At 41.5% G+C, this 132,720-nt stretch overlaps 1 protein-coding gene across 3 annotated transcripts; it reads right to left on the reverse strand.

Moving 5' to 3' along the window:
• Positions 1 to 3,466: 3,466 nt before the first annotated feature.
• On the reverse strand, positions 3,467 to 82,534 carry SPEN (spen family transcriptional repressor). Of its 3 annotated transcripts, none has more exons than XM_063436100.1 (15): positions 82,340 to 82,534; positions 73,606 to 73,926; positions 69,389 to 69,862; positions 31,330 to 31,487; positions 29,678 to 29,878; positions 28,702 to 28,853; positions 27,830 to 27,955; positions 18,981 to 19,094; positions 18,163 to 18,276; positions 16,935 to 17,035; positions 8,291 to 15,923; positions 6,437 to 6,814; positions 5,700 to 5,894; positions 4,840 to 4,998; positions 3,467 to 4,622 (listed from the first exon to the last, which is right to left on the reverse strand). In XM_063436100.1, exons 1-15 carry the CDS (start codon positions 82,420 to 82,422, stop codon positions 4,491 to 4,493), a joined length of 10,341 nt encoding a protein of 3,446 aa, XP_063292170.1. In that variant the 5' UTR covers positions 82,423 to 82,534; the 3' UTR covers positions 3,467 to 4,490. The 3 variants fall into 3 exon arrangements, with proteins under 3 accessions (XP_063292170.1, XP_063292169.1, XP_063292171.1); XM_063436099.1 differs by having other exon boundaries at positions 31,330 to 31,490; XM_063436101.1 differs by lacking the exon at positions 18,163 to 18,276 and having other exon boundaries at positions 31,330 to 31,490.
• Positions 82,535 to 132,720: the final 50,186 nt, after the last annotated feature.

A 132,720-nucleotide genomic window follows, 5' to 3' on the forward strand; every position in this document is an offset into this window, starting at 1 on the left:
TCTGCAAAAATTGTTCAGAAATTATTGGAGCAACATGACAAAGTTCAAGCTGTTACCTTTGCCTCCAAATTCCACAGATCTCAATCCGATTGAGCATCTGTGGAATGTGCTGACGTAAAGGATTCGCAGCTAATATCTTGGTATCAGATACCACATGACAAGTTCAGAGGTCTTGTGGGGTCCATTTCTCAACGCATCAGAGCTGTTTTGGCAGCAAGAGGGGGACCTACATGATATCAGGCAGGTGGTTTTAATGGAGCTATTCAGTGTTTTAAACCCCAACCTACATTACCAAAAAAGTTGCCTTCCAAACAATTTTAGATTGGATATAATAAATGAAGGCAATACATGAAATGGACTATACGGTGTAATAAACCTGTAGATATAAATAGAAGATAAACTGGTGTAAGTTGTCCCCCTGTCCTTGATTACCTGCACATAGTGTATTACAACAGCAGCTATAAGGAGGTCCACTGTCACTGTCTCCCTGTGTCCCCGCACACCGTGTATTATAACTGCAGCTATAAGGTTATGGTGTAAGGAGGTTCCCTGTCTCCCCGCACACAGTGTATTATAACTGCAGCTATAAGGTTAAGGAGTAAGGAGATCCCCTGTCTCCCTGCACACCGTATATTATAACTGCAGCTATAATGTTATGGTGTGAGGAGGTCCCCTGTCTCCCCGCACACTGTGTATTATAACTGCAGCTATAAGGTTATGGTGGAAGGAGGTTACCTGTTCTTTTCTCCCTGCATTAAATAACATTTAACAGTAGAGCTATTTTAATATTGTATTCCAGAATTAGTACAAAACAGTTCATATAAAATTAAACAAGGGAGAGAAGTGTGATGAGACTGTGTGCTGGTTTGGCCTCACATCGGTCTATTTTTTAATGTTGCCCCCTGGCCATATCTATTGTAGGCGATTTCCCATGCTGTATGACCAACCAACTTTATGACATCATGGAACAATAACAAGTCAATTTCAAACTTAAGATAAAAATAGCCAAAAGTAAAGTCAGCTATGCTTTCAGTTTGACTACTCTGGCCTTCAATTTGAAATGCACTTTGAATTCTGGCTGTAGTAAATAAGCATGTCCGTTAACAATATATACCAGTGATGGCTGACCTTTGAGACTAAGGCAGTAGTTCCATAACAATTACATGGCTTGTTACTCAGCCATCTATCAACCTGGCTGTGCATCATGGAATAGTCCATAACGCCTGGGATATCAGTTGTTAGCAATTTCTGATCCGTTTGGACTTCTTTCCCATGAATTTTAGCCCGTTTTTAATAGTGGCTTGTAAGCAGCACAGAACAGCACCACAAGGAGGGGCAAGAGTCCTATGAAACCAGCACCACAAGGGAGGGGGCATCAGAGAGACTTAAGGTACAACATAGGACTTATGTATAGTAACATTAATCATGTGGCTGTCAGGACTGGAGGAAGCTCAGATGGGTTCTACAAAACTATCTGGTGGTTCAGTAATAAAGATAACCTGCTTTCAAAGCAAATACTACTTACTATAAAGATAAAACATTACCTGGAGGTTCATTATCTGAGTGCTCCAGTCCTGCCACGTCATAGTGCTCCATATTGCCTCCCAGCATGACTAACCTGCTTCACCCTCCCCTGTGACACTCACGTACTGACTTCATTTCCAGCTCACTAGCCTCTGTAAATATTAACATCTTGCTCTTGCTGGAGAAGTCATCACAGCTACTACAGAGCATGCACTGTAGTTACTTTGATGGAACAAATTAACCACTAGTCGTGTCACAGTCCGCATACACTTCGATGCCAAGAACTGATGAGTGAGGATCCATTTCTTTATATGTATTTTTCAGGAAACTGTACTTTTCTAGTAATTCTGTCAACGTATGGATGGATTTTTATCTTAATTTACTGTAAAGTATCATGAACTATGACCATGATGCTGTAACCTGATAAATAAACATTACATGGACCTGTCAATCAAAATGTGCAGGTCATTTATACCATCTTACAGTATCACAATTAACAAATCAATTAAAGAGTTCACTTACCGTAGGTTTCCACACTGATGGGTACACACCGTATACCTATACAGCCAATGGATCTTCAGTAATTAAAGAAACATTCCAGGCACTTCTCTAGAAAGTGAATGTCTAGTATCCCTTTCCTTTGTTGAAAGTGAAAGCTCTATTCCTTAAAGGGATAGCATAGGAACTTAAAACAACTTTAGCTAAATGAAGCAGTTTTAGTGTTTAGATCATGCCCCTGCAGTCTCACTGCTCAACTTTCTGCCACACAGGGGGAGGCTCCTGCAGGGTCTAGAAGAATGTTAAATTAAACACACTGTGAAATAAGGGAAGTTTTAAACACTAGACTGCTCTTTAGAGGAAATGTTTAGAGAGGCTGTGTAAAAGTCACAGGCAAGGGCTCCATAAACAAAGCGATTTAACATCTCAATGGGAGGGAGCTGGGCTTTGAGACTGCAGGGGCATGATCTAGACACTAAAACGTCTCCATTGAGCTAAAGTTGTTTTGATGTCTATTGTATCCCTTTAAAGTCTCAAATGATTACATCAAAACAAATAAGGATTACTGTCCAATTAGATGCTATATACTGTGAACATGTGCTCCAGTTGTATTGTTTTTTATAGAAGCAGAAGCATACTTCTGATGGCTTATTAGTAATACCAGCATTGACTCGGGGGACGGGACACATCTCCCAACTTAGATGGACATGCTAGGGAGTAGCTTTGCATACATGTAAAAAGGGCAATTAACTATACTTTATGTAAACAAATTTATAAAACCAAGACATGCATGTTTCTGTTGCATTTTTCTCAATGGGAGGCCAGTTATAGACAGAGAGTGGCAGCTGATGCTCTTGGCCTATCCCCAGCGCCCAATGAAATACACCCACTCTGAATCCAGGGCGGGGAAGGAGCTAGGAAATTCGGCATTAAATAATTCGTAAACGGTTCAACCCCTTATGGTAAGCAGACGTTCAGGATTACTTTATTGAGATAAACTCATTATGTGCCCGGAGTGGTACTTTAAATTTGGCTCAAGACTGGTAATTGGCACATTTTGTTTAACACAAAGTACCTGGTATGCTGCAGATGGGCTGTCATGCAAATATAAGCCTTTGTGTGCAAACAAAATCATTTATAACGATTTAGTGTATTTACCCTACAGTGCAGCTGTCCAGATCTCTGGCACAGCCCAGTACAATTCTAGAAAGGGATGATAATTCTTAAAACATTGGAGACTATTAAAAGATAGAACACATTTCAAGTCATGAACGTGTAATATGTAAAGCTCATTTTCCCAACACAACCCCTAGCACTGCATTCATCCTGAAAGGAATATTATCTACAGGTGACCAACTTCATGAACTGTAACCCCTTTAGCAACAATATATATATAAAAACAAACAGAAAAGTCTTTGCAAGTAATGTGACAATGACATCCGGCTGTAAAACTGGTTTGTATCTTTTTTTTAATAAAGTTCATAATCCAATGGACACACAAAAAACAAAAACCTTCAGAACGGGGAGGGAAGTAGATTCCATAAATTAATAGGTGTCAGCAAAAAAACAATAAAAAAAACCAACAAAATAATAAAATAAAAAAAATAAAAGAACCAAAATGTAAATAATAGAGGGGACATGAGGGGATTAAAAAGTCTTTTGTCCAAGAGCGTATCACTTTCACACGGATTGTGATGAGCGGTTAATGTCTTAATGAAAATCACTTACAAATGAGGGACAATACGTCTGTATGAAAATAAGATTCTTCTCTGAAAACACATTTTTGGCACAGATTAAAAAAAATGTATGTCGTGGGGGTTTGATTTCTTTAAAGTCCGTATTATATATATTTATATATAATATATATTATATATACTTATATACACACACCCATGGAGTCCTAGATTATCCAAGGAACGGATATAGATCTCCCTTTTGTTATGGTTTCCCATGTAAACTGTACATCCAAAAAGGAGAGATCAGCGAGGGGTTTGTCAGATCCATAAGCAGGGGAAGAGGGAATCGCTTTTCCCTGCGCAAATCAAAGTCACTAGCCAAATATTCACAGGATCCTGCTCGTTAGTCCACCGGCAATATGATATGATGTCCAGACCTTCCAACATCAAAGCCGGTTGCTTATGTGTATGACACAAAAAAGGAGTGGGTAAAATGCTGTACAAAGGTCCAAGTCACTAATTTAGTGCAAAGGCAGGTTCAGCTCCTTGAAGAAAGAAACAAAAACAAAAAATCACCTACAAAAAGCACACAAATTGTATCCTCCTTGGAATATCCCACAATAGAGGGGTGTGGGATCCCTCCCTCACATGGTCACAATGCATTTGGCTGTCTGTGTGCATGAGTTTGTCCATAAGCAAAATGTAAACATCCGGGGTAGCAGCCCCAGTGGGAGTTTCGAAACAAGGAACTGCCGAGCAGGAGACAGCTCCCAGCGCAGAGAGTGGAGGAGCTCATACTGATGCAATGACGATCATGAGGTGAGGAGAGATGTTGGAAATGCTGGCTAACAGGTCAGGCGCTAGATGAGACAGGTGGCTTTCCGAGAATTCACACGGTGGGAAGATTTGCAGAACATACGCTGGCTGAAAGGCAAAACATATATATAAAAAAAAAAAAGAGGGTTGTAAGAGTTTGTACTGGTTGTAACAATATTAAACAGTAACTTGCTCGCTACTTTCTTTTGGTTCAGTTGAGGTGAATTATACTAACAGAGTGGCACTACATTAAGTCTTAAAACACAGCATGCCTGACTTATCATTCAGCACTATTTGGCCCTTCAACAAATGGAGATAACTGTACCTGATTAGATCCAGGGTTTGGGACATTGATGATCCCAGCTGCTTGCTTAGCTTGCAGGTATGTTATAAACGCAGACTTCAGCGATTCTGTCTGATTCACCACATCCTCCTGGTCACGGCCACATGGAAGTGCGAGTAACAAGCAGTAATCACTCTCCACCTGTATGGCCAGAATCACACGCATTAGTCACTTTAAGGGTTACAGAGATATGAATCCTTTCAGACTTAACAGTCTATGACTGAATAATCTGCAAAAATAATACATGCTGCATTATATTACAACACTATACCATTGGGCCAGGAAGGGGTATACTCACTTATCCTACTAATGGAGTATGGTTGTGAGAAGAGGAAATCTCAATAATTATTAAATAAATAGAATAGCAAAAAACACCGAAACATCTTGAGCACTTTGTCTTTTATCAACAAAGTGACATTTAGTAACGACAGATCTTTTAAACAAGAATCTTTCAGTTCTCATTCCAGTCCTTACCTGAACCTGAGAGTACAGCATCAGGGTCTATGGAGGACACCATGAGACCCTCAATAGATGGAGCCAATATTCCTGCAGGTGGTGGATTGACACTTATTGAGGGGTAGCTCTGCTAAGTGTCAAGAAGTGTCAGGTATAGATAAAATACGGAGACAAAGTATTCCCTAGTTTGTCTCAGTATATCTTTTGAATGGGTTGGAATTTCAGTAAAGATTTTACCTTTAGAAAATACTAATTTTGCAGGGGTGTGTGGAAAGCAATACTTCCAGGTATTTTAAGGGACTAACAGTGCAGTGGAATATGTTGGAGCTGTATAAATAATTTGAATTCCCTGACAGATTGCACAAAGTCTGTAATAACAGTCTCACCGTCATTCTACGAGCAACTCCATCCAGCTGAGTGGCCTCAAGCCTCATGCGCTGTGCGATTCTCAAGGGTGGGCCTCCCTCTGGCGCTGGTAATGACCTGTGGGCCAAAACATTATTCCCAGAAACGAAGTGCAGCTGCACAGCAGCCGTGTCATTCTTCAGTGCCAAGAGTCCTTGCCACACAATTGGATATTTCTGGATGGAGACAGCACATTGATCACAATTAAACATCTGATTTTAACACATGGACAAATATGAGTAGATTAACTACCTAGGTGGAAGCTACTGAACTTAATATGTTTATTTACATTTCCCCTTTAAGTCTGTCTCCTAAACTACACAGTACTTCATTAAGTCAAGACTCCATTAGACTGCAAACTAGCTGTACAATTAATAAATATAATTAAACTCCCAAAACAGATTTCTTCAAAGTAGAAAAGAAGTGCATAACATAGTACGCTTGACTTGAATACAGCTGCATTACTGAATAGCTCTTTGTACTGTATAGTGTATCTTAAACGTTGGGCAGGAACCCAATGTTCGGTTTCCACTGCTTGGAAAAGACACATGATATAGCCAAGCTAATGCTATGTATGCAAGCTGTGTCCCTGTTGAAAAAGGGAAACAGCCAATAGTATAGGAATTTCATAATTCTACACTGGCATGTATCTACAGTGACTTCATTGGAAGGGTCAGTGTTTAGAAGATAGGGGAAAAAAAACCAAAAAAAAACGCACCGTTAAGAGTTGTACCATGTCGACTGATCGCTGGGGAGGGTCTTGTTTGGGAACAGATTGGACTTCCGTTCTGGAGAGGGCACTGATGCTTGGAGTCATGAATACAGAATGCTTCTGAACAGTTTGGGACTGGTGAGGAGATGGCAGCTCGGATTTTATGCTGATTGCTCCAGGAGATGGATAGGAAACTTGAGAAGTGTCTGCAGATCTCTGAAGGTGTTGAATATGAGGTTCCATTTGTCCAGTGTGCCGATTAATGGAGGCATGGTGAGCCTGTTCACTAACAGAAGGTGGAGCTATTTTGCAGTCCTGGCTCACCTGAGGAGTTTTGTTGCGTCCAGGCTGGTTTGAATGTGAATGCTCTGCGTCTGGTCCAACCTGTAACAGAAACACAAAGTTGTTGGCAAAGCATTGTGGGAATTGTAGCCTTGCAACAGTTGGGGAACTCTACACCTGTCAAATGATTTTATGTGTTCCATCCAAGATGGCTGATGCGAATAGAACATTAATGGAAACTGGGGAACCATAAAACAAACATGAAATCAGATAAATATGCACACAAAACTCTGATCCATAGATACAAAAAACAAACCACACAGACACACTATTTACATGTAACCAAACTCCTTCCCAAAACTATTTTGAATCCCCACACATCAATGCCAACAATACCCATTCCGTTCAACTAATCCTGACAGTCTATGTAATGAAACTTTTCATTAAACCAACTAGTTACCAACCAAAATCTGTGGGTTATATATCTTTTGTTTTCCATGCAGGTTTGAAGGAATTTCAAAGAGACGTTGCATGTCTCACTACAATAAACCCATATATTTGTATTATACTACTGTCCCTGATTACAGCAATTTACACATGTAGACCACTGCCAAATATTTGAGAAGTTATAAGGTTAAATTACAGACATGACAATTTTCGTTTTGAAACCTCTCACTGATTGATTTACTGAGCCCATGTAAATTTTGAGTGAAAACTGAAGACTCCAACTGCACTTTAAGCCATCATATCATGTCAGTTGCAAAAGAACTTGAGTTTTTTTTTTAAATGGGACAATTTGTCTTTTCACTTTGCCATTTCACCATATATTTTTGCTGAATTTGTCCATATACATACTGAACTTGAAAAGCACATTTCCCAGGCTGTGTCCTACCACTTAAAAGGCCACAGATTTGTACCCAGCTGGTTCTCCCAGGTATAGTAACACCTTTGCCAGCTAACAAATAAGGCGTGTAATTTCTGTAACAGGGTGATCACTCTGCAGTATTGTAAGGCTACCTCATTGTGAAGCAGTCCAGCAGTAGCTCAGTTAATGCCGATCACAAATGCATTGAACACAGAGACTGCCTGTAGTCCTGCACCATAGGTTAAATCAGCGTCGGAACGCTATGCCTTTCTGATGCTGAGGAAGGCTCTTGTAATCTATTGTTGGATGTCTCATGTTTGAGACATCAGTAACAGCTCAGGATATGCTGCGATTGGTACATATTCAGCCACTTCCTCGTGCCATTAACAATTCTCACTTGCCATTGACTTTTTGTTACTGAAGCATGGTGAGAGCCGAGGGGACATAAAATTCAGCCCTTCTCTTATGGCTCTGCCACAGCACAATTCTGCATTAGCTGTCCAACTTAACCAAATGTTCTCAAGCCTTTTCATTGCCATCAAAAGGTCCCTGAGCTTTGTTTTTGTTTTATACACATACAGCAATGAATTGACTTCTATTTAATTAAGTATGAAGAAGGGCTGTTTTAAATATGACTTGTTAACAGTCTCAAGGCCAATAATAATGGTAGCTGATTTTTATAAAAACATATTTTGTGTTCTAACTTTACTCACCTGTGATGGGGTCAAACTCCGAGACTGCAAGATGGATGATGCTCCAGCAAACTGGGGATGGGTGAGCTGGGCACTTGTATGGTAGTTCCGTATTTCTGGGTAGACTTGGTGGAAATCATGAAAAGAACTCCCAGAAGGGTGCATTATAGGCACACCATGAGGTACTACAACTGGCTGAGATAGATTTAGTCCACTTGGAGGAACATTTAGCATTCGGGAATCGTTGTGTGGTGAATGGGGCATTTTTACATCTGATTGCTTGATCAAGTCCTTCCCAGGCTGTGGCGTCTTATTGATGGGAGGTGTCTTGACAGGTCCCTCAGGGGTCCTGGATTGTCTAGACTCCTGATGGTGTATCATCATACGGACATCACGGGTAACACCATATGGATCTATACGAATTCCTGATGTAGGCATGCGGTAATCGGGCTGCATGACCAGTACGTCTGACTGGACATGGGCCGAGCCTCTAGAAACTGGATGGTGGTAGTGCATCTCCTCTTCAGGGCCATGCTGGGAAGACATTGTAGGAAGTACCATTTCTCTAATAGGTGCTGGCTGTGGGGTGCTGGATCTCTGCGGTCGGACATCTATTTGAGACTGCATAGCTGCTCTGGGAGAATGAAGTGCTTCTTGCCGAATGCCATAAGGCATTGTGGGCAAAGGTGGGGTGTTTATTCTCACATCCCCTTGCGATAAATGGCTAAGAGACACAGGTTGTGTTACACTGTGTGGAGGCATAATAACGGTCTGTTCCGGGTGCATGCTGGGTATGTAAGGGGACACAGGAATCCCTGGAGCCAACATGACTGAGGCATTGCTATTTAAGGCAGTTGAAGCTGTAACACTGGGATGGCAAGGTCTGGTATAAGGAGATGGAGAATGGCCTGCAGTGCAGGGCGAAAGTGATTCCTGTTTAATTCCTATATGTGGAAGAGTCCGATCTGCCTGTGTGTTTGATCCAGAACCAATATGATTTGCTTCCGATTGTATTTTGCCAGACAAGGAAGAATGATGAGGACTCAGACCAGGGCTCATACTTGTACACTGAAGAACTTTCGGCTCCACTTTGGGGTCAATGAGCTTCTTGCCTGTAGGTCCCACTTGGCCGTGCATTAGCACTGGGGCAGTGTTTTGGGAAAGCACTTTAACAGCTGTGGATTGAGATGATGTGTTTGGAACAGTAATGTGACTTGACTCTGGCTTTTCTAAAGAAATGCGCTCTTGTTTTATGGTAGATATAACAGGAGAGGCATTGTATGGTTGATAGCCCGTGGGTGTTTGAGAGCCTTTTGGGAGTATCTGAGATACAGTGAGAGGCTCCTGTTTAATTTGCGTTTTTGATACAGACTGTTGTATCTCAATGTCAACAGCACTTGCCGGAGGAATCTGGCTGATTTTTGCACTTATCCTCTGAGGACCCTCAGTTTTTTGGCCAGAGTAAGTTAAGACCATTATCCCTTGTGATGTATTCACTCTCAGGCCAGGACTAGGTCCAGTTTCAGTGGGACGGTCTTCAATGACGGGCATATTCATGCAGGATCGATTATCACTTGTATTTTGTCTTTGTATAATCTTCTGAGAAGGAATACAGGGTGGGGCAGATTGAAGCTGAGGAGAATGTTTTCCCACAGCAATTCTTGGCATATCATCCAGATCAAAGCTGGGAGGTGTTCTACTAATTACAGAGGTGGCTTTTGGAGTCACTGCGGACCCCTTTTCCTGAAAAATGGGCGCTTCTGCTGCAGGAGGTACTATTGTCTTTGGAAGAGGAACAGAAGGCTTGTCATCAGAAATAGGTTTCATAGGTTCTACAGGAGGTGGAACAGCAGGTTCTTCTACATGTGAAACAGACACAGGTTCAGGGATAGATGAAGTTACAATTGTTGGTGTACTGCTAGATGATGAGACATATTTTGGCTCCATTAGAATCTTCCTTAAGGTGCTGGAATTTGTATCAACATCTGAGGCCTTAGTATCTGGAGGCAAAGCAGGAGGCGGAGTAGAAATGGTTGCAGTATCTTCATGTCTCATCATCCAGTCAGAAATCATTGCTGTTCCTGTATGAGATAAAGCAGCAGCAGGCACGGGTAATGCTATCTTTCCTGATGCAGCTAACTGAATTGAAGGAGTGCTGACACTAGGTGGTGTAATAGGGGCATTATCAGTACTTGAACGCAACTTTAAACTGCTCTGACTGACATCATCAATAAGAAGGGCTTGTGGTGAACGGCTGGCATTGGTTTGTCCCACATTATCATCATCTTGTTCAGCGTCCTGAGAGGTTGCCTCTGAACAATTCTGGCTTGTATCATGATCTTCTCTTTTAGGGTTTGAAGAAGCTAAAGCTTCAATAACCTTCTCATTTAGCCCTTCATCTGATGTGGTCTTTTCATCTTTTCTGGGAGTACTGTCTTCAAGATTGTCTTGTACAAAGATATTGTCGTCTACTAGTTCTATCTTTTTGCTTGATGACTTTTTACGCCTTGGACGAGTCACCTTAGGCCTCCCCTTTAGTTTCGGAGCAATTTCTGATTCTCTGAAAGGTTCGGCTTCCTGGGCAGAATTTGAAGACTCGCTAAAACTGACCTCTGGTTCTTTGACTTCTTCAGGTTCTGAAGCTGGTGCAGCAGGAACTGATGATCTACTCTCAGGACCACTGGTAGAGTCATTCTCTAAAATTATGTTTACTGCCTGGTCTGTCTCAGGTTCCATGTCTTCTGCTTGAGAAGTTGAAGGGACAGCAGGAGGAGCAGGGAGCTCTGTCTCACCTTCAGGTGGATATGTTGGTGCTGCAGGAAAGCTTTCTGCATCAGTAGAAATATATATTATAGATCCAATAGCCAACGCCAACTCAGTTTCATTTGCCTGGTGACCAGGTTTGTCTCCATCCTCCTCCGAGCGTCCTTCTGCTACTTCCCCACCTTGGGCATCTTTGTAATTGGGAACATCAGAGGTTTCAGTTATCTTTTCAATGTTCTCTACAGCTTGCTCAAGTTCTATCTGTCGGGCCAGCTGTACTGCTTCAGGTGAAACTTGTGGTTCTGGAACTACATCTACATTAGATGTTTCTGGAAAAGACACCTCTGGTTTCTCTGAAAAAGGTGGTGGTGCATTCTCTTCTTTTTGAGTGCTTTTAATATTAACAGGAGAGATGGCTATTTGCTCAGCATCCTCAAGTGGTCTCAAAGCTCCCTTCACCTCATCTACATTAAGACGTATTTCCACATTTTTTAAACGCACAACAGTTTTTGCACTCTTTGATCGTCCACCTTTGGATTTTGGTGCTTTTTCTAGAACTTTCTTTTCCAACATTTCAGCACTGGGGTTCTCCACGGGAATTTTATCAGTCTCTGTTTCTTTTTGCTCATGCTTAACATCCACATTAGTTTCCTCCTTGACCAATTTTGCCGTGTCTTCAACAGTCTGTTCTCGAACTTCATTACCTTCCTCATTTGATTCTCCTGAAATATCATGAGGCAATTTAGAGTCCATCTTTCCCTTTTTATTCTGACCGCTAGACACCAGAGAATGAGACTGTACAATTTTTTGGGACCGCGGGGAACGCCATCCCTCAGTAGGTTTTGTAGATTCCGTCTGTTCTTTACTTTCAGTATCATCATGTTCTTGTCTTACAGCTTCGGCTTTAATGGGAGATACTTCCTCACCAGTTTTGCGCCGAACCTTTGGAGGACGTCCTCTTCTTGGTGTGCTTGGTACAACAGCAGGAGGCTCCTGGGGTTCTTTCTCAATGCGCTTTCTAGTTGACCTCGGTGTCTCTACAGCCTCTTTCACAGATGATTGCCCATCATTGTCCCCTGTTGTAGCATAAACAGATCTAACATTTCTGCGCCTTGTTCTGCCTACTGGCAAGCTGGGCTCTGAGATTTCAGGTTCTGGTACTGAGCTTGGTGACTTTGCCGTTCCCCGTGAAGCACGCTCAATCTCACATTTAGCTTCCAACTGTTTTGGTGCCTCGCCACGAGGAGATGTGGATCGATTGCGTTTTTCACGGTCAATCCTGACACTTTTCCTTGTTGCCGGTTTGTCTGCAGCATTTGATCTCTTGTTTTTACAGCGATTCTTCTCTTTTACTGGAGTGGGGGGCTCAGCTTCCACATCATTTTCAGGAACATGTAACTGCAACTCTTGAACAATATCAGGCTTCTGACATGTACTATCTGTAAATGAGTTATTTTCTTCACATGCTCCACTTGGATCCTCTATTTGTGCAATGGGCTTTGAAGGAGAGCTATTGCACGTGACAGTTTCCCCCTCTGGCAAAGCGTCAGCATTTGAGTCTGTAAAAGAGGCACCTGGAGTAGGAGGCTTTGTATCCAAATATGAAGGATGCTCATCAGGCAGTGGAGCTTCATTAACAGGTGGGGGTGGCAAGGGTTCCTTTACTTCTTCAACAACTTGTATTTGTTCTACAGGCATTGATGGATCAACAACAACAGGAGGAGAAACATGAGGTTTGGGCTCCTCTGGTGGAGGATCTAATGGCTCTGCTGGCCTCTCATCTTTAGAAGGAAGAACTTCAGGTGGTGGTTTCTCAGGTATTATTTTTTCCGGAGTAGGTGGTATAGTCTCTTGATGAGAAGATGGGGCTGGAGTTGGCAAAGATGATGGAGATTTTAAATCTCGCTCCTTTGGTTCAGGAACAGGGTCAGGAGTTCTTGGCTGTGCCTCCTTCTCTTCGGGCTTTTCTGTCTCTTTGGGTCGCTGCTCTTTTTCTTTTTCTTTCTGCTGCATTCTTGTCAGTTCAACAAAGCGACTGTGAAAAAGGACAACTGGCTCTTGCACAAGCTCAGGCACACTAGTTAAACCATCGGAAGATAACTGCCTTCCATATGGTCGGACAAGATTAATATCAGTATCATCATCTTTTCTTTCCAGATGTTGAAGACGTTTTGAGTCTTGCTCAAAAATTGAACTATGCAAAAACCGGGAGGCAAACAGTTCTTGTTTCTCCTGCTCTTCTTCTTTCTGATCTTCTTTCTTATCATCCATTTTACCATCAGAATCCGTTCTAATTTTTTTCTTTTTCATGTACCATGATGGGATTGGTCTAGGAGCAGAGTCGACCTTCTCCTTGTCTTTACTGCTACGAAAGTTTGCAAATCTTGGATCCCAATCTAAAAAAGACCAATTCTCTTCTCTAGATGATGAAAGAGATTTAGCCCTTTCAAGCAAGGCCTTTGTATCAGGGGTGATGGTCTTATCCAAAGCAAAAGAGTAGAATTTATTTCTTTCCAGTGAGCTAGATAACCGTTCTTCTCTGTCACGTAGTTTTTCTTCCCCATCCCGTGATAAAAAAGAAAACCTTGAACTTTCCAGCAGTGAGGGAACTCTGGGCGAATGTGACTTTTGATCATTTTCTTCATCAGAATCAGAGGGAACCTCACCAGGTTCTAGATCCCTAGAGCGCTTCCGAATACTCTCTCTCTTTACAATATTGCTAGGAAAACTTATGTCGACTCTGTTGCTCTCTTGCTTGATCTGGTTGTCCCATTTGCAATACTCTTCATCAGGACTCATAACGGAAGACTTAACTTTGGCTGTTTCACCTGTTTGTTCCTTCTTAATTGATTCACTGGAGATTATCCTGAAAGGATCATCTTTAACAGGTACATTTGAGAAAGCCATTTTCTCGTCAACCTTAGGCGACTCTCTGAATTCTTTAATTGGCAATGACCTCGGAGATCCAATCGCATCATCATCTTCATGAAAAGGAAAAAGTCGCATGTTTGGAGAAGAAGTCCTTTCTGGTTCATCACTTATCTGTCGTGAACTTCTATAATTTCTTTCCCTTTTTGTGGCAATTTCAAACTCCAAGTGATCAGCCTTTTTTTTTTTACTTGGAGGAGAGTCGTCAGTAACATCTTGAGGTGGTTTACCCACTTCATGCACAAGACTCCGTCTCTCGTATTCATCAGTTTCCTTGTTTGGACTTCCAAATTTTTCTGATTTCAACATTTCCAACTCCATCTGCTGTTTAAGCTTGCGACTTTGCTCCATTTGCTTTCTGTAACTCTGAGTGTAATCTATGTCTATTGCGAGTTTCTCTTCAGTCTCACTTCTCTCCAGACCCAACATATCTCTGGATCTCTGGATAGCTTCTTTATCAAGATCCTCCGCTAAGTGCACGTGCCGCTGAAATGTTTTCATTATGTTTATCTTTTTTCCAGAAGTGTCAGGTGTTTCAAATGTCTCATCAACCGGGTCTCCCAAACGAGACTGCAAATCTAAGTTAGAACGTAAAGGGAATCCAATGGATGTTGGATCTTGCCCATCTTTAGGACTATTTACTGAAAAAAGTCTGTCAGGTCTGGCTTTTCTGGACTCCCTTTTCAAAAGATCTTTTCTGGAGCCTTTCCTTTCAGAGTCTCCTTCACGAACCACGGTAAGTTCTCTTGAGGCTTCAAGAGGCTTTTTTGAATTCATCCGTGCATCTTCCTCATCTTGGTTGCTCCTTCTTACTTCCAGCTTTTGTCGGTCACACTTTAAATTAACGTCTGCAAACCTTCTTTTTCGCGCTTCTAGCTTGTCGAGATCAGCCCCTTCAATGGGTTCTGTCTTCATATGCTTCTTACCTTTTTGTTTAGCATCTTTGTCTACAACTTCTACGTGGCTAGCAAGCACCTTGTCTTTTGGCACTTTATTTCGAACGCTTTCAACCTTGGTCTGCTCATACTTAGACTGTTCAATTCGAGCAATTGGCAATTTCTGATCTAGAGGTGGGGATTTAACAGATTCATTGTCTGATTTAGTCTTTACTGCTTTCTCAAGTAAAGGGGGATCAAATACTTTGCCTTCTTTTTCATTGACTCTGGTAAGAACTACACAAGGCATAAGATCCAAGCGGTTTTTAGCAGCTGGATCCTTCTCTTTCTTTTCTTTGGCTTGTTGTTTACTACACTTCTGTTTTTCTATGCTGGGCTCCTTATCGTTTTCTTGATCAGTCTCTGAAGACCCAGAGCTTGGTGAATGATTTTTAGAATTTCGCTTTGTCCGGTCAGGTTTCTCTTTCTCTGTCTTTTCTTTCCGTGGTGGCCTTTTATCTTTATCAGGTCTTTCTAAATCAAAAGTGCGTTCCTTTTCAATTTTTTCATTCTTGACAAAGCGTTCTGCACGAGCTTTGTCCAGTTTGTCAAATCGTGAAGGAGAAAGAGAACTACAACTACCGCTTCGATCAGATGAGCGGCTATAGATTCTGCGCTCAGGATCACTTGCAATCCTTTCAGACTGTGCTGGAGACCCCGCTGGACTTTGAGGTCTTCTGGAATGAGTTGGACTTTGGCTGCGTTCAATCGGCCGTCCATGATCACGGTCTCTATCTGTTTCAAATCTCTCTCTTTCCCTTTCACGCTCTCTCTGACGATAGCTGTATTCACGAATATCCTGTTCATACGGGTCCCTATAATCTCTGTACTCGCGTGTTTCGTCAAGGTAACGCTGTTCATAGTAATCTGCTGGGTAGGAGTCCCAATCTGGGTAAATTTCTCTACTTCTTGCAGGATACTCTCGTCTTGATTCCTCTTGGTATGTTCCCGGTGTTCGAACGGTGTCATAATATGTTCTCTCTGTGGAGGTGAATTCGTGATAAGATCCCCTTCTGGTTTCATCAGTTCTGCAAAAGAAAACATTAAAAGAAACATAAGTGATGCAAAATGTTACTAGATAATATTACTATTTGTTCATGTAAATTATTGTACTAGATGTACTTGATCTATAACACAGAGTTAAAAAATTAAAGAGCCAGGAATCTTAAAGTGAACGTGTCATGGCATGCTCTCAAGGCATAAAATATGTAATTTATCATATAATAACGGTTATAGTGACACTTGGCATCTGTTAAGTGACACTTGGAATTTTCATGGGTGTTTTACCTTTGCAGCAAAAAAACTCCACCTCCACTCCCTAAATGTTGTGATTGTCCTGCTTAGGGACACTTCCCCATGCAATGCAATCTACTCTTAATGTCAGCTTGCTGCCTTTACATCTGTGACAGAATGTACTATATACCCCTCTTGAAAAGTGATGAACGACTTGTTGGGGGAGTAGCACAATGACAGGGTGCAAAGAACTGCCTGAGATGAAATGAAGGCTCTTTATTTTAAGACCAAGTTAAAACAGGTACACGTTAAAGGAAAGACATATGGCCATTTTAAATGTGCTAGCTTCCTTTAATATAAACTGCTAGACATGCATGGGGCATGCAGTCCACTGCATGTAAAGCCCAAAGTAAATTTCCATTTCTATCCAATTTGGGATTTTTTCAGCTGAAAATCATACAATGTTACTTCCCTTAGGTGCATATTGTCTGACCTGCCAAAGCCATAAGCATCTGCATAAAGCAGCATGGCATCAACGTTCTTCATCTCTCCTGCTACTACAAAATAAGCAAATGGCTTTATTTATTAAACTGGAACTCATTGACAAACAAGTAACTTGCATAGTTTGGGCAAAAATAGCACAGGTTCAGGATCCAGCGTTATGTCTCTATAATTAATGCAACTTTACATCACTGTCCATTGGTTCAGCTGACATAGAATCACAAAAGTTTCTAAACGTGCGTGCAAACAGGTTTGTTCCAACAAGTCACAAATGGTCAGTATAACATCTCAGATATCAAACAAACCTTCGTTCAGAGATGATGTCATAGAAATCTCGTATATCTTGGCCAGATGATTCCATAGAACCATAAAAAGCCAGCTGACTTTCTTGGTTTGCAAAATCCACCTAGAAAGAAAATGGTACTTTGTCAATTAACAAAATGTTTTGCACTAGAAGAAATATATTTTATATATTATACATACATACACACACACACAAATAAACATACATATATATCAAGAATGAGAGTAGGTGCCACATATTGCTGTATGGGAGACATGGAAATACTGATACGTTGCCCCACATAATGAATTTGGCATTAAGATATATATCCAAATAAAATATTTATATACGTTTGAATTTTTAAGTGCATTTTTCCATAAATGAGAATTATCTTACTGTGCATAAATTGAGTGGATGTCAGGGCAGTAAATGGGTTAGTAGCTTGATTTTCATAACCCAAAGAAAGTGGTTAAAGAAAACACGGTTTAGCCATAATTGTTAATGCAATTTCCAAAAGTTAAATGTTTCTCACATGCACAATGTAAACTTTCCACAGCGTGAGGCAGAGAAACTATCTAATGTAGAAGGAGAAACTGGCAGAACATGACAATAAGAGGAAGGACAGAGCATAACTTTGAAAGTATCTGATTATGTCATCTAGCCTCCAACGACAGGCGCACAATGTTAGAAGACAAAATTGCTAGCTTGAAGGTTTGTGTAAGCCTATTACAGTTACTCGTTTGATGTCTTTACTAATGAGAGTGTCTTATACTGTGCCAGCACCCACAATTATCCTGGGGGTTATGAGAATAGCTGGCTTTGTCAACAGTAGTGTGCAGGGCATAACCAGGAGCCTAGGATTTTACATATTCTCTGCAAAAGGGAAGCTATAACTCAGGAAGAGAATTGGCATATAGCCAAATTCTGTGTTACCTTGGTGTAGTGGTTTAACTGCTTACCAGTAACAACAGAAGTCTATTGAAACAACACAACACCAAGAAGCTTAGAGACACAAGGTAAAATAGTCTGGAGATTACAAAATTATAAAATGTCTTGGAAAAAAAGTTGAGAAATGCTGTCATCAGTTAAACAGCTTCTTTTTTTTATTTTTTAAATAACCCTTTTTGCTTTACTTCCCCACATCATAAGATAAGAAGTCCTCCCATAAATCCTACAAAATAAATTTTCTAATCTTGCTTTTTAAAAAAAAAATTTTTTTTTATACACTTATTAAGGTGGTCTCTGCACACCTTAACGTCATTCCCACCAATCTTCCTCCCCTTGGTCTCTTTTACAGCTGCTTGGGCATATTCAATCTCATTGTAGAGTACCAGGGCCATGCCTTTAAATCGATCAAACACCACCTGTCAAAAAACAAAACAAAAAAAGGACATATGAGCCTCGTCCACTAGGGACCGGGTAAGATCAGCTTTCATCTTTTTTTCCTGCTTTCTATAAGGACAGTCAACAAAGGCTGCCTTGTCTCCCACGTGGCAAAACAGACTCCAAAGAACGAACCGCTTCAGACACCATGGCGGGTAATGTAAAATGCCAATATGTGGTTTGTAGTTTTTTTTCCCTATAAATTTTAGATTACAATAGTTTTTATTATTTCCAAGGTCTTCTGAAGATTGTAAAGTAGTTGGAAAAATATTCCACATAAAAACCTTTGCATTATATTGTTACTGGTAAGACAGCTGTGGGGACCTTCGTAGTGTTAAGCAATGGTATATATTAATGCACAGCAACCTGCGCCCTTTTTATTACTGTGTCTAGGAGTATAGCTTGTGTCATAGAAAAAAAAAACCAAGAAAACAAAACAAAACCACACGAAATGGTGCAAAGTCTATGTGTATACCAATTACATATACAGTCAGACTAGATTAGTGCTACACAAGAAATTAAGGATAATATATATGAATATATGCTCGCTACAAAGACCCTACCAGGTCTGACCATATGTGTAAATGTAAATTAAAGGAAAGAAAGGACAGGAAAAGCGATTAAGAAGAGGTAGCATTGATTAAAATGCAGATCACAACACCAGACGTCCGACATTCCCTCCTACCTTTACCACTGGTCCATAACGGCAAAAATGTCGTGTTAAATACTGATCAGTGACATTAGCAGAAAGGCCATCTATCCATACACAATTGGTTGGCATACTTTTCCCAAATCCCAGCTGTGGAAAGAGAACAAATGGGATGAGTTAGAGTAAAAGACACATAATCCATTTTTAATATTGGGCTGCAAAATATGCTAACTGAAGAGAATGTCTACACAAAATATTACTGTTATTGCCAAGGCAAATCACTACACTTTAAAAACTGCAACCGCCACCTTCATGAAATTAGGTGGAAACATGATTTAAACTTCCCGATAAGATGAGCAGTTTTATTTAGTGCGGGGTAAAATACTTATTTATTTATTGTAAAACTTTACTAAAAAAATCACAACTTCTTTAACTCCATAAGGACCGGACTGTTTTGGCCATGTGGTACGTTAAGGACCAGAGGTAATTTAACACTTTTGTGGTGTTTGTGTTTAGCTGTAATTTTCCTCTCTCTCATTTACTGTTCCCATTCGAGTTATATATTGTTTTTTTCAGGACAAGACAGACTTTCTTTACATACCATTATTTGTATCATGTCATATAATTTAATTTAAAAAAAATAAAATAAGGATGGAAAATTGGGGGGAAAAAAATCATGTTTTTTGACTTTTACTTGAAAAATCTTTTACTTATCTACAAAAGCTAATAATACAAACTGCTGAATAGATTCAAAATGTTGTCCTGAATTTAAAAACACCCAGTGTTTACATGCTTTTTTTTGCAAGTTATAGGGCTATAAGTACAAGTAGGAAATTGATGTTTCAAAATACATTTTTTTTTTTTAAATGTATTAATAGTGACATTGTAACACTATTATCGGTCATAAATCTCTGAATCACACCTCACATGTACATATATTTTTTAAAGAAGACATCCCAGGGTATTCAATATGGAGTATGTCCAGTCTTTTTTAGTAGCCACTTAGTCACAAACAGTTGGAATTTATATTTGTTTGTGTTAAAAATGCAAAAAAACAATTATGAATGCTAATTTTGGCCAGTGTTTGTGACTAAGTGGCTACTAAAAAAGACTGAACATACACCATTTGCAATACCTTGGGTTTGTCTTCTTTTGCAAATGGTATGCCATCATGGAGGGAATTCTCATTCCTGGGCTACCATACGGTCTCAAAGGCAACTTAACCAAACTGCCAATTTTCAATGTAAAAAAAAAGAAAATCACGCCTTATATTTGACCCTGTAACTTTCAAAAACAATATAAAACCTGTACATGGGGGGTACTGTTATACTTGGGCGACTTCGCTGAACACAAATACCAGTAAACAGTAAAACGTATCACCACAATTATATCAGTGAAAGTGCCGTTTGTGTGTGAAAAATGCAAAAAACTTCACTTTCACTGACAATATCATTGCTGTGATATGTTTTACTGTTTTGAAACACTAATATTTCTGCTCAGCAAAGTCTCCCGAGTAAAACAGTACCCCCATGTACAGGTTTTATGGTGTCATAGAAAGTTACAGGGTTAAATACAGTGCTAGCAAATTAAAATCTCTGGACTTTCTGCCTGGGTTGTCAGTCAGGTCCCTCAAATTGCAATCAATAGAATTACTTAATTATGTAAAAATATTACATAAATATGCATGTGGAATTTAAATATATATACATATTTATGTATTTGAAGTCTGCGTGTATATTAATGAAATTATTTATGTAATTTTGTATATGGGTATATATATTTTGTATTTTTATTTATTTATACACACACACACACATATATATATATTTGTGCTCGGAATTTAAATACGTAATGGATAGTAACTGTGAGCAAAGTTGGTTGTGGTGTGCCGAAACCAACGTACGAGTGGGCCTGTAAATAAAAGAGGGCCCACCAAGGAGAATGTAATTATAACAGGGTGTAGGTGGGTGGGAACAATCAGCTGAAAGGCAGAGGTGATTAGGGGCTGGGAGTTTAAGTAGGGGACTTACTCCTCCCACAAATTCAGGCCTCCACAAGTTCAGGCCTTTTAACTTGTGCTCGGAATTTAAATACGTAATGGATAGTAACTGTGAGCAAAGTTGGTTGTGGTGTGCCGAAACCAACGTACGAGTGGGCCTGTAAATAAAAGAGGGCAAAAAGATAAATTCGAGAAATACACACTTTATTGCATTTTTTACAAAACCAAGTTGCTGAAAGCTTGGCGAAGCTCTTTCTCCGGCTGTGGAATATATGCAGTATATATGGAGGATTTCCACCGCCCCAGTCTCTTGATGATATGGACCGGTGTGTTAGTGCTAGAGGCTGCTCCTATACGGAAGGAGTGCCTAGAGAATGCAATCGGGTTGTGTCCGAGCTTAGATAACAGAATTCTGATATGAACCATCAATTTTGCTGTGGTTAACGGGTGCCCTTGTAGTGTTAAGAGCGGAGAGTCCAGTAGGTGACCGTGCAGAGTTGACCGTAGGTGGTCTAGTACTTTTACCGGACACCAGGCATTATCAGTAGGGAAGAGAGGAATTATAGTAGGGTGTAGTGACCGGTTGGTTTTAGTTGTAGGGATCGAAAGTTGGTAGTGATCCTCTATTTTAGTGAGGTGTGATATTTTAAGTCTTAGCTTCGTATCTCCTTGACAAATTACGGTGAACTCTCTAGGTCTGAGAAAACCGTAGAAAGCAAGATATAAAGCAGATTTGATCACCGTATTTGTGCCGATGTCGAATGGGGCTGTGTCAAGGAGATTGCTAAGTGACCTGAAGATAGGCCCATCTATAGGTAATCTAATGGTAGAGAGTGGATGTGAAACCTTTGATATTCCTTTCAAAACCTTTTTGACGGGGTATGAAGACAGGAAAGGTGTGTTGTTAGGAAAAAAAAAGGTGAGGCTGTGGTGCTGGACCCCCGTGAGATATAGTTTAATGGTGTTGTGAGATAGTTTAAGGTGTAGGTGGAAAAAAGAGGCAAAAGACACCATGGTTTGAATAGAGAAGTCATCTTGTAATCCGAACTCTGCTGTGAATTTATTAAATATATTAAGAGCCCTATTGTAAGTGATAGCCGTGTTTGGTGATAATGCTTGGTGAGTGAGTGCTCTAGCGTGGTTCAAGAGTGTGCTTAATCCAGGATTAGATCGTGGAACCGTGGTGTCCTGGATGGTTGTAGGTGAGCCGTTGGGAGTGCCTGAGAAAATGCCTGAAATTGAGAACGAGAAAGAGCGTCAGCGGCCGTGTTGTGAATACCCGGGATGTGAAAACAAACTAAGTGAAACTGGCCGGATGCTGCCAACCAGGTCAGCTTGCGAATCAGCCGCATGATGGTCAGGGAAGATGATCGCCCTTTGTTCACGATTTCGCAAGCTGCCGAGTTATCAGAGTAGCATTTGACTGCCTTGCCAGACCAGAGATGACCCCAGGTGTGTGCGGCCGCCACAATGGGATAAATTTCAAATAGTGCTGAGGTCTCTCTGAATCCTGGCAAGGCATCCGAATCAGTGGGCCAATGGCCCCTGAACCAGTGGTTCCCAAAAATGGCTGCAAAACCGGTATTGGCTGCTGCGTCTGTGTGGATGATGGGTGAAGAGGTGGAGAGAGGGGGAATAAACATGGAGATTCCATTCCAGTCCTTCAAAAACTTCCCCCACATAGCTAAGTCAGCCTTGGCGTGGGGGTCCAAAGAAACTGTGCCAGAGTCCGGAACTCCGTGCAGCAGGCAAAGGAGTCTGGATATGAAAGACCTTCCCTGCGGAATGATGCGCATCGCAAAGTTCAGGGATCCGAGAAGGGACTGAAGTTATTTTCTAGTGCAAACATCATTCCGCAGGAACAAGTCATCTCCCCTCTCAAACGTGACAGTTTGTCGTGGGGGAGGCTAGCTCTGAGGTTAACCGAGTCCAGTTCTATCCCCAGAAAGGTCAATATAGTTGTGGGGCCTATAGTTTTGGCTGTGGACAAAGGGACTCCAAGTGTGGAAAATAGTGCAGTAGTGCTTCTGATTGCTGTGGGTGAAGGTGACCCTGGCTCTATTAGTAAAAAGTCGTCGAGGTAGTGGATAACGGAGTGACACCTGGTGACGTTCAGAAGCAGCCAGCATAGTGACTCTGCGAAAATGTCGAACAGTTTGGGGCTGCTTCGAGAACCGAAAGTGAGTCGTGTAGAGAAGTAATATTTCCCTCGCCATTTAACACCGTGTAAGTGCCAGAGTGAGGGGTGCATGGGTAGTAATTTAAACGCGTTTGTGATGTCCGTTTTGCTAAGCCAGGGTCGATTACCAGATGATATGATGGACTGTATGGCGTCGTCGATGGTTACGTACTGAAGTGAGAATTCGTCTGCTGGAATGAGTGCGTTTATGCTTGGAACAAAAGAGGAGTGCGGTGCCGATAAATCAATAATTAGACTTTTTTTTTTTTTTGTTTGTTTTTTTTGGAATATTTGTGAATAGCAATACCAATGGGGTTAGTGCGCCAGGAGGAGAATGGTGAAGAGGTGAAGGGGCCGATCATGAAACCGTTGATTTCAGAGGCAATGAGAGTGTCTATGGAGACTGGGTCTAAACGTGCTGACTGGAGATTAGGGCATTCTAGTGTACCTGGGGGAATGGCTACAATACCCGTGAGAAACCCTTTAGTGAACCCTGTGGTGAGATAATCCACCAGATGATTAAGCCTGGGATCCCCTGTCTTGAGCACCACAGAGATATCACCATAATTGAATGCCTTGTTCTCAAGTACATCCTGTGAGGCTATGAGCAAGGACACCAGACACACATCCTTCCCGTCTAGGATATCTTTCCTGATAGAGTCAGGGACGGAGTGTGCTGGTGACTCAAATGGTGTAATGGCTGTGCCCGGTGCTGGAGGGGGGAGTATAGGAGGGCATGTTGGTATAGTAGGTACAGCCTTGAAAGCGACTGGGACTACCGTGGTAGTACCTGGGGAGGAGATGGCGCTTTCCACCTTAGATAGCCTGCTATTGAGGGTCTGTAGATTGGCCAAGATCTCTGCCAGGGTATCCTGGGTGGCCGTGCTGTTGCTTGGTGGTTGTCCTTGAGAGCTAGTCCCTGGCCTGGGCTCGGGGGCTTGGTGAGTAAGTAGCCTATAAAGTTCAGCCTTCCTAGCTGTGGCCGGAAAGGGGATTCCCCTGAGCCTAAGCTCGGCCGTAATTATGGGAATAGTCCATGCTCTCAAGGACGTGGGGGTTGAAAGAGTGAGTGATTCGCCTGGAGACCCGGGTCTGGTAGGCTTGAATGGAGTTTCTTCTGTCAATTCTTTGGTTGGAATAGGTTCTTGGGACATTCTAAAAGGAATGATTATGTGAAAGATATATTAGAAGGGGCGTAAGGTAAGTAGGCGGGGTATGTGGGGTGGTGTATATGGAAGAACTGGACTGTAATGCTAGATGCCAAAGCGAAAAACTTAACTGTTGAATGTTTGGATAGGTGAGGCCCTGCTAATGCCAAGTGGCGGTGAGAGGCTCTACCTATGATTTGGCTTATGACGTAGTTGCCACAGACGTGGTGGCGGGATGTTGGCCTCTCGGTGACAGTAGAGAGAAATCAAAACGTGTGGCCGTGACAGGTGAGGCCCTGACTAGCGCCCTGTAGTAGGGCATGCGAGGCTTGTAACTATGATTTGGGCGTGGGGCCGTACCTCCGTGTTGAAGGCCTCGCTGGGACGGGTTTTCTGATAGGGTGCGCTAAGGCATTAGCCTAGACCCTGTAGCCAGTTCGATTGTATATTTAAGGATAAGGTGAGAGGACTGGAATGTTGTGTAGATACTAACCTTGACTTCTTGCGAATGGTATCTGGAACCTTCTGGTGGTAATAAGTGTGGTAAGTCTTGTCTTATGCTGTCCTTGAGGAAGAGTCCTGAGGCTTTAAGACAGATATTGACGTATTTATGCGTATCGTGGTGGCGTATGATTTGAATTGGGAGTAGGTTGTTTGTTAGGAGCGCAACGTGAGATCCTGCATTGAGGGATCTGGAAGGTTTAAGTGTGTGACTGGGCTGAAATAGATATTTGTGAGAAGGCTGGATGAGGCCTTGGGGTGCCGATTGGACGTATTTGGGTATAGACGTAAGTACCTGAAGGTATGGCTGAGTACCGGGTCAGGTTTTGGTGTTTACCGGAGCCTGATGGCTGTATGACCGTATGTCTGAGTAGAAATAATAGTAAAGAATTAACGTACCGTGGGCGTAAGCCTGTGGAAAAGTAGTAATGAACTTGAGACCGTGATAGGTTTTATATGAGGTGTAGTAACAAACGAGTTGTGAACTATACCTTGGTTTGACATAAAGAAATTACGTTATGCGAAACGGTTTAACTGTGTAGAACCGGTGACGAGCCTGGCCAACAATCAGCTGAAAGGCAGAGGTGATTAGGGGCTGGGAGTTTAAGTAGGGGACTTACTCCTCCCACAAATTCAGGCCTCCACAAGTTCAGGCCTTTTAACATATATACATACATACAAGGTCAGGAGGGCTGCACTCACCTAAACATGCATTTATTCATGGATTTATTACAGGGTGCTACTGGGACCAAAATACAAAATACACAAACCAGTGCACTCGCTTATTAACTAAACAGTGATTTCAAATCCTACATAGTACTATTTAAAAACACCTCACCTAGGTAACAAATAATGGGGGTTTGGTTACATTATATGATCATACATTGCATAAGCCTGCCAACTGCATCAAAGTACCCCATTCTTGGCAGGTCCTACTCTAGCAGCCTAATGCTTGCCCTTATGAGATTAATCCACTTACTTGGGAAATGCTTCCTTACTGGGACTCTCTGCAAGTCAAGGCTAAATAGGATCCTGGAATGAGACACCTGTGGCAGGGAGGGGTGCAATATAATGTAACCAAACCCCCATTATTTGTTACCTAGGTGAGGTGTTTTTAAATAGTACTATGTAGGATTTGAAATCACTGTTTAGTTAAAAAGCGAGTGCACTGGTTTGTGTGTTTTGTATTTTGGTCCCAGTAGCACCCTGTAATAAATCCATGAATAAATGCATGTTTAGGTGAGTGCAGCCCTCCTGACCTTGTTTATAATTATAGGGGTCTAGGCCAACCCCTGGGTTTTGCACCCCTCCCTGCCACAGGTGTCTCATTCCAGGATCCTATTTAGCCTTGACTTGCAGAGAGTCCCAGTAAGGAAGCATTTCCCAAGTAAGTGGATTAATCTCATAAGAGCAAGCATTAGGCTGCTAGAGTAGGACCTGCCAAGAATGGGGTACTTTGATGCAGTTGGCAGGCTTATGCAATGTATGATCATATAATGTAACCAAACCCCCATTATTTGTTACCTAGGTGAGGTGTTTTTAAATAGTACTATGTAGGATTTGAAATCACTGTTTAGTTAATAAGCGAGTGCACTGGTTTGTGTATTTTATATATATATATATATATATTTACAATGCTTTCCTATGGACGCTGGCATCTTCTCACTGTGATTTTCACAGTGAGAAGCACGCAAGCCCTCTAGCGGCTGTCAGTGAGACAGCCACTAGAGGCTGGATTAACCCTAATATAAACATAGCAGTTTCTCTGAAACTGCTATGTTTATATAAAAAAGGGTTAAACCTAGCTGGACCAGGCACCCTGACTACTTCATTAAGCTGAAGTGGTCTGGGTGCCTATAGTGGTCCTTTAATGCGGCCATGTGACCGCTCTGTTAGAACGATTACATGGCCATGGGGGCCTAATTCTCCGAGGGGGGACTGTCTGGGCTGCCAGGCAGTCCCCCCCAGACCGGGAGCAATGCTGATCGCCGGTGGGGGAACGGCGGTGGTCAGGTAAGTAAATATTTCCTTTATGACGGTTCAGGACCCTCATTGGTCCTCAAGGGGATGTTTCAGATGACGGTCCTGAAGAAGTTAAAAGGACACTATAGTCACCAAAACAACTTTAGCTCAATGAAGCAGTTTTGGTGTATAGATCAATGGTTCCCAAACTAGTCATCGTGGAACCCCTACCAGTCCAGGATTTAGGGATCACTCTGTTGTGTCCAAGGTGTTTTTTGGTTGTTTTTTTCTAAAAATACTTCAGATACAACTAGGTAATCCCTGAATCCTAGACTAGTAGGGGTTCCACGAGGACTGGGTTGGGAACCACTGGTATAGATTATGCTTCTGAAGTTTCACTGCTCAATTCAGTGCCATTTAGAAGTTAGATCACTTTTGTTTCTGTTTATGCAGTCCTAGCCACACCTCCTTTGGCCGTGACTGACAGCCTGGAAAGAAATGGTTTCACTTTCAATCAGATGTAACTTAGTTTAAAAGTTTTTATCTCCTGCTCTGTAAATTGAACTTTAATTACATACAGGAGTCTCGTGACGGTTCTAGAAAGCCATTACAGTGCAGGAGATAAGACATTCTTAATTAAACAAAATTTGCAGTAAAGGAAGTGTAAACATTAGAGGACTCTTCGCAGGGAGTGTTTAGGAAGGCTGTGTAAGTCACATGCAGGAAGGTGTGACTAGAGCTGCAAACAAAGTGATTTAACTCCTCAATGGAAGAGAAATGAGCAGTGAGACTGCAGGAGTATAATCTATACACCAAAACGGCTTTATTAAGCTAAAGTTGCTTTGGCAGCTATAGTGTCCCTTTAAGCATAGTCAAAGATAGCTGTATATACACGGCAACCGAGCACTATCGACACGGACAGGAGATAATTGTTTGAATGTGATAAACACCATACAATTTCATACATTATTGCAAATAAATAAATGAAAATTCTGTGTGTGTATTTATTTATATAAAAAGCAATAACATGTGGCGTGAAGGTTGGGAGCAGGTTAATGTGTCAGCTCAGCGCCAAGTAAAATGGAATTTATTATACCTTTAGCCGGTTATTCCCCAGGTACTCGCCATCCATCTTCTTAATGGCTTTACAGACGCTTGCAATATCGCAGTACTGCAGGAATGCATACTGAGGGACCCCGTTCACTTTCTTCACGTCAATATCCTGGACAGCAAAGGAGAGAAAAAGTAAAATCAATGGCGTGCAGGCAAGGGAGATACAGAAAACTAAACTATACAGAGAAACAAAGTACACAGCAGAAATCAATTTAAAATACTGAGTTTTAATAGCAAAGCTCCATAAAAAGATCCATGCTTTCGAAATACTTCCATGATGGCAGCTATGTTGAAACAAAACCATAAAAGCCAAACGCTATACAGATGATACAGCGGATATCTGCTCTAGCACGCAATAAGCTATGATGGGCGATGAAAATGTAAGTGCACAAGAAACCGCTCCCTGGCAAAGTGCACAAAGACATTACTAAAGGATTTCCCTTACAGAAGATGATTTACTTTAGAACACTGAATATGTGTACACGTAAGAACAAAGGACTTTGCCTGGGAGATCTGTGACAATCAAGGCTTGTGAGTAGGTCTAGTTATATGCATTCCTTTTTGGTTTATCTAGTACTCTAAGATTTAGTTCATTATTCTACTGGTGTGGAGATGCATCTGCTTCCACCAATAAGAATTTCCTGCACCAGATTCCTCTTCCAACAGATGGCATATTGCTGTTCCTTTTTAGTCACCTTCTTCTACGCCCTTACCCAAGTCTTACTGAATTTTGTCTGACATATTAAAAATAGTGTATTTTACTTCAAATGGCTGAACCACACAACTACTGCACAACATGGTACAGATCTGAGAGACTTTGTGTAGGTCTTTAAAGGATCACAGAACATTACATACCACTATTTCCCCAAAACGCTGGAAGATATTGTGAAGTTCAAGGTGAGTGGTAGTTTTCTCCAAGTTACCAATAAAGAGAGTCCGGGTTGCTTTTGGGTGAAATTCGTCTATTCGCTCATCCAAAGGTCGGAATTCATTCTCACTTTCAGTTTCTGAAACAGGACAACAACAATATTTAGTTGTTAATGTATAATGTAAGTCTGACAATGGCACCAAAAACAGACAATTTATAGAATTAGAGTTTGTGAAGAGTGCATCACATCATTGGAAATCAGAAAAAAAATATCTCTGGCCTGTGCTGCTGTTCCCAGATTCCTCTACAAACAACTGACTGTGAAGCTCATGGTACTAAAATAAGACATATAAACGAAAACCAGTCAGCAATCAAAAATCCAAAACTATATATATCAATAAATAAAAAGATAATAAAAATCAAAGTGTGTTTTTACCAGCATTAAGATGAAATATGATGATGTTGTTTTAACTTTTGATTGCTGCTTTGGATTTCATTTATACTTCCTTTATGACAGCAGGAAACTTTACAGTCAGTTTTCTAGACTGCACCATTAATCCTTTAACATATTTCAGAGCAGTTCATATGGCAAGGAGGAACTGGGAAAGCATCTTGGAGAATTTTGGTGTGGAGAGGGTACTCCACAGGTAAAAACATATTTATTATAGCAATATGCACATGAACAATAAAGCAATTTTAAACAAAAGAACAGGAAAAAAAGCTGAGCAGCATGACTAGAACAGAAATGTCTGCTTCCCCAAACCCAACTGAATTCTGTCATATGTCTTCAAAGAACCCAAAATATATTATTGTGGACTAGAAAATAGGTCTGTAAATGCCTAAACTTTATTATAACCTTTCCTGATAATAAAAGCTAAATGCCCTAGACTGAAGGCTCTATAATAAGCAATATAGTAGCAAACACATGGTTAAATCATGGCCATGTCTCGTTGGTTGACATACCTGGTCCTACCCAAGCGGTCACTTCGATTTGCATGCCAAAGAAGAGTTTGGCTTTTGATGCATTAAGTGCTTTTTCCTGATCTTCCTGTTGTCTAAAAAACACCAGTCCATAACGCTCCTCTGAAACACCGTGAATCTGGACAGATGTCACCTTTCCGTATTTTTTAAATTCATGAAAAAGCCCATCTTTAAGGCTCGTATCTAAATGGAAAGAAAAAAAATCTATTTACAGAAAATATTTAGATAACAAATAATACACAACTATAAATGTCAATATAAAGTGGACATGCTCTGTATGTGAAAGGTGCACTTGTATATCGATTGATGTGGTAGTAAAATGTACGTAATTCTGTTTTAACTTAAAGCCTGACTTTATTTTTATTAAAGGGACTCTCCAGTGCCAGGAAAACATATCCGTTTTCCAGGCACTGCAGGTTCCTGCAGTGCCCCTCTCCCTCCCACCCCCCATCTCATGTTGCTGAAGGGGTTAAAACCCCTTTCGTGACTTACCTGAATCCAGTGCCAATGTCTCCGGCGCTGAGTCAGGCTCCGCCCATGCTCCTCGGGGGAGACCTAATGCACATGCTCGGCAATGGCCGCGCGCGCACATTAAACCTCCCCATAGGAAAGCATTATTCAATGCTTTCCTATGGGGATTCCGGCGACGCTGGAGGTCCTCATGCATAGCGTAAGGACGTGGAGCTAAGTTTAAAACACTTTTCGGGTTTTAAGAACCCGGACGTCCCTCTAGTGGTTGTCTGATAGACAGCCACTAGAGGAGGACTTAACCCAGCAAGGTAATTATTGCAGTTTACAAAAACAATAATTACACTTGCAGGGTTAAGGGTGATGGGAGTTGGCACCCAGACCACTCCAATGGGCAGGAGTGGTCTGGGTGCCTGGAGTGTCCCTTTAATTTGCCAGCTAGTAAAAGCCCCCTCCCAACAGGAGACAGAGACAGCAGGTCAGTGTTTCAATACAGGTACAGAATAATTTGCTCTTTCTGCATCTTTACATTTTTTTTAATTTTACATTAAACAAAACAAAAAAAAAAACAACTTACAACTAAACTACAAATTCGAGAAAACATTGTTGTGCCCATAAATCACTTGTTATGAGATTAGCTCACTAGTCCTCCTGATTGGCCAAGTCAATTTCTGAGCTGGGCAAAGCCCACTACAGAACTTAGCCAAAGGATTTAAATCAAATGCAGAAAACCCAAGAAAGTGACCATCTTTTTCAAGTGATAAACAAACAAACAAATAAATGGATGGACATCAGACTTGATGTCATATTTGTTAACTTTATGCAAACTTGTGTTGTAAACAAGACACTGCGAAACTGGACTAACGTGACAGTTGTGAACAAGAGCTTCATAATCTAAAAAGAATACTAAAAAGCTTTAAATAAAAGCACGAAGTATTAACAATGAACACCAGCTACTTGGGGAAACAAAAGCTGCTGAGAAACCTTTAAACCCTGTAAGGTGCTAAAAACAACTGTCAGTAAATGGCATCTGTAGTGTTTGTGAGCGCAATGCGTGGTATTACCTTCCATGAAGTCACGATGAAGAACCTTTGCACAATGCACAAAGACTTATTTTTTAAATAATGGTGTCAGTTCACATGTATTATTGAAATGGAACTCTGTACCTGTGGAGCGGACGGGTAGATTCTGAACTTTGATACCAAAACTTTTGCGTGGTTCATCTTTATCCAGAGAGAGGAGTGGCTGGGAAGGAGGTGCTGGAACGGCTGCAGACTGCACCGACCTTGCTGGAGACTCGTCACTAGAACTGCTGCTTGAATCACTGCTGTAACAATAAACCTGGTTTTAGACTGCTGCTGCAATGGACACAGGGCAGGCTGTAAGCAATGAGCCAGGTGTAGAACAAGGGGGCAAACTACTACTCATACCATCACCTTTTATCTATGCCTTATTTTAATACAATTCTCACAGCATAGGAGCACAAGTGGCATTTCAAACAATAAAAACTTTTTACAATGAAAGTTAGGCAACCTGTCCCAAAATTTACAAAATAAACTTATTTACACAAAAGTATAATTCATTTATTTATTTTTCCCCTCAATTTTTTCTAATTAAAAAAAAAAAAAATTACATTTTTTTTTAAAACAATTAATGTAAAACAAGCATAAATACTGAATGGAGTAATAATGACTCCAGTTTGGACTGGTAACTATAATGTAAGTAGAAGAAAACCAGAATGGTAAACCGCGCCAGAAGATATAAATTAATACTCAAAGTAAATACAGCAAAGTACTGGTATATACATACACTAAAAGCGGTCCAATATTGTAGCGGTGCATATAGCCCTCGAAGAAATAAAAACAGGAAAAAATAATAGTGCAATATGTCACAAATTATTTTAACACATGTGGATATAAAAAAACCCAATACAAGACTCACACTTTGCAGAGCTGCTAAGAGCTCTGCCGTATAGCGCCTGTACGGTATAATCCCAGTCTTAGGAAATATGGATAAGGCTGTAGTTGGTGTCCAATTCTCAGCAGCCGTTTATGTGGGGAAAAACAGGATAAAATCCAATGGTACAGTATATAGTGAATAATATACAGTAAAATAAAAGCAGGTATATCCTACTTACGATTTCCAGAGCAATGACTAGCTCTGGCGATAAAAGCTTGTGGTGGTATAATCCCCACCAAAGGATATGTTGGATGAGCAGGAATCCGATAGAACAGCACCAGGAAAAAGTGAAAAAGTAAAAAAAAAAAAAAAAAAAAAAAAAAAGGGATGTGGAAAATAGCAATAACGTTTATTAATACAGAGTATAAAAATCTATATATTAAAAGGAGCTTCCAGTCCCTACTTGGCGCGTTTCATCAGAGTTTGGGCTTCTTTAGAAGTATCAGTCAGTCTGGAAACCAACCATACTTTAATAGGCAGTCTTACTATTTTAATTCTTATCTGGTGTGCTGTTCCACTTCCTGCTTCCGCTAGGGTCACATGCGTCTCCCGGAAGTGATGCACTGCGAGTCCCAGCGTTTTATGGGACATGTAGTCCATTGTCTCATCAGACATCATAGCCGTGATGAGAAGTAACATAGTTTGCGTCACCCAGAAGTGACGTATTTTGGCACTCCGTGCTCCCTTGGCTATATGGGACATGTAGTCATACAGATTAACATCTCCGGGGGCAGTAAAAGAGAAAAAGGAAAAGGGGCTTAGAGGGTAAATTAAGCATACCCTTTATATCACTTCATCAACCATATTTATTACAAATGAGAAAAATATATAGATATGAATACATTAATACCAATATGACCAATTGGAGTACTGAGAGTTGGAGACATTCTCATCCAACTGTCAGTGTTTTACAATTAAAAACAAAACAGGAATATACTTTTAGGTATATAAAAAAAAAAATATCAAATTATTTCACAAGTGACATATATTACTCCTGCAGTAAAGTGAAAGCATGCATGTCGGTGGTAAAAAAAAAAAAAAAAAAAAAATAGCAGGAAGAGTAGAAACAGTATATCTTTAGTTTGGTGGGTATGGAGAGGTTTTGACTAGAGTAAAATAATATAAATATATATATTTATTTATAAAAAGTTAAAAAGATCAAATTCTGCATTTAACCCCTTGGGATGTAGAGTGTCCAAATAAATAGACCCACTCCATCTCTTTTTTGCCCAATTTTTAAAATCATATCTCCACCTCCCCAATGTTGGGTCAATTTAGGGATACCCATAAACTTTAAAACAAATTGGGTCATTATTATGTAGCTCAAAATGTGATGACACAAGATGGTTTTTAAAACCCTTTTCTATGTTCCTACAATGTTCGCTAATTCTTGTCTTCAGAGGTCTTATAGTTCTTCCTACGTATTGGAAACCGCAGGGACACTCGCAAAAAAAATCACATTTTTGCTCATACAGGTAATCAATCGTATTTTCAATTTCATAGCTTCTGTTTGTATTATTTGATATACATTTTTGTACATATCTATCTTTTTTGTTTTCTACAAGCCACACAACAATTACATCTAAAAATTCCATTTTGCTTTTCAAAAAGTTGTTAAGTTCATTTGAGTTCTTTTGTTTTGTAAAATCCTTTCTTAGTTGCATTTTTAAGTTTGGAGCTCCCCTAAATATTATTTTTGGCCGATCAGGGATAATTTATTTCTAGTATTGCGTCTTCCTTCAATAAATGCCATTTTTTCTTGACTATCTTTTTGATTTGTTTACTTTAATTATTATAGTCAAAAAATTATGGGTAACACAACATCATTACTGTTCCTGATTTTACTTTTAGGGTTTTCATTTTTAATTAACTTATCTCTATGACTTCTTCTATTCTTCCTTTATTGTATCCTTTCTCAATAAGTTTCCCTTTCATTTTGTTGGCCTGGATTTCAAAAACGTCTTTATCAGAGCAATTTCTCCTCAGTCTTAGAAATTGGCTTTTATGGATACTATCTAACCAACTTCTATGATGGCAACTGTCTGTTTTAATAAAATTATTCACATGGACTTTTTCTAAAATTAGTTTTAGTGTGTTTTCAGTTATCCTTAAAGGAACACTATAGTCACCTAAATTACTTTAGCTAAATAAAGCAGTTTTAGTGTATAGACCAGGCATAGGCAACCATCGGCACTCCAGATGTTTCGGACTACACCTTCCATGATGCTTTGCCAGCATTATGGGTGTAAGAGCATTATGGGGGATGTGGTCCACAACATCTGGAGTGCCAAAGGTTGCCTATCCCTGGTATAGATCATTCCCCTGCAATTTCACTGCTCAATTCACTGTCATTTAGGAGTTAAATCACTTTGTTTCTGTTTATGCAGCCCTAGCCACACCTCCCCTGGCTATGATGACAGAGCCTGCATGAAAAAAATACTGGTTTCACTTTCAAACAGATGTAATTTACCTTAAATAATTGTATCTCATTAAGCTAAAGTTGTTCATGTGACTATAGTGTCCCTTTAATATAAATATCAGAGTCTAAAAACGTTAGGTTAGTCTGACTAAAATCGGCTTTTAAAATAATACCATCATTATTTGTGTTTAAAAATTCTATAAAATTCCTTGCTGTAGGGAGTGGACCTTTCCATATAAACAGGAGGTCATCTATATAACGAAAATAGACAACCAGGTTCTCCACCCAGCCATGCCCGCTCCACACCATCCTCTTCCCACTCAGTCATAAAGACATAACTCGTCCAACATAACCTTGGGTGGGGATTATACCACCACATGCTTTTATCACCAGAGCAAGTCATTGCTCTGGAAATCGTAAGTAGGACTTTTATTTTACTGTATATTATTCACTATATAGTGTACCATTGGATTTTATTCTGCTTTTTCCTATATAAACAGCTGCTGAGAATTGGACACCAACTACAGCCTTATCCACATATCCTAAGAAGGGGATTATACCGTCCAGGCACTATACGACAGAGCTCTTAGCAGCTCTGCAAAGTGTGAGTTAGTCTTGTATTGTTTTTTTTATATCCACATGTGTTATAATACATTTATGTGACATATTGCACTATTATTTTTTCCTGTTTTTATTTCTTCGAGGGCTATATACACTGCTACAATATTGGACCGCTTTTAGTGTATGTATATACCAGTACTTTGCTGTATTTACTTTGAGTATTAATTTATATCTTCTGGCGCGGTTTACCATTCTGGTTTTCTTCTACTTTTGGTCACTACAAGCAGGGATTGGGAAGTCTTGTTGGTTTACTGCTGCCTTCTATTTTGTTATTTTAGTAAGTGCCTAATCCTTGTTGTTTTTTGGTATAATGTATAAAGCTATGGACGAGCCATTAAATTGGCATATTGTTAATGTGTAACTTACTGCTCAGCCAAGGAATGCCTTCTTCATTTGGAAAACTGGCACGGCTAATGCAGAAGTGTAACATCCTTACAAAACATGTGCTGAGTGAGAGGGACAGGCTATAGACCATAGGACCATCAATTTTTGTCAAACTGCTCAAAAATGGTTTATTACATAACCAAAGGGACAGTGCAATAGACATGCTGGCAACATGGCTATGGTGTATTTTGTGCCCCTTTAATACAGGGGTAGGACTACAGGCAATATAACATCAATAAAATGAAGTTCGTAAAGTGCCAACAGTGTCCCTTTAAACTGTTCGTGAATGGTTAGAGAGACACTCCACTCTGCCCAAATGCAAAATAACTAAAAATCACTGTTTAGTAGATATACCCCCAAATGAAAATTTAAATGTAATTATAAATGTTTTCACTATGGAATATCTAAAAAAAAAAAAAAAAAAAAAACAGCTTGTAAAAGCTGCAGAACTCATTTGCTGCCTTTGCAAGCGCTTCCCTTCTAACACTGCCCAGACTTTCTGTGACTGTCCAATCACAGACTTCCCGATGCAGCTCAATGAGAAGTCTGCAAGGCAGGTGCTCTGGACAATTGCTGCCTCTTGAGTTTTTAGCTCCACTGAGCTAAACAACCAGGAAATAACAGAACCGGTTGTCAGTTTAAAAGGCAAAGGGGTGTAACAAGGTTATTTTTAAAAAAACTGTCAATCTTGAAATCTGCACTTTTTGCAAAATGAAAAAAAAAAAGGGTACACTTCACATAGCAAGCATTTCAGCAAGCTAAAGTGCTTTAGGGGTCTGGAGTATCCCTTCAAGCCTCTAAAGGTAAGCTGTCGCCATGGACATCCTGACACAATAACAAATTCACCCAATGATATTGCTATTGTTACTGGAATGTTTCTTTAATAGAGTTTACATTTTTATGGCCACGGAACGCTACTGGATACTATTATTCGTGTTGGTGGCCATTATGGTCAGGACTTGTTTAACACATTGTGCCGATCTCCTGTGTGTGCATTTAGAAAAACAAAACAGCATTAGATATTGGAGCATTTGTGTTTTATTTAATATTTAATAACTCATGCAGCACTAAGTTAACGGAGACTGGTTTAGAGAATCTGGACTTGTCACCTTTTCCTTATTTCAGATAAGAATATTAGGCCTGCAGCACATATAATGCCGAAATTGTCACATATAGCAAGAGCAGCATCCATGTGCAGGTACTGGGATGATTACGTTTAGCACAAGAGAGCATTATTAGTGGATCAACAGCAAGAAGACTTCAAAATGAAAGCAGCTGTGTATAAGACCGTGAGCACAGCTTGCAGGTAGAGTTCCATGAAAGCATGGGGAGTGAGTCACAAGTACTATTTACCAGATATGTCATATAAACAGTTCTGCATCCATGGGGTTAACAAATCCTATCCTGGACTTTGGGGCATGGGCTAATTTCTGTTGAGCAAACAGTGCAATGTTGACAAGTCCCTAGCCAGAGAATACAGAATATTCACGGGCTTTGGGTCAGTCTTGGCAGCTATGCAACATCTTCATTCGGGTCTTCTTTCCTCCATATATGGCATTAAATGTCTAACTTCCCAGTACCACCAATGGGATTTAAATAAAGATCTGCCTTTCTTCTTTAGGTTATGATGGTTTGCAAAGGTGAGAACACTTAATAGTTAAATGTTGGAGGACAAGTGGTAATAATAAGAGTGAACACAGAGTTTAACACCAGCTTGTCATCATTTGCCAATAGAAAGTCAATCGGATAAGTGTTTTGCATTCATGATTTACATATAGCTCAAAATAGAAGAAGAAAAAAAAAAATTCAAACAACTTCCCAGCAAATTGAACTTCACCTGCCTTCCATAGAAGAAAATGTATACATTTATTTGCAATACTAACTTCAATAAAACAGACAAGGGCTTGACAAATCCCAGGCGCCAGGACAAAATTCCTAATCATCATGGCCTTGGTGTTTGTCAGTCCGTACAGCCGTGGCGGCCATCTGAGGGAGAATTGAGACGGGTCCACAATGGGGCTGAAAGAGGAGTAAAAACACCTTTCCCATACGATCAGAAAAGACACACACTGACAGGCACACACACAGACCTTTTCTCATATACTCACAACTTGTTAGATTTTTAATTTAAGTCCACCCAGCCTCCCTACGTTTGAGGGAGAGCTGAAGTGGATCCTTTCCCTGGGGTCCAGTGGTGCTGCTATAATTCTGTTATCTTGAAGTTGTTCTAGTTCTGCCCCCTCTCGCGCAGTTTAGTGATACTGGGGCCGGAGTGACCAGGGCAGGAAGGTCACAGCTCCCTCGTGTGCCCCTTCACGGCCATTAGTTTGGATAGTTTGTAACGGTTGAACACTTATTAGTGAAAATATTTGGGGACAAGTTGTAAGAAAATTACACTGTGTTCACTCTTGTTAACACCAGCTTGTCTGATTTGCTAATAGAAAGGTAATCGGACAAGTGTTTTGCATTTATGATTTACATATGGCTCAAAATAGAATAAAATTATTCCGAGCAACTTTTGGACTAGGAGCTGTGACCTTCCTGCCCTTCTCCCTGGTCACTCCGGCCCCAGTATCACTAAACGGCACGCGAGGGAGCTGTGACCTTCCTGCCCTTCTCCCTGGTCACTCCGGCCCCAGTATCACTAAACGGCACGCGAGGGAACTGTGACCTTCCTGCCCTTCTCCCTGGTCACTCCGGCCCCAGTATCACTAAACGGCGCGCGAGGGAACTGTGACCTTCCTGCCCTTCTCCCTGGTCACTCCGGCCCCAGTATCACTAAACGGCACGCGAGGGAACTGTGACCTTCCTGCCCTTCTCCCTGGTCACTCCGGCCCCAGTATCACTAAACGGCATGCGAGGGAACTGTGACCTTCCTGCCCTTCTCCCTGGTCACTCCGGCCCCAGTATCACTAAACGGCACGCGAGGGAACTGTGACCTTCCTGCCCTTCTCCCTGGTCACTCCGGCCCCAGTATCACTAAACGGCGCGCGAGGGAGCAGAACTAGAACAACTTCAAGATAACAGAATTATAGCAGCACCACTGGACCCCAGGGAAAGGATCCACTTCAGCTCTCCCTCAAACGTAGGGAGGCTGGGTGGACTTAAATTAAAAATATAACAAGTTGTGAGTATATGAGAAGCTGTCAGCCATTGAGTCTTTTTAGCTGACCAGCTCCTCACAAAGGTGTTTTTACTCCCCTTTACCCATGCCACGCTTCCATTTCTGAGATAATCAATCTTGATAGGAAAGCATTAAGTGATGTGCAGCACCAATCAGTATCTCCTTATAGAGATGCATTGAATCTATGCATCATTATGTAGAACATTGAGTGTCTTCATGCTCTGAATGTGGGCAGCACTGTACTAGGAAGCATCTCTAATGGCTGTCTATGTGACTGTCACTAGAGATGTTCCTAGGCAGCATTGTAAACACCTTTTCTCTGAAAAGCCTGCAGGGACAGGCTATACACACACCAGAACCACTACATTAAGCTGTAGTGGTTCTGGTGACCATAGTGTCCCTTTAAGAATTGTATTTTTGGAGTAAAAAAAAAAAAGAAGCTTGGTCTGATTTTCATGTATATTTTACCAGATTTATGATATAGCAGGCATAGTACAAAGCACGGGTCCTCACATTGTTGTCTGTGGACAAATAGCTACCGGTAATTGAATAAGACTAATTTTGGCTTTAGTGTCTAGGTCTAAAAGTTTTGTAACCCTAAAAACTCTGTTCATGTGTACTTATTTTATCCCTTGGCTGTTATATGCTTATTGCTTTTATTTAAAATGTCAAGTGCTCCACAATATACATGAAAATAGCTATTTGGTGATATTGTATTGCTTTATACATGGCCTGAGCAAATATAAAGAATAAAAAAAAAAAAAAAAAGCTTTGTTAGTTTAAAAACCAACAACTGTCTCCTCACTTTATCTGGCTCCAAGATTCAAAGCAAATTTTGTCAAGCCCTGCATTAGACACAAGCCAAAAGTCAGAATCTCAAAATGTTAAGCCCTATGCTGCTAGCAAGCACTCAAAGTAACTTGCGACCAAAACATATACACATTATTGAATGAGCATGAGAAGTGGGCACATCCGATTCTTAACCTGTCTTCTGAATATTTACAGTTAAACAGAAAGTATCCATTTATATACTCCTTTCTAAAATACCACAGTGTCTGATGCCTGGCGCATGCTCGATCCTTACAGGTTATTAATATATTTATATATATTTTTTAATTTATATATCGCCAGCAAATTCCATAGCGCTGTACAATGGGTGGACTAACAGACACGTAAAATCAGCCTCGCCGCCGCATTCATTGTAGATTGCAGCGGTGCAATCTGGGAACATGCAAGACCACTGAGAAGGGGATTGCAGTAGTCAAAGCAAGAACGGCATGGACTAGCACCATAGCTGCGTCTGGTGTCAAATAGGGGAGGATACGAGCTATGTTTTTGAGATGGAAGCGGCAGGATTTGGCATCGACTGGACATGAGGGGGTGAAGGAGAGGTCGGAGTCAAAGAAAACACCTAGGCAGCGAGCCTGCAAGGTAGAGGTGATGGTGGCACCGTTGACTTGGAGGGAGGGAGACACGGGAGTAGCAACACTTGAGGGAGGAAAGACCAGAAGTTCTTTTTTGGACAGGTTGAGTTTAAGGAAGTGAGCAGCCATCCACTTGGAAATCGTAAAGAGGCAGTCAGAGACACGAGTCAGATTTGTGTGTCATCTGCATAGAAATGATAATGGAAGCCAAAGGAGCTGATGAGTTTACCAAGGGAGGCAGTGTAGACTGAGAACAATATGGATACAAAAAGAGAAGTCCTGCGCTTAAGCAGCAAGGACTACAACACACATCAGCTCCAATATATAGTAAAAACCAAAGAAAAGAAAAACGTTACCTGCGCTTTCTCCTTAATCCCTATGTATATTTAGACAAATGGAGGTCATTTAGTTGCTCCAATGGCCATTGGAGGGAATGCACTAGGGATCGACCGATTATCGGTTTTACCGATATAATTGGCCGATATTCGGTATTTTTGGCAATATCGGTATCGGCCAATAGGGATACCGATATTGCCGATAATACCTCCCAGGACCGCCAGGCTCATTACAAGCCTGGCGGTCCTGGGGAGAGCGGGCAGCAAGTGTTTACTCACCTCCCAGCAGCTCCTCCAGCTCCCCAGTGTAAATCTCGCGAGACCCGCAGCCAGCTCTGACGGCCGCTGGTCTCGCGAGATTTACACTGGGGAGCTAGAGGAGCTGCTGGGAGGTGAGTAAACGCTTGCTGCCCCCCCCTCCCATAGCTAAGCCAATGCCACTGGACCACCAGGGATTAACATATCCCCCCTCCCTGGCAAGGCAACAAGCAGGGAGGGGGGCGACAACAAAAAACAAATAAAAATAATTAAATATATATATAAAACATTTTTTTTAATATAAAAATAAAAAAAATAATTTAATAAAAAAATGCCCCCTCACACATACTCTATTATTATACACATACACTACACAAACACACTGTGTATATAATTCAGTGTGTGTGTATAATAATGCAATGTGTGTTTGTATAGTGTGTGTGTATATAATGCAGTGTGTTTGTATAGTGTGTGTGTATAATACACACTGCATTATAAACACACGCACTACATTATACACACACACACACTATACAAACACACTGCATTATATACACACACACTATACAAACACACTGCATTATATACACACACTATACAAACACACTGCATTATATACACACACACTATACAAACACACTGCATTATATACACACACTATACAAACACACTGCATTATATACACACACACTATACAAACACACTGCGTTATATACACACACTATACAAACACACTGCGTTATATACACACACACTATACAAACACACACTGCATTATATACACACACACTATACAAACACACACTATACAAACACACACTGCATTATATACACACACTATACAAACACACTGCATTATATACACACATTATACAAACACACTGCATTATATACACAGTGTGTTTGTGTAGTGTGTTTATATAATTCAGTGTGTTTATATAATTCAGTGTGTGTTTGTGTAGTGTGTTTATATAATTCAGTGTGTGTTTGTGTAGTGTGTTTATATAATGCACACTACACACACTCTGCATTATATAAATACACTAAACAAACACACACACTCTGCATTATATAAACACACTACATTCACTATACACACACTACACAAATACACACACTCTGCATTCCTTATATACACACACACTACACAAACACGCACACTTTGCATTTAGTATATACAGCATTCACTTTACGCACACACTGCATTCACTTTACGCACACTACCTACACACTACACAAACACTCTGCTTTCATTATATACACACTAGACAAATACACACTGCATCCACTACACACACTAGACAAATACACTGTATCCACTACACAAACACACACTGCATCCACAACACTCACACTACACAAACACACACTGCATCCACAACACTCACACTACACAAACACACACTGCATCCACAACACTCCCACTGCATCCACTACACACACGCTACACAAACACTGCATCCACTACACGTGGCATGTATATTTTGTGCATTTACCTTTAGAAATAGTTTTTATTTTCCAAAATGGTAAATGTACAGAATATCGGCAAATTATATCGGCTATCGGCCTAAAAGTTCACAGAATATCGGTATCGGTATCGGCTCTAAAAAATCAATATCGGTCGATCCCTAGAATGCACGCCTGCCGACGTCAAGGCAGACCCCCCCTAAGCGGGTCCTAACACTGACCCTTCAGCCTGCTTCCTTGAGCTTCTGGCAAAGATATCTCTAATGAGACAGAAAGGGGTATTTTTTATATACACACATATACCGTATATACTCGAGTATAAGCCGACCCGAATATAAGCCGAGGCCCCTAATTTTACCCCAAAAAACTGGGAAAACTTATTGACTCGAGTATAAGACTAGGGTGGGAAATGCAGCAGCTACTGGTAAATTTCTAAATAAAATTAGATCCTAAAAAAATTATATTAACTGAATATTTATTTACAGTGTGTGTATATAATTAATGCAGTGTGTGTGTGTGAGTGCTGTGTGTGTGTATGCAGTGTGTGTGTATGCAGTGTGTGTGTATGCAGTGTGTATGAGTGCAGTGTGTATATAATGAATGGAGTGCAGTGTGTGTGTGTATGAGTGCAGTGTGTGTATAATGAATGCAGTGCAGTGTGTATGCATGAGTGCAGTGTGTGTGCATGAGTGCAGTGTGTGTGCATGAGTGCAGTGTGTGTGCATGAGTGCAGTGTGTGTGCATGAGTGCAGTGTGTGTGCATGAGTGCAGTGTGTGTGTGTATGAGTGCAGTGTGTATGAATGCAGTGTGTGTGTGTATGAATGCAGTGTGTGTGTGTATGAATGCAGTGTGTGTGTGTATGAATGCAGTGTGTGTGTGTATGAGTGCAGTGTGTGTATAATGAATGCAGTGCAGTGTGTATATGAGTGCAGTGTGTATGTATGAGTGCAGTGTGTATGCAGTGTGTGTATAATGAATGCAGTGCAGTGTGTGTATATGAGTGCAGTGTGTGTGAGTGCAGTGTGTATGAATGCAGTGTGTATATAATGAATGCAGTGCAGTGTGTGTATGAGTGCAGTGTGTGTGTATGAGTGCAGTGTGTATGCAGTGTGTGTATAATGAATGCAGTGCAGTGTGTGTATATGAGTGCAGTGTGTGTGAGTGCAGTGTGTATGAATGCAGTGTGTTTATAATGAATGCAGTGCAGTGTGTGTATGTGCAGTGTGTGTGTATGAGTGCAGAGCATTGGTGGGGGGTGGGCATTTTATTAATTATTATTTAATTATTATTTTAATATTTTTTTTAAATGTTATTTTTTTTTAGGTAACTATTTTTTTTTATTTTATTATTATTTGTATTATTATTTTTATGTTATTATTTTAATTATTTTTTGTTTTATTATTAATATTTGTATTTTTTCGTCCCCCCTCCCTGCTTGTTAGCTGGCCAGGGAGGGGGGCTCTCACTCCCTGGTGGTCCAGTGGATGGGCTGTAGGAGGGGGCTGTCAGGAAGCTGTTACTTACCTTCACCGCAGCTCCTGTCAGCTCCCTTCTCTCTTCTCCGGTGCGTGCAGCTCCCAGGTCAGCTCCCTCTGCAACTCTCGCGGCCGCGCGGAGCGTTGCCACGGTAACCCGGCTCTCGCGAGAGTTGCAGAGGGAGCTGACCTGGGAGCTGCACGCACCGGAGAAGAGAGAAGGGAGCTGACAGGAGCTGCGGTGAAGGTAAGTTACAGCTTCCTGACAGCCCCCGGTCCATGTCTGTGTTATGGCAATGTAAATTGCCATAATACAGACAACTGACTCGAGTATAAGACGAGTTAGTGTTTTTCAGCACAAAAAATGTGCTGAAAAACTCGTCTTATACTCGAGTATATACGGTATTTACTTTGTATTACTTTGTAGCCTGGTTACAATGCTGCTACCCATCCCATGTGTTCCCTATTAAGGGTTAATAAGTAAAGGTGTGTATATAAAAAAATACCCCTTTCTGTCTCATTAGAGATATCTTTGCCAGAAGCTCAAGGAAGCAGGCTGAAGGGTCAGTGTTAGGACCCGCTTAGGGGGGTCTGCCTTGACATTGGCAGGCGGGCATTCCCTCCAATGGCCATTGGAGCAACTAAATGACCTCCATTTGTCTAAATATACATAGGGATTAAGGAGAAAGCGCAGGTAACGTTTTTCTTTTCTTTGAGAACAATATGGGACCAAGGACAGAACCTTGGGGAACGCCAACAGAGAGGGGTTGGGGAGAAGAGGCAGAGCCAGAGAAAGAAACACTGAAAAAGTGCTGGGAGAGGTAGGAGGAGCACCAGGACAGAGCAGTACCTTGTAGACTGAGATTATGGAGAATGAGAAGAAGCTGTTGATAATCAACAGTGTCAAAGGCAGCAGAAAGATCATGGAGAATTAGGATAGAGTAATGGCCGTGAGATTTAGCAGCGATTAAATCGTTGGATACTTTGGTCACAACTGTTTCAACAGAGTGACGAGTGCGGAATACAGACTGAAGTGGGTCAAGAAGAGAGTTGGATTTGAGGAAGTCTGTCAATCTCACGTACACAACGCTCTCAAGGATGTTGGATGCAAATGGCAGTAGCGATATAGGGCGGTAGTTGGATGGGGAGTTGGGGTCGAGGTTGGGCTTCTTCAGAGTCGGCGTTATAGTTGTTTGCTTGAAGGGTGAAGGAAATGTGCGGGAGGAAAGGGAGAGATTGAAAATTTACTGTCCTCCAGAAGGCCTGTTGCATATGGCAGTAGAACAGCTGATGGAGCTCTGTGTTGCTTGCAAGTCTGGGACTGGATAGATTTTAAATCAGGCTGAGGGAGAATTAACACCAGCAGCACCAGCCATGTAAGCTTGCCCACCATGAGCAATCGGTTTCAGCTTGGTTTAAGAATGGTTTGGGAAAGACTGAGTGTAGGATTAGTAATTTCGCTAGCAAATGTACAGATAAGGAGGAAAAAAACCTATTTTATTTTTTTCTCCCAGCTGTCAAGTGTGAGGAGAAATGACTCACCCACAGTAGGTCCCTCTGCTTTCCACCCAAAGCAACCACAGCGCATGCACCGGCGCCTCTAGTGCTGGCTAGGGAGTAAAGGAATGGAGTGGCATGACAATGATGTCAGTGTGCCAGCGTTGCAAACTACATTTGCCCTGCTTGGGGATGCGCCCCAAGAAGGAAAAATTAAAGAAAAATTCTGGAGGAGCGCAGGCGGAGCAGATGACAGCCAGAAAGTGGGTGTTACATGAAGAATAACTAAATAAATAAATCTTTATATTTTACATTGAATACAACATTTTTGTGATGCATCAAAATCGTGTATTCAATATGCACTGCTCAAAAAAATTAAAGGAACACAAAAATAAAACATCCTAGATCTGAATGAATTAAATATTCTTCTGAAATACTTTGTTCTTTACATAGTTGAATGTGCTGACAACAAAATCACACACAAAAAAAAAAAATGGAAATCAAATTTTTCAACCTATGGAGGTCTGGATTTGGAGTCACACTCAAAATTAAAGTGGAAAAACACACTACAGGCTGATCCAACTTTGATGAATTGTCCTTAAAACAAGTCAAAATGAGGCTCAGTAGTGTGTGTGGCCACCACATGCCTGTATTACCTCCCTACAACGCGCATGCTCCTGATGAGGTGGCGGATGGTCTCCTGAGGGATCTCCTCCCAGGCCTTTACTAAAGCATCTGCCAACTCCTGGACAGACTGTGGTGCAACGTGACGTTGGTGGATGGAGGGAGACGTGATGTCCCACATGTGCTCAATTGGATTCAAGTCTGGGGAACGGGCAGGCCAGTCCATAGCATCAATGCCTTCGTCTTGCAGGAACTGCTGACACACTCCAGCCACATGAGGTCTAGCATTGTCTTGCATTAGGAGGAACCCAGGGCCAACAGCACCAGCATATGGTCTCACAAGGGGTCTGAGGATCTCATCTCGGTACCTAGTGGCAGTCAGGCTACCTCTGGCGAGCACATGGAGGGCTGTGCGGCCCCCCAAAGAAATGCCACCCCACACCATTACTGACCCACTGCCATACCGGTCATGCTGGAGGATGTTGCAGGCAGCAGAACGTTCGCCACGGCGTCTCCAGACTCTGTCACGTCTGTCACATGTGCTCAGTGTGAACCTGCTTTCATCTGTGAAGAGCACAGGCCGCCAGTGGCGAATTTGCCAATCTTGGTGTTCTCTGGCAAATGCCAAACGTCCTGCACGGTGTTGGGCTGTAGGCACAACCCCCACCTGTGGATGTCGGGCCCTCATACCACCCTCATGGAGTCTGTTTCTGACCGTTTGAGCAGACACATGCACATTTGTGACTTGCTGGAGGTCATTTTGCAGGGCTCTGGCAGTGCTCCTCCTGTTCCTCCTTGCACAAAGGCGGAGGTAGCGGTCCTGCTGCTGGGTTGTTGCCCTCCTACGGCCTCCTCCACGTCTCCTGATGTACTGGCCTGTCTCCTGGTAGCGCCTCCATGCTCTGGACACTATGCTGACAGACACAGCAAACCTTCTTGCCACAGCTCGCATTGATGTGCCATCCTGGATGAGCTGCACTACCTGAGCCACTTGTGTGGGTTGTAGACTCTGTCTCATGCTACCACTAGAGTGAAAACACCGCCAGCATTCAAAAGTGACCAAAACATCAGCCAGGAAGCATACGAACTGAGAAGTGGTCTGTGGTCACCACCTGCGGAACCACTCCTTATTGGGGGTGTCTTGCTAATTGCTTATAATTTCCACCTGTTGTCTATCCCATTTGCACAACAGCCTGTGAAATTGATTGTCACTCAGTGTTGCTTCCTAAGTGGACAGTTTGATTTCACAGAAGTGTGATTGACTTGGAGTTACAGTGTGTTGTTTAAGTGTTCCCTTTATTTTCTTGAGCAGTGTATATGAGAGCGATTGCGGGTAAGTTCATTTTGCAAACTCTTTTGACCATGGTCCTCATCAACCTATGGTCCTGTACCATTTTGTAATTCTCATTTAATGTTACATTGTAAAGCGCTGCAGAATAAGTTGGTTGGCGCTATATAAATGTCAATAATAATATATCAGCATGGATTTGTATAGATATAGCAGGCAGAGAATGCTCTCTAAGGCAAAAGAGCCCAAACGATTTCCAGTTGTAATAGAACTAATACTCCTGATGGTAGTGGTAGTTCTACCTCAGCTGGGGATCCACATTTTCGCCATCCCTGGAATATCTGAACCCAGGTGTACTTGGCAGATCAAGTACTTCTGATGGAGAAGGGAGCGTGAGTGTCACATCAAGATATTTATTCACACAATTAGAACCTGCTGAGAAAATGTGGGTATATAATTCAGGAACTAGAAAGGGAAGCATCCTAGCTTTGTACTAATTACATTAGATTACTAGGTGGCAGCACTGAGCTGCTACATTCCTGGCCATGGAGGATACAGATCAATACTATTCCATAGTTCAGTGCTCCTGCCCATCACCATTGGGATAAATCGTGCCGACATGCGTCAATGGGTAATTTCACTTTTACTGATTTCCATTTTCTTTGGTATTTCAATAGAGTCAAAGAGCCTGTATCATCATCTAGTGCTCCCAGATAATCAAGCATATGATTCAACAGCACCATATCCAGCTGCACAGCAGCCGTATCAAGTGAAGCAGAAACTACAGATGTACTACATGTGATGGGCAGAAAGTGCAATAAGTGAATATAAATGCAGTGTACCCTCGCCTTCCAAATTCACAGTTGACAAATTTTAGCATTGCAAGAGGTGTGTGAAGTTTCCCATGTACATTTCACAGACTAGAGGCTGGCAGGAACATTATGATAACTTTAGTTTACATATAAATGCAGTAACGAAAATTGCCACAGGGTTCTATGTACATCAACCATTTGGGCAAAGTGGTTTGCAAAATTAAAGGGACTCTATAGTCACCAGAACAACTACAGCTTAATGTAGTGGTTTTGATACAGCAGTGTAAACACAGAATTTTTGCTTTGGTGTCAGAATAAATGCAGAGTTGACATTGCTGCCTACTAACAGCACAAGCCAGTCACTGAGACGGCCACTACAGGTGCTTCATAGTCCAGTACTAACCAGTGTGTTGTATTCCTGACTCCGTAGTGTTCCTTTAATAATAAATAGAATATATACAATGGGTGTGTTTCTGCTCTGGCACACAGTCAATTATTTTGATTCATTGTGTGCTACTCTAAAATATTTATTATCCTTTATAGAGTGACTGTTTGCTTCTTATGAATGCATAACAAAGATAAATGTATACTGTATTTACACTTTATAACAGGTTAAAAGTAGCCTGAAATTAAAAGGACACTATTGTCACCAAAACAGCTTTAGCTTAAAGGAACACTGAAGGCACTGTAACAACTTACCGTATATACTAGTGTATAAGCCGAGTTTTTCAGCACATTTTTTGTGCTGAAAAACCCCTACTCGGCTTATACTCGAGTCAATGTCTGTATTATGGCAATTTATATTGCCATAATACAGACTGGGGGCTGGCAGGAAGCACTTACCTCTCCTGCAACTCCTGTCAGCTCCCTTCTCCTCCGCGCCGGTCCGTTCAGCACCTGTCAGCTCCCAGTGTAAATCTCACGAGAGCCGCGGGGTCGTAGTGCGGCTCTCGCAAGACTTACACTGTGAGCTGACAGAGGTGCTGAACAGACCGGCGCGGAGGAGAAGGGAGCTGACAGGAGTTGCAGGAGAGGTAAGTGCTTCCTGCCAGCCCCCCTCCACTGAACTGCCAATGCCACTGGACCACCAGGGACTGAGAGGCCCCCTCCCTGCCATGTATCAAGCAGGGAAGGTGGACGAAAATAAATAAATATATAAATAATAATTAATAAAATAAATAATAATAACAAAAAAATGATTAAAATAATAATAAAAAAATAACAATAATCAAAATGCCCACCCCCAACACATACACACTGCACTCATACGCACACACACTGCACTCATTATATACACACTGTAAATAAATATTAAATTAATATAATTTTTTTAGGATCTAATTTTATTTAGAAATGTACCTGCTGCATTTCCCACCCTAGTCTTATACTCAAGTCAATAAGTTTTCCCACTTTTTGGGGGTAAAATTAAGGGCCTCGGCTTATATTCGGGTCAGCTTATACGCGAGTATATACGGCAATCTCATTTAAATTGTTAGAGTGCCTTAAATATTTTCATGCTTCTCTTATTTTTCAAATCATTTTCTTTGTTCTTTATGAAGGCTTTGAAGAGCGGCTTTAAGCAACACCCCCAAACCAGCCGATTCTGAGAGCCGGGAATGTAACTTTCCTGCTCTCAAACCAAATCATACTCTGACGTCACCACGCATAACTAACGTTAAGTATAATTTTGCTGCCTAATGCGCGCTCCCGCGATATCAGAAATTCATCCATTCATTCATCAGAAAGACGAATGAATGAATAGAAATTTCACACAAACAAACAAAGACCAAAATGTTGGTGTTCGTTCATTCATTACAAGGAGAGAGCTGCTGGCACGCAGCTTTCTCCTTGTAATATGTAAAAATAGAAGCGGCAGGGAGCTGTGCTCCTCGCACTTCCTAACCCCCCACATGTCCTCTCTCACTCTACGGGGGTCAATATGACCCCAATATTAGCATAGGGGTGTTAAAATTTCCCGTATGCCCCTATTTGCTATGCCACGATTAGTGAGCACTGTGAACTCCCCCATCTATTAACTAGCCCCCCACACCTTATTAACTAGCGGGGGAGACCGTGCCCCCCAGAGCGCTCAACCGTGCCCAGTGAGTGGGGTCCCTAAATGACAATGGTGGGGGACCTCTTGTCCCCTGCTATGGGGCCCCACACATTAACGGCAGGTGGGGGCCCTACATGAAAATTGGGGGGGACCTATTGCCCACTCCGACCCCTACCCATGTCTCCCAGGCCCCCTAGATTTTTTCGAAAACCTTTTTTCAGCCCCCAAAAAGGCCAAATAAAAATCCATAATTCCCCCCCACCGCCCCCAAAAAATACATTTAAAAAATCCCCTAGCCACACCGACACAGTCTGCATAAATCAAATGGTTTTATTTGTAATCAGATGTTAACTTACTTTAAAAGTTCTCACCTGCTCTGTAAATTGAACTTTAATAAATATAATAAAGTAAAACTATAGAAGTAGAAATATATTTATTAGTAGAAAACTCATATATATGTGAATAAATCATAAATAAAAACATGACCACACTGATCTAATGCTGGTTGATGGAGAGTTATTCAGAAAGAAGTGTATATTACAAATATAGGCTGTACTTGCTTCTGGGAGTGTTCTGTGAACTATTGTGAGCGACAGCTCTTGGCCTCCGGAGAGTGTATATATTCAGTCATCTTATTTTTATTGTAGCGGTTGTTACTCCCGGTTTATATGGTTCTGGTTTACAGAAGTTTTGGGTGTAGATAGTCATCTTTTGATCCTGTCGGGGGTTTGCTTTTATCACACCGCGCTCTTTTTTGAAGACCCCGACCGCGGTGTAACAGCTAATAACTTACCGACGGATCATCACCTGTTCCCGCTGGGAGTTTGCTTCTATTACACCGCGGTCTTTTTAGAAGATCCCGACCGCGGTGCAACAGTTAACTCCTCACTGACGGATCCTGTCTGGGACTGCCGTTTTGTTTTTTTAATTCGATACCGTCCACCGCTCATCCTACTGGTTATATCCTCTCCAGTATTTTAGCATTATTTTCTATATACACCTCGGTGGGGGCCCACACCGAGGCAAGGTACTTTCTGTGTTTATATATTTGGTTGTTTTTTTCACCTACATTGTGGGCATTTGAACCACCAGATACTTTGTTATACACTGTGTCTATGGTGTTTTTTTTTGTGCCTATTTTTGTATCTATATTTGTAAGGCTGTACTTGCTTCTTTCTGAACAACTATCCATCAACCAGCATTAGATCAGTGCGGTCATGTTTTTATTTATGATTTAATTTATTCACATATATATGATTTTTATACTAATAAATATATTTCTACTTCTATAGTTTTACTTTATTATATTTAGGAGCACACATACTGTTTTGACCTATGAGCTTACACTCATTCTCAGACGCTTGTGGATGTATGTAGCTGCCCACACTTTATTTTACGTTATTCATTACACCTACTTTCATTAGATTTAAATTGAACTTTAAATCACACACGGGAATCGCTTTCAAGGTCTAGCAAACTATTAAAGGAGCACTTTAGTGTTAGGAATACAAATATGTATTCCTCACACTAAAAGGGTTAAAAACCCTTTCATTCACTTATACAAAATTAAGTCCCATGTTCAAACTCCCACTTCTCATGTATGGCAGCAATGACACTTGTAATCACTACTGCGCTTGGGATTTGGGAGATTCTTCACGGATGTACTCAGTTGGAGTACTTGGATCCGTTGCAACTCCAGTTATTTAACCCCTTAAGACCGCAGCCAAATGTACAAGTTGTGATCCAAAAAAACGTAAACAAAACCTGGCATTTGCGCTATATGTCTGTCCAACCATAATTCACCTCTTTCATATTAAATGCACCCCCCATTATTATATATCATTTTATTCAGGGGAAACGGGGCTTTCGTTTAACATCAAATATTTAGGTATGGAACATAATTTAATATGAAAAAAATATTTAAAAAATGGGAGAAAATAAGAATTTTTTACATTTTTTTAGTTCTACGTGACATTCTAACTGTGAATGTCATAATACTGTTTGCTTTTACTGCAATACAATACACATATTTGTATTCAGCGATGTCTCGCGTGTAAAACAGTACCCCCTATGTACAGGTTTTATGGTGTTTTGGGAAGTTACAGGGTCAAATATAGCGTGTTACATATTTCAGTTTTTTTACATTGAAATTCGCCAGATTGGTTACGTTGCCTTTGAGACCATATGGTAGCCCAGAAATAAGAATTACCCCCATGATGGCATACCATTTGCAAAAGTAGACAACCTAAGGTATTGCAAATTGAGTATGTCCAGTCTTTTTTAGTAGCCACTTGATCACAAACACTGGCCAAAGTTAGTGTTAATATTTGAAAATGCAAAAAACTAATTTGAACGCAAATTTTGGCCAGTTTTTGTGACTAAGTGGCTACTAAAAAAACTGAACATACCCTATTTGCAATACCCTGGGTTGTCTACTATTGCAAATGGTATGCCATCATGGGGATAATTTTCATTCCTGGGCTACCATACGGTCTCAAAGGCAACCTGGCGAATTTTAATGTGAAAAAACTGAAACGCAAACCTTATATTTGACTCTGTAACTTTTGAAAACACCATAAAACCTGTACATGAGGGGTACTGTTATACTCAGGAGACTTCGCTGAACACAAATATTAGTGTTTCAAAACAGTAAAACGTATCACAACAATTATATCGTCGGTGTAAGTGCCATTTGTGTGTGAAAAATGCAAAAAATGTCACTGTCACTGACGATATCGTCGTTGTAATATATTTTACTGTTTTGAAACACTAATATTTGTGTTCAGCGAAGTCTTCCGAGTAAAACAGTACCCCCCATGTACAGGTTTCATGGTGTCTTGGAAAGTTACAGAGTTAAATATAGTGCTAGACAATGTAATTCCCTGAACTTTTGGCCTGGGTTGGCAGGCAGGTCCTGCAAATTGTAATTAATAAAATGACCTAATTATGTAAAATTATTACATAAAGATATGCGTAGAATTATTATATATATATGTGTGTATATATATATATATATGTGTGTATATATATGTACATAATTTTTTTTAATTATTTTTATTTATATATAGGTATATACATAGTGATATATACGTATATACTTATGTATATAGATATATATATTATTTCGTTCTACATGTATTTTGATATCAATATATATATATATTAATTTTAAAATACAGTTAGAACGAAATTACGCATGTTTATATATTTTTTATCTGTTTTTTTTTCATTATTTTTTTATTTATTTTTTTAACGTATTTATATATTTATTTATTTTTTATTATATATAAATATATATATAATGAAAATTATATATATATTTAATCAATATCATTGTACGTGTATTTTGATATTAATATATATATATAATTATGTATATATTAATATTAAAATACACGTAGACAGTGTATGCATATTTATGTGTATGTGTGTATATGTGTGTATATATATACTTAGATCATATATATAATAAATATATATATGATCTAAGTATATATAATTTATTTTTACACTGTTTTAACATTTTTATTTTTTTTTCAGACAGCAGGGGGAGTACCTGTCATTACAGGCACTCCCCTTGCTGGCAATGCCTTGGACGGCTATGCCGTCCATGTGATCGCGGGGTCCTCGCAAGGACCTCGCGATCACATGGCCCTGGGCGGCTGAAGAGGACGCAGGGGGACTCCCTGGGCTCCCGGGTAAGTCCCCCATACCGCGATCGCCGGCGTGGGATCGCCGGCGACCGGGTAAGTACATAAGATCGCAGGACGTACTATGCCGTCCTGCGGCTTTTAGAGCCACCAAAATAAGGACGGCATAGTACGTCCTGCGGTCTTAAGGGGTTAAATGTGCATTGGGACTTTGGATAGGGCACAAGTAACTCTTTCCTTTCATTCACTCGCCTTATTCTAGTACCGTTGTCCCTTGGCTCTGGGTCGCACTCCTCATCCTCCGACATCAGCTGATGAGGAGACCCAATGTGTAGTGAGCCCCGGGTGCACATTATGGCTTTGCCATAGAAAAGCATTGAATCAATGCTTTCTATGAAATTTTGTGTGACACTGTGCATTTTCATGCAAAGTGTGAGGACGTCCAGCGTCGTTTCACAGAGCCAAACACCATGAAACTGCACAAGTCGTTCTCTAAAACTGCAATCTTTTAAATTGCAGGGCTAAGTGGGATAGGGACACTGTACCCAAACCACTTCAATGAGTTGCAGTTGTGTTTAAAATTGCAGGATATAAGAAATTCGAACTTAAGAGTGTGCAATACAGGAAATGTAAACATTAGATCTCACTTACCTGGAAGTGCTTAGGAAGGTTGTTCAACATTGCCTGCAGAGATGCGTGGCTGCATGCAGGGTTTAACTCCTAAATGGCAGTGAATTGAGCAGTGAGTCTGCAGTGGCATAATCTATAGAGCAAAACTGCTTAATTAAACTAAAGTTATTTTGGTGACTAAAGTGTCCCTTTAAGAGCTCTCTCTAAAAGCAAGTACCCGCTATCGTGCAAAACGATCTCTCATTCTACCTTCGAAAGTCGTAGGAAACATGGCCTCAATTTAATAAGCCTTTGAAATGATTCAATATGGTTAGAAAAACGTTCCAAATGATTTATTGAAGACACTGATCAAGTATATGTGAATTTTTGTAGATAAAACATTTGGAAAGTATTTCTAACAGTATTAAATTCATTAGGAAAGCTCATTATATATAGGCCCATGTTTGGGATCTCACTGGCATAAAGTCTCATATTGAGATATTTGCACCTAAATGAACACAGATCAGCATGATACAAGCAATATGCTGCCACCCATCAACTTTTATTCACACAGCCTGGTGTGCGACATCTATTGTTTCTCAGTTCAATTTTCTAGAAGCCAACACTACTCAATGGCTCAACATAACGATTCTCATGTGATCATTAGAAATTAATTGTATTCCAAACACATCATACACAAGTAACAACACACAAATTCTGCCATTGCTCTGAAAAGATATACATACTCAACATAGCTTCAAGGATAGTAAATACATTTATGATTCAGTAATTCCTGTTTATGTATTTATGGGTCACAGTTCCCAAACATAAATCTGAAAAGGTGATATTCGCTGAGAAAACACAATGAGACCATTAAAATGGAGGTAACTCCCAAAATAAGTCTTTGTGAACAATGAAAACAAAGAACAAGTTTGTCCAGTTTAACGGCCATTAGGTGAATACGGCAGATAATATTACCCTACATAGAAAGCTGTAAAAGCTGCTGATACGGTGTCAACGTATACACCCACTCACCTTCAACCTATGCTATGTTTCTGTATGTGTGAAGATACCCGTAACAGTCATTGTACACGGCTTGGAAGGGACAAGGAATGAAACAGCAGGGATTTATGTGTTACTACTAACAGAGCATTTGAAAACTTAGAGCAGAATGAAAATAGGGTAGAGGTCATTATACACTAAATATTCCACTGATTATTATCTAAGGCTAGGGTAATCTGACCCAAACAATACTGGATCGTACCCAGGGCTTGACAAAACTTGTTTGGAATCTAGGAGCCAGTTTTTTAAAGGTACACTATAGTCACCAGGACCACTACAGATTATTGTAGTGGTTCTGGTGCCTATAGCCTGTCCCTGTAGTCTTTTCAATGTAAACGCTGCCTTTTCTCTGAAACATTTACATTGCTGCCTACTAAGTCACTCAGACAGCCACTAGAGAGTCCTGTGTCAGTGCTCTGCATGGAGGCGCTGAATTTTAGCCGTAGAGAACATTTGTAATATCCTCCCAATAGGAAGGCATTGGCTTAGCCGAGATCATTAAGATCTCGGCTATGGAGGCGGGACAAGTAACGGCGAAACCAGCACGGCGTGGAGAAAAAGAAGAGTAAAAACACCAATCATGTGATCGGAGGGGGGCAGGTACCTAAACAGACATACACACACACAGGCACACTTACACATTTAAATTTTGAATTCTAATCCTCTCAGCCTCCCTACCTTTGGGAGAGCTGAGTGGACTTTCCCTGGAGTCCAGTGGAGCTGCTATTCCTGTGTGCGAGAGAGCAATGATCTTCCTGCAGCTCTTCTCTGCTCCCTCGCACTGTCCGCAGTGATGCTGGGGCCGGAATGACGTCATATTCTGGCTCCCGGCATCATTTCACCGCACGAGGGAGCAGAGAGGAGCTGCAGGCAGGCCTGCTGCCTGCAAGATAACCAGGGCGGCGCCTGCACTATCCCCATGGCGGGCCTCTATGCTCTCCAGGGTGGCCGGCTACAAGCTCCATGACCCAGCCACCTCCGTACAGCCCAGGGCGGCTGGCTATAAAGTTTCCTAAGCCGGCCGCCCTGGGCTGTATGGAGGCGGACGACTTCGGAAACTACAGTGCTCAAAGAGCCAGCCGCCTCCATGCACCCGCGGGTGGGCAGCCGGCCAGCTTCATTGTTTGCCCAGCCGGCCACTTTAGGTTAAAGGCTGACAAATCCAAGATGCCATGGCAAAAATTGTTGTCCCCATGGCAACCTGGCGCCTGGGATTTGTCGAGCCTTGTCATAAACCTTAGATATACTTCTCAATTACGTGATTAAAAGGGACAAATAACATTTAAAAAGGTTTCTTTAATGTATATCTGATTTTAACAACCTCCTTTCTGACACTGGCGCTCTGGTTTTGTTGCATAGGAATGAATGAGTCACTCTGCTCCTATACTCAGCCAGCGCTAGTAGCGTCATCTGGGGAGTTACCCTAGCAACCACAGCACATTTGTAGGAGGTCTATTCTGCTCTGGCTGGTCCATTCTTTGGTATAGAGTCTAAAAGGTCAGAGAAATACTTATTTTTAAATAGGTTTTTCTCCCCATCTACAACAAATTTCCTACCAGATCTATTCGCACAATGTTTAAATTAAATTTTATGCACCCAGTGCTCACAGCTGTCCTTTTCGTCTTACTTAAGAGAAATAACGAGGAAATGAAATTCCACGTTATCTCAGTGGCAGTGTGTGTGCCCGTGGTCACCAAGTGTGCACCAACTTTGATCAAACTCGAAGGAACGGCTCCTACTGCACCATAACACCAACAATAAGCCACTGTGGTTATTTTAGAGTTTCAATTGTGAATGAAGCACACAGGTGTGGTCTGTAACAAGGGACCCCAACAGACCTGTACCAGTTTTATGTAAAGAGAAAGCTCCTGCAGCGTGGGAGAGATTTAACTTTACTGCCTGATTTCTGTCATGCTAGCAGGCTCCATTGATCCAAGGGTATCCTACAGAAAAGGCGGGCATTCACAAAACCTGCTGTTGCAGGAACTATAACTCAGGACAAGACAACATTGTCACTTCACACTAAATCTTGACAAATTCGAGTGTAAGGCGAAACATTATCACTTTATTGTATGTTTGCCTAAATAAACAGACTAAGGAGTGCTTCTTCTAGCTTCTACAGATTGAATGGGGCATGTTCCAATTCTGATCAACTGCCACGTGGTGATCATCGTAAGATGGAAAACAGATCGAGTTGCACATATATCTTTTGGGATGTATAAAGCACTTATCCAGCTATGCCATATTCACTTTGGCTTCTTTTGAAAATGTAAAAGTTTAAATGATCACTTTAAAACATTAGAATTATTTGCACAATCCTAAAATGTTGGCCAAAACATCTAATTCTAATACTCTTCAAACATGCATACTAGAATGCTGCATTTACTTGTCAGTGTGCCATAATTTCTTGTTTAGAGAATATAAGCAAGCTTTAAAAGTGCTCTTCACTTGTCAGTGCTCCACAATTGGGGGTGCCTTCTTTCTATAAATTGAAAAGATATGAGAAAGGAAAAACATCGGCTAAGGTTACTGGAATTTGCAATAGACTTTTTTTCGGGATGAAAATGATTGTCTTATGTGTTCTAGCAAATCACGCTCCATTGGAAGAATTTCCATGGGTAATTATAGCACGTCACACAGGCGTTAAACTAGTTCAATGTGTCATAGAAAGAACTGGAACAGAATAAGAATGGCAACTTGTCCCACTAAATTCCAAGGTTGTGATTGTGTAACACACACACAAAAAGGAATTACAAAAAAAAAAAAGAAACCAGGCCTGATGTCATAAATAAATCAGTATGAGAGGCCTGCAGAGGGATCTCAGAACTAAACAATCAAGAGTACAAATCATGATATACACACCTTCATGTGATATTCACAAATCTCACATACCAGGCTGCTGAGAAAAAAAAATACAGGTACTACATGCAGGCATGAAACAGTTAAAAAAAAAAAAAAAAAAAGGCATGATTACGCAAACCAGCAAAAACAGCAGCAGCCACAGTGGTTGGAGAGAGCAGTGCGCTCCTGATATCCGCTCCTCCCAGCAACAAGCAGGCATAGACGTTATTGGCATGCATAAAGAGGATTACTAGTTTGGAGAGAGAGAGACACACACAAATAAATAATTAGCTCTAGTCAAAGGAATTACTTTCCTTCGCAACAGCAGAGTTTTACATGTTCAAATGAACCCATGATTAACCCAAAACCCCTAAAGCACATAAATATACTGTATATGGTCTGATCTACACCAGAGTGTTTTCATTACATTTTTGTTTATTAAAAACTCTGCATGATTTACACACAAAAAGCAGATATCATGAACAACTAGCCGTTCTCTCAAATGTCATATCTGGCAGACAGGCAAAAGGGGGTGGGCCATGATTTCTGTAAGTCATAATTAGGGTTGTCACTCACTGGTATCATTATTACTTTTGCCATTTACATAGCGCCAACTTATTCCGCAACGCTTTATTATATTATAAAGAGGGAAGCTTAATAAATGAGACAATTACAAAATGTTAGTGAAACAAAAGGTTGATGAGGATCACACTCGAACAAGCTTACAGTCTAGAGGAAGCAATCAAACAAGGTAGAAAAGAAGCAGAACTGAAGGTGAGTGTGGAGTTGGCCCTCTAGGAGAGAGCAAGAGACAGGCTTGTGTGACAATAGTTACTCTCGGAAGCCAGAATCTTTTCTGGAGAGATGGGTTTTGAGTGACTTTTTAAACCCTTAAGGACCAAACTTCTAGAATAAAAGGGAATCATGACATGTCACACGTCATGTGTCCTTAAGGGGTTAAAGGAGCACTTTAGGGTCAGGAACACAAACATGTACTCCTGACCAGATAGGGTTAAAATCACCATCTTACCCCCCTTGCCTCCCTAAATATAGTAAAAATTTTACTTGTATTAAAGTCTGGAGCTGCATGCTTTGTCCATGTTTCCTTTAGTCCTGCCCACTGCCTGCTGCCACCAGCAGAAGTGGTAGCCTGATCCAATCACAATGCTTCCCCATAGGATTGGCTGAGACTCACAAAGAGGCAGATCAGGGGCAGAGCCAGCACAATTCAAACACAGCCCTGGCCAATCAGCATCTCCTCGTAGAGATTAATTGAATCAAAGAAGGAAAGTTCAGTGTCTGCATGCAGAGGGAGGAGACACAATGTTTGGATGCATTTTAGGCAGCCATGACACAGGAAGGATCTCTAACAGCCATCTGAGGAGTGGCCAGTGAAGTTATCACTAGGCTGTAATGCAAACACTGCATTTTCTCTGAAAAGACAGTGTTTACAGCAAAAAGCCTGAAGGTACTGATTCTACTCACCAGAACAAATGCAACAAGTTGTAGTTGTTCTGGTGACTATAGTGTCCCTTTAAATCATTGAAGACTAGGGGAGAGTCTGACGGGGGTTGGCAGGCTATTCCAAAGGAGCCACCCGTGAGAAGTTCTGTAAGTGTGATTTAGCAGTAAGGGTGCGAGCAGTAGACAGGAGAAGGTCATCGTCAGAGCGGAGAGACCTAGAAAGGGTATGCTCACGAATTAGTGAAGCAATGTTGTTTAGTGCTTTATAGGTAAGGTTCGTATTTTGAATTTACTCCTACAGGATACAGGAAGCCAATGTAAAGATTGACAGAAGGGCAATATTTAAAGGAATAACTTTGTAGAAGAGAAAATCAAGTACGGACATATTTTTCACCTTCTCTATGTTCATTAAAAGAGAGTCAGTCTCACACCAGCAATATATAACTACGTGTCTATCCATTTCATATGGTAGCGAAGACCGGTTTAGACTGGGATATAAGCAGTTAATAAACATGAAAATACTTGTACATATTGCATACATGCACAAAAGACCAGGCGTACAATCTACTCACAAACATGTCTGCTTTTGCAAAACATGTACTCTTACATAGTTACATAGCTGAAAAGAGACTTGCGTCCATCAAGTTCAGCCTCCTCACATTTGTTTTTTGCTGTTGATCCAAAAGAAGGCAAAAAAAATAAAAAAATAAACAGTTTGAAGAACTTCCAATTTTGCAACAAGCTAGGGGAAAAAATCCTTCTTGACCCCAGAATGGCAGTCAGATTTATCATTGGGTCAAGCAGTTATTACCCTATATTGAAAGATTATATCTTTGAATATTCAGTTTTTTGCAAGTATGCATCTAGTAGCTGTTTGAACATCTGTATGGACTCTGATAAAACCACTTCTTCAGGCAAATAATTCACCATCTTTATTGTTCTCACAGTTAAAATAAAAAAAACAACTTGCCTTTGCCTTAGACAAAATCTTCTTTCTTCCAGTCTAAAAGCATGACCTCGTGTCCTATGTAAAGTCCGGTTTGTGAATAGATTTCCACACAATGGTTTGTATTGGCCCCGAACATATTTGTATAATGTTATCATATCCCCTCTCAGGCAACGTTTTTCTAAACTAAAGAGGTTTAAATTTGTTAACCTTTCTTCATAGCTGATATGTTCCATTCCTTTTATTAATTTTGTAGCCCGTCTCTGCACTTTTTCTAGTGCCACAATATCCTTCTTTAGAACAGGTGCCCAAAATTGCACAGCATATTCAATATGTGGTCTTACCAGTGATTTATAAAGAGGCAAAATGATATTCTCATCCCGAGAATGAATGCCCCTTTTCATGCATGACAATACCTTACTGGCCTTAGCAACTGCAGATTGACATTGCACATTCTTGCATAGTTTGTTGTCTATAACAATTCACAAGTCCTTTTCGTGTGTTGTTATCCCTTATTCGCTTCCATTAAGGGTATACGTTGCTGGTGTATTCTTTACGCTGAAGTGCATAACTTTGCATTTTTCAACATTAAATTTCATCTGCCATTTAAGTGCCCAGTCCCCCAGTCAATCTAAATCCCTCTGCAGCAAAGTAATATCTTACTCACATTGTATTATTTTACAGAGTTTTGTGTCATCTGCAAACACTAAAACATGACTTTCAATGCTTTTTTCACTCTTGGTGGGTTACAGAATAGTATTTCCATGTATAGACACAGCAGAGCATATGGGTGGGTCGTATAATCAGTGCTTGTGTAAATGGAAGGGTGCATTCACAATATAACACCATTATCAATGCACACAATAGGAGTCACTGACAGCTCTTATACCCAAAGATATAGGCAGACTTGTTCTACAATAGTAAAAAGATCAGGCAAGCTCGTGTACATTCTTATGGTCTGCATTTATTAACTTTCAATAAAGTCTTGGAATTGCCAAACACTTGCTTGGAAATGTTTTAATAAAATTGGACAAATGTTTATAGGCCACTTTTCAAGACATACAAACCTTCAAGAGGACCAAAGCATTTTTTATGTAATAAGTATCCAGACCTCTGTATAAAAACTTGCCAAACTTTTGCCAATCACTGAATATCGCGTCAGTATAGAATTGCCTGAGGGAAAATGAGGAAAAGTTGGAGAAATTGAAGAGATGTCCACTTTAAGAATACATATTGATTAAGAATCAGATCTTGCATGGATGATGCAAATATACCAATCCAGATGCATGAGGACACAAGATTATGGTCCACAGAAAAGCCATGGCAAAGTGTATCCACAAACTTGGGCCCATTCAGATGGAACCCCTTGGTGCACCACAACTATGCATAGCAGTTAAAGTTAGAAGTCACAGGCCATCCTAACTGTGAATTCATCACTGGCAGTAGGCAGCCAGCTAAAAGCTGGTTCATTTGACAAGAACCAAGTCAGTACATGCCATCATTTAGTCCCATAACAACTGTGTTATAAATGCTATTTATCATGAATGCATAGGGGCTCAAAAAACGATGAGGTATACACAGACCTAAGCAAAAGTGTTTTTTATTTATAAAAGTTTGTTTCTCATTTGTTTTCAGTTACAAGCCCTCATTAAAATGGCAAAGCCCTGGTGCCATATAAATCCCAATAATAGTGCAGCATTTTAACAATGGGACAGTCAGCAGGGACCTTATATTGGCTTCCATGGTGGCTGCTTCAATATAGAAATTCATCATGCATTTACAAAACCTGGGGGCAAAACATACATAAACATGCTTGTAAACATAAAAGTTACGCCATACATTCACTATATATCCACTAGATAGAATGTCCAAGTCTGATTCACTCACATTTGTTCAGATGCAATGCACTGGCACCCTATTAACTCTTTGAGGGCCCGAACATCGTTTTGCACACATTTTGGCACATTTACAGATTGTTAATACGCAGCAAACAATACAAATGACAAGGAAAACCATAACCCCTGCATGGCTGCAATAATAAAAGATCTATAGAATAAGGCTGCCACTGCAGAGACCCACAGACATTACAGAGGAGGGATCATGAGCTAAAGAAAGCACCTGATGGCAAGGAGCAATCAGTAGTAGCCCAAATATCTAGCTGTGGGTTAACTAAGAGCCACACATAGCATTGATCCCCCATCCCCCAATCTGTGTGGCCAGAATAAGGAAGTGCAGCCTGCACGCGGCCTTGGGAGGTGGCACCTAGCCAAATGAAACTGGATTATTCCAGTCCAGACTGGCTGCAGACATACAAACAAGGACTCTGATCCTCTCTGCAGCCTGCACACGCAGCTCCCAGCTTATCGCCTGCCTGACCACCATTTCCCTTCCACAGGGATCATACCAAACAGGCATCTTCCATGGTTCATTCCCACGCACAAACAATGCATTACAGCCAGTGGGAAAACATAATTTGTATGTGGGAATAAGCAGATTTATTTTGGCATTATAAGACGCCTATTTAGCTTGTAAAATAAAATTAAAATAAAAGCTCTCCCAAACAGCTATGGGAGATATGCCCCCCCCCCCCCCCCCCTGTTTATTATAATATGATCTTTTCAATTAAATAAAGCTCTACAGATAGAAAAATTGAACACCAACCAGTTAAACAAAATATCTGTGCATAACATAAGTTTTCAGATAAATGTGCTCAGACAAAAAAAATACAGAAATGGGGTGCCAATGTGTGTCCTAAGAACTTTCTAAAACAGATTTAAGAAGTGACCTTGGGGGTTATTTAGAAAGACTGATTCTGAATCAAAGGCTAAAAGTGGAGAAAACGGCAGTAACATTCCAATGGTTTCCATGGTGACTGCTTTACTTTTATTACTCTGCCCCATGCTCCAACAAGCACTGCAGTTACTGCAATTGTTAATTCAGCACTGATATGCTACATAAAGGGAGGCAACAAGATAAATAGAATGTAATAAGACTTCCACACACATGGAAATAGAACAGAAGACGCCAATAATTGCCTAAGAGGAAGAGTCTTGGGAATAGTAACCTGTATGTCCTTGGAGGAGGACAATGTGGGGATTTCCCGGGCAGGGTTAGTTAAATAAAGAATAATTCACACCATGACAATATAAATGCCTTGCATATATTCAGCTCATAGAACCAGCAAACAATTCAGTAAAAAAGGGCATGTAGAATGTATAGGATTTGAATATTGTAAATATATTTTTTATATTACATAGATTTAAAGAATGTCATACTTACTGTGAGGCTCTGAACTACTCAGATAGGCATCCAGAAATAGTAATCTAGTACAGTAGGTGAAGGTACAAAATAAGCTGGCTGAAAGAATAGGCTGTTTAACTAAATCAAGATTCTGCAGAAAAAAAGTTATGGGAGGAAAGGAGTATACAAGCCAACCAAACACGCTCCAAACATGCACCTTAAGGAGGACACGCCCCCAACTGCGGCATACTAAATCAACTCGCTACCCGCAAAGGTGCTCCCGTTGTGCTGAAAGCTACTGGAGGAAGTCTCGCACCCAGTCTGACTTCCTCTACTACAATTCATGTTGCGACCCTACAGCACAGACCTTGCCAAACAGTCAAACTTTTCCTCCCTCATTAGCTCATGCAATCCAAGGCGTCCTTTTAATACCTTTAACTCCCTTCTTTACCCTGCTGTGGCACCCCCCCAAACTGACCTTACAGACGATAGTTTTGCATGCTACTTTATAGACAAGATTGAACAGCTAAGAAAATAATTCTCCCCACCTTGCCATTCACTTTCTCAACCACACCTGGATCATGCCTTTCCTACCCTTCAGACTTTCTCCCATGCAACTGAACAAGAGGTGGCTGCGCTTCTCCTTCCCTCTCGCCCCACCACTTGCCCGTTCGATCCTGTCCTGTCTTACCTTATCAGATCTCTCTCCCCGTCTTGTGCCTTCCTTAATGCACATCTTCAACTGCGCTCTCTCTTCTGGCATTGTCCCTGCTGTCCTTAAACATGCTACTGTAGTACCCATCTTAAAAAAATAAAATAAAAAAACATCTCTTAACCCATCCTCCCCCTCTAACTATCATCCCATATCCCTGCTCCCTTTTTCCTCAAATCTTCTGGAAAGACTTGTCTTTACCTGTATGTCTCAATTCTAAGGCTCTCCTTGACCCTCTTCAATTTGGCTTCCGCCCCCACACTACTAAGTTACTAACGACATAATCACAGCTAAATCTAAAGGCCACTACTCCATACGAATTCTTCTTGACCTCTCTGCTGCATTTGACACCGTTGATCATGCTCTCCTTCTTCAATCACTCTGTCTCTGTGACTCTGTCTTCTCGTGGTTTTCCTCTTATCTCTCCCAACGCTCATTCAGTGTCTCCTTTTCTAATGATACCTCTTCCCCTCGTCCTCTCTCGGTTGGAGTCTCCCAAGGCTCTGTCCTTGGTCCCCTTATATTTTCTCTTTATACGGTCTCACTTGGCAAACTTATTACCTCATTGGATTCCACTACCACCTGTACGCTGATGACAACCAGATATATCTCCCCTCTCTGGACCTCTCCCCTGCCGTCCTGCAACATGTCACTGCTTGCCTTTCTTCCATCTCTGACTGGATGTCCTCCCGCTTTCTGAAACTCAGTCGCTTTAAAAACAGAGGTCCATTTCTATCCTCCTCCTAATACTGTTCCTCCTCTTTTGCTCTCCCTTCAAGTTAGTGGTATCCACATAAGTCCTCCCTTGCACGCGCGCTGTCTTGGCTCCATCCTTGATTCTGGCCTCACCGTTGAGCCTCACATCCAGTATGTTGCCAAATCCTGTAGATTCCATCTTAAAGACATTGCCCGCATCCCCCTTTCTTATGCAAGATGCTACCAAGGAGCTTGTCCATGCTCTAGTAATTTCCCACATGGATTATTGTAACCGTCTACTAATTGGTCTTCCCAAAAGCCGTATTGCCCCGCTACAGTCTGTAATGAATGCTGCCACCAGACTGATTTTCCTTTCTAGTCGGTTCTCTCACACCTCACCCCTCTGTCAGTCCTTACATTGGTTTCCTGTATCCTATAGGAGTCAATTCAAAGTGCTAACCCATACCTATAAAACACTGAACAATTCTAGCCCCTCTTATATCTCTTCACAGATCCATATGTTTGCCCCTTCTCGGTCTCTCTGCTCTACCCGTGACCTCCTGTCCACTGCTCACACCCATACGGCCAACTCACACTTGCAGGACTTCTTGCGGGCGGCTCCCTTCTTATGGAATAGCCTGCCTACAGCCATGAGACTCTCCCCTAGTCTTCAATCGTTTAAGAAGTGCCTTAAAACTCTTTAGAAAAGCTTATGGCCTCCCAGAGTAACCCCTACTTCACATTTCTGTCTCTTGCTCTCTCCTAAAGGGCAGCAATGTACACTTTCCTCCAGCTCTGCTTCACTCCCACCTTATTTGATTGCTATTTCGTGTCCTAATGTGTTTTATACCCCACCTCCTACAGACTGTAAGCTCGATTGAGCAGGGTCCTCTTCAACATATTGTTCCCGTAAGTTTTCTTGTAATTGTCCTATTTATAGTCATGTCCCCCCTCTCATAATATTGTAAAACGCTACGGAATCTGTTGGCACTATATAAATGGCAATAATAAGAATAACCAATAGATCAGAAAATCGAACCTAAAAAGGGGACTGCAGAGATTATAAAAGCAGCTTTGTGATTTAAAGGGACACTATAGTTACCAGAACTACTACAGCTCAATGTAGTTGTTCTGCTGTATATAGCCTGTCCCTGCAGGCTTTTTAATGTACACATTTAATGTTTACACTGCTGTCTAGTAACACCTCTAGTGGCGGTCACTCAGACGGTCACAAGGTACTTCCTAGTCCAGTGCTGCACAGTGTTTAGCACTTACATTCCCCATAGAAATTCACTGATTCAATACATCTTTATGTAGAGATGCAGATTGGTGCAGGGGACTCTCCTCCCTCTTCCGACGTCATCCGCCGAATGCGCATGCGCGTCAAGAGCCGCGTGTGCATTCAATCAGTCCATAAGAAAGCATTTCTCAATGCTTTCCTATGAACGGCAGCGTCTTCTCACTGTGTAAATCACAGTGAGAAGCGCGGAAGCACCTCTAGCGGCTGTCAATGAGACAGCCACTAGAAGCAGGATTAATCCTATTGTAAACATAGCAGTTTCTCTGAAACTGCTATGTTTACAGCTGCAGGGTTAACCCTAGATGGACCTGGCACCCAGACCACTTCATTGAGGGGGGGGGAGGACATTTTAAATTCCACAGAATCAGCTGGCTGCAAACCTGACCTCTCATAGCTAAAGACACAAAAACGTCCTTTACCATATATCCCTTCAATATAGGCTCGGGGCTTGGCTGTCATGTATTTACTTGCCAGTACAGACAGGGACTTGATGAAAAGAGAATTCCAACAAGTCAGCTACTGCACAGTAATTCATGCTATTTAATAGCCTTAAAATATTTATAAAAACTGCAGCAATAAACAAACAGAAATATATACACACACCCACACATATAGATCTGTATGTAAGGGCTTCAAAATTTGCTTTGAACCTAGGAGCCAGTTTGGCCTTTTTAATGAACAAACCTTTATTTTCAACTGCTGTGCATGGAGGCGCTGAATGTTTCCCATAGAGATGCATTGATAATGATATGCTGATTGGTGCAGCGTTTTGCCGCACATGCGCTTTTCTACAGAAAATCATTGGATTGGGGGGGGGGGGGGGGTGAGAGAGAGAATGCAGGTAAAAACACCTTACCCTTGTGGTCAAAAGGGGGCTGGTAACCTAAACAGACACTCACTAAACGATATATACATTCTCTCACACACTCACATATTATTAGATTAAATTCAAATGTACGTTCACCCAGCCTCCCAACCTTTCCCTGGGACCCAGTGGGGCTGTCATGAGCTTTTAATCTTCCTCTGCTCCCACGCATGCTGTTTAGTGATGCCAGGGCCGGAGTGACATCATATTCCAGCTCCTGGCATCACAGCATCTGAGATCTCAGTGTAGTTCTAGGAACAGCGAAGATGCTGCACAGAATCCTTATACTACAAAATATTCACTTGCAAAATTATCTATTTTTGAAATGGTTTATAGCGCTTTGCTTTATTCCTTTATTACAACAACAAAAAAACTGTTTCAGTTCCAGGTTGGAGGTTTCATCAGGACATCTCAATAAAAGCTCCAAGCTGGAACTGAACATTCATGGTTTAATGGTTCAGGATTACACAAATGTATTGCAATATGGATAAATTCATTTATGATCCAAAACCGATAGTATTATTATTGGTATTTATGTAGCGCCAACGTATTCTGCAGTGCTTTACAATATTACGAAAGCCAGTTGTCTATGTTCTATGTTAGTATCCACAAACTGGCAGGATTATTCCCTAGACTCCACATAGCGACAAAATGGAAACTGAATGGCAACATGTAACATAGCAGACCTGAAGTAGTCAATGTAAATAACCTTGATGGACACGGTTTCCTAGCACAGTGTATAGACCTAAACTGCTGTTCTCTAAAGTTCGCCATTCTTTGCACGACAGATGAACTTTTATGAAAAAAAACAGCCAAAATAAATAAATCATTTTAAAATAAAAGTCTAAACACACAGACCTATATGAAAATGACAATTTAACCAGGGTATATACAATCTGCTGATCAACTTCCTCCCCCATCCCAACAAATAGCACATGGAGAGAGACCGGAATTAAAAACTAAAATACATGCAGGGATGTGAAAGGCATTGTGCAGGATTGCATCAAACATAACAATTAGACTTAATAAAACAAAAATGTAGACCCGACCAGTCACCACAATTTCCAGAACACATGTAAAACAGCAACAAGAACAGCCTGTGCCTGAAGGGACAAAACTCATTACAATGTAAGCGGGGAAAAAAAATATTTTTTTTTTTTAGTTAAATGTGGCATGGGACAAGTCAATATTCAGATATGTCTACTCATGAAAACTAGAAGTCTGCACTTGGTCAGAAACAAACATTTACTGCTCAACTAAAACATTCTTCTGACTGGGCTCAGTCCTGCCTGTGATCAAACACTTTCCCTTCTTCCCATATGGGTTTAACATAGTCTGGCCCTTACAACATTAGAAGGAGCTTATCAGGATTGATACTTTCACGTGAAAAATACTTCATATAAATCCAAATTACCACTAGTCCAAACTGATCATTGATAGGCCTTATTCCAATTGCTTGGAATTCTATTTCTAATTTTGTGACTAATCAATGAACTATGTAGATTCATCAAGCAGTGTTATTTTATTTACCCTAATTTTCCAGGTCCCCGAACATCAAAAGCTTTAAAGGTTTGATAGGACCTTTGTATAATACTCAGTGATTTTAAGCTCTGCTACAATGGTAGGTCAAACCAGAAAACACACTTAGTTTGTTATATTTCCCTTATTAAAACACACAGTCTACCAGTGTGTTATAACAAATCCATAGCAAACTAAAAAACAAAACAAAAACTAAATACTACTGCATTTAAAATGTGAAAAAACAAACAAAGATTAAAACAGACTCATCATTTCATTGATATGAATAAACAAAGGTACAATCAGATGCGTTATCTACACACACTACGTACTGAAAGCTATTCAGACAACAATACATGATTAATTAATGGCATGTGCTCTGATGTATGAACAATCAGATTACACCCTGTCTACAGATGATGAAACCAAATTATAATAAAATGACAATAGCAAGAGAATCGAAGGTTTCTAATGTCATGGATCTCATATAAAGTCATAATTTTTCCATTCCTATAAATTTAAGCCTAGTGAGGAATTCAGTCAGTAGCGAACCCCTCTCCAAAGCTATCCAAACCTACCTGTCGCTACTGGTACTGCTGCTGCTGCTGAGAGAATCACTACTTGACGATCGACTCCGTGAGCCACTGCCACTAGGAGACCTTGCAGGCCTCGATGCTTGGCTGGCCAGTCTCTGTGGTGACTGATTCCTAGACTGGGATGAATGAGGTGACCGACTTCGGCTGTGCTGGTAATTCCGATCAGGCCGTCTCCCTCGTACCTCCCGCGAAATGTCATTCCTGTATATATCCCTGTGTACAACACTGGGTAATGTAAACTGTTCCCGGACCCTAGATTCGTAACGGGGATCATGAGCATCAAAGCGGCTGGGACTTCGACGGGAATTATAATAAATCCCATGCTGTAAGGTCCTTTCTCGAGTGTCTCTATAATAATCCTGATCATAATGTCTTGTACGATCGAATCCTCCAGTCCCTCGTTCATGGTGTCCATAGGCACTATGTTCATAAGAACGCTCCCTAGTTTCAGAAGCCCTGCATTGAAGAACGGAAAAACACTTTAGTTGCTTTGCAAATGAAATCTGTAAACAAGAGCAGATCATGCAAGCATCCCTTCAGTAAGAATCATCTCTATATACATAGTAAAAAAATAAATATTGAAGTGTGTACAAACAGAGGAAGAATATAGGCCTCTTGGACAGCATGTCAAGACTGTGTGAGTCTCTCTGGCCTGTGATCCAACTACTCTCAACATCACTTGATAAAAACCAAGTTAGACCTACAGATTCGGAACACTAACATTTATTTACTAACACAGTTAAATCTGGATCATCTGGTCTGCTCTGATTAGATAAATAAATAATTCCAAAAACAAATTTAAAAGAAAAATAAGTTTGAAAGTGTAGAAAATAAATAAATAAATATTACTGCAGTAATATCTTATTTGCAAATTAAGTATATCTGGATTACTGTTCTGGATAGGACCGGATTTAAAAAGAAGGGGAAAAAAAAGTTTTGTCCCTGTAACTTAGTGTCATTGAAGTTTAATGTGGATTAACTTTAACCTACTGTTAAAACGCACAATGCCTCGTGTTTCACTCACTTTTACCAAACATGAAGCTGCAGACACAGCAGGAGTACACACATACAGGGGAGGGGGAGGGGGAGCCAATAGCAAAGAGGAGCGTTCGGGAACCGTGCAGAAGGATTTGCTGAAGGTTCTATTAAAAACTTTTCCGCAGTCATGTAAAGAAGTATGGTGCGTATAGTGTTCCCTTAAGGATCTTTACCATTTTTTTTGGCAAAAACATGATATTGACTGAAATCAATAGAAATTCCTTCCTATGGAAAGGTGATGATGGCACTCAAAATTCCTCAACTGCGGTTTATTATAAAAGAAAATTACTCGGGGATGTAGATTTCATTTACTTGCATGAGATTAGCATTTTCTAGTTATTAATTGCCAGCATGTTGTTAAGTTTAGGCAAATGCTGCAGCACTGAGTTTAGAGGTTTAGCAAATTGGAGCAAGACTTGACTAAAGACTAGAAGTTATTAGGAGTTCGGGTATATTCATGGCTTTTTAATTTAGATCGTACAGGCATCTAGGGATTTCAGGTGCTAAAACACAAGCTACAATTTTAGCATTTTGCAGCATGGATTTCACCACAACACATTACTATCAGGATTATTCACTAAAGTAAAGAATTTTCATGAATTCAAAGTGAATTTCAAGTGTAAAGCTAAAGTAGCAGAACTGAAGTACAGCTAACCTGGAAATGATTTCCATTTTGTCTATTTTGGCCTTAAATTTAAAATTGCACTTATGCGCATAACACTGTATGCATGGTTTTGAATTTATTTTGATTAACTTTTTTTTGTCTGAGGACATTTTGCAAATGTTAAGTTTTTTTAGGTTTTGTTCATGTGAAACTAAACTATTATCAAATATTGCCAGCTTAAGTTAAGGCCTATATTTATTTGTATACAATGTCTCTGGGACAGAATTACTGTTTATGTATTTAAGACGTCAATAAATTAAGGGATATTGAGAGCAGTTTACCAAATAAAAATCAGGATTTTATTTTCATTAGCAGACCAGATAAAATGACAGCAAAAAACATGGATATACAGAGGCAAGATTTTGAAATCTATTGAAAAAAAAATGTGGATTTCTAGCGTTTCTTGTTGGAATGTCCGTGATTTTTTAAAATTATTTTTAAATAAAAATATGTCGATGATATGGAAATAATATGATGGAACCATCACCTGAAGCTAAGGGAGGTTGTTCATAGGTATACAGCTCACTTAGAAGGAAAACTTAAACTACCTAATTTTTTTCTTTGCAAAATAACTGCTGGATAGGTTGCGGTAAGTCGTAATATATCTTCTGGAAGCTTCTTTATTGCGTGATGAAGAAAATCATTTCTTAGTTACTGCACAAGGTGAAGGGTAGTTTCTTCAATAATTCTCATGGCATTGTCAGTAGTCTACATTCCTTCATTACTGCACCAAGTCCATATTTGTTATGAAGATCAATCCCAAACCCAGTATAATATATAATTTTGTTTATGGTGGACAGCATACATTCAAATACACATTTTTTTCCTCTCTTAAAATTTTACCACTATAGAGAAGATAATTGGGGGAATAACAGCCTAAATTCTGTCTGGGAACAGTAATCATTCCTGACCAGTGTAAAGGGCAGCTATCGTTTGCCAACCTGAGCTAAGGGAAGTCCAGAACAAGGAAAGCATCAGAACAGAATTTAAAAGTAAGGTTTATAATTGTTCTAGCTACAACAGACACACCAATACAAAGGTCAGCATTACATAACAGCTAAAGAAAGGAAGCAGAGGAAGAAGCTCAGAAGGCTAAAGTACTAACATTGCTGTTTGTTGTATATATTAGTGCTAATGTCTACCAGGGTTAGTGAATATAAAGGGTGACGTGGGTTAGGAAAGTGGCTAATATATACAGGGCAGCACATACCAACCTTTTCCTCGTGCGGAAACACGACCTACAATCCCAATTAAATCTAGGGAGTGATTTGAGAACATAACTTCCCCAATTTGGTCCCTTTTTAGGGATAATCCACCTTCTCAATGAGGCAAAGGGCAAGGGTTTCAATTGACACTTTTGATGAACCAAGATGGGAAAAAAAAAAAATCATCTTAGTAAAAAGACCAAAAATTTAAAATATGCAGGAAACAAAAAGGAACAATCCACAGATGAACACCATCCTATGGTTACAAAAACAAAAACCAAGGAATAAAAATATACATTATGTGTATACACCTCTGCAACCCCCAAAATTGTCTTCATATTTATCCACTGTGGGTTTTGGGACAAAATAATGTGTCCTTTAGCATTCAGTAAGCAGCTGTTAAATGGGTCTCTAAGTGTAGGATGGGTCCAGGTATCCAGTGAAGTCTAAGTAAGCCACTCATTTTACAGGTTTGTGTTAGATATCCAGATGGTTGTCATATCCATAATGCCCAAATGTACGCAAAAAAGTTTGGGGAAAAAAAGTAAAATAAATAAACGCTCAGTGCAGTATTCACCAAAGATCACTTTGCATTTTGAATCATATTCCCCATGTTTCTGGAAGTCATTGGTAATCTAGAGTCCAAACAATACTGGCCATTCCATGTTTCATTTAAATCCCAAAATAAGCAGTTTCTATTTTATTATTAGACTTATATTTCCCTATGATAGAATAATCCCCATGGGTACCAGGATGCATATAGTTCCAGAGAGAAAGAGTGATGTCTTCATTCTTCCAGCTTCCGTAGCCATTTCCAACTTGTGAATGTAGAATCCAGACTGATCTCGTATGAAGTTTGTACAGGTGTCTCTTTAGGAGATGACAATCCACTTCCAATACTAAAAGCTACCAGCCACTAATGTTAACCCTGTATTTAACACTCCAGTGCTCGACTTTGTGTACTATTGTAGGCTTGTAACTCCAGGAATAAATCCATAGAGGCAGCAGAACTATCCACAGAATGAAAATCAAAGAGAATTATCCCAGAATCCATTTGACCCAAAGTAACACCTCCACTTAAAAGGACACAGATCCAGCCAGCTGCAGGAACAATCCTTTATGGATCCACCAGTTACCAGCCATTAGGATAAGAATCACTTCTTTTTCCAAACCCAAGAGGAAGCACAATCATTTCTCAAAATTTTAAATCCATCGGGGGGGCCCTATGCGAGTTTTGTTTTTCTCACCATATCAAATACAAAATACCTGCCTAGAGAAACCTTGCAACTTACCCATCGACTCTCCGTTCATAACGTCCTTCCCGTGCATGAAGTGATTGCGGGGGGCCATAAGTGGGCCCTCCACTACCTCCTCTGAACCCAGAAACCTCTCTACTACGAGATGTTATGGAAACTGTATCATCCAACGCCCGGGCCACGCCCGGAATGGTGCCAGGTTCATTGTAATCCGTCCGGAGATCTCGGTCTCCCATTTTGTTAACTGCATTGTGAGCCTTCTGTGCACTTTTGATATCCACAAAATCCACAAATGCTGCCACACCACCATCAGATCCCCTTTTGGGTAAAATTTTGACACTTTCCACACGTCCATATCTAGAAAAAGGGAGAAAGAAAAAAAAGCAGGAAAAAAAAGCAACATAATCAGATTAGAATCAATGGACAATAACAATGAGTAAAGTAAGCTTTATAAACCACCACCCAACACACAGAATAGATTGTGGTATTTAAATATTAATCGTTTTAAAATAAAAACTAATCCCCCACCCCCAATCTGGTCACCCTCTTCTACAAATAATATACAAAATTGTACATTGACCCCATTCCTAGGTTAACAAAATACCCAGATTACATCAATGTTCACACTTAACATGCAGACTGGGGGCTTTCAACCACACATTTCACAGACAAGCGCCACCATCAAAGCGCACACTACCATTAAAAGGATTTGAGGCATACACTGTGCTTGTTGATAAGACAATAGGTGGTCTGGCCCACTGATTTTTAATTCTAATTGTAATTCTCAATTAGCCAAAAAAAAATTAAAATAAAAAAAATAGATGCATAGATTATATTGAAATTTGGAAAAGCTGTCACAAATTATAGAGCCAAAATAATTTGCCAGTTACTGACAATTAGGCAGCAATTTTCTTTCACTAGCATTTCTTTACTCCACTCTTGCCGAGCCAGTATCCATCACATGTGTAATCTTACACCATTTCAGGTCCACTCATTAGGCAGGCATATCTAATTAATGTCCACAATTTCTGCACCAAGGCAGCTGCAGATCAGACTCTGCACGTTTTGAAATGTTTGATACCACTACCCCCTTTATAGTAAAAAAAAAAAATAATACATATATATTAATTTTCACTTCCTTTTTGAGAGAGATATATATTTATTTATATTTGTAAATCACCAAATTAATTTATTTACAGATTAGAATCTCTCAAAAAGATCTGAGGTCACAGGTTTAAAGATACTAAACCAAGCAACATTTCAACATTTCAAAGAGGAGATCAGCGTTGCTTGTATAGGTTTGCATTTACTAGCTGTAGTGAGAAATTTCGACACCAGCAAGCATTAGCTTGACTGAAGGCAACATTGTAAGAAATCATCTCCTAGGTACCGCCTCCAGGACAGACTGCGGTTGAATGCAGAGGCCCAAAAAAGGAAAGATATACACACAGCATTTAGGGCCTTATAAAACATTTATACAAGTCTGCTGAAAAAACAAAAAAAAAAAATACCCACATGTGAACTATACATTATATACAGAGAGAAAGGCTAGTGAGTGCACTGGCCAACAGCATATTCTGGGTGCATCTGAGAGCTGATGTTTAATATTTTTAACAACCACAGAAAGGGTGGGATTTTGCTCAGCTCTGTTCCCTGCTCATAGCACATCTGCAAGTTATTTTGGGCCACGCTTAATTCTTTCCACAAAACAAAAGAGAATAAAAAAATAAAAAATAAATGAACAAAAATTTCTCAGTCAACCACAAACCTGCCCACTGGCTAGATTACTAGGATCTGTCATATACACCCTTGCAATGCTGGCTGTCTTTTCACCACAGGAATATATTTATACAATGGGTACTAAAGGCATCTGAGAATTGAGAATGGAGGACAGGCTGGGAAAACCAGAAAGGCAGCTAAATAGCCTGACTTCACCTCCCACAGAGTCCTGGGAAGACTCCTGCACTCAAAACAAGCACCTCTGCTAAACTCCAACAGACTGGTAAAATAAGCTCTATTTTAAATAAACCCAGGCTAGCCTTGCAGTATACAGATTTTTTATCCAGACAGAACATTTTCAAAACGCCAACATAAACTGCAACGGTGTACAATAGGCACATGAAACAATGACAAATCAAAGCAAATACTCTGTTCAAATGAGTTTACAAAACTGGTCAAAATATATAATTTTTTAATTGCTCAGGGTCCACTAGCACATTCCACTACAAAAATTAGCAAGTCCTGTGGTTTAGTCTTATAGATCTCCCCCAAACAAATTTACCAATGTAGACTAGCACAATTTCAAAACATGATAACCACTAACAAAGCAAGCTGTATGAGAGTGATGGCACACACAGTAACGCGCTCAATCCATTCAAAAGACAAAGATGACAATTGCATGTGTTTTGCAAAATACGGTCTTTGGATAACGCAGGTTTACGATTTATTTTTGCACAGACACAGCAACCATTTCACACAATGAAGAGGGTAGCATTTATTCCAAGAGGCAGGAACTGGCTAGCTATGCTACGCAAACGCAAGCAATGACTTCCTAATGCTAAACCACTGTGCTTGAAATTAATAATAATAATAATACATTTTAAAAAACAACAACAAGCAAAGCTACCAGGCTGCGTTACCCCTTCAATAAGGAAGTGAATGCAGAACAAAGAGCCATTATTTCACAAATAATTTACAATGATTAACCACAACTTGAAACAATGGGCAGTGAACATTTCACAATACAAAACTGGAGCACCATATTGGACATAAAACAGCAGGCTAAAATTAGGACAGAAACAATTGTGACACTATTGCAATCAAGATATATACATAAATACAGTCGAAATGTCTACAAAATAGTTAAGAGAATAGCACAAGGGGTTAAAGCACATTTATTTGGCAAATGTCAACTGGGAAGCAGAGCAAGTTAAAAATAGACCCTTCCCTGTCTTGATCACACTGAGGAACTATTCTGACCCATCACACTGGCTCTCATAGATGTACAATGGGAATTCTGGCAACTAGCAACCACACATTTAAAAAACAAAAAAAAATGTAAAAATAATACATTGAAATTAAAGGTAAATACTGCTATAATCCCTTCATACTGGACTTGTGCCTTGATAGCTGATATTTTCTGTGATTTAAGCATAACGTATTTACACACCAATTATTGAAACTATTCACAGAAATCTATTTTTACAAAATGAATATAGACTTATATAAAAGCTTACCCAATGAAAACAGCCAACCCCCCTCCCACCCACCACAAATAAAAATGTAGATTGCACACAGGGTAATACTTAGCATGCTGCACTGCAGAGAAAAATGGAAATACAAAAAAGGCCATGAAAGCTGGTTAATTTAATGTGATAATTATTTTATCAGTGCAATACAGGGGCTGCTTTCAAACTTAAATCAACAATATGGAGGAAAATAATGCAATTAAAAATTACATCTACTGGCCTAACTGAAATGTTAGGGAGACAATTTAAAGTTAATGGTAGGCAAGACACCGGGATAGACAGATCTATAGACCACCATATTTCCATGCATTAATACTGCAATCCCAAGGTTTACCCATTATGAGATCCTTTAACAAAGATTCAACAATCTAAAACCTCTACAAACAGACTTATGTTATAGGACCAAAATATTAGGCAGAGATATAGTCACAATTATTACTTTCAATAATGTGTCAATCACATTTGGGAATTCATCAAAGGCAATAAAAAATAAAATAAGAAAAGTGAAACATAATATCTATTTAAAAAGAATCACAAATCCCCTTTTAAAATGTATTTTTTTTCCTGCTCCATACATCCCCAAAATCACATATTTGCAATGACAGAGGCATCCAATGTTAAAATCCAAATATCTTTTCCACCTCCGTCTGTAAAGTAAGATATCTGATGCTAACTGCAGAATAAGAAAAAGGTAATTTATATATATATATATATATATATATAAAAAAAATATATAACACACGTGCATATCTAGTCTATGTTTGCAAATGTGGTTTGATCCATTATTTACATAAAAAATAAAAAGGTCTTCTGCAAATTGCTCTCACCAATCAAAATACTGAGCAATGGTGAATATTGATCTGTATTGATTCACTTGACAAGAATTCTGGTAAATTAGATCCAGCATTTATTTTCCTATGCCCTACAAACCCAATACACTGATGCATTTATACAATGTCAAATTAATTCCGAATCATTTGCACAAAATGTAAATAAAAAATAGCATAGATATTACATGTAAAAATGTACGTGTTATATTTAAAAGTGTGCTAATTTTTTGTCAAGGTCCATTTTATAAGAACTACTTAATCTAATTGTTTTTTTCCTCTAAAGGGTATTTAGCATGTGATATATTACAGTAAACATGCTATCGAAGCAATCAGAGAGCAATTCAAATGTAAAACGTAAGAGAACAGGGCATTCACACAACAAAAGATGTGATAACTGCTGAGATTGGACAATAAAGGATCTTCCCACACCCAGACAACTGACAAAATGCTGTTTATCTCTCTGCAAGGACAATTTCTATATAAAAGAAAAAGAATACTCATAAAAAGAAAAAAAACACACAAAACAAAACAACCACCAAACATAGCGATGTAACAGATTTTGTGTGCAGTCCGTGTACAACACATTAAGGTTTACAACAGTAGCTTGCAATTTAATTAAGCTTACTAAGGCTTTTTGGGATTTTTTTTCACAGGCTGGGGGATGGGTGGGAACTACGACTGCATTTACCTAATATCAGCTCATTTGAAAAAGCTTCTCAATGGGGGAAGATATTATTCAACCCGTCACAAGACACTATTTTAAGCCGGTGCCAGAAATCTACAAATTGTTTTACTATGATTCACAATGCATTGGTGTTCGCTATTATAAGATGTATGGAACGCTCAAGCATGCAGAGCCCATCACACTATAATCTTAATCTTCAACAGCTATTTTTTGTTATTGTGCTAAATTAGGGGAAATACATTTAATCACCCCTTCTTAGAGTTCTCATGGCAAGGCTTCTAAAATTCAGAAAAACTGTTTGAATTAAAGCTGGTATTTTAAAGAATAAATGGTATTGTGATGGCTTCATTTAAATCCCTCCCATAATGGATCTCTTAGCAACATCACCGTAGCAACTTCAACTCAATATTTAAAGACCTTTTTGGTTGCTGTGAAAGCCTAGCAACACAAGGTACTTTATTTGCTCAATCTTGCAGTGTACAAAATGTCAGATTAATCTGGTACTCCAGAAATAACCAGAGCTAAAGGCAAAAAGACCCCTCCTGATAACCAGAGATGTCCAGACGGTATGGTTGCTGCTTAAGGGGGAGAAAATGGCAGCTGGCTGTCTGATAGCACTGTCGGCTAATCTGGTGAATGAGGATAGTGCTTTGAACGTTGTCAGACATGCAGACAGTAGAATTATTGCTTGCAGGTTGCAAAAAAGCTGGAAGATTTTGTTTTTAATTTTAAAGAAATACCTATAACCAGAGCAGCGCCTTTGCTTCTGATTTGGGAGGAGGAGAGTTCTCTATGCACACTCAGAGCAGGAGCTGCAGGGAGACAGCTCTGGCTTATGGATGGAGTTAGGGAGGGAGGTTTACTGCAGGGAATTACCCATACAAGGAGATCAACTGCAAACTGCACGACCAAAGATCAAGGCTTTTCCATGATATATCATGCACCAGAGATAGCTTTAACAGCTTTGCAAACAAAGGCTTGTACTGGGAAATTAACAACCTCTGATTAAACCTTTCAAACATGCACGAGAAAACCATTAAAAGCTAGGCACGAGAAAGCCAAAGTTAATTGTGAGCCAATGTATCGTTGACCATGGATAGCCTGACAAGAGGGACAGAGAGAGATCCCTTGCCTAAATATGTCCCAGGTTCCCACCAATCTCATGATTAGTACAGAGGCCATGAATGGTCGATACACAGATCACAACCCCCTCCCCCTCCACTCGAAAAATGCAGGGGGAAGGGGGATTAAATAATTCACAAGGCCAGGAGACAAGACTCACAAACAACAGTACTGATTGACCCTTTAGCAATCGGGGAAGAATGAATGCTCATGGCCATAATACACTTAGCAAAAAATAAAACAAGAGGATGAGGGAGTCAGGCGAAATAGCCAACATAACACACTACTAAGGTGCACCCTGTATTAAACCAGGTATTGTTGGCATCAATATATTTAAACACAATGTATTTAAACAGCTGGCCCAAAACAGACACTGCAGATCACATAATGCCACACAGAAAAACCAATTGGATTCCTTCCATAAAACAAAAACTGTGCACCACAAACAAATCTGAGAACCTGATTATCGCATTTTAAATATGCCTCAGACCTTTGTAGGCCTGATGGCCAGCTGTACACCATATATCCACAGAACACATGGTGATAATTTAAAGGTACATGATCTGAAAAGTTATAGGGACACGACAGTCTTGAAAAAAAAAAAACAAAAAAAAAACCTTTAGCACTATGAAGCAGGTTTAGTGTATAGATCATACCCAAAGTCTCACTGCTCAATTCTCTGCCTTTTAGGGCTTAAATCAGTTTGTGACCTGTCCATGCAGCCCTAGTCACACCTCCCCATGCTGTCACTCACACAGACTGCATGAAAACAAATACTGTAGTTTCATTTTCAATCAGATGTTAACTTACTTTAGGAGGTTTTAGCTCCTGCTCTCTAAATTGAACTTTAATCACACTCAGGAGGCACATGCAGACTCTATGAGGCTATTAACATCACAGGAGATATGAAAGTATAGATTACACAGAATTTGCAATTAAAAAAAAAAAAGTGTAAAGTAGATCTTGCTTTACAGGAAGTGTTTAGGAAGGCTGTTCACATCACGTGCAGGGAGGTATGACTAGGGCTGTATAAATAAAGCCATTAAACTTCTAAATTGTGGAGAATTGAGCAGTGAAATTACAGGGGCAGAATATATACACCATAGTTACATAATTATGCTAAAGCTGCTTTAGTCACTACAGGGTTCCTTTAAGTGGTATTTTCCTATTGATTTCCCACTTTTTTATTAGAAACCATTAATAATTCTTCCCCACAGTTTATACAGAGTATATAATCGTGTGCTATAGCAATTACATACAATACATTGCACGCAGCTGAAAAAACAGTAGTATACATACATATATCATGCACAAACACTATAAATGCAGTGTACATCATTCAAAATGTACGATAAATATTACAAATTAATTCAATACAAAACCCATTACACACTTATCCATTCACAGTAATACACATCGCACAAGCACTCTGGGCACGCACAACAGTAGATTACACATGCACCCTGTATACACACAGCAACACATTACACATGCAACCAGTACAGCAACACAGCAAAACATCACACTATATGCACATAGCAACACATTACACATGATGCACACTGCACCCTTCAGACTGTAAACTCATCTGAGCAGGGCCCTTGCTACCTTCTGTTCCTGTACATCCAACCCGTTCAGTTGCAATTATTTTTTTATTCGGCCTATAATAAAGCACTGAGATATATGCTGGCACTTTATAAAGAACAAGAACGAACCCAGAATATGCACAATCCATATATCCAATACACACATATACATACCACATATACCCCAGTATATATACCTTGGCCAGTAACACACACACATTAAACATGTACCCAGTGCCCACACCTCATCCACACACATACAGTGTGCACACCTCATCCACAAACAGTAACACACACATTACACACGTACCCAGTGTATACACCTCATCCACACATTACACAGTGTACACACCTCATCCACACACACTAACACACACATTACACAGTATATACACCTCATCCACACTAACATTACACACAGTAACACACACATTACACACACACACAGTATAACACACATTACACAGTGTACACACACACAGTATAACACACATTACACAGTGTACACACACACACAGTATAACACACATTACACAGTGTACACACACACACAGTATAACACACATTACACAGTGTACACACACACAGTATAACACACATTACACAGTACACAGTGTACACACACACAGTATAACACACATTACACAGTGTACACACACACAGTATAACACACATTACACAGTACACAGTGTACACACACACAGTATAACACACATTACACAGTGTACACACACACAGTATAACACACATTACACAGTGTACACACACACAGTATAACACACATTACACAGTGTACACACACACAGTATAACACACATTACACAGTGTACACACACACAGTATAACACACATTACACAGTGTACACACACACAGTATAACACACATTACACAGTGTACACACACACAGTATAACACACATTACACAGTGTACACACACACAGTATAACACACATTACACAGTGTACACACACACAGTATAACACACATTACACAGTGTACACACACACAGTATAACACACATTACACAGTGTACACACACATTACACAGTGTACACACACAGTATACACACACACACAGTATAAACACAGTGTACGTACACACACACACACACACACACACAGATTACACAGTGTACACACAGTATAACACACACACACACACACACACACACACACACACACCATATCTGCCTTTGGCACACATCGTGGCCCTCGCACACACGGTTTCCCTGGTTGACGTGACAGGTCCCTGGCTCCCTGACGGATGATCCGCCGCCCGGCGGAGGTGGTATTCTCACCGTTTAAAATGCTCGATAATCTTGTCATCGCGCACGTTCTCGGGCAGGTTCCCCACCCACAGGTGCCTGGTTTCCCGGACCATGCTGGCGCGGTGCAGACGGGGGGAGGGGGCCCAGCATTGGCGGGAAGGGCTCCGGTGAGGCTCGCTCCGCTGTGTCCCGGTCACACGCGCACTGCCAACCCCTGGCGCCGACACCGGCTCTGCGCATGCGCGACACTCGCTGAGGTGAATGGGGAGCTGAGGGGGCGGCGGAGGGGAGGGGCCGCACTGGGCACGCGCGCTGCACTCTGCGCGGGGAGGGCGCTTGGCGGGATTTGCGCACGCGCGGCGGCCTTCCAGCAGCATCGAAGGGGCGGGGCCATATGCGCCTGCGTATCGCTGATTGAGTGGGAGAAGAGGGAGGGGTCTGCGCGTGCGAGTAAACTGACTACCAAGAAAAACAGTGGGGGAGGGGCATGCCACTATAAAGTGGGAAGGAGGGAGGGAAGGGAGAGCGTTGCCTGAGAGTACCGCGGAGGATTCTGGGAGTGCGTTCTCAATTCAGTCAGAAGAGACAAGATGGCTGCTGTGCTGTTAGGCTCTTTCCAGCTTATTCCTGCTGAGGGCATGTGGTCACTGCTAGGCTGACATACTGTGACATGGCAGCTTGTGACCTCATTATAGATAGACCGGAGCTCCCTAGAGTTTTATCTATTTGTAAATCTCTGACTGGAAACTGTTAACCGGTAAGTCCCCGAGCGTGCTATAAGCCACCGGTAAGTCCCCGAGCGTGCTATAAGCCACCGGTAAGTCCCCGAGCGTGCTATAAGCCACCGGTAAGTCCCCGAGCGTGCTATAAGCCACCGGTAAGTCCCCGAGCGTGCTATAAGCCACCGGTAAGTCCCCGAGCGTGCTATAAGCCACCGGTAAGTCCCCGAGCGTGCTAGAAGCCACCGGTAAGTCGCCGAGCGTGCTAGAAGCCACCGGTAAGTCGCCGAGCGTGCTAGAAGCCACCGGTAAGTCGCCGAGCGTGCTAGAAGCCACCGGTAAGTAGCCGAGCGTGCTATAAGCCACCGGTAAGTAGCCGAGCGCTGTACAAGCTGTTCAGTCGCCGAGCGCCCTATAAACCAGTGTCATACAAACAGGTAAATTAGTGTCCTATAGCTCTGCAGGGAGTCTCCTCCTAAACCGCAAACTGAAAGTTTACCAATTTTTTTTATTTAAATGGGAGCTGGCAGGAACTCGGATTCTCCTTCAGATCATAGGCCAAATAGCCGAATAGAGAAATATCAGTACAGGGTGGCTATTCTGAGCTAACCTTTAAATCTTCCTGACACTTGTGAAGTTAATTTGACCCATCACACTTTATTTTCTAGCTTCTTTTCACTAAAACGTTGGGGTTTTAACCTTTTACATAAAATGTACGTTTTTTTTTTATTTTATTTTTTTTGAGAATAGCATTTCAATTCACAATATTTAGATTTACTGACCTGCACAGCCACTGAATGGCTTTACATATGGATACGGTTGATATTCCGAACATAGGTTACCTTGCCTGTTACAATAAGTGAGATGGGGTTAGTCTGTGGCTGCCTTGGGATGGGGAATCGAACTGTGAGATCATGGCCTGTTTGTATGGTGTTTACACGAACAACTGATCTTATGTCGTGGACATTTTAGGTAGTGGAGTTGTGGCCTTAGTTTTTTGTTAAAGGAACACTATAGTCACCTAAATTACTTTAGCTAAATAAAGCAGTTTTAGTGTATAGATTATTCCCCTGCAATTTCACTGCTCAATTCACTGTCATTTAGGAGTTAAATCACCTTTTTTTTTCTGTTTTTGCAGCCCTGGCTATGATTGACAGAGCCTTCATGAAATAAAAAACTGGTTTCACTTTCAAACAGATGTAATTTACCTTAAATAATTGTATTTCAATCTTTAAATTGAACTTTAATCACATACAGGGGCTCTTGTAGGGTCTAGCAAGCTATGAACATAGCAGGGGATAAGAAAATCTTAATTAAACAGAACTTGCAATAAGGAAAGCCTAAATAGGGCTCTCTTTACAGGAAGTGTTTATGGAAGGCTTTGCAAGTCACATGCAGGGAGGTGTGACTAGGGTTCATAAACAAAGGGATTTAACTCCTAAATGGCAGAGGATTGAGCAGTGAGGCTGCAGGGGCATGTTCTATACACCAACACTGCTTCATTAAGCTAAAGTTGTTCAGGTGACTATAGTGTCCCTTTAAGTATTAAATGTTTTAAGGTATATATGAGTGCCCCTAAATATGACAAATCTGCAGCAAGACCTTAATGACGCTCGGACCACTTCTTCTCAATGAATTGTCCTGGGTGCCATGTCCTTCTAGATTTGCCCTTGCAGAATGGCAATAGTTTCTTTGAGAAAGCACTGGAGTGGCTCAGAACACCAAGATATGAACTGCTAACACTATAGTGTTACTGTAAGCGATTCTTTGGTATTCATCACAAGAAGAAATGTCACTTTACTCTTAAAGGAATACTCAAGGCACTATTAGGCCTTAATTTCACAGTTGGCATTGGCATCCCAAAATTTTTGTTAGGGACATTATATAAATCCTATTTCAACTGCTGTTATGCACATGCCCCTCATGTCACACAAATACATTTTGACTTGGAATTCCTCAGACTTGTCTAAAAATGCATCATATAGCAATTGGACAACTTGTTAAATGTAATTATACCTCCATGGTTTGCTCTTAGTATGGGTTGCATTAGGAGGGTTATGTAGTTTAGTAGCTGTTCCTTTCCCATGAGCACTGCAATGACTGATTTAAACCTAAAGGATGAGAAGACCCTGTCCAAGGGATGGACCAATCTTCCTCACTAAATCCTTATCTTGGTAAAACATTACTTTTCCCTTCGTATAGTGGCAGTAATCACAAGTGGGATGTTCCTTAAGGTTCTGGACAAGAAGCTCCCCCTTCTTTGAATATAATTGCTGTGCTCTGCCTGCTGCCTCCATATAACCTGTAAGCCAGAGTATCACCCCTGTTCTTCTTGTCCCGGCAACGGGACGGACAAGTTCCCCACAGTTCAAGTGGAGAGATGGTGCGGTCAGCACAGGCTGCTGAGCTGCAACAGTATTTCCAGTTTCGCGTTATGGAATGCGACCGGGTACTGCACTATTTGTGGCATTTCTAAGAGTTCCCGGGCGGACCTCCATCATTGAGAATTACGCATACACACAGCGGTGGAGGCGTTGTGTTCCACCGAAAACAGAATCGCGCTACTGAGCATGCGCAAAGCAGTGTTTTGGCACCAAATTCAAAATTTAGGCATATAAAGCTGTGCAGAACCTTTCTGACCCCAAGGGTGGGTGTACAGTCCTGGTTCTCCGTGTCTCCAGCCCTCCTACATGGATCTTAGGTGATTTGAGGTGAGATTTAACCCTTAAAACTTTTTTTTTGTTTTGTTTTTTTTAAAAAACCTTCTTTATTTGTTTTTTTTCCAACAAGGTAAAATCAGTAGGGTACAGAAAATAAACGTTAGTAGAACATTCAAATATTGTCTCTGTGTTTAAAGGATATATTATGTGGGTGCAGTCTATGCTTCTTTTGCGCTTCATTTAGTCCGTCTTTTCGGGGAGCCTTGCTGGTCTTCTCCCGGGTTGTTTTGGGTTCAGGGTTGGTGAGGTGAAGTCATGTCACTCTCATTCTGGCTCCCGGCGTTGCCTGTGGGTGAGTCCCGGTGTAGCGGTTTTCCCCAGAGTGGTTGTAGTAGTGGAGGTCTCCTCTGTCTGCTGGTGCTCTCTAGTCTTGTTGTCAGGAGGTGTAGGCACAGTTTGAAGGCAAATGCTTGCTGTTTGGTGGGGTCTGTGAGGATATGTGTTATGTTATCTCTGCGGACCAGGAGTTTGAAGGGGTGACCCCATCTGTAGGCTATACCCGCCTGGGTTAGTGTCGAGGTGAGAGGTTTCAGCTCTCGACGCTTGACTAGTGTGGTAGGTGATGAGTCCTGATAAAATGCCAGCGTGGTGGTGTCTAGTTTTGGCGGGCTTTTCCTGGTCACCTCTATGAGCGCTTCCTTGACGGAGTAATGGTGAAGCCTCACTATTACGTCTCTGGGGGCTGTGTGGTCTTGGCTAGGGGGCTTCAGGGCTTTGTCCATGGTCAGCTCTTGTGGGGTTTTGTCGGGTAGGAGGGTTAGAAATGCCTTGTGCAGTGTGGAGTGTAGCATCTCTCCGGTGACTGTCTCAGGGAGGCCTCTGATCCTGATGTTATTTCTTCTGGATCTGTTGCTGAGGTCTTCCAGTCCGTTTTCCAGTGTTTCTATACGTGATTGCAGAGTTGATATGGTGTCTGCCTGGGTAACTACTGTATCCATGATGTAATCTACCCTTTTCTCCACTTGTCCCGTCCGCTCCCCCAGTTCTGTGATGTCTGCCTTCATGCCCTGAAGCGGTTTCTCTAATTGTTGCCATATGATTTTTAATGTCTGCTGCTGCTTCTTTAAGAAACCGTTGAAGGTCCGTCTTCGTCAGCGGTGCTGATTCCGGGGCTGAGGTCTCGCTGTGCTCGGAGTCTGAATTCTCCTGGCCACGTGTATAAGATGGCGCCGGGTCTCCTTGCGCCTGAAAGTGTGAGGCTACTGACGGCTGCGAGTCGTGGTTTTTCCTGCTGCCGCCCATTGCTGTGGGTTACCCGGTGGGTGAGTGGGCCGTTTGGTGGGGTCAGCTGCGTTTTCAGTGCGCTTTTTGTGGCTTAATTGTGCCTGGGTCTCGGGAGCTGTCAGCTTATGCAGCCATCTTGGATCCTGGTCAGGCTCCGCCCCCGCATGCTCCTATTTTTTTTTATAGTTAATTCTGGTGTTTTTTCCACAGATATGTCCAGTCCTATATCTCCGGATAAGACAAAGACAAGATGTCAGCATCTGTTCCTAGAAAAGCCACAAGCAAATCTAAGCACTTGTGTTGTCTGGAATGTGCTGTACCTCTACCTGACGGATGTCGCAAAAAGACATGCACAAGGGTAAAAGCTCTACAAGATCTCTGCTACCGTATAATGTCTTGGGCCCAAGCGAATCTTCTCACAATATCAGCTACCCATATCAGAGGGTCTCTGAACATTATTGCAGACGACCTCAGCAGAAGTCATTGGTCTCAGGCAGACTGGGCACTATCAAACCAAGTTTTCTTGGTGTTGGTTACCTGCTTCGGCAGGCCAGATATAGACTTGATGGCCACAAGGAGAAACAGGAAAGTGCAGAGATTTGTTTCTCTCCAAACAGGAGATTACCCAGATGTCCTAGACGGTCTATCGATCACTTGGAACTTCGACATGGCTTATGTTTTCCCTCCTATAGCTCTTATTCCACGAATTGTTCAGAAGATAAGATGGGAGAAGGTAAGAGCTTCTGGCCGAACAGGAGTTGTTTTTCAGAAGTGGGAAAACATGACCATCTCACGTTGGTGTTAGAGCATGTGACACTTCCCGTAGAAACCCTGGAAATGTTTCACCTGACTGCATGGTTGCTGCAAGGTTGATCCTCCAAAGACATGGCCTTTCAGACCACTTATGTGACGTTTTGCTGTCTTCTGTCCACTTCAAAGATCTATTTCAGGATTTGGATGAAGTTCAGAACCTGGTGTTCCATTCGAGGTTCGGATCCTGCCAAAGCATCAGTCCCGGAAATTCTTTCCTTTTTTTTTTTTTTGCAGGATGGGTTTGAAGCCGGCCTAGGGGTCTCTACACTCAAAGGCCAGATTTCACCTCTAAGTCACTTCCTGGTTCGTGACATTGCCTCAGACCTTTTTATATGAAGGTTTATTAAGTCCATACGGCTGAAGAGGCCTCCAATGTTAGTACCTGTCCCTACCATCAAGCTGGCTTACTTCACCCTCAGGGCACTATAGTGTCAGGAAAACCGTTTTGTTTTCCTGACACTATAGTGATCCTCTAAGTGCCGGGAAATGCCCAGCAATGAAAAGGTGGCAGTGTAGTGTGACAGGCAGTTATCACAGATAGTAATTTAAAAACAGAATTGGCACTTTTTTTTTTTTTTAACTCTATAGGCACCAAAACAATTTAATAATTGAGTTTTGGTGAATAGATAATGCTCCTTCAATCTCACTGCTTAATTGTTTGCTATATAGAGTTAAAGTGGAACTGTTCTACCTCTGAAAAAAATAGTATTTCATATTTTCCTATCCTGTAGTGGCAGTACCTACAGTGTGGTGTGCACTTCTTTTTGGGACAAGCAGGAAAAGAAAGTACTGAGGTTGAAGCCTCTGGATTTTAGTCTGTCACCAGGATGGACAAGCAGGCTGCATTTGGATGGTTACAAGTCTCGTGAGGCTGCATTCTCTTATGCTGGGTGGTATTCTTTGGAGGTGTTCCTGGGTGGCTCACCTATCGCAAAGCATGCCTGCGCACAATGATGGAATGCATGCCAAGGAGACCTTTCGTTCAACCAAAGTTGTGCATGCGCAGCTCGGAACATTAAGTGGCACAAAGTTCAGTACTGCCTTACCTAGAATGGCTTTTCTCAAAGCAAAGTCAAAACATCAAATTGTGGTGTATTTTTAGGGCTGGTTTTTATTGTTTAAAAATAAAGTCAAAATGTTGTCTGGAAGAAAATATTCCAACTGCTATGCGTCTGCTAAAGAATCTGACTCCTTCAAGCACCAACTTGATCAATCTGTAAAGTTCTGAGTGTACTTGGTATCCTCACTTCTTGAATCCCAGCTGTCAAATGGGTAAAAGCAGCCTTAAGACCTCTTCAATGGGAGATTCTCAAACACTGGTCCAAAAGGGGTGAAGATTTAGAGATCAACCTATCAACACAAGTCCAGAAGAAGTTGAAATGATGGAAACAAAGTACCTATCCATAGGTTGTCCTTTCTATCTAAGGAAATAGATCATAACTACAAACACTTAAAAATTCGGATGGGGTACACACCGTTTTGCCAAGTCATTTTGGTCTCCAGAAGAATCACGCCAGTTATCAAATTACAGAGCGCTGAAAGCGGTGTTCTAAGCTCTTTGGCAGTTCAAGCCTTGGGTTGCAAGGAAGGCTATCCGTTTCCAGTCAGACAACCTCACAACTGTATCGGAACAGACAACGTGGAATAAAAAATCAGAGCACTTCACCTTCTCTGTGCAAACATTATGGCATGGGCACATATAGAATTGTAAGTTCTATGAGCACTTCATATAAAGGGCACGGACAATGTTATTGCAGACGAAAGCAGCTGGGCACAGTGGTCTCAGGCAGTATAGTCTATATACCTGAACACTTTTGCAAGTCTCGTAAGAAAATTTGGTTTGCAGAAGTGGATCTGTCCATATGGTAGAACAGGAAAGTTCTGATCTTCACCTCCTTGTACAGAGAAGCTGGTCCTCTGTTCCTGGTCGGTATGTTAATTCCATGTGATTTCAAGTTGACTTACCAGTTTCCTCCAATGGCATCTATTCCCAGAGTCCTTAAGAAACCAGGACGCACAAGGCATTGGTAAGAACTATCATTCCGTATTGGCCAAACAGAAGCTGGTTTTCAGAATTGAAACAGATGGCTTTACCCTTCTGGGAGCTTCCAGTGTCAACCCCGCTGCTGGAAAACAAACCACTTCCAAAAGGCACATCGGTTGTTCCGATTGACAGCCTGGTTGCTGCAAGGTCTTCTGAACACGGAGTTCCATAAAACTTGTTTGATCTACAGTACTTCTAAAATCTACCTAAGGATTTAGAATAAGTTTCTGCATTGGTGTAGAGATCATGACTGTCTTTATAGTGAACCGTTTGATACCATTTAAGATTGTTGTCTGGTCTTGGTGTTTTTTCAACCTGAAAGGTACAGGCCCATAGCCATTTTCTGGTTCAAGATTTTGCCTCCAACATGCTGACTAGAAGATTCTTTAAGTCTCTTCTTAGAAGGGCCTCCTTGGAAATCTGTTCCCTACTAGGGATTTATTAGTGGTTCTTAAGGCATTATGTGGAGTGGTGGGTATATATATATATATATATATATATATATATATATATATATTTTTTTTTTTATTATTTTTTTTTTTTTTTTGACCCCTTGGAGGAAGCTTCAGTTAACTTCTCCCTCTAAAGATGGTGGTTCTGGTGACAGAGCCTGGTGGTCTCCAATCCTTTTAACAAAAAGTAACTATGTTCATCCGAAGAATTCGCTATTTTTTCATTCGAACAATGTTGTTCAACTGAAACCATTTTTCCTGCCTAGGGTTTTATCAAAAAGATTTAATCAACCTATTGTGTTGCCCTATTTTTCTGCAGTTCCGCATCATCTGCTCAAGAGAAGAAGTTGCACCATCTGGATGTTAGATCATTGGAAACAACTATTAACTTTCAAGGTAAATTGCTTAGAAATGAAGCCTCTAAACCTTCTATTGCTAGATGACTCCCTGATACCGTAAAATTAGGTTGTTGGCAGTTTTGCGTTGCTGTTTCCAGTTAAAGATCATTCCACAGGGGAAATGGCAACTTCCAGGGTGGAAAGGTTCGGTGCTACACCAGAAGACATCTGAAACGCAGCGGTCTTCATTCCTCAAGCATTAGATATCTAGGCTAGATATCTTCTCTTCTGCAGAAGCTGCTTTTGTGTGTAAAGTGCTCTAGGCTGTCGTTTCATAAATGACACACCCTTTTGGATCTTGCTATATTCCCACTCTAGATACTGCTACTATATGACCCGTTTATTTAGCTAATTTTATAGTTTTGCATTTTAATGGTGCTCAACGGTTTCTTGCTATTTACTGAGGTTGAAATAAAGTTTCTGGATTTTATAGGATAAGTAGGAGGGATTATTTGAATTTATTTCTTATTTTACTGTCTGCTTGTCCTGAAAATAAATGCACTTCTTAAGCAGTAAAGTATGATCCTCTAGAGACCTCAATACTGTTTTACGCATGCGCGAGAGTACAACAGTGATGTTGGCTGAAGAGGACTTGCTGGAGGAAGATGGCCATGCATGCAAGGTACTGTTTCAGGTAAGTAAATCTCACCTTTACCTTGCCACTGGACCACTAGCGCTGATATTACCGTTGGGGATCTTTGCAAAGTCCCCAGATGGTGACAGTTCTGCTTTAACCCCTTAAGGACACATGACATGGGTGACATGTCATGATTCCCTTTTATTCCAGAAGTTTGGTCCTTAAGGGGTTAAATAACTGTACACCACTAGTGACACTTCCCTCTAAACACTTCCTAAAACATAACCTAGATCTTTTAACGTATTTCCTGCACTGTTAATAGCTTCCTAGACCATGCAGGAGCCTCCTGTGTGTAATTAATTAAAGTTCGATTAACAGAACAGGGGTATAAAAAAAAAAAAAAAAACTCTGAAGTAAGTTAATATCTGGTTGAAAATGAAACCATTTGTCTTAATGCATGCTAGTCGCAGCAAGGGGCAGTGTGGCTGGGGGTGCGTGGACAAAATCAAAACGGATTTAACTCCTAAATGGCATAGAATTGAGCAGTGAGACTGCAGGGGCATTATCTATACATCAATACTTCTTAATTGAGCTGTTGCTTCGATGCCTATAGTGTCCCTTAAACCATCAGTGCTACCAGCCTTGGTGGCCATATTTACACAGGTGACTTTGTGACACCAGAGCCCAGCATGACATCTCAAACTTATTGGGATCAATGTGCACATTCTACAAAGTTCCAGAATAAGTTTAAATATTTGTGTACTGGAAATATTCTGGTGTTGCGAGAAGGTCTTTAATCATGACAGGCAGGGTAACAGAGTTAAATCTTCATGTTCAGATAAGGAGCTAATAAAGGGATACAAACTGATGTGATTTTATTTTTGTGTGTATTTTTGGCATGTATATAGTGCGCCAACTTATTCCACGACGCTTTTTTAAAATACTATAAAGGGGAAATATAAAAATTTAACAATTCCATAATGTTACCGGAACAAGAGGTTGATGAGGACCCTTGTATGCATGTTTGTGTGTATATGTATGCGGGATCAACAGATTAGCAGTTGGGCCAATAAAATTGGCCGGTATTTGGCAATAATCTGTATAAATGCTAACAATATAATTTTATTTATATAAAGCTATTAGCCAACAGAATGGATTTGCCACAGACCTCTACCCCTTTATAATATTATAAATGGAGAAATGTAATAATAAATGAGACAATTGCAAAATGTTACAGAAACATTAGGTAGATGAGGACCCTGCTCAAACAAGCTTACAGCCTAGAGTAGGTGGGGTCTAAAACTACACTAGGGCAGCAAGGGAGACGGAAAACTAGGTGGTAAAGTAGCAGAAGTGGAGTGTGGCTCTTTAGAAGAGAGCAAGAGACAGATATGTAATGTAGAAGTTACTCTGGGAGGTCATAAGCTGTGACGGACCGCCTTGCACCCTGACCAGGTACCTCCGGCAATCGCTGCTTCCTAGTACTTGCGAGTACCATCGGCACTGGAACACCATAAACACTGTAAACCCCACAAACCGCTGCAGCTTGGTTGGGGGCTCGCCGTCCTCCACCCACCCTGGACCCAAGATCAGCTTCCAGTGGGGTAGGCCTCTCCTAGTCCAGAGAGCGTAGCAGGAGCAGCTCTTAGAAGAGCTAGTGATTATACTCAGGGGCGTATTGTGATATAGCAATCCCCAAACATGAGCCAAGACTTCACGAAGGGGTAAAGCATTCTGTTTAATGGAAGCCACAGCTGGCCTTTTATGCAAGTCCCCAAGCAAGGTGTACACCCACATGGACCTTGTTGGGGATGGTGACACAAAGCTTACAAACCAATTAGAACAGTAATGAAATGTATGACACTCCCATAACAAAAATACAGTCCCACCCCCTCTGCCTGTGAGATAGTCGGATACTATATTAACCCAAATCTCTCTTTGGCAGAAAAAACACATATTCTAGAAAACACAACATTGACCCCCCCCCTCGGAATTCCCTGGAAGTCTTATTTTTGACCGACCATGCACATGCTCCCATGCCCAAAACGGTTCCAAAGAATTAGATCGAACGGTTGGTCTCTCTGTCTGGAGTCCAAAAGTACATACTTCACATGAACAGAGCCTTTTAAAGTGCATTGGGCAAGGTATATTGCAGGGCCCTGAGGCAAGCGGCTTGACAGCCGGCCCCTAAAAGAACCAGTGACTAGGTTGCTTTCGTCACATAAGCATTTCTGAAAATATGTGCTTTGAGGGACTTCTTAAATGACTGAAGACTAGGGGACAGCCTGATGGGGGTAGGCAGGCTGTTCCAAAGGAAAGGAGCAACCTGTGAAAAGTCCTGCAAGTACAAATTTGCAGTAAGGGTGCCAGCAGTGGACAGGAGAGGGTCACAGGCAGAGTGGAGAGACCAAGAAGGGGCATATCTACTAATCCGTGAAGAACTATAACTGGGACTATAGCTTTATCAGTATTTTGAATTGACACTTCTAGGATACAGGAAGCCAGTGAAAGGATCGACAGGGTCGAGGTATGGGAGGAGCGACATTTGTGAGAATGATCAGCCTGTTGGCAGCATTTATTACACATTTTGGTGCGGCTTCTGGCGAGACCAACTGGGCGAGAATTCCAGTAACCCACTACACTCACAAATATTCTTGAAAACCTTTAAAATCTGACTGGCCTGTATATTTTGTGCATTTACCAATATCAATAAAATAAAGATTTACAAAAAATGTTTAGTAAATGGCATTTATGTAGAAATGTTTTCTTTTCCCCCTTTTTTTTTTTTTTTTTTTTTTTTTTTTTTTGTCTGTCAATTGGTAGTTAAGAAAAAGGTATTCATATATTTTCATGTTTTCTGTCTGCATTACTGGACTAATGGCTGCACTCTAACAAATTTAAATTTTATATATTTTCTGAAAACAGAAAATATTCTTGGCTTATGTCTGACTTCTGCGTATATGTAGTTATTGGTACACAACAGGAACCCGTATGGTTGATTATACGCTGTACTATAAGCTTAAATGATGATATGGCACAATTTATGCGGTCGCTGTCAAAGAGTAAAATTTAGCTCTAGTGTATGTAAATATCTTTTAGCATTTCACTGGGGTTTGTAAAGACTAAACTATAACAAAATGTGAGCAGTTTTATACTGCATCTACGTCAGTTATCCTCTTCTGTTTTAAGAGAATCTTTATTTAACATTATTCCTATTTAACCATACGGTGAGGAAACTAAGAAGCTGGTTTGTTACTCTAGCTGTTCCAAAATAACGGTGGTTTGCTCATTTCCTTCAGACATAATAATAATAAAGCCTTTGATTGTGTGCGTTTAGACAGTATAATTAGTAAATCCCACAGAATGCACCTTTTACACAACCGTCGTTTTAATCCCCTTAATTATTATGCCTGCACTGTAGTGTCTACGTCCGATACACATCCCTCCCATGTTCTCTAAATATAGCTGAAAGCAGCTGCTCCGCTGGGTATCTGAACTCTCTGTGGGATCATGTTCAAGGGCATTTATTAAGTCGCCTGGGTCCTGGGGCATAACACAGCTGCTGGTTGTACCTACTGCTGCTGGAGCGCACCATGCATGATTACATAACACAGCTCAAATGGAAGTTCTTGATAGTTTACAATTGAATTTCAAATGTTAGATACTCTAGAGCCTATGTATATTGCATAAATGTCTTTTAGAGTGTGATGGTACTTTCAGGATGCAATACAGATTCTAAACTCTACACTTTTTTTTTTTATTCCAAAATACTTTTTAACCTTCTCTTTTGGTTGCAAGTTCTGCAAATGTTTCTCTTTCTGAGGGGCACTAGTGCCAAGATTGGCATAACATTTTCGTGATGTAGCTGCTCCAGTGTCGAGAATTCATCTCAGATAAATACCATACAGGCACATGTTTGTTCATTATCTCAAACAAGATCCTCTAAATTTAACAAACTACAAGTTATAAAGGGAACTAAATTGTCATTTCATTCTTGGAATCTATATAGTATTAGTCTGAGATGACTGGATGATTATTTATAAAGCACCAACATACCCTTAAACTGGCATGTCCTTGACTTGAACAGACCAAATTCAGAATTTTGTGTGGGGCTGGCAGGGTTTTGTAAAGGAAAAATATAGTATCAGCCAGTATTGGGTTATGTGGTGGAATCTCAGTAAAAATAAATTTACTAGGACAAGATTGCCATGTGGCATATGTGTAAATGTTGTATCAGTTAGTTAGTTTCACGTAGCTAAGATACAATCAACACCGTATTGAGCAAATGCAGGAATGCAGAAACTGAAAACACTTCCCCCCTCCTCCATTGTTCTGGGTGAGCCATGTGGTCTAACAAGTAAGGGAAGTTAGGCTTTGTTCAGCTGATTGTGTAAAGAATATATGTGGGTAGAGTTAACTATAGGAGGAGCTACATGTCTATATCATGCATTTACACAGTCAGTTCTGGGCTCAGATCTTGTTGTATTTTGGTGACATAAGTCCCTCTGAGCCCCGGTCGGTGAATCGAATAAAGAATCTCTTCCTTCCTGAAGAAACCTGTGTCCATCTCTCTGCGCTTGGCTTCCGTCAGTTTCTCCGGTATCATTTGGTGCATTGGCCGGGAAGCTCATCGTTCAACGGTAGCTGAGAGGCAGAGGCGTGAGACGGTCTATCTTTGCCCACGTTCTCTACGGCTGCACCCCTGAACTTCTGCGTGGACCTCCCTTCGTCTCGGCGCCACTGGTCTGTTGTCCAGGAGATCATCGGCCTCTACGTGAGAAGTGCTGGGGTGTCCCCGTCGATGAGTGTGAACTCAGGTTCAGGAACGAGGAGGTAAGACAACTGCTGTTTTAGACGGCAAGACCCACTAGGGGTATACCGATTGTGCGGTAGGCCCAAAAGGGGTTTGAATCTGTGTATGGAATCTGCCCCCTCTGTCGGAGGGAAGGAGCGAAGGCGCACCGCTCGATCGAACGCTCTTTAGTCAGACCGTTTGATTTTGTTAGTCAGGCGGGGCTCTGGTGTAAATAGCCCTAGCCGGACACCGGTGTCTTGTCTAGACTAGCGTTCTAGGGTGTATATTACGTTCGCTAGGTCGGAGGGACCGGGAGACTAAGCGGCGCCTGTGTAAATTCGGTTCGCTAGCTCTCAACCTATCTGGGCTAAGTGGGAAGGCGTGTAAATTTGGAACCCACTAGACTTTTGATAGTGCGACTAAGAGGCGCCTGTGTAAATTCGGTTCTCTAGCTCGCTATATGTGGTGCTTGGGCAGTGTGGCTAACCAAAACGGATGTAGATAGTTTTAGGTAGTCCATTCAAGGTACTGGCCAATAGTTTAGTTGGGATTGTAAATGTGTTAAAGATTGTTTAGTAAAGTGTATATCTTGTTAGATAGCGCGAGCTCAGCCGTCTAGCGAGAGTGTTAATAGTGTGTTGCTGTATCATAGTGCACGGTACCATAACCCTGTATATTTACTGACACTGTATATAAGTACTAATCATTGTCGTCTAATGCATGTTTAACACCATAACCACTAATAATTGTATTGTGACCTTAAATTGTGCTTTGACTTATGCTAACCGTACTGTAACCGCTATTTGTAAAAGACGATGTTACTGGGGTGTGTTATAGACGGGTAATTCATATATAGAGAATTATAGCGTGGGTGACTGTATAGTTTCGCCAAAGGGCATAATATTAGTTACTTAGTGACTGGTGTAACAGCTGTGTGTGTAAACGGGAATTCCCTGTATGTTTTGTTGTATGAGTTTGACCTAGTAACTGTGCCACATGGCGCTGTTGCCAGGGAAACGAGTGTGACTGTTGGAGGTGTGTTTGTTGTGTTTCTTTGAATTAGGCGCTCCGTTGCTAAGTATGGCAGCGCCGGAATTTAAAGATTGTTGATCCCTTAGAATGTATGCTAAATAACTTTAAAAAGGGATATAATGTGTGTGATTTTGGGGACTACCTTATGTAGTAGAGAATGACCAGTTTTTGACTGTTAACACAGTTTGTGTTACTAGATGGTTATCAAAACTGGTCTGTCCATCCCCAATGGAATCTGACCCATCTGACCATCCCTCAACTAAATTCTTTAGCAAAAACTGGTGCAGCTGGTATGTCCCCCTGTGCTCTAATTGTCTCTGGCTCTCAGATGCCTGTCCCCTCCTTTTTCTGTGCCTACCTACCCCCCCCCCAACTGTTTCTTTGTATTCAGTTTTATTATTAGCAGTGAAAATTGTGAGGAGAATTCTTAATAACAGTAACTGAATCCACTGAAATCAGATAATTCTCAGCAATTACAAAACACCATAACCACTGAAAATACCATAACCACTGAAAATACCATAACCACTGAAAATACCATAACCACTGAAAACACCATAACCACTGAAAACACCATAACCACTGAAAACACCATAACCACTGAAAACACCATAACCACTGACATAACACTATAATTACTGAGCCTTGTGTGCCTTTAGTAACAGTAAATTAGTTTTGAAATACAACTGGATGAAATGGTCAATGGTATAGGACGCTGGAATACACTTTTACCATTTTTGGTTACTGGTCAGGCTCCTCCTAGCCCTGTCCGAAACATTTTGTTAACCAAGTTACTGACCAGTAAAATTAATTTATCCATTTCCACCTGCCTCACCACTCCCCGACCGGAACCTATGACTAAACAACCCTATCTAAGTCCCACCCTAACCTGACAAATGACCGGTGCCCTCCAACTTTGACATTTACAAATGCCACTGCATCTTACCCCTGGTCCCCCACACATTGATATTAATGGTCAATTACAGTTGGCAGACCCTGTATTTGTTTATGTCCCGTTCACCATCACTGATCTGTTTAATTGGAAGACCCATAATTCCTTTACGAAAGCAGACGAGTCACCTAGTGCTTTCTATGAGAGATTGCTGGAGTCATATAGATTATATACTCCTTTTAATCCAGAGGCCCCTGAGAACTCTCGAATGAACAACTCAGCATTTGTCAGCCAGACCCAAGGTGATATCAAAAGAAAATTGCTAAAGTTAAAGGGATTTGTAGGAATGTCCATATCACAGTTCAGGTGTATATGAACAGGGAGATTGAAACAAAGCAGGAGGAAGAACGTAAAATGAGGATGAAGGCAGATATGCTAGCTGTAGCTATCATAAGTGTAGAGAGACAGGGAAGGGAGGTGAATAGAGGAGTTGAGAATAGCCTGAGTAAGGGAGGAAGTAGGAATCACTGTGCGTATTGTAGAGAGGAAGGATATTGGAAAAGTGACTGCCCACAGAGGGAATATAAAGCAAGTTATAGATAAGACAAGAGAGAAGGTTACGAGATGGTTACAGAGGTGGCTATAGAGAAAGTCTCGGAGGGAATGACAGTAGTATACTATTCCCCTACCTAGAGATGAAGGGATAGAGAAGATCGAGATTTTGTCAGTCTGGCTGACACTGTCATGGAAGACTATTGATACCGACTGGGCTCCATCCCCCTTTAGCCAAGTGCAGCCTATGGTCGATGTATCAATAGAGGGAAAGAGGAGCTTTTTCATGATTGACACTGGTGCTGAGTACTCTGTGGTAACTAACCTAGTTGCTCCTCCTTCAGGAAGACTATAATTATGATAGGAGCTACTGGGAAAAGCGCTGCTAGACCAATTCTCAGGAGTCATACTTGTATTCTAGGAGGCCATTTGGTTAAGCACCAGTTCCTATATATGCTGGAGTGTCCAGTTCAGCTTCTAGGACGAGATCTATTATTAAAGCTTCAAGCCCAGATAACTTTTAAACCCAACGGATCAACGTCTCTGAAGTTTAATAGATCACCAGGCATAATATCAGTATCGGTGCAAAGGGAAGAAGAATGGCACTTCTACTCTATAATAACAAATACAGCCCCTAAGAGTGATGAATCCTTATTTGACATTTCAAGAATATGGACAGAGAATAATCCTCCAGGACTTGCTCGCAATATTCCACCAATACACATTGAATCAAAGCTTGGAGCATATCCTGTTAGCCTTAGTTAGTACCATATATTATAGAGGGCTAAGGAAAATATACAAACCTATGTGGATAAGTGTGCAAAGTATGACATCCTAAAATTCTGTACCTCCCCTTGGAACACTCCATTATTACCTGTTCAGAAGCCGGGATCAGATGAGTATCATCCTGTACAAGATCTAAACGCAGTTAATAATGCAGTAGTCAATATACACCCAGTGGTACCCATCCCCTATAATCTGCTTGCTTTAATACCAGGTGGGGCAACCTACTATACCTTCCTAGACCTCAAAGATGCTTTCTTTTGTTTCTGGGGTACTGCTGAAAAATTATGTATGGGCATCCACCTTCCATACTTGGTAACTTAACGGGGGATTTGAGTCAGTTGGGAGAAGGAATTACCCGGCAGCAGGTTGTAGAGTTGGGTAAAACTATGGAGGAGGTACAGAAATGGGTACAAGATAGATTACCTGTGAATATTTATCCACCTGTTCATTCTTACCATCCAGGGGATCAAGTGTGGATAAAAAAATGGAACACTGTTCCATTAGGTTCCAAGTGGAGAGGTCCCTATGTTGTTCTTTTATCTACCCCAACAGTTGTAAAGGTTGTAGAAGTGACTCCGTGGATTCATCACTCTAGGGTAAAAAAACCAGCGGCAGATTCCTGACAAGCTACCATAGATCCAGAGAATACTTGCAAGATCCAGTTGAAGCGTGTGACCGAGTTGGATTAAAAGTGTTTTTTTTTGCGAAGATAATATTGTTAAAAGGGAACATCAACAAAGATCTACAAGTGAGTGTTTTTGACGGCCATAATAATGCCTGTCCGCTCACCAACGTGTTATTAAAAGCCAGGAAAGTCTCGAAGGGACCCCTGTGAAGACGAGCAGAACTCCATTCCCTGCAGCGCTTACATCCTGGAAGCTGAGGTGCCATCGCACGGACGAAGACTGAGGATGAAGACGTCGAAAGAAGTGCTTTTGATAATGTATATTTTTGTGTCTTTTTATATTCAGGAAGGTAGAGGTACCGACACTCCTAGCTGTGAGGTTTGCATTAAGACTACTAAGACAGGTAATCATATTTCCCAGACCCTAATTTGGCATTCACAATACGAGTGTAAAGGAGATGTATCGAGATGTAGATACCTAAATATAGACTATAGTGTGTGCCATTTAGGAGTAGGAGAACCTAAGTGCTTCAGTCCAGAGTATCAACCTCGTACAATCTGGTTGACTCTCAGGAATGGAGATCCTCAGGGGACCCTAATTAATAAGACGGTGTTAGAATCCGTACATTCTTCGGGTGTTCTGCTATTTGATGCGTGTAAAGCGATATCGAGTGGTAGAAAGCCGTGGAATGTATGTGGGGATCTTAGATGGGAGAGGACGTATGGGTCTAATGATAAATATATTTGTCCCAGTAGTAAAAATAAATATGTAAGTCCTAGATGCCCAAATAAAGACTATAACTTTTGCCCATATTGGTCTTGTGTGGGGTGGGCGACTTGGGGACAGACAGTAGACAAAGACATGATCGTGACTAAGTTGCCGACTAGCCCATATTGTAAGTCTATGGAATGTAATCCCATCCATATACTTATAAATAACCCCGATAAGTTCTTAGACAAATATGGCAATGTATTTGGGTTTCAGATATACGGGACGGGTTTAGATCCTGGGACATTATTGTTTATAGGGATAGAGACTGATACGGTATCCTCCCAAACTCATCAAGTATACCATTCCTTTTATGAAGAGATGAGTATAGATAATAAGATTCCCCATAATGCTAAAAACCTGTTCATCGATTTAGCCGAAAGTATTGCCGGTAGTCTTAATGTTACCAACTGCTATGTGTGTGGAGGTACTAACATGGGAGACCAATGGCCTTGGGAAGTAAAGGAGGTAATGTCCGGTTCTGAGGCAGTTGACCAACTAATATCTACACAAGCCGATTATCATATGAGTGTTAGAGGTAAATCTGAGTGGAGATTAAAGACCTCCATCATAGGTTATGTTTGCATAGCGAGGAAAGGAATGATGTATAATACTTCTGTAGGAGAATTAACTTGTCTAGGGCAAAAAGCTTATGATGATGATACGAAGAATACAACTTGGTGGTCGGCTTCAAATGTCTTAGAACCATCTAACCCGTTTGCTAGATACGTCAATTTAAAGGATGTGTGGTTTGACCTATCTGCTACATCTAGTTGGAAAGCCCCAGCAAATTTGTACTGGATCTGTGGTAAGAAAGTATATTCGGAGTTACCACAGGACTGGGAAGGGGCATGTGTATTAGGTATGCTCAAACCATCCTTCTTCTTGTTGCCAATTGAAACAGCAGAGACCTTGAGAGTTAAAGTTTATGATGTGAATCATAAAAAGAAGCTAGCATCCTTGAATGTAGGTAGCTGGGAAGATAATGAGTGGCACTGGCTACCTTAGCGCGCTTCATTGCCAATAGGAGGGATGTAATATGTGAGGGAACTGGTTAACAGCCAAACTGTATGCCCATGAAGTGTTATTGTATTCTAATACAGGGATTCAAGCCTCATTCTACCATTAGGCAATTATGGATTCCTCTGTAAAGCACATAGCCTTCTTACCAGGTAAACCAGTTGGGCTGTTGATAAAGTCCTCCATTCACTTCCAGTGCAAATAGAAGGAGGTGTATGTGGAAAGTTCAATCTCAGCAACTGTTGTCTGCACATAGATGATGAAGGGCAGGCAGTGGCTGATCTCACAAGCCACATGGCTAAACTGACGCATGTACCGACTTAAGCCTGGAACGGGTACAATTCTAGTAGTTGGTTTGGAAGTAGGTACGAGCAGCTTGGAGGGATCAAGACATTGGTAGGAGGAGTCATGTTGATTATAGTGTGTCTCTTTCTACCATGTTTGGTTCCATTGGTAATTAGGTCCATACAGAGTGTCATAGAGAGCACGACAGAAAGGAAACCAGCTGCGCATGTAATGGCTGTTTGCAAGTATGAACCCTTAGCCCAGAGAGAATATATTCAGAATGAGGAGTGCTGAAGGAATTTGTAAGGATGCTAAGATGCTTACGAGGTCTGTTCTGATTCATGGCAACCTGAGGTGTAAGCAAACTATGGTTAAGTGATGCATCTGGAATTGTGAAATATCAGAAGCATCAAAGGGGGGAATGTGGTGGAATCTCAGTAAAAATAAATTTACTAGGACAAGATTGCCATGTGGCATATGTGTAAATGTTGTATCAGTTAGTTAGTTTCACGTAGCTAAGATACAATCAACACCGTATTGAGCAAATGCAGGAATGCAGAAACTGAAAACACTTCCCCCCTCCTCCATTGTTCTGGGTGAGCCATGTGGTCTAACAAGTAAGGGAAGTTAGGCTTTGTTCAGCTGATTGTGTAAAGAATATATGTGGGTAGAGTTAACTATAGGAGGAGCTACATGTCTATATCATGCATTTACACAGTCAGTTCTGGGCTCAGATCTTGTTGTATTTTGGTGACATAAGTCCCTCTGAGCCCCGGTCGGTGAATCGAATAAAGAATCTCTTCCTTCCTGAAGAAACCTGTGTCCATCTCTCTGTGCTTGGCTTCCGTCAGTTTCTCCGGTATCAGTTAAACCAAAAGCCAAGTGAAATATTTGCAGCCTCCTCATACAGGCTGCAGTAGGTCAGCCAGAAGATCTAGGACATGTGGATTTTATCCCAGGCCAGAGTATCTATATTAAAGCCTATTCCATGAGGGGTATCCCAATGTTCTTTAGCTCCCTCAATGTTCTTCTACTAAGACTGCAATTGTACAAGGAACTAGCTGCAGATCTCTCAGCTTCTCCAAAGGGAAGGGATAAATCCTTCTCCTGTGATTCAAATAGTCATATTTTTGTCTATTTCACTACAGTACTTTTTGTACATAATAAAGTCAGCTTATATTGACTGTTTGAAGTTGTCAGTGCATTCTATATTATATAGTCATAGCTACATGTCCTTAAGTTTCACATGGAAGAATAAGATTTTCATATGAAATAGTTGCATTGTGGCATCTACATTTATTTGGGTTGTTTTCTATTGGTTTTACTCTATAGCAAACATTTGCAGTCTTATTTACGCTGCACTAGCAGACACTAGTATTGCATCCAGTGGTGTTGGTGTCTAGATTTTTAGAATCTTGTATAGTTTTGATCCAGATGGGAGAGGGTAATCTGTTCAGATTTTGTTTGAGGTGGTAAATGTTGAATTGACCACTGTTCATATTCACCTAACAGCAGCCAAGCATCCATTACAGATTGGCTCATAATAGCATAATATAACCTACCTAATGCAAAAACAATAGGTGTTGCCTGACTTTTAGTCTACTTTGTGTTACCAGAGATAGCAGTATCCATCAGGTCTGATTTTCAGATTTAATTCACCAAACTGTACATTTATCAAAAAATAAACTAAACCTGCAAAATTCCAGCTATGAAGTCTAAATTCTCTTAGGTATACACCCACCCACCCTAGACCGGTGGGGCTTATCTTGAGCCCCACTGGACTGTCTCACACTGTTTTTTCCCCAGGGCTTGACATATTTGCTTGGAATCTAGGAGCCAGCTAGAAAAATTAGGAGCCAGAGAAATCAACGCCAAAAATACAATTCTTAAAGGAACACTATAGTCACCAGAACCACTACAGCTTAAAGGACCACTCTAGTGCCAGGAAAGCCTACTCGGTTTCCTGGCACTAGAGTGCCCTGAGGGTGCCCCCACCCGGCTCTGGAAAGGGGAAAAGGGTTAAAACTTACCTTTTTCCAGCGCTGGGCGGGGAGCTCTCCTCCTCCGTTCCTCCCCGTCGGCTGAATGCGCACGTGCGGCAAGAGCTGCGCGCGCATTCAGCCGGTCACATAGGAAAGCATTCATAATGCTTTCCTATGGACGCTTGCGTGCTCTCACTGTGATTTTCACAGTGAGAATCACGCAAGCGCCTCTAGCGGCTGTCAGTGAGACAGCCACTAGAGGAAAAAGGGGAAGGCTTAACTAATTTATAAACATAGCAGTTTCTCTGAAACTGCTATGTTTATAAAAAAAAAATGAGTTAACCCTAGCTGGACCTGGCACCCAGACCACTTCATTAAGCTGAAGTGGTCTGGGTGCCTAGAGTGGTCCTTTAATGGAGTTGTTCTGAAGTCTTGATCCTATCCCTGAACGTTTTTCAATGTAAACACTGACTTTTCAGACAAAAGGCAGTGTTTACATTGCTGCCGGGTAACACCTCTAGCGACACTCACTCAGACTCTCTTCCTGGTTCAGTTCTCTATAGAGATTCATTGATTCAATGCACCTCTATGAGAAGTTAAATTGGTGCAGTGGCATTTTCCCGTGCATGCGCAATAGTCTTCCTATGGGGAATCATTGGATTGGCTGATATCGGCAAGTTTGATAATCTCAGCCACGGAGGTGGGGCCAGGCGCAGCATCCTCAGCATAGCGTGGGAGAAAAAAGGTGAGTAAAAACACCTTTCCCATGTGATTGGACAGGAGACACTCAGTTAGACACACACTAGCAGACACTCACAAGTAATTACTTTATTTAAATCCACCCAGCCTCCTTACTTCTGGAGAACTGGAGTGGATCAGTATTCCATGGGTCCAGTGGGGCTGCAGTCCTCTCCCTACTCACCTCCCTCACGCGCACTGTTTAGTGAGCCGGGGGCTGGAGTGACGTCATAACCTGGCTCCTGGCATCACTACAACCGTACGAGGGAGGTGAGATGGGAGATTAGCTCTCTCGCCGCGGCATTAAATAATCTGTCCGCCCCTTCTTCTGCTCTCCATTACCCGGCCGCCCCTCTTCCTCAGCAATACATGAGCCGGTCGCTCCACTCATTCTGTCAGCCGCTCCACTCTCACAGCTCTCCAGGCCGGTCGCTCCCTCCCTCAGCAATACATAAGCCGGCCTTCCTCCCTTACCTCTCAATGAGCCGTCACTGTCAGCAGCCTGCCTCAGCCCTCAGTGATCCGACTGCCTGCCTTTGCTCTCAGGCAGAATGTGACCTCAGGGGCTGAACAGGCTCACAAATCCCATGCGCCAGGACAAGTTTCCTGGTCGCCATGGCGACCTGGGATTTATCGAGCCCTGGTTTATCCTGTTGCGAAAGATGGCTTCCACAGCTTGCCTAAATGATATGCTTTTTAAGATGGTGGGTGGGCCTTCTACAGAGGTGCAAAACTTGGAAATCAGAAAACAGCTTGATTTCAACAAGTGCTGCAGGCAATACTTGCTTTTGGGCTCTGCTGAAAGAGCAACTAGCTATCTCAACTCATCAGCCTCCGAGAGCAGGGGTCAGGTGAAGCAAAACTCCACACTGCAAGGGCCACTTTGGGCTTGAACTCACCACACCACCTGCCTAGGTAGAAGAATGACTATCAGAAACCGGGACGGTCCTCAAACTTCTTTCAACAGGTTTCAGTGCCGAGTTTTTTTTTTTGTTTGTTTGTTTGTTTTTTAGTTTGTTTTTTAACAGCACTCTGGTCGTCCTTGTGGGAGGACCTTTGATTGAGGCTGGAGGTGGGCCCTGACTGGGTACATAGATACTGATCACCACTGTGGACTATCAAAATAATCATCAGGACTGGAATGCATAGGAGTAGACTGATAACCAAGCCTTACATGTAATAATTGATCACCTTGCCAATGGTGTAAATACCTATAGTTTAGATTTGTTTGACAGATTTTCTTATACTATAAAATTCTCATGAATTTTTGTAATACCCTGAAACTGTCTCATTACATGGTTTTTATGTAGTTACTCTTGATGTCAGGGCATTTCAAGCGTGCTTGTATTTTCATTGCACAACAAAAATCAAGAAATTTAAAAAATAACGGAACTGCTCCTGCAGCCATGGCGCGTTGCGCCCAACTATTGTCCCATAACACCAAGATACTGGTTATGATATTCATCAGAGAAGGCAGTCAGCCACAGAGCCCAGTAATCGCTCTGTGCCTGTAATGCCCCCTCTCCCCTTGTGTAGAATGCCACAACGCAAGGACCTTACGTTTCTTGATCTTGGTAAACCAGACCACCGGTGGGCCTACATACCGTTTTCTATATAGGGGAATCCATTGATTAGCTATTATATTATTTCTATAGCGCCAGCAAATTTCGTAGCGCTGTACAATGGGCTATCTTCAGGGAGCCAAGCTATGGCCATCAGAACTGGATAACTTTTCTCCCAAATTGGTTATTGTAACTTGGCATTCTGATATCTATTTGCTACATTTTTGAACTTTGTGAATGAAAATATTTAGGTGCTGTTTGCTTAAACACTATTGAATTGACAGACCGAATTTTCAAATTTAGGTTAAAAGTCAGTATGTGGAAACCTTCTCTAGCTCCTCAAGTACCGGCTTTCTTTTAGCCTACATTTTTCATTATTTTTCTATTTGCTGCATAACCCAAGTGTTTAGTCACTGAACACGGGGGACACTTAATATAATAATATCACTGCGTCGCCGACTCTTCATCTAATTTTTTATTTATTTTTTCTATTTTCTGAAAAGTGTCCAGAAGACCTTTATAGTACTCTGATAAATCCTCTGCTGTTGGCTGTTACATGAAAAGTACTGCAGCAGCCGCACACCCTCCCAGAGCCAGACTGAAGCATTGAGTGCAGCGCATGGCTGGCAGCGGGCAGCAGTGATTGGTGCAGACGGTAATCAAGCCATGTCCTGCGTGTTCTACGTAGCTCCAGGTCAGAGCGTGATGCGAGAGGGTAAGCCGCCTTTAGTAACACTGCGCATGCGCGGATCAGTGACCTTCCACTCCCTCCCGTGTGCAATGTGTGCCCATGCGCAGTATTGCCCGCAGGTGCGGTGGAAGCTTCTGGAATAGCGGATAGTCAGCTTTCACCGTGTACCGGGAGGAGACCGCAGAATCCGCGGGATAAGGCGAAGCTTTCTGTGGATAGCCGTGACTAGCGCTCTCGGAGTTAACTCGTGTGGGCCTAGTACTCAGCCAGCCGCTGCTTTACTGTGGGAGCTCGGATTCTGTGGATTGTTATTGTTGCCGCCATTTTGTGGTCGCTGGAATGTCGTCCGCCATTTTATGTGCAGGATGTTTGCGCATGCGTGATATGGACAGTATGGCGTTTGCTGGACGTGCAAAGTGTGATCGGCCGTCGTACTGCAGCCCATTACTCCTTGCGAGCTATGGCTGACTGAATTCCCGTGCTTGTTTTATCACTAACTGCACCCCATCCCTGACAGCCCCCCATCCCTGCCTGCCTGCCTCCTACTGACAGCCCCCCCATCCCTGCCTGCCTCCTACTGACAGCCCCCCCATCCCTGCCTGCCTCCTACTGACAGCCCCCCATCCCTGCCTGCCTCCTACTGACAGCCCCCCCATCCCTGCCTGCCTCCTACTGACAGCCCCCCATCCCTGCCTGCCTCCTACTGACAGCCCCCCCATCCCTGCCTGCCTCCTACTGACAGCCCCCCATCCCTGCCTGCCTCCTACTGACAGCCCCCCATCCCTGCCTGCCTCCTACTGACAGCCCCCCATCCCTGCCTGCCTCCTACTGACAGCCCCCCATCCCTGCCTGCCTCCTACTGACAGACCCCCATCCCTGCCTGCCTCCTACTGACAGACCCCCATCCCTGCCTGCCTCCTACTGACAGACCCCCATCCCTGCCTGCCTCCTACTGACAGACCCCCATCCCTGCCTGCCTCCTACTGACAGACCCCCATCCCTGCCTGCCTCCTACTGACAGACCCCCATCCCTGCCTGCCTCCTACTGACAGACCCCCATCCCTGCCTGCCTCCTACTGACAGACCCCCATCCCTGCCTGCCTCCTACTGACAGACCCCCATCCCTGCCTGCCTCCTACTGACAGACCCCCATCCCTGCCTGCCTCCTACTGACAGACCCCCATCCCTGCCTGCCTCCTACTGACAGACCCCCATCCCTGCCTGCCTCCTACTGACAGACCCCCATCCCTGCCTGCCTCCTACTGACAGACCCCCATCCCTGCCTGCCTCCTACTGACAGACCCCCATCCCTGCCTGCCTCCTACTGACAGACCCCCATCCCTGCCTGCCTCCTACTGACAGACCCCCATCCCTGCCTGCCTCCTACTGACAGACCCCCATCCCTGCCTGCCTCCTACTGACAGACCCCCATCCCTGCCTGCCTCCTACTGACAGACCCCCATCCCTGCCTGCCTCCTACTGACAGACCCCCATCCCTGCCTGCCTCCTACTGACAGACCCCCATCCCTGCCTGCCTCCTACTGACAGACCCCCATCCCTGCCTGCCTCCTACTGACAGACCCCCATCCCTGCCTGCCTCCTACTGACAGACCCCCATCCCTGCCTGCCTCCTACTGACAGACCCCCATCCCTGCCTGCCTCCTACTGACAGCACCCCCATCCCTGCCTGCCTCCTACTGACAGCACCCCCATCCCTGCCTGCCTCCTACTGACAGCACCCCCATCCCTGCCTGCCTCCTACTGACAGCACCCCCATCCCTGCCTGCCTCCTACTGACAGCACCCCCATCCCTGCCTGCCTCCTACTGACAGCACCCCCATCCCTGCCTGCCTCCTACTGACAGCACCCCCATCCCTGCCTGCCTCCTACTGACAGCACCCCCATCCCTGCCTGCCTCCTACTGACAGACCCCCATCCCTGCCTGCCTCCTACTGACAGACCCCCATCCCTGCCTGCCTCCTACTGACAGACCCCCATCCCTGCCTGCCTCCTACTGACAGACCCCCATCCCTGCCTGCCTCCTACTGACAGACCCCCATCCCTGCCCCCCCATCCCTGCCTGCCTCCTACTGACAGCACCCCCATCCCTGCCTGCCTCCTACTGACAGACCCCCATCCCTGCCTGCCTCCTACTGACAGACCCCCATCCCTGCCTGCCTCCTACTGACAGCACCCCCATCCCTGTCTGCCTCCTACTGACAGCACCCCATCCCTGCCTGCCTGCTACTGACAGCCCCCCCATCCCTGCTAGTTGTCTTCTCTGTAAGTGATTTTGCCACATGTCTGTATTCCTGCCCTAGCTGCCACATGTCTGTCATCAGTGTTTGATTTCTTTCCATGTGCATTTCCCCTTCATAAATTCTCTCCTATCATTATTCGCACAACTCATTCGCTGCCAGGGTCCAGATAGCTAATTGTGTTCACTCCCTGTCTGGGATCTGTACTGGGGAAGCTCATTGCTTGCATTATATGAACAGTGCATACTGGTTTTAGAGATGATGATGTAAGGATATGGTTAACCAACCTGTGTGTCAGTCATATTTAATATTTAGTGTGATGGTAATATTTACAACAAACAACCCATTATAAACCCACACAAATCTACTGTGGCTACAAGTCAGTCACATTGAAAGCCTTCTCCGGATGTAAACTGTATAAATGTATCAGTTTAACCCGTTAAGGACACATGACATGTGTGACATGTCATGATTCCCTTTTATTCCAGAAGTTTGGTCCTTAAGGGGTTAAACAATAGCCCCCAAAAGATCATGCTAACTACTGGTTTGGTTTTCAGGCTGAGCTTTTTGGTTTCCACACATTGTACGATATTATACAGGTTTACTCATAGTTTGAGACCGGTCCAAAAATAGACCAGATGTCTCTCATAATGTTAACAGCAACCTTTGAATATATCAGTGGTTGAGACTTTCATGTAAACAGATTCAATAATGTGTGAGATTAATTAAAAAAAAAAAAAAAGTGTGGTTTTGGTGGGCTCTGTTTTAATTTTTGTTTTCTGTCTCCTGCATTGTTGGGTACTGTCAAGCCTTCAACTTTCGTTCACTTGAATACATATTGCTTTTTTTGTCTGTACAAGTAAACGCATCCATTATACTGTTCCTGTGGGGTGTATGTTCCTTTTTGCCCTCGATTTTTAATTTCTGTGTTGAGTTCACTGTGTGATGTGTAAATGTATGCACATTTTGATACTATCTAGAGCAGTGTTTCCCAACCCAGTCCTCAAGGCACACCTACCAGTCCAGGATTTAAGGATTACCCAGTTTTGTCTAAGGTGTTTTTTTTTTTCTTGTTTTTTTTTCTTTTTCTAAAAACACCTTAGACAAAACTGGGTAATCCTTAAATCCTGGACTGGTAGGTGTGCCTTGAGGACTGGGTTGGGAAACACTGATCTAGAGTACAGAGGTACTAGAATCCTGAATGGGAATACAGTTTATAGGGTGTATTTGCAATCATCGTGGAGTACAAACTGCATGTGATTAGTCCAGGCAGTGCTTCTCTGCCATAACCAGGTATGCTAAATGTGGATCCTGCCACAACAGTCTCACTAGTTTAGTTTTGTATTCTTTGTCTGCATCCATAGTTATTATAAAATGGTAAATAACCGTGCGTTTCATTTGCCTCATTTTGATTTTGAAGTGTTAAAAAGGTTTATATATGAGGTGGGTCTATTTAAAAAAAAAAAAATCCCTTTCATTCTATTGTTTAAAATCCATTGAGTGTACATAGAGCCAGTCAGACATTGCAGCTTGGGTAGGGCTGTCTACTAGAAGTTACAGTGTGCACGTTTGCAGGACTTATTTGACCTCTGCGTCCCTGGCTGTGGCCTCCCTGGCAGTCCCTTCACCGCACTCGACTCAACATCAGAAGCTTCTTAGTGAAACCTCTGATGGGTCACTTACATTTGGGAAAAGTGGGGTGGGGGGGGGGGGGTGCAAATGCTGGAAACAAAATTGTATAGCACTAGTTTTGTGTACTTCCTGTCTATAGTCCAGGTACTTTGTCGTAACTACGGTATTCGTTCCACTGTGTGACTTCTTCTAATGCTGAAGACCTCCTACATTTTAGCATAATTTACACAGCTGCCATTGCAAGTTTTTCATTAGATAAACAAAGTGCAAGAGAAACTGTTGGGTCTTTGCCAGATATTTTAGCTGAGAATAGCTTTTGCCGAATTATAAAAATAATGCAAAATTCAGGATAAAATATCCAGTGCTGAGGAGTGGGTACCTTTTTAGATTTTTTTTTTTTTTTAATATATATTCTATTACTACATGTAGTCGATACTAAATTGGTTGTTAATATACCTGTCAGACTGTTCTCCCTTCACCTAGCCAATTGCATTCTTTCCATTTACACAATTTAATTCCAATTAAGGGATCACTTCCTACATCATACCATTTAACCCTATCGCTTCAGATAGTGGGCAGATTATTTCTCATTGTTCACTGTTCCATTATGCAGTTTATTGTAATAATTAAATCTGCTCATCTCGTCACCTGCTAGCCTTTTTTAATAAAACTCTATTAATCTGGCAAGCTTTTCTTCTGTTTAGTTGTAATATACATTACTGGGACTTTCTCTAGAATGGAACCACATTTTTATTTGTATCCCCCAAAATTATGACTAGTTTATAAGTTTTTTTTTTTTTTGGTTTAATTTTCAAAGGGAAAAATGCTATTTTAAAGCGACACTATAGTTACCTGAACCACTACAGTTTAATGTAGCTGTTCTGCTGTCCATAGCCTGTGCTTGTAGCCTTTTCAATGTAAACACTACTTTTTCAGAGAAAATGCAGTGTTTACATTTCTGCCTAGTAACACCTCTAGTGACAGTCACTCAGACGGACATTTGAGAGTCCTGTGTCAGTGCCGCACAGTGTGCAGGACCTATGTTCAGCACCTCCATGCTCTGCATGGAGGCGCTGAATGTTGCCCATAAAGAACACTCTTGCATTAGGATTTCTCCATAGGCAAGCATTAATCAATGCTTTCTTATGGGGGGGGGGAAAAATCTGACACTGGAGGTCCTCATGCACAGCGTGAGGACGTCCAGCGTCTGATAACGGACCACAGGTCTGTTTCAATTCAGGAAGCCCTCTAGTGGCTGTCTGGTAGACAGCCACTGTGGGCAGATTTAGAGCTGCAACTGCACTGTTTTAGAGTGCAGCACTAGGTGCAAAAGGGACAGAGCACCCAGACTACTTCAATGACCTGCAAAAACAGCAATATAAACACCACAATATCGGTGAAATGTAGTGGAAAAATGACTTTGCTTAGTGATCAAAATGTAGCCTCCCAAGATCGCTACCTACAAAGAATGACCTTCACAATATACAGAATACCATAAAACAGAATATTCGGGATACGGCTAAGTGAATCTAAAAAAGGAAGATGGACAAAAAATAGTGTGATACAGTATGCACAATTAATCATGCGCTATATAAGAATGCATTCACGAGATGACGTAGAGTTAAGCGTTCATAGGGTGCCTCCCCCGATGATATGGGGGGCTAGTAACCCCCTTCTCACTGCAGGATAACAAGTGGTACACAGGACTTCAGATGGATTAGGGTAAAAAAAAAAAAATCAGCTCTTTTATTATTTTAAAAGGTGAGTGATCACCAATCAGCATAGGATAAAAAAGAGAGAAAGCTGAATTGGTCTGGGTGCCTACAGTGTCCCTTTTAAGTGCTAGGTATATAAATATTCTCCCAGACACAGAGGCACCAGGGAGGGTCTACCTATATTTTCAATGGAGACCCGCTGCTGGGTGTCTGTACATAAAAGATCACATTATCCCCAATAAAGGTTGTCATTGTCCCACCATCAAATTTCGTCTGATGTGTTGTGGGGAATAGCTATAACACTATTCAGGACTTTCTTCCTGCTCAAGGGATATTCCAGCAGAGCTACTCAGCCGGAGTATAGGAGTTTCGCTACAAGTATCTCCTAGAGATGCATTGAATCAGTGCATCTGTATCTGGAACGATAAGCGCCTTCAAGCAGACCGTGGAGATGCTAAACGACAGTACTGCACAGACACAGGAAGCACCTTTATTAGTCATGTGAGTGACTGTTACTAGGCAGCAATGTCAACACTTCTCTGAAAATACAGTGTTTATAGTGCTAACACTGCAGGTAAATGCTGCAGACACCAGAACCACTACATTAGGCTGTAGTAGTTCTGGTTAATATAGTGTCCCTTTAAAATACAAGATGTGAAAAGTATATATTTTTATATGTAAAAAAAAAAATACATCCGGTTTTTCAGGTCTGCTAATGAATTTATGTCAATGGGCATCTTAAAACTTTCAGCTCGTATGATAGGTCTATCCTCAGTGGCAAGAGGAGCTCTGTGGCTGAGGTCATGGACGGCAGACACTGCTTCCAGAGATGCCTTGTGTGAGTTGCCACTTGAGGGTAATACACTATTTGGATCTCAATTGGAAGAAATAATATAGCAAATGTCAGAAACAAAAACAAGCTCTGCCACAGGATAGTAGATATTCTTCTGGAAGTAGAAGATGCCATGCTCACTATAAGAGGTCTTTCAGGTATTGGCATAGATTCTGTGCTTTTTTTTATATTTATTTATTTTGGGGGGGGGGGGGGGGGGCAGACAACAAGGGACAACAGGTTTAATGAAAATAAGTCGAATAAACAGAGAGATTCTAACTCCATCAAAGTAGGAGGGAGACTCCAAAGAAAACTACTGGAAATCCCTGGATTTGGAACCTCCTAAAAGGTGGGTACAAGATAAAGTTTACAGAAAAGCCAAAGCCACATTTCCTGATCTCATCAAAAAATGTAATGACTCACATTCTGCAAAAAGTATATTTTATGGCGACCTTGGACTCGACAGACGCATACCTGCATGTATCTATGGCAGTAGACACAAAGCGCTTTCTAAATGTTTGCAATTCCCTCAGGAGAGAATTCTACATTATCAATTCAAAGCACTCTGTTTCGGGCTGCCCTGCCCCGAGGATATTTACAAATCTTCTGGCCCCCATTAACAACATCATTGAGAGAAAGACATCACCATCATACCATATCATATGTTAAGATGATTGGTTTCTCAGAGCTCAAAAGAATCAAAACTTTGACTTCAGAAGGCTTTTTAAGATACGGTACATCTCTTAAGAGATGAAGATTAAGAGATGAAGAAAATAAGGCACGTGAAACAACTGGTCCAAACTAAACTTATTATTGAACAATCATGCAGGATTACAAAACAAAGTGACAGAGTTTTAGCACTTTCAAAGTAATTAATTGATCAGATAAAACCGTGTGTTTTATACTTTCTGAAGATGTCCCAGTTATGTGGTTTGACCAATCCAAGTCTCTGCACGTTCTCCAACTCTGAGTTTATTTATCTCTCCCTCCTAGTACTTGGGTGGCTGATGTAGCATTTGAGAGTAATTTTGTGAATGCAAACAGAATCGATTAACCAATCAGAACATTTGTTTCATATGGCTTTTAAGCATCAATTTGATATTAAGCACAGGGCAAGATATAGGCAGTTAATATTTTCTTTAACAAGATCATGGTTGGATCATCAACCAAGAAGAATCACAGCTACAGCCCACATCAGTTATTCAGTTCCTGAGATTTTTTGTAGACTCAAACACTCTTCTAACTTGCTCAATAAGAAATGCTATGAGTATTCTTGGCACTCTCAGTTCCATACCGACTGTCAAATGGAAACAAGCAGCCATAAGACCTTCATCGGGAAATCCTTGAACATTGGCCCAGAAAGGAAGAGAATTTAGATGTAATGTTCAGTCTATCTGTGAAAGTTCAAAAGCATTTGCCATGGTGGAAAAGATCAAGATTCCTTTGTCTAGGTTACCAGTTCCATCAAAAGGAATAGATTGTCATTACAACGGATGCTTCAAAGATTTTCTGGGGGGCTCATCTTCAGTCTCCGTTCTGCCAAAGGGTTTGGTCATCGAAAGAGGCAAGCCAGTTGTCAAATTACAAATCGCTAAAAGCAACTTTCTATGCACTTCATGAATTAATACCTTGGATTACAAGAAAGGCCGTAAAGATTCAGTCAGACAACGTCACGACTGTATCATATTTGAACAGATAAGGGGGAATGAAAATCGTGTCTCTTCAAGAAGAATTTCAACAGTTTCCTTTAAAATGATCAGAAAATATTAGTGTGGACGCCCTCAGCAGGGCACACTGGTCACAGATAGTGGTCTCTACATCCAAAACCCTTTTTCAAGTTTCATAGGAAAGTTTGGTTTGGCAGAAGTGAATCACATGGCAAGGCGAAAGAACATGAAAGTGCCAGTCTTCGCTTCCTTGTACAAACAAGACAACTCTCTGTTTCTGGATGTGATGTCAGTTCCATGGGACTTCAAATTGGCTTAAAAATTTGCTCCGATGGCTTTAATTCCAAGAGTACTCCAGAAAATCAGAGCAGACAAGGCGAGAGTTATAGCGATAATCCCTTATTGGCCAAACAGGGCTTAGTTTTCAGATTCTAAACAAAAGTTTCAACCAACCTTTGGAAAACCGTCTTCTCCCAGGGAAGTCACTCCTGATGTTTCTATTAACCGCTTGGCTGATGCAAGGTAATTCTACATGATCTAGGAGCTCCGGAAAAAATTTGTGTGACCTACTACTAAACCACAATAAAATCTACATTAAGAATTTACTTGAAGTTCTGCCTGTGCATAACGCTCAGAACGACAGGCAAATGCGTATTAGGGACTTTAACTTGTGGCTTGGTGAATGGTGTCGGGAGCAAGGATTTGGCTTTATTGCTCATGGTAGCTCTGTTTGGAATGGAAATAAACTGTACAAAAAAGATGGTTTGCATCTTTCTCAAAAGGGAACAGATGTTCTCAGTGAGCAGTTCAGAGGTTTTGCTAGGATGTATTTAAACTAGAAGGTGGGAGGGCAAAAGGGTGATAAAACTTCAATCCAATTGCCCCCCCAAAACAAGAACAGAAGGTGCCTATAGCAAGTGTGTTTAAAAATGATAAGCTTAGGGAATAAGATCCATGTACTTGTCGCAATAATGGCAACTGATAGTGTAGATTTAGTCGCTGTTACTGAGACATGGTATAATGAGAAAAATGACTGGGACATAGCAATACCAGGGTACTCTTTATATAGAAAATACAGGGAAGGCAAGAAAGGGGGGTGGCCCTGTACGTTAAGGATAGCATAAAATCTAGCATAATAAAAGTTAGTAAGGTGAACATAGAGTCCGTTTGGGTTACGTTAGAATTTGGTAATCACACAGTAACTCGTGTAGGTGTGATTTATGGGCCCCCAGGACAAATAGAGTTAGATAATCTACTAGTTAAGGAAACAGCTAAAATGACAATGAAGTGGGAAGTTATCATCATGGGTGACTTTAATCTTCCTAATGTGAACTGGTAAACCAAAATAGCTGCTCGTCCCAGGAGTACACAAATTCTAAACTCCCTACTGGGATTGTCTCTAAAACAAGTCGTCGAGGAGCCAATTCGTAAGGATGCCATACTAGATTTAGTGTTAACAAATGGAGATTTGGTATCAGATATTACTGTAGGTGAAAGTTTAGGATCCGGTGATCATCAGTCAGTGTGGTTTAATATAAGAGCAGTGACTGAGTTTCACCACACACAAACAAAAGTTTTAGACTTTAGAAAAACAGACTTTTCTAAAATTAGAATATGTGTAAAGGGGTCATTATCAGACTGGAGCAATTAAATAGAGTCCAAGAGAAATGGGATTATTTAAAAGTTGCATTGCTGGGGGGGCGGGGCCAAGCCAACAAGCGGATTTAGGGGTGATTATTTCTGATGACTTAAAGGTAGGCAGACAATGTAATGGTTGGTTGTACAAGGAGAGGTATTCGCAGTAGAAAGAGGGAAGTGCTCATGCCAGTGTACAGAACACTGGTGAGACCTCACTTGGAGTATTGTACGCAGTACTGGAGACCGTATCTCCCGAAGAATATTGGTACTTTAGAGAGAGTTCAGAGAAGGGCTACTACACTGTATCATGGATTGTAGGATAAAACTTACAAGGAAAGGTTAAAGGAACTTAACATGTATAGCTTGGAGGAAAGACGAGACAGGGGTGATATGATATAAACATTTAAATACATAAAGGGAATCAACACAGTAAAGGAGGAGATTATATTTAAAAGAAGAAAAACTACCACAACAAGAGGACTTACTGAACGAGTAGTGGATGCATGGAATAGCCTTCCAGCTGAAGTGGTAGAGGTTAACACAATAAAGGAGTTTAAGCATGTGTGGGATAGGCATAAGGCTATCCTAACTAGAAGATAAGGCGGCCAGGGACTAATGTAAGTATTTAGAAACTTGGGCAGACTAGATGGACCGACTGGTTATCTGCCGTCACATTCTATGAAGATTTGGAATAAGTTCTTACATTAGTGTAGAGATCGTAACGGTTTTCTATGTGTCCCATCTGTTTCTACTAGTCTCAAGTTTCTACAGTCAGGTTTTATATACAGATATACAGATACGGAAACACAGATATACGTAGTTTGACTAGATGGTTGAGAGAGTGGGAGTAGTTGAAAAGTAGATAGAGAGCAATGAAAATATGTAGCTCTAAAACTGGAAAGAGGGACACCAGTTAAGAGTGTCATGAGTGATATTTTTTTTTGTTGTCATTTTAGAAGACCCAGCCTTTTTTTTTTATTCATTATTTGAGGATTTTGCTATACCCCCACTGTACTACACAGTGAAAGCTGTGGTATAGAAGTCTGATGGATGTGCTGCGCACATACACAGTACACCTGTCAGATTTCTATACCTGATGGATGTGCTGCGCACATGCGCGGTACATCAATCATATTTGTATATCAGATTGCTATAGCTGATGGATGTGCTGCGCGGCACACCCTTCAGATTAGTGGCCCAGCTGATCACACGTCATCGGAGGCGCGCCTGTATCAGAATTCTATACCCAGAGGCCTGCTAGTGTACATGCATGCAGCTGATCTCTGACGCAGGTGCACGGGAAGTGACGTCCATATAGAACTCTGGAACACCGGCCGACCCACGTGTTGCTAGAAATAAGGTAAGCTATTTTACCTTTTTAAGGGGGGGGTTGGGGGCAAGCCACCTAAATGGTAGTTTTAACACTGTGGAGTCTGAACTTGATGGACGCAAGTCTCTTTTCAGCTATATTACTATGTAACTATGAGTCAGGAAAACATGTTTGTGTTCCTGACTCTATAGTGTTCTTTTAATATAGTGGGAGTACTATTTCCCTCCCTTTATTTTGATAATAAATTTAGCAGGTCTCTGTGGTTTTTTCTTATTTACTGAAGATGTAAGGTAGGAGCCAGCATTTATATAGGAAAGAAAGCGGGATTATTAAAAATATATATATTTTTTTTACTTTGCAGTCTGCTTGTCTCACTAAGGAATACAGAACCCACTGTACTACTGCACTATATTAAGGAAAAACATTATTTACAGTAAATGAAGATTTTCCACAACCAGATCTAGGCAAATCCCTAGTTAATGGAAAACTAAATAATTGTTGCTGGTTCTTCCAGAGTTAAAAATAAATCTCTGAACACATGCCTCACACCCTGGGAGCAAAATCCTTTTTTTACCTAGCGTTAAAAAAAAAAAAAAAAAAGTTGGTCCTTGGTTCCTCTATAGATATAGACTCTCATTCCATGTTTGGTATGTGACATATAAAATGCTATGTTTCTGTTGGTCAGCACAGGTAAGCTGTGTGTGTGTGTGTGTTCATATGTCACTTTATAAGCAGATGTCTGAACAATCTGGGTAGGTGTCTACACCAGACACAGATGTGCTGTGGAGGGGAGCTTTATACAGACATCCACTGCATTCCTCACCTGTAAAGCTTCATTAGCTTTTTTTCATTTAAAGGACCACTATAGGCACCCAGACCACTTCAGCTCAATGAAGTGGTCTGGGTGCCAGGTCCCTCAAGTTTTAACCTTGCAGCTGAAACCCTGCAGTTTCAGAGATATTGCTGTGTTTGCATTGCAGGGTTAATCCAGCCTCTAGTGGCTGTCTCCCTGACAGCCACTAGAGGTGCTTCCGCGATTTACACTGAGTAAATAGCACTTATTTGAAGATTGATGTCCTCACGGACCTCCAGCGTCAAAAAAGATCTCCATAGGAAAGCATTGAGTAATTCTTTCCTATGGGCGGGTTTGAATGCGCGCGCGCCTCTGGCCGCTAATGCACATTCGCAAACTTGCCAACTGTCCCGATTTTCACAGGACAGTCCTGGTTTTTGGCCCCTTGTCCCGTTTAATAAATGTCCCAGTACTCTGTTCTGTGTTTTTAAAATTTTCTCCTAGTGACATATTGGTAGGCGGAGTTATAATACTGCCGCCTATGCAGAGTGACTCCTGGGCGACAGACCTCCTCCAGTGCTGCTGTCAGCACTCCTGACACGTGCTAGATGGAGCAGGACAGCTCGGATCAGCAGCAATAATTACCGGAAGCCTTCGGAGGAACAAGGAATGGAATGTAAATACTCTGAGAGCAGCTGTGGGAGGTAAATAAACTTGTGCCCTAACCCCTTAAGGACGGCGGGCATCCTTGTGGACCCGGCTCTAAATGCCGGTGGGCGGCATAGTATGTCCCTGCCATCCAAGGGACTTGCCTGCTTGCTGGCGATCAGCCGTCGGTGATCGCAATGGGGGGACTTGCCAAGCATCCCAGGGAATCGCCCTGTGTCTGATCCGGTCCTCCTGGGCGATGTGATCGCGAGGTCCTTGCGAGGACCTCACGATCACATGGACGAAATAGCAGCCGTCCATAGCAGTGCCAGCAGGGGGACTGCATGGAATGACAGGTAGTCCCATTGCTGAGTGAAAAAAGTTAAATAAAAGTTAAAACACAGTGTAAAATAAAATAATATATACTTAGATCATATATATACATATATACAGTGTGTGTGTGTGTGTGTGTGTGTGTGTGTGTGTGTGTGTGTGTGTGTGTGTATATATATATATATATATATATATATGATTTAAGTATGTGTGTGTATATATATATTTGTGCTCGGAATTTAAATACGTAATGGATAGTAACTGTGAGCAAAGTTGGTTGTGGTGCGCCGAAACCAACGTACGAGTGGGCCTGTAAATAAAAGAGGGCCCACCAAGGAGAATGTAATTATAACAGGGTGTAGGTGGGTGGGAACAATCAGCTGAAAGGCAGAGGTGAGTAGGGGCTGGGAGTTTAAGTAGGGGACTTACTCCTCCCACAAATTCAGGCCTCCACAAGTTCAGGCCTTTTAACTTGTGCTCGGAATTTAAATACGTAATGGATAGTAACTGTGAGCAAAGTTGGTTGTGGTGCGCCGAAACCAACGTACGAGTGGGCCTGTAAATAAAAGAGGGCAAAAAGATAAATTCGAGAAATACACACTTTATTGCATTTTTTACAAAACCAAGTTGCTGAAAGCTTGGCGAAGCTCTTTCTCCGGCTGTGGAATATATGCAGTATATATGGAGGATTTCCACCGCCCCAGTCTCTTGATGATATGGACCGGTGTGTTAGTGCTAGAGGCTGCAGAGGCGGCTCTTATACGGAAGGAGTGCCTAGAGAATGCAATCGGGTTGTGTCCGAGCTTAGATAACAGAATTCTGATATGAACCATCAATTTTGCTGTGGTTAACGGGTGCCCTTGTAGTGTTAAGAGCGGAGAGTCCAGTAGGTGACCGTGCAGAGTTGACCGTAGGTGGTCTAGTACTTTTACCGGACACCAGGCATTATCAGTAGGGAAGAGAGGAATTATAGTAGGGTGTAGTGACCGGTTGGTTTTAGTTGTAGGGATCGAAAGTTGGTAGTGATCCTCTATTTTAGTGAGGTGTGATATTTTAAGTCTTAGCTTCGTATCTCCTTGAAAAATTACGGTGAACTCTCTAGGTCTGAGAAAACCGTAGAAAGCGAGATATAAAGCAGATTTGATCACCGTATTTGTGCCGATGTCGAATGGGGCTGTGTCAAGGAGATTGCTAAGTGACCTGAAGATAGGCCCATCTATAGGTAATCTAATGGTAGAGAGTGGAGGTGAAACCTTTGATATTCCTTTCAAAACCTTTTTGACGGGGTATGAAGACAGGAAAGGTGTGTTAGGAAAAAAAGGTGAGGCTGTGGTGCTGGACCCCCGTGAGATATAGTTTAATGGTGTTGTGAGATAGTTTAAGGTGAAGGTGGAAAAAAGAGGCAAAAGCCACCATGGTTTGAATAGAGAAGTCACCTTGTAAACCGAACTCTGCTGTGAATTTATTAAATATATTAAGAGCCCTATTGTAAGTGATAGCCGTGTTTGGTGATAATGCTTGGTGAGTGAGTGCTCTAGCGTGGTTCAAGAGTGTGCTTAATCCAGGATTAGATCGTGGAACCGTGGTGTCCTGGATGGTTGTAGGTGAGCCGTTGGGAGTGCCTGAGAAAATGCCTGAAATTGAGAACGAGAAAGAGCGTCAGCGGCCGTGTTGTGAATACCCGGGATGTGAAAACAAACTAAGTGAAACTGGCCGGATGCTGCCAACCAGGTCAGCTTGCGAATCAGCCGCATGATGGTCAGGGAAGATGATCGCCCTTTGTTCACGATTTCGCAAGCTGCCGAGTTATCAGAGTAGCATTTGACTGCCTTGCCAGACCAGAGATGACCCCAGGTGTGTGCGGCCGCCACAATGGGATAAATTTCAAATAGTGCTGAGGTCTCTCTGAATCCTGGCAAGGCATCCGTATCAGTGGGCCAATGGCCCCTGAACCAGTGGTTCCCAAAAATGGCTGCAAAACCGGTATTGGCTGCTGCTTCTGTGTGGATGATGGGTGAAGAGGTGGAGAGAGGGGGAATAAACATGGAGATTCCATTCCAGTCCTTCAAAAACTTCCCCCACATAGCTAAGTCAGCCTTGGCGTGGGGGTCCAAAGAAACTGTGCCAGAGTCCGGAACTCCGTGCAGCAGGCAAAGGAGTCTGGATATGAAAGACCTTCCCTACGGAATGATGCGCATCGCAAAGTTCAGGGATCCGAGAAGGGACTGAAGTTCTTTTCTAGTGCAAACATCATTCCGCAGGAACAAGTCATCTCCCCTCTCAAACGTGACAGTTTGTCGTGGGGGAGGCTAGCTCTGAGGTTAACCGAGTCCAGTTCTATCCCCAGAAAGGTCAATTTAGTTGTGGGGCCTATAGTTTTGGCTGTGGACAAAGGGACTCCAAGTGTGGAAAATAGTGCAGTAGTGCTTCTGATTGCTGTGGGTGAAGGTGACCCTGGCTCTATTAGTAAAAAGTCATCGAGGTAGTGGATAACGGAGTGACACCTGGTGATGTTCAGAAGCAGCCAGCATAGTGACTCTGTGAAAATGTCGAACAGTTTGGGGCTGCTTCGAGAACCGAAAGTGAGTCGTGTAGAGAAGTAATATTTCCCTCACCATTTAACACTGTGTAAGTGCCAGAGTGAGGGGTGCATGGGTAGTAATTTAAACGCGTTTGTGATGTCCGTTTTGCTAAGCCAGGGTCGATTACCAGATGATATGATGGACTGTATGGCGTCGTCGATGGTTACGTACTGAAGTGAGAATTTGTCTGCTGGAATGAGTGCGTTTATGCTTGGAACAAAAGAGGAGTGCGGTGCCGATAAATCAATAATTAGACTTTTTTTTATTTTTTTTTATTATAATATTTGTGAATAGCAATACCAATGGGGTTAGTGTGCCAGGAGGAGAATGGTGAAGAGGTGAAGGGGCCGATCATGAAACCGTTGGTGATTTCAGAGGCAATGAGAGTGTCTATGGAGACTGGGTCTAAACGTGCTGACTGGAGATTAGGGCATTCTAGTGTACCTGGGGGAATGGCTACAATACCCATGAGAAACCCTTTAGTGAACCCTGTGGTGAGATAATCCACCAGATGATTAAGCCTGGGATCCCTTGTCTTGAGCACCACAGAGATATCACCATAATTGAATGCCTTGTTCTCAAGTACATCCTGTGAGGCTATGAGCAAGGACACCAGACACACATCCTTCCCGTCTAGGATATCTTTCCTGATAGAGTCAGGGACGGAGTGTGCTGGTGACTCAAATGGTGTAATGGCTGTGCCCGGTGCTGGAGGGGGGAGTATAGGAGGGCATGTTGGTATAGTAGGTACAGCCGTGAAAGCGACTGGGACTACCGTGGTAGTACCTGGGGAGGAGATGGCGCTTTCCACCTTAGATAGCCTGCTATTGAGGGTCTGTAGATTGGCCAAGATCTCTGCCAGGGTATCCTGGGTGGCCGTGCTGTTGCTTGGTGGTTGTCCTTGAGAGCTAGTCCCTGGCCTGGGCTCGGGGGCTTGGTGAGTAAGTAGCCTATAAAGTTCAGCCTTCCTAGCTGTGGCCGGAAAGGGGATTCCCCTGAGCCTAAGCTCGGCCGTAATTTTGGGACTAGTCCATGCTCTCAAGGACGTGGGGGTTGAAAGAGTGAGTGATTTGCCTGGAGACCCGGGTCTGGTAGGCGTGAATGGAGTTTCTTCTGTCAATTCTTTGGTTGGAATAGGTTCTTGGGACATTCTAAAAGGAATGATTATGTGAAAGATATATTAGAAGGGGCGTAAGGTAAGTAGGCGGGGTATGTGGGGTGGTGTATATGGAAGAACTGGACTGTAATGCTAGATGCCAAAGCGAAAAACTTAACTGTTGAATGTTTGGATAGGTGAGGCCCTGCTAATGCCAAGTGGCGGTGAGAGGCTCTACCTATGATTTGGCTTATGACGTAGTTGCCACAGACGTGGTGGCGGGATGTTGGCCTCTCGGTGACAGTAGAGAGAAATCAAAACGTGTGGCCGTGACAGGTGAGGCCCTGACTAGCACCCTGTAGTAGGGCATGCGAGGCTTGTAACTATGATTTGGGCGTGGGGCCGTACCTCCGTGTTGAGGTGGGGGGGGATGGAAGGCCTCGCTGGGACGAGTTTTCTGATAGGGTGCGCTAAGGCATTAGCCTAGACCCTGTAGCCAGTTCGATTGTATATTTAAGGATAAGGTGAGAGGACTGGAATGTTGTGTAGATACTAACCTTGACTTCTTGCGAATGGTATCTGGAACCTTCTGGTGGTAATAAGTGTGGTAAGTCTCGTCTTATGCGGTCCTTGAGGAAGAGTCCTGAGGCTTTAAGACAGATGTTGACGTATTTATGCGTATCGTGGTGGCGTATGATTTGAATTGGGAGTAGGTTGTTTGTTAGGGGCGCAACGTGAGATCCTGCATTGAGGGATCTGGAAGGTTTAAGTGTGTGACTGGGCTGAAATAGATATTTGTGAGAAGGCTGGATGAGGCCTTGGGGTGACGATTGGACGTATTTGGGTATAGACGTAAGTACCTGAAGGTATGGCTGAGTACCGGGTCAGGTTTTGGTGTTTTCCGGAGCCTGATGGCTGTATGACCGTATGTCTGAGTAGAAATAATAGTAAAGAATTAACGTACCGTGGGCGTAAGCCTGTGGAAAAGTAGTAATGAACTTGAGACCGTGATAGGTTTTATATGAGGTGTAGTAACAAACGAGTTGTGAACTATACCTTGGTTTGACATAAAGAAATTACGTTATGCGAAACGGTTTAACTGTGTAGAACCGGGGGAAGTCTAGAATAATACTGGAGCTAAGGGTTAACTGAAGAAAAATTCCATAGTTAACGACAGGTGTGGAGGTAAGTAATAAAACCCAATATGTAAACATTTTAGGCCTATGGCTTTATAATGCAAAGTGATAAAATACAATACCTGTTCCTGTAATAAAAGACCTTGAAATAAACAACTTTAGCGCAGAAAAAGCGAGAAACCGATGCAGTCTGTAAAGCCAAAAATATGTGACAGCGTGATTATATGGAAAATGAATAGTACAGACGTTTATGTGCCGGATATTGTGTTTATAAACAGTATTTATTAGTATATGTGACAAAATGAAGTGTTTAATAGGTAAATATGTGTTGTGGAAAGGTCATAGAGGCTTTCTATGTTAGTAATAGATTGGAGTGCTCTATTCCCAGCATGATGGGGTTAATTGGTGGGAGTCACCCCTTGAATGTTATATACCAGGTGAATGTAATTAACCAGCACTAGGGTTTTAAAAGGTTAGCCTCTGAAGATATCAGAGAGTCTAACAGCTGGGAGAGAGGAGGCAGTTAAGCCTGCGACAAAGGTACTGTGTGAAACCTGCTTAAAGTGCTGTATTTCATTTTGTTTAAAACTGGGAACTAGATTAGCTGGCCAGTTGGATAGTTAGTAACACTGTTGTTTAGTAAGTCTCCAAGTTGGAGTAGGATTTATTTTCTTTTTGTTTTATTTTGTGGGAGAGCACAACCTTGTATATATTGTGGAAAGTGACAATAAACTGCAGTACTATTTTATCCTGACTGTTGCATTTGAAGTTTGTGACGAGCCTGGCCATCCTGCCACAGTGTATAGAAACCGTACATTTATGATAGACGTGGATATTTTAAAAAGTAGTAAAACAAATTAACTGGTTAACATAGAAAGAAAATCACAAGGCAGATTTTTAAACAAGCTAATTATATCCCCAAACTGACAAAAAAGGTATCAGTAGCAATATGACCGAACAGGGAATATACGTAAAGAAAAGTAGAATTCGTGAAATAGAACTTAGTGCATACTGTAGCCTATTTGAATAAGAACTAGCCGAATATGGATTTAGAGCAAGGTGTTTGTGTTTTAATCGTACGAAATAGATTGGTCCTGGGTGACCAAACGGAAATAAGAGAATGCCCGTAATAATATTACTGTGTATATAAATAATAATAGATTCGGTAGTTTCCGTACGAATATGTAAAAGCAGTGATAAAGTGCCGAGCGTTCGTCTGTTTTGGCGTGAACACTGAAATCGGTTAAAAAAGCGTGTATTTGTACGAATATGATAGAGGGAGCCTACCCCTACGTTTTTAGGCCCGAACGGCGGGAAATAGCGGGGCGCTATTTCCTACGCCTAACTTACGTGAACGTGCCGGTCTCGTGACCGGAAACCGGGTACCTTGATCGGGAACCGAGTGGAAGGCCTCAAACGGACGGAGGACTGGTCAGGACGTCTGACTGCTGGAAACAGGAAAAAATTCTGGAGGGAAGCTGGACAGGAAGTGCTGGTTGCTATGGGGACAAAACAATCAGCTGAAAGGCAGAGGTGAGTAGGGGCTGGGAGTTTAAGTAGGGGACTTACTCCTCCCACAAATTCAGGCCTCCACAAGTTCAGGCCTTTTAACATATATATATATATATATTATCAGAATACACGTAGAATGATATTAATTATATATATATATATGTATAATTATATATATATATATATATGATAAAATAAATATGTTAAAAATGAAAATAATAAATAATTAAAAAATATATATGTGTAACTTCGTTCTAACTGTATCTTGATATGAATATATATATTCATATCAAAATACACTTAGAACGAAATTATATACATATATATATATATATATATATATATATATATATAACTATATATTTATAAAATATTTTACCAGGAAAGATTGTTGTTTATTTTTATATATATATATATATATATATATATATATATATATATATATACACACACACACATTTTAACTCTACGTATATATTTATGTTATATTTTTACATAATTAAGTCATTTTATTAAATACAATTTGCGGGACCTGCCTGATAACACAGGCAGAAAGTCCAGAGAATTTAATTTGCTAGCACTATATTTAACTCTGTAACTTTCCAAGGCACCATAAAACCTGTACATGGGGGGTACTGTTTTTCTCTGGAGACTTCGCTGAACACAAATATTAGTGTTTCAAAACCGTAAAATCTATTACAACAATGATATCATCAGTGTAAGTGGCTTTTTTGCATTCTTCATACACAAATGGCACAGACACTGACGATATTGTGGTGATACGTTTTACGGTTTTTAAAAAACACTAATATTTGCTTTCAGCGAAGTCTCCTGAGTATAACAGTACCCCCCATGTACAGGTTTTATGGTGTTTTCAAAAGTTACAGAATCAAATATAAGGCTTGTGTTTCAGTTTTTTCACATTGAAATTGGTTACGTTGCATTTGAGACCGTATGGTAGCCCAGGAATTACCCCCATGATGGCATACCATTTGCAATAGTAGACAACCCAAGGTATTACAAATGGGGTATGTCCAGACTTTTTTAGTAGCCACTTAGTCACAAACCCTGGCCAAAATTGGCATTAAAATTAGTTTTTTTTAATTTTTCACTCACAAACAAATATTAACGCTAACTTTGGCCAGTGTTTGTGACTAAGTGGCTACTAAAAAAGTCTGGACATACCCCATTTGCAATACCTTGGGTTGCCTACTATTGCAAATGGCATAGCGTCATGGGGGTAATTCTTATTCCTAGGCTACGATACGGTCTCAAAGGGTAACCAATCTGGCGAATTTCAATGTGAAAAATGTCACACGCTATATTTGACCCTGTAACTTCCCAAAACACCATAAAACCTGTACATAGGGGGTACTGTGTTACACGTGAGACATCACTGAATACAAATGTGTATTTTATTGCAGTAAAAGCAAACAGTATTAATCTAAAAAACAAAAACAAAAAACACACAGTATTATGACATTCACAGTTAAAATGTCAAGTAGAAAAAAAAAAAAACAACCACATTTCTTAATTTCTCACATTTTTAAAAATATTTTATTCATATTAAATTATGTTTCATAGCTAAATATTTGATGTTAAATGAAAGCCCTATTTCTCCTGAATAAAATTATATATAATAGGTGTGGGTGAATTATGGTTGAACAAACATATAGCAAATTCCCAGTTTTGTTTACGTTTTATTTTGATCAAAACGTGTACATTTGGCTCAGTCCCTAAGGGGCTAATATTAACCCTGTAGATTCCTGATTGCTCTGTTTCTTCAAAGCTGAGCTAGGGATTACCTTTGTGCTGGCTACAAATTCTTTACTGTTTCAGAGGTTGCTTGACATTGGCTTTGTATGTAGGGGAGAAGAGGGTTAAGAAACAAAAAAAAAAGGTAAGCAGGGTTAAGAGATACAGAAGAAGGTGAAATGCATTAAGAGACACACACAGGTTAGAAAGGGGAAGTAGGGATTAGGAAAATTTTTTTTAAAAACATTGAACTAATGTGGATGAAACTGCAGTGTGACCTATGAATAGATACAAAGTCTGATCACAGGAAGGGAACTGCCAGATTTGTGATAGCATTTCCACTTCTGGAACACGTTATTGAAACTGTTGCTCAAAATAGCAAAAAATACAGGGTTGGCATTAAATCATTTATATATATATATATATATATATATATATATTTAGTAACTGTATAACGTCTGTCAAATTATCTTCTGCTGGTATGGACCTGTAATATGCTACACTCTTTCATCCTCTTCAATTTATGGGTCTGCAGGCAACACTGTTTTTTTTGTTTTATTTTGAAACTTTAGCAAATGATCATAGGGATGAAAGATAGGACATGTACCCTGACCGCTAGGAGTGAAAACAAAAAAGTATAATATTAGATTATTAAAAATTCATCTTTATTAATGTGTCTCTTAAAAAAAAATATGAGATAAAAAAGGTATACCTCTAAGTCAAAGTATATAATAAGTGTGCACAGAGACGAGGACCATGAAACGAGTAATTACATCTATATTACATATATCCAATGGTATGCTAGACTAAGTCTTGTCTACACAGAACCTATTACTAACTAATGTAAGTTATACAGTCAGCACGTAATAATGGCTCTTTGTTCCTGAAGTTATTGGCGTCCTGCCCCCTTTTTGCCCTTTGACCCTCTATATATTTCCTCTCCCAGACTCCCACCTTCTCTTAATGATCATAGGGATGGTTACAGATAGAGAGATATATAATTAGACATGCTGCTACAAATGTCTTGAGAACTCTTCCCATGGCTGAGGGATTTTAATACTTTGGCATAGCCTGCAGGTTCACAATGACAACTGGTGCAGAACTCTATTACACAACAAGAGCTTAATCATCCCCAGCCCTACCTCTACTCCTCTCCTAGCCTCCACAACACCGAGCGCTGTAAGACCAGCCCATAATACTGCTCTAGAAGGCTGGGACCAGGTGCTCATTTCATGGCCTCAGCCCGGTCAAACTTAATTTGCCAATCTCTAGGGCTAGTTACATCGTATTCTGGTGCTGGACATTTTGCTTTTCTGGTGATGTATGGTTTATGTGTCTTGCTTATGTTTAAGTTATGGTTTTTTTTTTTTATTGTTTTATTATTCGGCCGCCCTGGATCCTGAGGACTTAATAAAGCGGGGAATGACATTATATTCATATGATCCCAGTGTGAAACCATGAATAATTCATTCTGTTCGTTTTTATCCTAACTATGATTAAGTGATGTTGCACATGAAACCTACGTTCTAATGGACCCCACTACCTGAAACTCCACAGGCTTAATATTTGTATTATTACACACAGAGCAGCGGGTGTCTCTGTATTACGCACAGAGAAGGGGGTGCCTCTGTATTACGCACAGAGAAGGGGGTGCCTCTTTATTACACACAGAGCAGGGGGTGTCTCTGTATTACACACAGAGCGGGGGAGTGTCTGCGGAGAGAGCGCTGCGGCGAGGGCCGGTCACTTAAACAGTGACAAGGGAACTATAGCATTAGGAATACATATTTGTGTTCCTAAAGGCTGCCGGTAGACACAACTCTCTGACTGAAGCACATCTGCACATGGTCTTTCTATATTTGTTCTTGTACTCACAGTGTCACCACTGATACCCAACTCACATTAAAGTGATAAAATGTAACTGCTTGATATAGATGCTGTGCTGCGAATGTATCTATCGAATACCAAGGATGGATGGTACTGTTGGTGGGAACCTGGTGTTATAAAGGTCTACTCAATAAAGCGAGAACTGCAGGGAATTGTGATGGGAATTTCAAACTTTAGATCGAAATAGTGCAGCTGAATGGGATAATTTTTCCAACTCTCTAAGGCTACTTTGGCCTTAAGTTTAAAATTCCCATCTCAATTCCCTGTAATTCTCTCTTTTGTTGAGTAGACCCTGTAATCTGCACTATAAATATGTGGGAATTAATTATGTAGGTTTGACATAGTGGGCGGAGCTTTGCAGCAGTGGGTGTGGTCAATTTTCAAGGTAGGAATTGATAGCGGTGCTGCAAAGTGTCCCTGGAATTTTTTTCCATATGTTGACAACTATGCATTCGGCTTCACTCGGGAGCTGACGTCGATGGAGGAGGAGAGGTCACCAGTGCCGAGGGAGACCGGCGCTGGATTAAGGTAAGAAAATAAATGAATTAACCATTTATTCGCAGCGGAAGGGGCCCTAGTCTCCGTTTAGGTGTTTGTATTCTTAACGCTATAGTGTTCCTTTAAGTGAGGGAAATATTTTTTTAGAATGACTGTTTTCATTCTATTCATAATGATTTCCTTTATGTTAAAATAAAGTAAGTAAATCTAAATGACTATTACTGACTTTCTTTGCCAGAGTTCTATTTAGGAATCCACAAAGAAGCAAAATACCCAAGCCTATAAACGGCTATCATGGATTTTTTAAAAATTTTTTTTAATTCTATAACCCCCTTCATGGAATTAGTCAAAAAGGTCTAATTTGTTCTTACAGTGCCACCTAGTGTACAAACGTAGTATGGGGACCATCAAAAGGGAATATCAGGCGATACATACTCCATTACCATGTCTTTTGTAACTAGACACTCCTAATGTTTGATGACCGAGTTGAGTAATATGCACCCATGGAGTAGTCTGCTGCTTACTAAACTATACCTGCCGTGACGTTCAATCTTTCCAAAGGAACTTTTTATTCCAGAGAGATAAACCTGTAAACTAGGACTTTGACATATGGAATCTACACACAAGCCTGATGGTCACATCACGCAGACTAACTTCATCCAGGCCCACACATCCAGTGCTGAACACATAGCACTGGCTAACACAGCTGCTCAACCCAACTTACACACTGCTGTAAGTTCAGACCGAGCAATTACTGCAGAAGGCAATTTCTTTTGAGTAGCGGTTTTTCAGTAACAGATTCTGATCCAACATGGTTGCCAAGACAAATACAAAAAAAGGTGAATTTGTAAAAACTAAAGATAAAAAGAAAATCAAAAATAATAGTTTCACTAAATTTACTAAACTTTTTTTTTAAATTTGGAATTATTATTTTTTTTTTTTTTAAATTCTTTATTTTTGTTGTGCATATTTTTTGGTAACATCCAGCATAATACTCTGCTGCGCCCCAACAGCTGCAGCGAAGTTTAATCAACATGAAACATTTGCATGGTTGAAACATACATAACGATGCATATCTTGCACTTTTTAATTGTTTAAGCGTGTGTGAGTTAGTGTCTCATAGATGGGTTACAGAAGTACTTGTGTGCGTGTAATTTGTGCTTGTTTGGTTTTTAACCCCTTAAGGACACATGACGTGTGTGACATGTCATGATTCCCTTTTATTCCATAAGTTTGGTCCTTAAGGGGTTAAGTTGGATTGGTATTAGGGATGTGTCAGGTCAGGCTGTTCAGTGTGGTGTCGTCCTATTGTCATCGGTTGGAGATAAACTAGCCCCCATAGGTGGCACCCCTTACCATGGGGGCAGCAGGGGGGGGGGGGGAGAGCTGGCCGGTGTGGAGCTATACACCTGCTCTGTGGCGCTCGGTTCCCAAGTGTTGTGAGTTAGGGGGTGGTAGGTTCTCCGTGTGTGGTTGTCGTGTGTGTGGTGCGTTAACATTCTGTTGATAACTACTTATGAACAGTTTATAAACAGTTCTGGTATAACTCTTAGCGGTCTGGACTATAGTCTCTTGGGGTTTCAAGTCCCCAGGTCAGTAGCCGGTTTGGCGGCAGGAACAAATGGGGCGGCTCGGGAGGGGTTCCAACTCTGGACGTTCGCCCGTCTGTCTTCGTGTGTATCGAGGGGTGGTAGGCCCAGCGCCGTGAGGAGGGTCGGGCCCTCTGTCATCGATGATAGTTTATGTATTGTCCCTTTGTGGTTCACCACTAGTAGCCTAGGGGACATCCACCTGTATTTGATGCCAGCTGATCTTAGCTGGCTTGTGAGATGCTGCAGAGATCTCCGCCATTGTAAGGTGGACCTCGTGAGGTCCTGATAGAAGGCAAGGCTGGCGCCTTCAAAGATGAGTGGTGTCTTGCCTTGCAGTGCTGACCAGATGGAGATTTTGTCGTGGGAGTGTGAGCATCGCACTATGGCGTCCTGTACCACCGTCGCTGGGGCTCTGCTGGATTTAGGCAGGCGGTAGGTCCCATCTAGGGTGATTTTTTGGCCTGTGCAGCTGGCAGAATGGTGGCCACCAAGCGTCTCACATAGTGGGGGAGTTCTTCTGGGGTCACCGTGTCCGGTATGCCCCTTATCTTTAGATGGTTTCTCCGTGACCTGTCGTCCAGTGTGGCTAGGTGTATGGAGAGCGAGTGTTGCAAGGTTTCTAAGTGTTGTATGGCTTTGTGTGCGGTTTTCATACCTTGTTTTAGGTCAGCAATGTCTCCCTCTGCTGTTTTCACTCTATCATTAACTTTCTGTATATCTGCCTTCATAGCTGTCACGTTAGCTGCCAGCAAGTTTTTGATTTCCCCCACCAGGTTTTGGAAGTCCTGCTGGGTGACTGGGGCTGATCCATCTCCTGCAGCCTGTGTGGTA

This window comes from Pelobates fuscus, chromosome 11 (assembly GCF_036172605.1).
Source record: "Pelobates fuscus isolate aPelFus1 chromosome 11, aPelFus1.pri, whole genome shotgun sequence".
Classification (NCBI taxonomy): Eukaryota; Metazoa; Chordata; class Amphibia; order Anura; family Pelobatidae; genus Pelobates; species Pelobates fuscus.

Bases quoted from the DNA above. Each gene is read 5' to 3' on its own strand.
- SPEN (XM_063436099.1), bottom strand. From the start codon at position 82,422: ATGGTCCGGGAAACCAGGCACCTGTGGGTGGGGAACCTGCCCGAGAAC. The intron at 27,956-28,701 runs GTATGTAATGTT...TTTGCTGTCCAG, and splicing joins AGCGTTTTGGGGAAATAGTG to GATATTGACGTGAAGAAAGT. The intron at 18,277-18,980 runs GTAGGAGGGAAT...GTTTTTTGACAG, and splicing joins GTTATGGACCAGTGGTAAAG to GTGGTGTTTGATCGATTTAA.